We start from the raw sequence: 140,642 nt of genomic DNA, 5'->3' as shown, positions 1-140,642 counted from the left end.
CTGAGGGGTCTGAGGGTCCAGGAGCCCTGGTGCTCACCCCTGGGCCTGTGGCCGATGGGTGAGGACATGCTTGTCAAGGGTGTTGGTGGATGGGGGTTGGGCTGCATGTGGCCCCCGGGGCCTGATGTTTCACCTCAGAACCCCTCATGGATTCTGTACATGTAAGGACACTGGGTCCTGTCCTGTCCAGTCAGCTCTGTCCAGTCTGAGTTTGAGTCTGACCCCTTCCAATATGGCAGGGGCTAGGGCTGGGCAGGGGGTCAGGAAACAAAGAGCTGCCCTGGCTACAGCCCTGGGTAGCTGAGGGGTTTCAGCTCGGCCTGGGGGATGGGCGCTGAATTCTCCAGCCCATCCTTCCTTTCCTTCACCCCCCAGGCTCTGTTTTCAATCAGTTCAATTAGTACAACTTTAAAGCAATTAGGGGGAATCAGCTGAATGAGTCCTGCTCGTCGTCCCCCAGCCCGGCAGCTGCTGCGCCAGCCTGGCCGGTCCTCTTCCTCAGAGACTCAGCTCCGGCCTCACATTCTCCAGAGGGTCTGCAGTGGGGTGGGGGTGGGGGCAGACCCTGAGACATGGCCGAGAGTGGGAGTGAATGGGGGCAAGGAGTAGAAAGGGTCCACCTTCCCTGGGACCTGGGGCCTGGGCTTGCTAACAGAGGGGCCAGAGTAAGCGTGCTGGTTAGAAGCTCAGCCCTTGAGCCAGGATGCTGGGTGCAAACTCAGGGCCCCTCCTCTTGCCTCTCCCGCCTCCTCCTCCCTCCCTTCCTCTCCCTCTTCTCTCCGGCAGTTGAGGGCAGCATGAGGGGGAAAAAAAGGGGAGGAGGGGGAGGAGGAGCAGGGGGATTAAACCTCTGCTGAGGGTACTGAGTATGTGACATTCGTGGTCGTCACAGCTGCTCTCACTTCTGTGTCTCTGGCTGAGGGAAGAGCCTGCAACAGTTTTCTGAGGAGGGGGATGTACCAGCCTCTGCCCCCACTCCATGGCCTCTAGGAGTTGCAGCTTGGCACCCCTTGGTGGGGCAGCCTCTGTTCAGGGCTCTGCCCTCTGCCTACAGGGCACTTTTGCCCCTGCATGTGTCAGAGGCCTTCTGGGCTCCAGGGGGGCTGCCTGGAGGAGGTGACCCCTCCCTGCTGGGGACACCCTTCGATGGAGGCCTGTGCCTCCCCTCCAGGGTGTGGGTGGGGACAGGCCAGGTGCAGGGATCTGACTTTACAGACAGAGCCCTTTGTGTTGGTCCCCACCCAACCCTCCCCCCATTTCCTGACCCCACGCCACCCCTCAGCCTCTCAGCAAAGGCCTATCTGGGGAGCCTCTGCTGGGAGAACCCCCACCAGCGCAGCTCCCTCCGATGTGTATAGGGGTCAGCAGTCTACCTTCTGTCTACAGTGTCCTGTCTTCCTTCACCTGTTCACCCTGGCCCAAGACTGGGGCAGGCCCTCAGCTGGGCATTGGGTGAAACAGGCCCCTGTTGCCCCCTCGTGCCCTGGGAGCTGGATTCTGGACGAATGATGACACAATACTCGGTCATCAGTGATAAAGGCCCCCAGGAGGCGGGGCTGGGCCCAGGAGAACACTGAGGGTGCTGACCTAGTCTGGAAGCGCCTAGGAAAGGAGCTGCGTGGGGCAAAGCCTGGCAGGGGAGAAGGAGCTACCCTCCTGTATGTGGCCCCACTCCAGGGAGGGTGGGTGGAGGCCTGTGCCTTACCCTGAAGCCCAGGGGCCTGGCGGGTGGTAGATGCTGTTGGGAGGGTGCAGGGAGGTGCTGGGCGTGGGCCAGGAGAGGGGTAACCCTCCACCCCGTTCTCCAGCTAAGGAAGGGCTGATAGGGTTCCCTGTGGACATGGGGATGGTCTGGAGATGAAGGCAAGTGGCCCACCCCCAGCTGCTAACCTGACATCTATGTCCAGCCACCCCGTCCTGCTCTGACTGTCTACACCCCTGCCACAAGCAGCCTTCTCTGGGCCCCATCAGGCAGGGCTGGAACATGTCCTGTGTCCCACAGCTGCCACTTGAAGAAGGACGTGGCAGCCCAATCCAGTGTTCTTGCCTGAAGAATCCCATGGACAGAGGAGCCTGGAGGGCTACGATCCATGGGATGGCAAAGAGTCAGACACGACTGAAGTGACACTGGGAGGGCTCCCTAAAGCAGGGACGCTGAGAGGTGCAGGGTGCAGGGGAGCAGAGCTCACAACCCAGCAAAATTCTAGGGAAAAGCTGCGACCACCCTTGGAGCTCCTTTCTGACCTGCTGTGCCTGTTCCGGGGTTGAGGGCCTCGCGGTGGTGAAGGGCTGCTTCCTGTTCCCCTCTCCACTCCTCCAAGCCTCCTGCACAAACGCAGGAAGGTGGAGGGGTCTCCGGAGATGCCTAATGGCCAGGACATTCTCTCCCAGTGCTGGCTGTCCCCATTACAAGGTTTTCATTTCCTGATGAAGCAGTTTCCAACATACTGGCCCCATGTCACTGGGTGAATGTGAGGAACCATAAGGAGAGGCAAGGAAATGAGACACTTGGGGATATCGTCTGCAGAAGGCAGTCTGGCTGCAGGCACCTCTGGGCTGGGCCCTTGCATAGCCTCTGCTCAGGTTTGGGGGAGACCCCTCAAGCACAGACAGGCACCCAGCCTGAGCAGAGCAGACCAGACGCCCACCTCGCGTGGCTTCCCAGGGCAGGTGTGGGGTTGGGGCTCTGACTGGTGGCCTCAGGTTTGCGGCCTATTCCTTGGTGTGGACAACTGTACCTGTCAGGAGGCACAAAGGGTGCTGGGAGCTGAGACCCAGAACACCTTGCCCTGGGGGGAGCTCACGGCCTGTGTGGAGGGAGGCCTCACAGTCTAAGGGGGGCATGTAGGCAACACGATGGGCCCTGGGTTGGGGGCAGTGGGCATCCGTGGACCTTGGCCTGAATCTGGACGCATACCTACTAGATGGCAGCTGATGGGGGCGGGCCCACATGGGGCCCTGCCATGGTGATGGGCTAGACCTGTAGATTTGTGCTTGTTTCCAGCCACGCCCCTGCACAGGGGCAGGAATGGTGTGTGCAGGCAGGTGTGCATGCACACGCACACATGCACAGATATGCAAACACAGGTGTGCGCACACACGCACAGATGCTCACACAGTGAGCAGGAGGCACGCACGTAAGTGCACACACACTCATAAGTGTGGACTCACCCTTGTGCAAGGTGTGTACACTGTCGCATGCCCACAGACGTGCCCAGCCAGAGGTACGCACAGGTGGACACGCACATCTTGTACTCGAGCGTCCCTCAGGAAACACACAGGCTCCCAGTGTGGAGAACGAGTGAGCACCCTTCTAGGCATGAGGTATATCAGAGGCTGGGCAGGCCCTTTCCAAGGAGGTGCTGGAGGACAGTGGGCCCTGCCTTGTGGAGGGAGGGACAGCCCATGGGACATGGTCAGGCCGACACACATAGCTGAGGTCACGGGCTGGGGTGACTGGACCAGTGACAGAGCTCTGTGTGGTCTTAGGACTCTGTGTCTGTCTGGCCCCCACCTCCCAAACCCCAGGTGTACACGGTGTGCACATGAGCATCTGTCTTGCATTCCTGTGCCCCGTGGGAGATATTGGGGGATATTGGCATGGTTTTTGACTTTCCAAGGAGCCCATCTCAGCTGAAGCAGGACGGTGCACTGGGCCGTGTCTCCCCTGTTGCTTGATTCCACGACCCTCAGAGAAGCCCTCCGACCTCTGTGAGCCTACAAAGCAGGTCGGGTCAGTCTTACCTGAAGTACAGTGACATTGCACTGAGTAACTCTGTGGGCCTCTGCTGGGGGTGCTTACTGTCGCTGTTCTTCCTCCTGCCACTATTGGGCACAAACTCAAATGGGCCCATCGTGGTGTTCTCGTGCAGCTTTAGCTTCAAGCTCAGCAGGGACTACTGTGCCAAGTCACAGCAAGCCCACAGTCCGAGTATCCTGTCCCTCAGCCACAGGGTCTGCAGGCCCAGGGTGGGGACCACAGCCTCTGCTCCTGGGATCCTACTCATCCCTTTTGGGGTGGGGGCCTTTGGCCACTCCAAGCGTATGGATGTCACCTCAAGGTCTCCAGGGTCTTCCCTGAGGCTGCCCTCCTCCCCGGCCCTCCTCCCCAGCCCTCCCTCCCCCTGTGCTCTGCGGGATTTGCATACAGGTGCCCCCGCCTGGTGCAGCTGAGGGGTTGGGGGTGGAGCCAGCGGCCATACTGGGAGGCCAGCAGCACGGGAGCACAGGTGGTGGGACAATGGCCCCTCAGAAAGTGGGTTTTATTCCCTCGCTGCCAGCTTGAGCTGCAGCCGGGCCCCGTGCTGTGGGGGGGGAGGTGGGCTCTGGTGTGGTGGGCTCTGAGAGCCTTTCCACATCAGCCACTGTCCGAGCCTCAGCACCTGGTCAAAAATGGGGCAGGGGGATGGGGTACAGCCTGCCCGGGCTTGTGTGAACTGCCGCCTGTGTCTGCTTGCAGATGGACGGGTTGGGGGGGGTGTTCCCTGCAGTTGCTGGAGGACCCTTAGCCCAGTCTGCACTTTCACAAAACCTTCCCGTGAAGACTTCTGGGGCTCCCCCAGGTGGGGTGGCGCTCAGCCAAACAGGCTGGTGAGCTGGGCAGGTCAGTGGGCGACAGCACCATCTTGTCTGAAACATGGGTTAACCCAGCACTTATCTCATGAGAAAGCTGACCGTGAACGGGGTGAGATGTGAAGGCAGGTGTCGGCGCACACCCTGAGTTTTGTCACGCAGCTTTGGCATTCTCTGTCTTCCTACAGCCTGGAGGCCTCCTGGTTACCACCCGGGGGAAGGACCCGGCTGGCTCAGGGCTCATGGCCCCCCTTCCCAGCAGCCTCTTCTCCATTTCCTACCCGAGCTGTGCTCCTGGGGGTGGGGGTGGCCATGTTTGTCAGCCTGTTCCTCTTGTCTTGCCGACTCAGGGATGCCTGATGTGTGGGGTTCAGGTTGATGTTGTCACACGTGCCTCTGGCACTGGGTGGCCTTGCTTGGATGTGTCTCGGGCTCTGGAGGTGTGTGTAGTGGAGTCAGGGTCAGGGAGATAGGTCAGGGGCACACAGGGCTCTAGGGCCCAGTAGACTGTCACATTGTGGTCCCCAGTGAGATACGTCCCCGTGCCTGAGCTTGCACATAGCCCTTCCCATTTGTACTGATCCGCACCAGCAAACCTTGTGCTCATCCATCCATTCATTCGTACATTTGCTGTCCCCCATCTGTCCATCCACGCATTCACCCACCTACCCACCCAAACTTCCATCCACCCAGCCACCCACCAACCCATCCACCTACCATCCATCCATCCACATACTCACCCACGCACCCACCCACTCTTCCCCCATCCATCATCTCCCCACCCACCCTTCTGTCCACCCACCCACCCTCCCTCCCACCCTTTCACCCATCCATCCACCCACCTAACCATCATCTACCCACCCACTTACCCACTCATCCACCCATCCACTCACCTCTCCATCCACCCACCCGCTCATCTATGCATTCATTCATGCCCTCATGGCATGGACAAATCGAAGCCTCATCCAGTAGGTTCTGGGCTCTGCCCTTGTGTGCAGGAGGGAAGGGAGGACAGTACAGGGTTTGGAAGGTTCCCAATTGCTCTAACCAGTGAGAGGCTCTAACCAGATGGAATGTCTAGAGCGTGAATTTGGTTGGGGCCCAGGGGACGCTGTGGCCCTGGGACCCTCAGCATAGTTGCTAGGCCTGGCTTAGTCTAGATCACCTGGTAAGCTGGCCAGTCCTGGTTCTTGGAGGCTATGCAGTCCATGGTCCTTGGGGCTGCCCTAGGTGGATTTCCTCCCGGTGCCTGCCCAGCCCCCCTTGGCCATCTCCACTGCCTCCTGCCTCTGGCTCTTCTCATGCTCCATCAGATGCCTTCTGCTCGCTCCAGGCAGGGACCAGGGTGAGACCTTAACGCCACCCACTTTGTTACCTTCTCCTTGCCCCATTCTCCCTTGGGAGCCTAAGATAGGACCTTCCTCACCCTGAAATTTTCCCCAGCTTGGGGAAGGGCCCCCGAGGCCTCTCCCTGTGGGGCTGAAAGCCCAGATCCAGGATTTGGCTCCAGACACTCCTGGGCTCCAGTCTTAGCTCTGCCCTGGGAACAACCAGGTCTGCAAGGGGCCCCCAAACTGTCAGTCCTGCACAGGGCGGGACTGCATGGCTCCCCCTCCTCATGGGTGTCCTACCTGGCTCCTTAGATGGGATTCCTGTGCCTGTTAGGGTGATGAGTGTGGAGGGAGCTTCCACCAAGATCTGTCCCCTGGTAGCAGTCTAGGTGCCCCTTCTCCTTCTGGGCTCCAGGACCCTGGCCCTCACGCCAGGGCACTGTGTGTAGGGTGGGGCTTTACTTCTCAACTCACCAGGGAAGCCAGCTGGTTATACTAGAGTGTGGTGCTGACACCAGCTTGGGTTTGGTTTCCAATTCGGGGTGCAGCTGGAACCACCTGGCATCTGTGTCTGGGTCCAGCCCAGGCATCTCAGGGCTGAATCTTGGAGTGGGGGTCCTCAAGCCTCCCAGCCTGTGCCCAACCAGTGCCCACTGGTTCCTCCAAGCTCCATTCCATTCTTGCTGCTGTGGGGGCTGGATGTCCAAGTGAGGGTGTCTCCCCACTGGGACTCTCTGGGGGCTCCCCTTCCCAGAGCCCATGTTGACATTTGTGGGCCGTGCTCCTGTGGCCGCTAATAAGCAGAGGCCACCGGCTCGGCCTACCATGGCAACCGCCAGGGCCTCGCTCTCGCCCAGGCTCTCCGGCGGCTTTATCTCTGAGGCCATCTGTTCCGAGAGCAGAATTCCAAAGCCATTTAAACAGAGCCTGCAGCTCTCTGTCCTCCTGCTCGTGTGCGCACACATGCACGCGCACATCAGATGAGACATGACCCCTGCAGGGTGCAAGCCCTCGAGAAGGACAGGATCAGGGGAGGCGCCTAGCCCACCCTTACTTTTTCCTGGGGCAGCTGCCAGCCCCGAGCCCTGGGGCCTGTCTCCCGCCTACCCCTTTGCAGGCGCTAGGCTTCTTGCTTCCCTCATCTCTGTCCATCTGTCTGAGCCCATCTGATTTCTGCCTCCTCTCTCTGCTGCTTCTCCCTTGTGTCCCTGTGTGTCCACCATGGTGCTCATCCCTAACCCTGGACTCTACCCCGCACTGCCTCGCACTCCTGTTCTCGCACTGTAGCTGTACGTCCTCCTCTTGCCCCTCGGTCCTGGCAGCACTGAGCCCTCAAGAGGCTGTGGTCCCTGAGCAGCTGGACATCCTGCAGAGTCCATGGGCCAGTTGCTCGCTCCTTCCCTGATCTGGGTCCCTCTGTCTCCTCTCTTCTTTCCTCCCTTCCTTCCAGATGGCCAGAGTTGGCTGGGGGGTGGGGTGGGCGGGCAGGTGGCTACCAGACTCTGCTGACAGCTTCCTAGGGCTACACACCTGGGGGTGGACGTTGAGCTGTAACTACACCCCCTTGCTGTCTGAGCCCCTTGCTCTCTGATGCCCTTACTCTGATCCCCTCACTCTCTGAGCCCCTAACTGTGAGCTAGCAGCCCTCTGATACCAGACTGCAGGGAGGGGACATGAGACCTCTCTGGGTCCATCTGGACCCGGATGATGGGCTGGGCTGTGTTCCCCACCTCAGTTACCCCCCTGGCCTGAGCCGAATCTACTGAGAGCCCCACAGACCCCAAGACCACTGGGCTCCAGCCTCAATCTAGAGGCCTGAGGGTCCTGCAACCTGCGATCTGGGAATAGCTGCTGTCCTTGCATCAATATGCACAGAATCCAGCTGCTTCAGGGCCTGTGTCCCCAGGAGACTGCTCTTGTCAGAGTGCTGCCTCTTCTGCCTCTGAGCAGCAGGCAGGACTGTTCATGGCTCAAGTCATCACCTCTGGGGCCCCTCCGGCTTGTGGAAGCAAGGTGGTGCCTGGGCCCCTGCAGGTGCTAGCTATTAGCAGAGCCAGTAGGGGAACCACAGGGCACACCCCAGGGAACATCTGGGCACACACATGAGGGTCTCCTAAAGCATGACCAGAAACGGTGCTGCTGGCCACGGTGCCCACTGCCCTGCCAGCCCACTCACCTTATGGCCCCAGGAGCCCACGCCTGACCCTGGGAGCAGGTCCCGCTCCTGTGTCACTTTGTCCCGCAGGGCTGTGGCCTGTGTCAGTCTCCCTGGGAACATGGACAGGGAGCCCGAGGGCTTGCCTGGGGTGGAGTGGCTGTGCTCAGCAAGTGACCTGGCTTCTGGTCAAGGGAAGGGAGGAGCTATAAGTGCCCCTGCCCCAGAGAGGCTGGGGTGGCTGCCAGAGCCCTCCCTGGGGCCAGTGCTCCTGAAATGCTAAGGGACCCGCAGGTCCCCAGGGGCCTGGTTGGAATGTGATTCTGACTCAGTCCTCAGAGTTCACATCTCATATTGGGACTCCTGTGCTCCTCCTGCTATTCCTGAGCACACTGAGTTGGGGGAGGCAGAACTAAGGAGTCCGAGGACCTCCTGCAGCCCCCAAGCCTTCAGAGAAGACACTGACTTTGTCTTAGCTGACTCTGCACTTGTCCAAGGGCTTTTGTCATGTGCTGGCTTACAAGGTCATTTGGTTTTATTAAGGGAAACATCACAAGTGTTCCCAGGCTGCTCCTATCATTACTCTGTCATCAGCCTTAGTTAATTCCATCCAAGGATGCATTTCCCCCAAGGTTTGGGAGCCTAATGGACTCAGAATCACTCACCACAGGGACCTAGTGTCTCTGGTGCTGGGAGGGAGCCTTTTGGTCTTCCTGGTGGTCTCCCAGGTTGGCAGGCCGGGGATGGGAGGTGACAAGAGATAGCAAGCAATGACTCAGCGCCAGCCAACAGGAGCAGCCCCATCTGGGGACCTGCAGGGCAGTGGGCAGTGTTCCTGATGCCCTTGCTTTACAGGGGAGTCACAGGAGGGTTGGCTAACTCAATGGAGGTAACTTCTCTGTAAGCATATCTCTCACTGCAGATGAGGGACCATGATAGACATGGAGGGGACCTCCCAGCCAGCCCCAGCCTCTCTTCCCTGTTTACCCCTGTTCCCCATGAGCCCCTGTTCCTCCATCTGCCCCTGCCCTCCCCTCTCCTTCCCCTCACTAGGCTCTAAGCACATTTGCCCCTCCCCTTGCTGCCCTCTAACCAGGTGACTCACCTTTATTTCTAGTCTCATTTGGCCCTGAGCCTCCGACTGAACCCATGACCTGAGGACAGTAGGGCTTTCAGTCCCCACACATCTGCTCTCCCTTGTCTGCCCCTTTCATTGCCCCTCCCAGGGCTCAGGCCAAACCCTGGAGTCCCCTGTGTCCCTTGATTGGACTCAACAGACCCTCAAGGAGCCTGGTCCTTCACCCAGCCTGTATCCTAGAGTGCGCAGCTCCCCCTAGGATCACATGCTTGTCCGTTTCCTGCCCAGCCGCCCTCACTGGAGGCCTCACAACAGGCGTGGAGACAGTTGGCTCTTTGCTGGTGGTCACAGGGCTATGAGGGAACAGGGGATAGCCTGGGTTCCGTCCAGATTTCCGTCCTCCTGTCTTCAGGAGAGTGAAGCCCGGCCCCAGCACCCACCCCTCCAGCTTGTGTGGTAGCCTGAGGCCTGTGACTCATCACCCTCGGGCTTCGTAAAGAGGGATCCACAACCCCAGGGACCAGATTTGAGGCCTTTGCCCTTGAGGAAGGTCAGAGGGGCCCCGGGTCTCATCTGCCCTTCCCACCTTTACAGGGGATTGTCCTCAGGCCCATCTCCTGGGCCTCCCATAGAACCTGAGTGTGGCCACAGGCTGTATGGGCCTCATCTATCAGGGGCAGACAGCTGCGCACAGAGGGAAGTACTCAGGCTGGAGTACTGAGGGATGGAGACTTGAGCTGTCACCTGAGGGGTGAATGGGAGTTTCACCCAGCATCAGGGGAAGCTGGGGGCTTCAGCCAGGTCTGGTGATGGCTGAACTTGTAGCTCCAAAGACTTCCACGGGCATCAAAGGGTCACGGGCATGGGGTGGGTCATGAGGAGTCACCACAGAGAGGCCTAACCCACCCCCCACCCACATGTGCCCCCACCCCGCCCTGCTTCTGTGGCCCCCCTCCTGACCCTCCATCCCTGAGGGAGCTGCTCCTCTCTTCACCTTCCCTCCGCCCCTCAAGCTCCACACCTGGGTGGGGGGGCATTCATTGTTCAGGGGCCACAAGGGCCTGCCCTCTCATAGTCAATGTTTGTGTTGAGGAAGGTCAAGGCCAATTAGACCTGACCCCACCCACTTGTCCTGAGTGGTCTTCAGCCAGGTTTCTGACCTAACTTGGTCTGGGGTGAAGAGGAGGGAGAGGAAAGTGAGAGGACGAAGAAGGGTAGGGATAGGGGAGAGCCAGGCAGAAAAGTGGGGAGGGGAAGGGGAAGGGGAGCACCTTCAGGACGGCCCCTCCCCTCCCTCACTTATTGGTCCCTTAGTGAGAAGAGGCTGTGTCTCTGCCTCCTCCCACCTGCAGGCAGGGCTCATTGTCTGGGGCCTGGGGCCCCTTTGTGTGGGGAATGGAGCCTCATTGGCAGGGCATCAATTTGTGATTATTTGCTCCCTGGCCCCCGATTGGCTGCTCGAGAAGGGAGCTCTCCAGGGCCCTGGACACAGAAGTTTGTGCCACAACTTTTGCAGCATGAAGTGACCGCACTGGGCAAGTTTCTGAGTGAAGGTGTGCCCGCTCAGCCAAGATGACACTCTGCGGGACCTTCCTGGGTGCGTACCCCCACCCCCCTACCCCCGAGTACCCCTCCCCCGGCTTGTTCACAGGTTTCTGCCAAGATGCCAAAGGGACTAATTAGCTGTGTGTCCCCATCAGCTCTCAGTGCTCTTTTCTGGGCAGCTGAGGAGGTGACAGACACATGCTCCCTTCAGAGCAAGGCCAGGGCCCTCAGAGACTGATGGAGGGGCTTGCAGAGCCCGTGGAGGCTGCCCTGCCTGTGGGAGGTGGGGAGGGCAGTGGGTGTGTGTGTGTGTGTGACCTGCCTGTCCACTCGGGACTCACTGCAGCAAATGGTTCATCGGGGCCGCTGGTGCTTGTGTTTCCATCACACGCAACGTTACTGTGTGTGTGGGAGACTTTAACAGTGTGATAATCTCCCAATCAAGTGTGTGTTTGTGTGTGTAAGTGTGCACACAGTGTCAGAGGGTTGGTGTGTTTGCTGTCTCAGCACGAAACACTCTCCATGGTACAGCCAGAGTGTGTGTGAGTGTGTGTGAGTCAGCCCAGGATGCTGGTGAGAGTGTTCTCGGTTTTGTTTGCTCCATCTGCCAGAGCCTGCCTGGGGCAGCACCCCCCCTCGCCCTCAGCTGTTCGTATACAATATTAATGCTGACCATCGCGGCTCCACACACAACGGCCCTAATTGTCGTCTGCAGCTTTAAGGCGGGCGCCCATCTGCAGGGACGCTTTCAGAGGGAAACAAGAAAACTCTCACCCCCAGCTGGTCACCGGAGAAGGTGGTGCCAATTACAGATGCAGAAAGTTTAGACCAAAATTACTTGAAAGAGTTTTTATGAAGCAAATGAACTGACACTTGGAATGTCTGTGTGCAGATTTGCACAAGTAATTACACTTTATTTGAAATGATCTTACTAGCTAAGCCATCTTTGAGCCTGCCTCCCCAGCTCCCACAAAACACTTCCTAAGCGAGCGCTGCAAGTTTGCTTTTGCAAATCTACCCATTTTTCTCCCCCGTGGCATTTGAGAACCCGCCAATCAAGCAGAGGTTGCTTCCCTGTGGATCTTCCAAATTCTAAAATTACAAGTGTCCTCCTCACAATCTTTTATGAAAGAAAGCTTAGAGGAACAAATGCGCTCCTTGCTTAGTTATGGCAAAGGAAATATTTTATGATTTAAAAAAATCCTGACAGTTTCCCCCTGTGTAAGAGGGAAAGTTTTCATGACACCTTGCTGCTGTCACTTACACGCAAGGCTGGGAGACTTGGTTTGGAATCGCCTCTCCCGCCAGGCTCGGGGACTGTCGAGTGCCAGTCCTGACTGCGCGAACAAAGAGCCCTCGGGCGAGGGAGCGCTGTCCAACGTGCTGATCAGATCCAGGCGCGTCTGGACCCTACCACTCAGGCTGACAAAGCTGTGAAACCTTAAAACTTGCGGCTAAGTCCCTTCCTGGCTCCCTTCCTTTGTTCTCTTGGTGGAGTGGGAGGGAGAATTTGAACCTTTATTCATCAAGACCTGTCTTCTGAACCGGCTCTTGCAACGATGACCTCCTGGGGTGGGGGGAGGCTCCCAGGGCTTCTCCCAGGTTCTCGGAACAGGCAGCAATTTGAAGTTGCTGAGCTCCCTGAAGTTGGAACGCTCCCTGAGCAGACTCAGGTGGATACCAGAGGCCGCACTCCGGACGACCAGGCTCCCTGCCTCGGGAGCCTGTTGTTCAGCGGGCAGGTGTAAGAGCTGCAGGTTCCTGAGTGTGTGAGCGGATGGAGTCTGTTACCTGCCATCCCAGGTCTTTCTGTCACACACACTGATCTCTCCCTATGTTACCTCTTGCTTGCTGCTGTTTCCTGAGTCTGAGTGTTCCGTGTCTGAATTACATGCTTTCATGAAACACTGGGTATTGTGGGGGAATCGGCTGATTCAGCACTGGCTCTCCCTTGATTCTGTCTCCAGCCTGGAACAACAGCGCGCAGGGTTGTCTGAGCCTGCAGTCTGCCGATAAGAGTTTAATAGAATTTCTGAATGCCAAAGGTTTGGGATATAAAATATCCCAGTTCTTGCAGTGTGTCCAGAGGAGGCAGGAAATGGCTTTTCAAAGAGCTCTTAACTGAATGTGTCCTTCTATGCTAATGGGTGTGAGCTTCGGAAAGAATAAAAACAACGTTAGGCAGTTGTGGCCGGGGCCACAAGCTGTTCTCATCTGGCTGATTAATATTTCATCCTCAGTTTGACCAGTGAGGGCTTGCCTTTATTTCCTATTGCTCAAATTAAGAGATTGCTTTGAGTGCATTTTGTCTTTTATTTGTTGAGAATAATGTGTGTGTAAGAACTGAACATACTTATTTTCAGCATGAATCTCCTTGGTTTACATGCAATGTGGGAGCAGCTCTGCAAGTTGAAAGTAACTGCTTGCGGAAGGGTTTTCCGCTGCCCTTCAAAAACGTTCTCTTAGAGAAAGCTAAATGTTTTGGTTCTGTCTCACTCATGCTTTTGGTGGCCCGAGCCCTTCAGTGCTGATTGATGTAGGACACACACACATTGTGTTCCCGCATAACATACCAAAAACTGATACCTGCTGTCTGTTGCAATCTCTGCACTGAATTTCTGGGCCGCGGGTCTCTCTGGCCGTCTCACCGGCCTGTGACAGTCCATTCTGTGCAAGTGTCTGGAGTTTGGCGTGTGTCATGTTTCACAGTCCAGTTTCTGACAATTGGATTATGATAATGAACAATTGTTTGCTAGCTTTGTCTTTAAGAAGAGGGAGTTCAGATAATAAGCAAGAATCCCCAGCTCCTGGGTACTCTCACTGAGGAAATTCCTACATTTATTCCTAAGTGTGGGGAAAAAAAAAATCAAGCCTAACACCTAAGAAAGTAGACAGTTGGATTACTTAAAGGGTGGGTGGGCACTTCCATTGTGTGTGTTATCAATTTTTTCTCTCCTGATTTTCATTGGCTAGCTCCTTGCAGACAGTTTGAAAAAAAACTCAAAAAGATGGAACTTGAGTGGTGTGCTTCCTTCTGGCTGGGAAAAACTCAGAGGTTTCAAGGTGTAGGATACATGTGTCTTCCAGAGTGCGCAGGCTTTCTGTGAGAGCGTTTTATGATTTTCAGACTGGAAACAAAAAGGAAACGTGTGATAAAGGCAAAGTCTCTTTTCCTCACCTGCTCTTTGTGTATATGACTCTTTTTTGGTCTGTGGCCATGAGAACCTTATGCACTTAAACAATATATACATATCCATTTAAGTCACTGATACTTAGATATGCAGATAAGCCACTGTGCACCCCTCCTGGCTCATCTGAGTAATAAATTCTGCAGTCTGCTCTTTATGATGGTAGGTCATATTCCTAACCACCAATAAATATTGTAAAGTACTTTCGCTGCAGCCGTGCTAACCCAGGGCATCTGTCATTCCGGTTGCTGCTATTAGGAATTATTGGACTGAACCACTGGTGGAGAAAGCAGAGGGGGGTGAGCCTGGTGGTTGTGATGCGTACTGCCCTTTTGTGTGTTTTGCATAAAAAACTCCAAATCGTGCTGCATATTAATTATGGATCAGTGTGGGCAAACGCGGGCACCTTCTGCTGGCTGAGGCTTGGAGCAAGAGACAGGGGCTCTGAGGGCCTGGGCACCTCTCGCTCCCCGTCAGCAGATCCATCTTTCTGATGCTATACTGTAAATTTATTTCACCTCGGAGAGTAAACAGATATATTGGAGCCCCAAGGGTTCATGGGTAGCGTATTTACAAAGGAGTCTCTCCGCCAGCCCGTGCCACCGCTGCTAATGAGAGCGGTCATTAAGTAAATGAGACGTCGCCTTCAGCTGGCTTAGGAGTTCGCACACTAAAGGGAGAAGATATTTAATTGAAACCCGCACACAGGCTTCCCCACATGTGACCGCTGGAAGCGAGGCAGCCGCCTCGCCTCTCCTCCCGTCCATCCGCACCCCCCATGTAAATTTCATGATTGCTTTCCGTGATGTCATTTTGAAAGAGGACAGACAATAGCTGTGGGGAAAGGTAAGTCAATGTTATGTTCTTTTGCTGACAAAGGCAGATGCCCAGTGCTTGGAGATGGGGAGAGGGCGCGCGCAGAGTTAATTTCTAAGATGAAGGCTTTCTTTGCTGGAAGAACAGGTCTGAGGATGGCTTTTTAAAGCCGCTCTGTTGGACCGAGGCTTTCTCCTCCTCCTGGGTCTGCAGGCGGCTGTTTTCCTCCGCGTTCTCTGTCCCTCCTTGGCTTGCTCACGCGCTTGGCTTCTCCGAGAATTTAGCGAACACATTGTGCATCTGACAGAAAAGACATTGGGGGACCTGGTGTTGAGACGAAAACTTTATGTGCTTTTCTGGAAGAGGAACACAGTTGTATCTGCAGCCAGGGGACCTAGCAGCTGGGTTCCCTGGGAGAACGCTGGCTCCTTAGGCAGAAGACCGCTCTGCAGCGGGGACGCCGTCCGGACCGCGTTTGTGCCCCCACCCAAGACGGAGTAGAGATGGTCATGTGAGCGCCCTGTCTTCGCGTGTCACGTATTTCTAAACTTAAGGGTGCGTGTCTGTGGGATAGACTCACTGTTCCCTTACGCTCCGTTTCTCGCTATGTGATCGGGGTCACGGGTGTGTTTGTTTATGGTGTTAGTAACTGGATTTTTGTATTTAAAACTACAAATCAGGCTTAGCCAAGAAGTCTGTGTGAGCCTTGAAAGATATGATGCCTTTGCCTCTAAGGTGATGTGTTCCGGGCCGTGGACTTTGTCCGCTGGGTTCACTTTCCTCTTTGTGAATCAGGAAGATAAACAAGCCGCCAGCAGCTCCTGGGTTATGGTGTGGTGTGCCCTTGTCGCGAGAGTTGCTCCTTCTAAGTCACAGAGGGCTTCTCTGCTCTGGGCATTACCTTTGCGTCCAGGGACATCATTGGCTGGTAGAGTTGGGCTTTAATTTCTGAGACAAAACCTCTGAGAGGAGGGTCTGGTAGCAGGGTATGGGCTCGGTCCTGAGCCATCAGACTGTGTCATTCTAGTGGCGATAACGGCCGTGATTGTTATGCTTTTGGGAGATGGAGTTGAGAAATTTTGCTCCAGTGGTTAAAAGAAAACAATCAGAGAGACCTGAGGACTGAGGCTAGTGGCTGAGTGAACAAAAGGCAGGAGAGCACTGGGGCGAACCTGGAGGAGGCAAACCTCAGCCTCGGGTGAGAGGATGTGCCAGGACTTGGCCTCCTGGCCCAGGGAGGCCGGGCGGTGCTGGGGAGAGGCCCAGGTTCCTCACCACCAGATCTCCCCGCCCTGGCCCTGTGGCTGTGACTCTCACGTCTTTCCATATGGCCCTGCTGATTAATGGTAAACAAAAGAACGGGGGAGCAGCAATTGGAGTTTTGTGGTGCCGGTGGGGAGGGCTGGACCGGAGTTGTTGGCTGTGCAGAGGAGGCTTGCTTAGGGTTTACAGGGCAGTTTGTTTGCAAAGAGAAGGAAGTAGCTTCATGACCCCTCTGTCCTGCAGAGCTGGAGATGGGGGCCCCGACCTCCTGGGCACTCACAAGGGTGTCTGCTGATCCAGGGGCCGAGTGGAGCCTCAGAGCTGGCCATGGAGACCTTTTATTCTGCAACTCCTTGGGTTCTGGCCCTTTTGAACTCACCCAGGGCAGAGGGGCTACCTAAGTAGGCAGGGCAGGGGGGTGATGTCGTGGTCCTTGTGACCTCAGGCATTTCCCACAGGCCTGGAGGCAGCCCCAAATACTGGGAGCCAATGCTCCAGGCTCTCTCGGGAGGTTCTGGCAGCAGCAGCGGTCACCTGTCACCCTGAATGCTTCTGATGCCTGAGGGAGGAGGACCTGCTCTGAGATGCCCCCACACAACGGGCAGAGTCTTTGGGGTTGTTAAGAAGCTCTGTCCCTGGGGTCACAAAAGATTGTCCTGGAAAGTCTTGTCTGTGCCCAGAGGCATTAGGGAGAAGCCAGCGGAGAGAATGCTGGCACAGAAGCGTGCTCTGGGCACTCAGACCCCACCAGGGAGCTGACCTACAGCCACCCTTTCTGCATGAAGCTTGGCCTGTCCCCTGTCCTTGGCTGGGGTGGGCATTCTCTCTGATGCTGCCTAGAGTCAGGGGCCTTCCTCTCTGGACCCCACTGTCCTCTTCTGGCCTGGAGTCACCGAATGTGCCCACAAGGACCCGGGCGACTCTCTGCGATGGAATGGGGGCACAGGGGGTCTGAGCCAACTCTGGGAACTGGCTTGGGGGGCCTGGGGTGTGTGTGTGTGTGCAGCCCACCCCCCTGCTGGTGGTGCCTGGCCTGGGCGAAGGCTGCATGGTTTGCAATGCTGATTCGCATGGCTAAGCGCTGGGCAGAGAAGGCAGGATGAGGGACCTGCAGATTGAGAGCGTGTGAGAAGTGCCCCTAGGCCTCTGGCTGCCTCCCTGATGGCTGGTGGGGGCTGAGGCGCTTCCGCTCTGGTGAAGAGAGAGTGAGGGAGGGTCTGCTCACACCCACCCCTCCTCCAATGGCCTGAGCTAGGAAGGAGGGCCCGAAGCGACCAGAACACCCAGGTCAGCACTATGCCTGGAGTGGGCAGAGGGGTAGGGCCCAGGGTGGCTGCTGGGAGGGTGGGGGCTGCCTTGTCACCTGACCCCCCACTTCTTCAGAGAAGGGGATTGGGCAACCAGTGAGGCTGGGGTGCTAGAGAGAGAAACGCCGTCCTGGGCTTGGAAGACCCGTCTAGACATGCTTCTTGCTGGCTGTTACCCTGTGGAAAGCTGGGCCTGGGAGCTGAGAGGCGGCCTGGCCAGGGGCCCTCCCTCCACCAGCTCCCAACCCTCCTATCTTCTCCTTCCATATACACTCACTCATGAATAAACCAGAAGCTAGTTGTCTACAGAGGTAGTTTAACAGGAATTTTACAGGGACAGTCTTTGGGAGCGGGCATCATCAGGAGATTGGTCAGCCTGGGCGGAAAACACTGTTTCTCAGGAGTGGGAGCAGTGCCCCGAGCTGCCCCCATGCCTGCCCTGCTCCCTGGAGACCCTGGCTCCCTCTTGGGCCCCTCCTCGGTGCTGGCCAGGCTTTGGGATCCTCAGGGTACATCCTGCTCTTCACAGATGGCCGAATTTCCCCCAAATGTTGCTTAAAAACCCTCAAAACAAACCGGGAGGCATTTTCCACCTGACTTACAAAAGCGTTGCTCTCAGACGAGTTCTGGGCTGGCTCCAGAGAGAGCAGAGTGGAGACTGCTCGCCAGCAGGGAGCACAGTTCTCTTGGTCGGCCTCGCTCCTGTCAGAGCCTGCGTCTGGGTGTCCATCCTCCATCCCTCTTTCATTCTTATTTATGGTTTGTAAGCGCAGTGTTAGTTTAACCAGATGCACTGAAAGTAAGTCCGAAGTGTAACCCGCCTCCATCAGGATTACTCCCACATGGAGGGCCAGAGCCCTTGCCCGAATGCTGGTGCTCTGAGACCCCAGGACCCTTTCCGCTGCTCAGGCACCTGGAGGGCCGCGTGGGTCTGTGTGGACATGCCTGATGTGAGGGATTTCTCAGGATGGCAGCCTGGGAGCAGGGCCGTGTGCGTGTGGGGTGTGCCGGGGACAGGCCTTAGGCACCGCGGGGTTCAGGGTGGCGGGCAGGGCGTGGCGTGTGTCCATCCGGACGTGCCATCTGGCCGAATTGCCGCCAGACAAGCCCTCACGCCTGGCTTCACACCTTGATCCTGGTTGACGTGGGTTTGAAGGCTCCGGTGGAAGCCACCTGGGGCCTCTCCTTTTCTCCTGTTTCATGGCCTAAAAACTCCACACTAAAGCAGCGCTTGAGAGAGAGCTCCCCGGGGCTCCAGGCTGGACAGGCTGCCCTCCCCTTGGCCTGCACTCAGCACCCCCATCTCTCTCGGCTCAGACTCCAGACCTAGGGCCCTCCTGCCCCTCCAGCTTCTGTCCAAGGGGGCAGGAGCTCACTGCTCTGTTGTTCCTCACTCCCGTGCCCGCTTTCCATGGTCTGAGCTGGTCAGACACCCTGAGGTGCAGGCCCAGGCGGGACCCAGCTTCCCGCACATCAGGCTGAGTCTCCTGTCTTCACTTGACCACAGGCTATAAAGTGGCTCAGCCACTGTCCTTGCTGTGAGCTTGCTTTCTGAGTGAAGGCTGCCACGAGGCATCTCACAGACTCAGAGCTGACCTGGGACATAACTGAGGTGCTTGGGGACAGTGACTGTCCTAGGGCTCCCAGACCCAATGGTTCAGAATGGCCTGCTTGCTCACTGGACTCCTCTGAGCAGTAAATTGGTTTGTTAGCCAGTGATTTTCACGTGTAATTGTGCAGCGTCTCATATGAATTCCAGACCTGCACAGCTTGACTTCCCAGGACCCTAGACCTCCCAGGAGGCCATCCGGACCACACTGGCCCTCACTGCCCTTCTTGGTGCTTCCCAACTGCCTGGGAGATGTCCTTAGTCTGTCTTCCAACCTGATTCTCCATCCCCTATCCAGGCCACGCCGAGACCCCTGGCCCAGCTCCTGTCTCTTCACCTCCAGCTCCTCTTTCAGCCCCAAACAGATGCCATACCGGTCCCTCAGTGTCCCTCCCAAGAGCCACAGTCAAGCCCTAAGTGTTTCGTTGTTGAAACACCTCTGCTATCACGTTGCATTAGCCTTGCGGGTGTTCCCACCTGCCTTGGAGAGGGGCCTGCAGGCCACCAGGTTCAGGGTGCCCAGCGGGCAGTGCCCCTGCACTTGGTTCTGGTCCACACACGGGTACTGGCCTGGGTGCCCTTGTAAACTTAGCCCCTGGGCTGTCAGTGCTGGACTGGACACAGCCAGAGAACCTTCTGAATCCAGGTGGGAAGAAGAGCTACTTAAGGGTCCGCTTCTGAGTTTTCCCTCCAGAATCTGAGTGGATATGCTGTCAGCCAGGGTGGAAAGTTAGACTCCGTTGTCCAGGCTGAGGGGTGTTTCTTTCTTTATTATTATATTTACCCTTCTTTTTATTATTTTAAATTAATTATTCTTAATTGGAGGATAATTACAACATTGTGGTGGTTTTTGCCATACATCAGCATGAATCAGCCACGGGTATACATGTGTCCTCCCATCCTGAACCCCACCTCCCACCTCCCTCACCCTAGAGGGGGTGTTTCTGTTATTACCTTTTAGTGATCTGGTTGTGTTCTGGCTAAATAACTTAGATTTTTGTGTATCTCCTTTTATTTCACGAAGCCCAGCCCCCAACCCTAGCTTCCTGAGGTCTCATTTTGCACCAGAGCAGGTTAGCTGTGAGGTCCCCTCCCCCAACACACAGAAAGCAGCACTCTTCATGATGTGTGAGCGTCCTGAGGAGCTGTGAGCTCACCCGCCTTCCGTCATCCGGAGGCTCTAATGCTTCCGGAAATGCCACTGAAGCCAGCAGAGAAACCCACGGAGACCTGAAGTCAGCACATCAGCCCAAAGGGAGAGAAAAAGTGGGTTGGATTTGACCTTGAATTGCAGCTAGCAAACTTTGTAGCCCCCTCAAAGGCTCCAAAGTGGTGTGTGATGGCACGAGTGAAGACTTCTGGGTCCTGGCTTCACTGAGCCAGCTGCAAGTCACACTTTGCGTTTCTTGGTTCAGAACCTGCTGCCTGGCGTGGGAGGCCTGCGCTCTCATGCTCAGCCTACACCTCTGGTGTCTGGGGGACCCGGAAAGGGCTCTGCTGTGACAGTCAGAGTCCCACTCCTGCCCTGATGCCGTCCCAGAGAGCATTCCGACAGCTCCTGAGCATGCGTGTCAGTGCAAGGGTGTGGGTGGGGGGGCACAGGGCCTGGAGAGGCTCTTCCCACCCCACCATGCCCCCTCCCGGTGATGGACCCCTTACTGCCCAGAGCGTTTTGGAGGCAGCTGCCTCTGGTCAGTGTGGTTTACGTTCTCTCCACATTCTGCCTTGTTGACGTCCTGTGTGCTGTGCGTGCCCATCCAAACTGGGAAGCTAGTGTGTGCAGCCCCCTGATATTTCTCACTTAAAGGCAGGAGAGAGGGGACTGTCCCTGAGCAGTGCAGGAGGCTGATAGGTGGGCATCTCTGCTGGCCATGCCTACCCCGAAAACCAGCCACCGCCGGGGGGCCACTCCGAGCCCTGGGTCTGGGGCTACAATGTCAGCCCCCTGGGATCGCTCTCCGCCCCCAGACAGCAGTGCTTCCACGTCTCGAGTTAGAGGGATGGGGGTAGGAGAAGGAGAGTGGACTACTGTCAGAAACCCCTCCCTCTGGCTGCGAGGCCCTGGAGCTGCCGGGACCTCCCACCCTCCTGCCTGGTCCCCTCTCTTTCTGAACTGGACATGAGCCAGGGCAGAGACAGGCCTCAAGGGACCCTGGAGCAGCTTGGTTTTATTCTGTTTGTACAATGAGAGCCCGTTCTAGTCGAGTTAACTGCAGGAGCCTAAGTGTGTGGTTTCCAGGAAGGGAGAAGAGGCCATTTTCCCTCTCCTGGGCCGGACAGTTCTGACTCCTGCAGGGGAAATTCAGGGGACCCTGGGAGCTGTGGGTGGGCACAGGCCGTGACTGACACCTTCCCTGGCTCCTCCCCAGCCTGCGTCCTGACTTGGTCGATCAGTGGGTCAGGGAGTGGGGAGAGGCCCCCAGCCCAGGGCCCCCATGCACCGAGTAGCAGTGCTGTGCCTGTTTCCTGGGCTTCTCCAGCCCCCTGTCCTGGTCATTCCTCTTGGCCTCAGGGGTTGAGGGAGGGCAGAGAGCTTCCCATGAGCTGCCTGCCCCTGACCCCTCGTCTGGGGGTGAAGCGTGTGTGCCCGGATGGAGGTTGAGGTCGGGATCACTCGTCCTGACCCCTGGTGTTGAATTCCGTCTGTGTGGGGAGGCTTTATGACAAATCCTGTGCGCCTGCCTGGGGCACGCAGGCTGCCGCCCACACTCCCACTCCCTTGCACCTGCCCGGGCGCCCGAGTCCTGGCTCCCACCATTGTGCCTCTCCCAGGACACTCAGCCCGCCCTGCGGCTGCGAGGGTCCCCACCCCTCATCATCTGGGGGCCCTCCCCTGCTGGCAGGCTCCCTGACAGGCCGCCTGGAGAGCCAGTCCTGTGATGGGGTTTGAAAAGTCATCATTACTGCCCGGCTGTTTAGCTGTTGTTTTTACAGCATGGGTAAGTTTAAAAGAAATAATAATAATCATATAAGAAAGACTCAGCCACAGTCAGCCTGCAACATGCTATTTGCATTTTTAAGGAAACACTTCTTTGAGACAGCCTGGGTGAAAGGTCACTATTTGCATATAAATGGAAAAGAAAGTGTACGATGCTGGAAGTTACATCTATATTATTTTCTCAGCAGTGAGCTGCTGTTGGAGAGATTAGGGGACGTGGCTTGCGTTTGGCTTTTATTGAATAGAGAAAGCACCAGCGAGGCTGATTTAGAAGCAAAATAATGAGAAACGTGCAGAGCGATGGAACTGCCGACTCCCCTGCCCCCACTTCTCTCCTCTCATTTTCACCTAAACTCAGCAAAAGCAGGTCTGTCTTTGCTCCACTCAGCAAGTCTTCATTTTACTTCTCTCTGAATTCCAGCAAAAAAAAAAAAGAAAAAAGAAGAAAGAAAAAGAGCAAAACTTGCCCTCATTTCCCCATCAGTCCTGTTTGCATTTCCTGCCAAAAGCTGATCTGATGGGTGGTACACCAGTGCTGCCTCCAGACCCTGGAAACCAGGTCACAGACAGGCCTGGAGCAGAGAAGGGGGTGGGGACTGGAGAGGGGGAGGGGCCACCCAGGTCAGCATTCCTGGGGGCGCCAGGCACCCCACCCGCCTGCTCCCGCCCAGGACCCGCAGTGTCCAGGGCAAGAGTGCCACTCCCTTTAGGATTTCCAGGCTTGTCAGATTGCCCCGAGGGCCTGCCCTGCCCTGGCTGTCCCCAGCTCTCCAGCGGGTGCTGGGAAGCCAGGCTTGACCCAGGACATTTCAGCCTTGCTGTCTTCTAGGAACAGTCCTGGGACTTGGGAAGCAGGAGGGCCCTGAGGAGACCCTGGGGCTCAGCTTCAAGCTCTCGTCACAGATGCCTCCACTGACTGTCTGTTACTGAAATCTCACCCCCAACCGTGTTATTTTAAAAATATTTGTTTATTTACCTGTGCCGAGTCTCAGTTGTAGCAAGTGGGATCTTTAGTTGCGGCACATGGGGTCTAGTTCCCTCACCAGGGATCGAACTTGAGCCCCTTGCCTTGGGAGCTCGGAGTCTTAGCTACTGCACCACCAGGGAAGTGCCAAATGTAATTCACAGAAACTTTTCAGACACAAAACAAACTGTTTTTTTCTGACCCATTCTGGAGGTATATCTGCCAATCTGTGCTCTTCACCCAGAGGGGTTTCCAACGAAGAAGTTCTCTAGAACCACCATCACTTGGGGTGTCTGGTCCACGATAGCGTCTCAGCAGTGGGCTTGGGACCACATGGTGTGTTGGTCTTGGTCAGGCGAGACTTGCCTTGGTGACGCCCACTGTAGCTCTTTCCCTGGTTTGGGTGTTGCCATCCCAGTGTCTCTAGCTGCAACAACACTTTCCCCTTTGCAATGAATAAGTATTGGGTTGGCCAAAACTTCATTTGGGTTTTTCTGCTAACCCTAACACCTTATGGAAAACCCAAGCAAACTCTTTGGCCAATCCAGTTATTTTGGGGGGAAATGCCGAATTCTTCCTCAAGCCACCAATTTATTCATTTTTATTGATCTCTGAATAGAATTGATGATTTATTTATCCAGTGGATTATAATCATTATTTTGATGCTAAGATTGTCCAGTGCTGGCAACTGTGTCCTTCTGATGTGCATGTGATTCTCTGAGCTCTCCCAGACTCGGGCCTGGAGCCACCCCTGGACCTAGTGTGGACGTGCTCCCAGACTTTCAATGCACGTGTGTGACATGCACACACACCTGGATTTTCTTGAAAACCACAGGTTCATCCTGAGAGCTCTGACTCCAACTCCCCCCAGGATACATTCTAGATTTCTCCCTCTCCACATGTGTAACTCCTCCCTCACTGCTGTGAGAAATCGGGCTCCTTAATATGCTTATTATTTGATCAGCCTAGTTTCTGTGCTGGGCTGCTCCTTACCCTTCCACGTGCGCTTGCCCCGTCTGTGGGCTCTGGCACTCGCTCTCGAAGGGCGCCCAACGCTCCACTCCAGGCCGGGCCCTCAGGGGCCCCATTTGCCCAGGATCGTAGGTTTATGGGATGTGGGGCAGGACAGACCCAGCAGGACTCACAGCCTCAGGACCAGACTCTTCTGCCCTGCCAGTTGCCAGTGTGATGCTGACAGTCATCTTTATTCATTTATTTTCACTGCTAGGGTAATCACACACACCAGATTATTTCTCATACGAGCTTTGCTTTTCTTGTAGATAGTTTTCCCTGTCCCTTGCTAACTTTCTTAGTGTCCAGTGGGGAGTGTGCTTTTGAGACAGTCTGGGAAGGGTTTTTATTCTGTTGGGTTGGTGAACGAGGATTGAGATGAAAGTAGGAGAGAATTTTCCTTTTGAGTGGGAGCTGTGTTTATTTAGTTGTCCTTGGGACTCTATGGGGGATGGCGTCCGGGACTGCCCATCCAGGATTCCAAAGTCTGTGGATGCTCCAGTCCCTTGTATGGAATGCTGGAGTATTTCCTGTAACCTACACACATCCTCCTTAGATTTCAGACCATCTATCTCTAGGTTACTAATAACACCTACTACAATGTAGCCATGGGCTTCCCTAGTAGCTCAGGTGGTAAAGAGCCTGTCTGCAATGCGGGAGACCTGGAATCGACCCCTGGGTTGGGAAGATTCCCTGGAAGAGGGCATGGAAACCCACTCCAGTATTCTTGCCTGGAGAATTCCCATAGACAGAGGAGCCTGGGGGGGGGGTCCGTGGGGTCAAAAAGAGCTGGACATGACTGAGTGACTGAGCGCAGCACAGCACGATGTAAACGCTGTGCAAATCGTCGCAAATCAAGTATTCTTTTTGGAACTATCTGGAATTTTGGAGGGAGTGTTTTCCATTGGTTGACCCTATGGATGCAGACCCTGCAGACATGGGGAAAACTGTACCGGATTTCAGGGCCCAGGCTTTCAGTGGGTGTGGTCACTTCAGGCTTTAGAGCGGGGTGATGAGCTTCCAAGGGTGCCTGAGGCCTGATGAGAGCTGAGGAGGCTGGCCTCTCCAGGCCAGATACACAGGTGGGACACAGGGCCTGTCTGCCTGGTTGGCTCGTCGTGGGAGGAGGGTCCTGATGTGGTGGAGGGGGGCTGCGTGTGGTGCTCTGGGCCTTGGTGCCACTGCTGTGCAGAAGCGCTGGTCTTCTCCTGGCCTGTGTCCCCAGAGTGGTTGTGGGGTGGGGTGGGGCCTGAGACGCCCCTCCCTGCCCCCGACGGCCCATTCCACATCCTCTGCCTATACCCCTGGACGCAGCCCTACCTGGGCTGCAACTGGCTCTCCTGGTGGGCCCCAGATCACAGGCTCACAGACGCCAGCTGGGAGAACTAAAGGCAGCCCACCAGACCTTCTTCCCCTACAAGATTCTCCGGGGGCGGGCAGCGGGTGGGGGGTTGGGGCCGGGGCTCGCTGCCCCTCCCCTGAGGCTCCGCACCACTAATCTAATTTCTGTTTCTATGGGTTTGCCATTTCAGGACATTCTGTAACTGAGGAAGGGTACCATATGTGATCGTTTTGTCTGACTTCTTCTACTGAGCCCGATGGTGTTGAGGTTCACCCGCTTTTTATTCCTAAATACCATTCAGTCGTATTTTATATTGTCCATTCAGCAATCAATGGACATTTGGGTTGCTTCCTATTTTTGGCTAGGGTAAATAAACCTATGATGAAGAGTTGTGTACAGGGCTTTGTGTGGACATGTATTTTCATTTCTCTTGGATCTGTATCTGGGAGTAGAATTGCTGGATTCTGTGGTAAGTCTATGTTTAATATAATGATGGACCACCAGACTGCTTTCCAAATTAGCAGTGCCATTTTATCCTCCTGCCAGCAGGGTACACCGGCTCCAGTGTCTCCACATCCTGCCCAATACTTATTGTCTGTTGTTTTTTTTTTTTTATAGCCATTTTAGTGGGTGTGCCGTAAGATCATGTTGTGGTTTTGACTTGCGTTTCCCTGATGACTAGATGATGAGCAGCTTTTATTGACCATTTATATGTTGTCTTTGGATGAATGACTGTTCAAATCCTTTGCTCACTTTGTTTTTCGGCCACACCCAATGGCTTGAGGGATCTTAGTTCCCCAGAAAGTGCCAAGTCCTAACCATTGGCATGCCCACTTTAAAACTGGGTTAATTTGTTTTATTCTGGAGTAGTATGAGTTCTTTCTGCACTCTAAATTTGTTACTGTTGTTTGGTCGCCAAGTCATGTCCGACTCTTTGTGACCCCATAGACTGTAGCACACCAGTCTCCTCTGTCCTCCACTATCTCCAAGAGTTTTCTCAAATTCATGTCCATTGAGTTGGTGATGCTACCTAACCATTTAATCCTCTGTCGTCCCCTTCTCCTGCCCTCGATCTTTCCCAGCATCAGGGTCTTTCCCAATGAATTGGCTCTTTCCAGCAGGTGGCCAAAGTATTAGAGCTTCAGCTTCAGCATCAATCCTTCCAATGAATATTCAGGTCTGATTTCCTTTAGGATTGACTGGTTTGGTCTCCTTGCAGTCCAAAGGACTCTCAAGAGTCTTCTCCAGCACCACAATTCAAAAGTATAGACTCTTTGGTACCCAGACTTCTTTATGGTCCAACTCTCGCATTTGTACATGACTACTGGAAAAACCATAGCTTTGACTATGCGGAGCTTTGTTGGCAAGGTGATGTTTCTGCTTTTTAATATGCTCTCTAAGTTTGTCACAGCTTTCTGTCCAAGGAACAAATGTCTTTTAGTTTTGTGGCTGCAGTCACCATCCACAGTGATTTCGGAGCCCAAGATCTGTCACTGCTTCCACTTTTTTCCCCTTCTATTTGCCATGAAGGGATGGGACTGGATGTCATGATCTTAGTGTTTTGAACGTTGAATTTTAAGCCAGCTTTTTCACTCTCCTCTTTCACCCTTATCAAGAGACTCTATATTTCCTCTTCACTTTCTGCCATTAAAGTTATATCATCTGTATATCTGAGATTGTTGATATTTCTCCTGGCAATCTTGATTCTAGTTTGTGATTCAGCCAGCCCAGCATTTTACATGATGTACTCTGCACAGAAGTTGAATAAGCAGGGTGACAATATGCAGCCTTGTGGTATTCCTTTCTCAATTTTGAACCAGTCAGTTGTCCCATGCCCAACTCTGTTGCTTCTTGACCCACATATAGGTTTCTCAGGAGATAAGTAAGGTGGTCTGATATTCCCATCTCTTTAAGAATTTTCCACAGTTAACATAGTCAATAAGAAGAAGTAGATGTTTTTCTGGAATCTCATTGCTTTCTTTATGATCCAATGAATGTTAGCAATTTGATCTCTGGTTTCTCTGCCTTTTCTAAACCCAGCTTGTACATGTGGAAGTTCTTGGATCACATACTGTTAAAACCTAGCTTGAAGTATTTTGAGCATTACCTTGCTAGTGTGAAATGAGTGCAACTGTGCACTAGTTTGAGCATTCTTTGGCATTGCCCTTCTTTGGGATTAGAATGGGAACTGACCTTTTCCAGGCCTGTGGCCACTGCTGAGTTTTCAAATTTGCTGACGTATTGAGTACAGCACTTTCACAGCATCATCTAGGATTTGAAATAGCTCAGTCGGAATTCCATAGCTTCCACTGGCTTTGTTTGTAGTAATGCTTCCTAAGGCCTGCTTGACTTCACACCCCAGGATGTCTGGTTCTAGGTGAGTGACCACACCATCATGGTTGTTCGGTTCATTAAGACCTTTCTTGTATAGCTCTTCTGTGTATTCTTACCACCTCTTCTTAATCTCTACGTCCTTGCAGTTTCTGTCTTTTATCATGCCCATGCTGGCATGAAATGTTCCCTTGATATCTCCACTTTTCTTGAGGAGATCTTTATTCTTTCCCATTCTATTGTTTCCCTCTATTTCTTTGCATTGTTCGTTTAAGAAGGCCTTCCTATCCCTCCTAGCCATTCTCTGGAACTCTGCATTCAGTTGGGTATATCTTTCCCTTTCTCCTTTGCCTTTGGTTTCTCTTCTTTCCTCAGCTATTTGTAAAGCCTTGTCAGACAACCACTTTGCCTTCTTGCATTTCTTTTTTGGGGGGATGGTTTTGGTCACTACCTCCTATACAGTGTTACGAATCTCTGTCCAGAGTTCTTCAGGCACTCTGTCCACTAGGTCTAAGCCCTTGAATCTATTTGTCACCTCCACTGTATAATCATAAGGGATTTGATTTAGGTCATACCTGAATGGCCTAGTGGCTTTCCCTACTCGATAAAAGTCCCTTGTCAGGTATGTGATTGGCAAATGATTTCTCCCAGTTTGTGGGTTCTTTCTTCACTTGATTGGTGGTATTATTTGACTTCCAAAAGTGTTAAACTTTAATGATGTCCAGTTCATACATGTTTTTCTTTTGTTGCTTATGATTTCCGTGTTGTATTAAAGAAAACACTCCTAACTCTAAGTCAGGAAGATTTACTGCTGTGCTTTCTAAGAGTATTACCTGGGATGTTTAGATCTCTGACTTATGTGAATTTCTACGTATGATATGAGTTGGGTCCAACTTTATCACTTTGGCTTTTTTATGTCCCTTCATCTGCCATATTAATTTTAGAATTAGCTTATCAATTTTTGGACACAAATGAAACAGCCCGAGAGGCCAAAAGTGGCCAGATACTGGTGAAATTCAGAAAATAACAGGCAGAATTCTGGGCCAGGACTAGGAGCCAAAGACTGAGAGCAGGGAGGGGAGGAGTCAGAGGGGGCGGTGATAGGACGGCCAGAGAAGCAGAGGGAGGAGAGGCTGGGGATGGGGCTGGAGCACCCCAAGGGAGGAGGGAGGGCTGGGTGTGGGTGCAGGTTGGGCAGGTGACCGGGACTTTACTGAGACTTTTCAAGGGTGCTGCTTTGGTGGAGGGCTGTGAGCTGGTGTGGGGCGTGGGGCCAGAGTCAGCTCGCCGGGGGTCACTTAAGAAATCAGATTGTGAAGGGTGTGGAGACGTGGAGCCCTGGGTCTGGGGTGTGGAATCCAGACAGATTGAGCTCTGTGAATGTGGATGCTTCAAGCTTGTTGAACAGTTGAGAAGTCCCAGGGAAGGGCCAGTGAGGGGGATGAGCAAGCATTTGAGAGGAAGATGGGCTATAGTTGCTATTCCGAGGACACTTGTTTATGAAAGCAGCTTTTTTTGTTAACTGTCTATTTGCTGATGGTCTGCTTGGTTGTGCCAGGTCTCAGTCGCAGCACGAGGGACCTTGTGCCACAGGGGTCTGCTCTGGTGCTTGGACTCTGGTTGTGGTGTGCTGGCTTAGTTGCTCTGCGGCCTGTGCAATCTTAGTTCCCTGACCAGAGATTGAACCTGTGTCCCCTGCACTGCATGGTGCATTCTTAACCCTGGACCACCAGGGATGTCCCTGAGGACACTTTAATTGGCAGTGGGGAAAAGAGCCTGTCAAGCCTGGAGGGAGAGGTGGGCTCAGCCAGGATGGGACAGAGTGGGGAGAGAGGAAGGCGGGGGCTCAGGGTCTGACTGGTCCCATCCGTGGGAGCATGGGAGAGCCAAGATGTGGGCTCCCTCCAAGCGAAGACCCTCCCCCTTTGCTTGTTGGATGAGAGGCAAGTCACCAGAGACATAGAATCTAGTGAAGACCCTGAAGACATCTTGATGGGAGTCTCTCGTGAGCCCACAGGGTCTCTATTTCCAGAGCTAAACAGTCCACATGCCAAAGTGGCACGTGCTGGGGTCGCCTGATCTGACCCTGACTGGCCCTGAGCATGGGCGTCCTTTGGGACTCTGGCCCCAGGAGGGAGATGCCCTGCCCCGCAGCTCTGATGAGGCTGCTCACGGGCCCTGGTGGCTTTTCTGAGCTTGTCTGTCTGCTGGAGTCCTGTGACACTGAGTTGGGTGGGGTCAGATGCTGGGACAACATGGAGCTCCTGAAGGGACATCACGGCCAAGGCCACTGTCCTCGCCACACGCTCCCATGCAGCCCCTTCGCTCCGTGTGTCTGGGAGCAGGGGTTCAGAACTCACTAGAGACCTCCTAGCCCAAAGAAAGGGATCTTGAAGAAAACCCTCCTCACTGCCGATTCCCGATAACGAGGACAGAGGCAGCCCTGCTCGCAGTCCCTGTGTGTCAGGTGCTCTGAGTCTCCGATGGCTCTCCTCTCACCCTGTGATGGAGACGGTGGCTGGCAGGGCAGCTGCAGGTGTGAGGGCTGCCTCCATGGGCTGAATGTCCTTCTTTGTTCTACTCCACGTGTCCATACACGAGGGGTCTGGTCTGTGGTGGGGACAGTCTCCCAGTGGGAGACCAAGACGGCCCCCGGTTTCTCCCAGCAAAGGAGAAGCACTGTCACGTTTTACTGTAGTGACTGTGGTTTGCGATCCAAAGATTCCCGGGAGAAGGAGGGATTGGTTGAAGGGCTCCGTCAGTCACGGATCCTCGCGACATAGTTCTGGTCTTGTGTGTGCGCCTCCTGCAAATGTCTTCTGCATCCTGGGGCAGTGCTGTTGTGAGGGAGTGGTGCTGGGGCAGGCGTCCTTAAGCCCTTGTGTGAGGCCTGAGCAGGTGTGGGGCTATGTACATATGACATCCACGGGAACGTGGGTGAGGGGGAGAATTCCTTCAACGGGGCTTCTCCTGGGGAGAGAGCAGAGGCCCCTGTGAGCGGGCTCTCTCCTGGCAGAACACAGAGGGCCCTTGGCACAGACTTGGCTCTCCCACTGCTGGGCTTCTCTGGGGTTGGAGCGCTTTTCAGACACGTGCTGGGGGTCTGTAAGGAGGGAACCATCCCTTTCAAAGATCTCAGGTTGCCCCTTCCCTCCAGTTCCCAGGGAGGCCTGCCAGGGCTAACCACTGTTTACATATGTCACCATGATGAGGAATTTCACCAGAGCCTCGCAGATCAGCCCAGGGTGCGGGTCTCTCGTGGGAGGCACATGTGGAAAGGGAACCCCACTTGGGGCTGGGGATTCTGGCCTCCACTGTCACTCTGTCATGAGGAGCAGGGTCCTTGTCCCTGTCTTCAGGTGCGGCACATACCCCATGACCTGACCCATCCTTGTTGACTCATCTCCCGAGTTTCCTCCCTTCCCTCCCCTCTGACAGGGACTATCTGCTCCCTCCTCACCACCCTCGCTGTTTGCCGCACACCTCTTAGGGATCCAGGGCCCTAGGCAACTCCTGTCACGGTGTGGGTGAGCCCGTTTCCTCTCACCGTCTGCTAATAACCACGAGGTACCTGGCCCAAGATGTCCAGTTCCCAGCTCTCAGGCTGAGTTCAGTGCTCACCTGTTCAGGTCGAGTTCACTGAGGGTGAGGCACGCAGTAGGCAGTCACAGCAGGTGGTTTAACCCATTCCTCTGAAGGGGATGCATTAGGCTGTTTGCCAACCCATCTGCTTTCCTGTTTGTGCTACTGGAGTCACAGGAGGCCCTTAAATAGATGGAGGCATTTCCAGACAAGAGGACACTGTGGCCAAAGCCACAGGGCTGCCCGGGACAGGACCAGTAAAGTTAGAGGAAAATAGTGTTTGGGAATGCACGTCGAAAATGTGAGAAGACAGATGAGGGGTGTGACAGCACCCAGCCTAACCTGCCTTCAGCAGAACCAAACTCACCTCCAAGGAGAAGAAAAACGCAGGAACATTCGTTTCCTGTTTTTATTGTTGGTTACTTCGTGACCTTCCTTTGAAAGCTGCTGTTGTAGAAAGCTGGTTGTCATGGAAACAGGGAGTGCCGTGCGGGGAATAGGTACACAATGCATCTCTTTGTCCGGTCCAGATGATGCCTTTAGCCTCTGCTTTGACGTGTGAATTTATGTGAGGAATTAAATATTAACTGGAGGTACTGCCCTAGAGAGAGGCAGATACAGAAGGAGAGGAAGGATGCTGGCCACCTGGGCAAAGCAGAGGCAAAGTTTGGGCCTCACCTGACTGGCACTAGCCCCCTGTTCGGAGTGGCCATGTTAGAGGAAATCTGCCCCCACTCCCCGACATGTCCCATAAAATAGTGCCACAGCCTATTTGATGATGATTCTGGGTGTGGGCACTAGAAGCCTCTGAGGAGTGTCCCAAACAGAGAGTGATTTTCCCCGAAGAGCTCCTGTCTTTTGTCCCTGAAATAGCCACGGGGCCATGACCTTGGGTGTCTCTGCAGTACAAGTGCTATGTACAAGAGTGGGCCAAGTTTCTCTATTTCTCCCCTTGAGCTGGTGTTCATTAGATTTTCTTTTTCTGACTCTCAGAAAATGAGTTCCGGGGTGAGCTTCTGAGTCAGAGGTGGTCACACGGAGACAAGGCTGACAACTGTAGGACCCCGAGACTCTTCCTGGGCGGACGCGGCAAGGTAAGGCACTCAGAGGGCAGCCCCTGGGCCTGGGCCCCTGGGTCTTGGCAAGAATCCTTCTAACTCCTCAGCATGGAGTGTGGAGGTGACTTTTGGTCTAGTTGTTATCAGTCCAGTTTAGGCGAAGAGTGAGTAGGGGCTAGGACCATCGATGATCTGGACACTTTAACATTAAAGGAAGACAGGTGACTCCGAGTAGGCTAAAACTAAAATGTGATGGCAGGTCCCGTCTGCCAAGTCTCTGCCCTGAAGCCCCATCACATGCGGCTGTCCAGGCGCACTAGTCCCTGCTCTCTGTTCTCCCTGGGCAGCCTTTGCCGCAGGAACTCCTGAGGTCTGCTGGCTTGGTTTACTGCCATCTTCCCAAATGGGGCCTGTGGTGCCCTGCTCATACCTGCCTGGATCTGGCTGGTGGAGGTGGCCTGGAGTCTCCACTTCCCAGTGGTGCTCCAAGCCCAAATATCACATGCTCTTACAGCTGCACCAAGCCTGTAATTCTGGATGTCCTCACTCCCCATGACATGGTCTGCCAAAGCCCGGTCCCCAGGCTCAGGTGACCCTCAAAGATGGAAGTGGGTGACAACAGGCTTGATGGGCATCCCTTCCCAGATCTCAGATTCCGACCTCTCATATACTCTGACATGAACACACTCTCCATCAAGGATCCAAGCCATGACCCAGAGCATGGCCACCAAGAAGTGGCGGCCCAGAGTACAGAAGGGCAGGGCTGTGAAGTCTGAAGTGGCAACCTCTTTTGAGGGTGCTTGCATTTTTTCTCTTAAAGCCCAACACTTTCCTCCTGAATCTGGGGGCTGAAATGTACAGGGATGGGTTTGTCCTCGCATTGCCTCAGGCTCCTCCACTCATAGTTTTATCCCTTTGTGACCATCAGTGCTTTGCTGACCCATGTCTGAGTCTGGTGCAAAAGGGAAAGCCAGAAATGCTGGCGCAGGCTTTATTTACATCTTTGTTCTTTTGTTCCTCATGGAATATTTGCATTGACTTAGATGTTCTAATAAATAAATAAATAAATACTTTTTAAAAATAAATATTTTAAAAAGCAAATGTTTTTAGAAACTATCACAGGCATTTATGTTCACCAGTCTACAGAATATTAATTTGGAAGACATCATAATTGGTTACTTTCTCAGTTTTCACTAGAAATTAAGGTTTTTAAGAGTTGAGGACTCTATAATTTAAATATGTAATTAGGGAAGAATTTCAGTATATAGGAGGAAAGTAGGATGTGTGTTTTCAATGAACAAGGTATGAGGAATGGAATTGCATTTTATTAGGGGAAAAAATAGATAAGGCACTGGCGACCCACTCCAGTACTCTTGCCTGGAAAATCCCATGGGCGGAGGAGCCTGGTGGGCTACAGTTCATGCGGTCGCGAAGAGTCAGACACGACTGAGTGGCTTCACTTTCACTTTTCACTTTCATGCATTGGAGAAGGAAATGGCAACCCACTCCAGTGTTCTTGCCTGGAGAATCCCAGGGATGGCGGAGCTTTGTGGGCTGCCGTCTATGGGGTCGCACAGAGTCGGACACGACTGAAGCGACTTAGCAGTAGCAGTAGCAGCAGATGTTCTAAAATGCTGCATTAAAATTGTTATCTAACTGATCACTTAGTTTTGTTTTCCCCTTAAATTTGCCTCTGACTGAATGTGCGCTCTCCTCACCCATCCGGCCCTAAGCATTCAGACATCACATGACCAAGAAGCTCCTTGATCTGAGGCCAGAGGCTCTGGGTGCTTTGTCTCCGTAGTGGTCGGTGCTGTGGATGTGATGGGCAGGAAGGCTGCACGTGCCTATGGCTCAGGCGTGACAAGACTGGAGGGTGTGGGACCTGCTGGGAAAAAGCTCAGTGGCCGTGCTCAGTTCTCCCCCAGGGCCAGTGTTTCACAGCTGCTCCATTATGGTCATTTCCTCTAGTTTGGGCAGATAAGGCCCTAGTTACCGCTCTGAGCAGAGAAGCTAAGACCAAGAGTGGGCCAGAGAAGGAGGGACTGTGGGGCTGGCGCCAGGGGCACCGTCTGACTGAGGAGGTGGAGAAGGGGTGGGGGCACAAGAGGGCAGAACACATACAACAGAGGCCTGGCCTGAGAAGGAAGTGGGGAGCTGAGGAGCTCGTGCCTGGAGACGTCCTGTGTGGGAGGCAGTCACAGCTGCCTGGACTCTGAGTTCAGCACCAGGCATGTGGACAGCTCATAGGTGGGTGTGGAAGTGGCTTATAGAATTATGTTGTTGTATGCTTGTGAAAGTGCTGGGCATTGGGCTTTTTTTCTTTCTCAACTTAAGGAGAAAAGGTTAGGTATTGGTCAACCGCTTCTTGACCTTGAAGAATGAAGTATTTGGGCCCCAGATTATGGGTGTTCAGTGGATGGCTAGAGATATGCAACCCTGGAGCATAGTGAATGCATGGGTGCTCAGCAGGGCCTCCTTACTGCCTTCCCTACTGGATGCTCCTGACAGGGGAAGGGGTAGCACTGGGTGTGCCCGCTGACCGGCCTCATTGGATGTGGCTAGATTGCTACCCCTCAAAATTTGGCAATTCCATTTATGTTGAAGTTTTAAACAGATGGGCCCAGACAAGGCTGCTTTATCAGGATGTCTATTACATAGCTATAATTTTAATGTAGGGGTTACAGTGAGCCATGATCTCATGCTTAGAGATGTCAGGAGAGTCCCTCCCAAGACGGGTATTAAATAATTCTCCATGGGGTGTCCTTTCTACAACCCAAGGAGAGGGCTGGTCTATGCAGCTGCTTATGGATTGAACAATGGGTGGAGTGTCAGAGAATTTCAGATACACACTGGGATGTTCCCAAGGGAGGGACACTGATAGGAACCAGAGAGGTGCTGTGGTGGTTGTCAGGAGGTGCAGGGGTGTGCCTGTGTGGTTTAGCCTCAGCTGACTGAGAATGGAGAGCAGGATGTGTGCTGAAGGGGAGGTCCCTGAGACAGTAGAACTTCTCGAAGCAGAAGGCAGCTCTTGGGGCTGCCTGGGCTGCAGGCTGGGGAGGATCCTGCTGGGAGGCTTGGTGGGGAGAGGGAGCAGGGGGCATACTTGACAGCTGCTCTTGTGTCCTTAGGGGAGCATCTCCCCAGATGTGGGAATGTGGATATGCCCAGGATTCTGACCCGAGGCTATGCAATGGTGATGTGCCTGCTGGAGGCGCTCTTGGCTGTGCACACAGGACCAGATCGTGTCCTCCTCTGCCCCCTCCTTCCCCCACACCCCTTGGTTTCATTCGGTTAGGTATCTCTACCTTCCTCGTTGCAAAGTCATCCCTTCATTCTAGGCAGGTTGCTTGGTCTTGGGAGTCAGCAGAATTCCTTGTTTGGGTCTTCCCAGAGGAAAAAGAACTCTGTCACTCAAATAATCTTGTATGTTTAAAAAGTTGTCCCAAGTTCAGGGGAAGGAAATGGCAATCCACTCCAGTATTCTTGCCTGGAGAATCCCATGGACTGAGGAGCCTACTGGGTTACAGTCCGCTGGATTGCAGAGTCAGACATGACTGAGTGACTTCACTTTCACTTTCACTTTGACATGGAGAGAGGGTGAAGAGAAACTAAAAAGCCTCTTGATGAAATTCAAAGAGGAGAGTGGGGGAGTTGGATTAAAACTCAGCATTCAGAAAAATAAGATCATGGCATCTGGTCTTATCACTTCATGGGAAATAGATGGGGAAACAGTGGAAACAGTGTCAGACTATTTTTGGGGCTCCAGAGTCACCACAGATGGTGATTGCAGCCATGAAATTGAAAGACGCTTGCTCCTTGGAAGAAAAGTTATGACCAACCCAGACAGCATTTTAAAAAGCAGAGACACTACTTTGCCAACGAAGGTCCATCTAGTCAAGGCTATTGTTTTTCCAGCGGTCATGTGTGGATGTGAGAGTTGGACTGTGAAGAAAGCTGAGCACTGAAGAATTGATGCTTTTGAACTGTGGTGTAGGAGAATATTCTTGAGAGTCCCTTGGACTGCAAGGAGGTCCAACCAGTCAATCCTAAAGGAGATCAGTCCTGGGTGTTCATTGGAAGGACTGATGCTAAAGCTGAAACTCCAATACTTTGGCCAGCTCATGAGAAGAGTTGACTCATTGGGAAAGACCCTGATGCTGGGAGGGATTGGGGGCAGGAGGAGAAGGGGATAAAAGACGAGATGGCTGGATGGCATCACTCGATGGACATGAGTTTGAGTGAACTCCAGGAGTTGGTGATGGACAGGGAGGCCTGGCACGCTGCGATTCATGGGGTCCCAATGAGTCAGACACGACTGAGTGAATGAACTGAACTGAACTGAACTTTGATATGGGCTGCCTTTTGGCCTTAGGGCCTCTATTGCTCTTTGTTTCCTTGGTAACTTGTAGAGTCTGGTCTTTTGATCTTTATCTGAAGAAACTACCTTGTAATACAGTATATATACTCACACAGAATTCAATAAAGCACCCTTGTTGCACCAGAAAAAAAAAAGTTGTCCCAAGTTCATTCTAATTCCCCAGCTTTGCAGGCTTTTGGATGTGTTCTAAGTAAAATGGAACACGGCCTGTTTCCTCCAGCCCAGGGCCAGCGTGGGTCCTCTGTGGCCTCAGGGGCCTGGACTCTCCTGTGACTCGGGGCTCTGGGTTCTGCTCTGATGGTCTTGGCCACCTTCCCCAGCTCCAGGATCTCAGTAGACATTTCTGATTGTCCCCATTTGTCTGTCTGTCTGCCTGTTTGTCTGACCTTACATAATATACCCTGAGCAGTGAATGAGGTCTCTGCAGGGAGACACTGACCTCAAAAACATGAACCAGTGAGCTTGTTTCAGATGGAGATGAGCAGGCACAGAGGGAGAGTGAGAGAGGGGGTGTGAAGAGGGAGGACACAGGCCTGACCCCCAAGAGGTGCTGGTCACACAGGGGTGCACCTTCTCTGTGGGTCAGAGGTACTCGCTTCTTGAGGCCTTCCTCCCTGAAATGTCCTCAGGTCATCGCTGATCCATGGGGCCTCCCCACCCCTGCCCGGGCTCGTGGCTGAGCAGCTCCTTCCTCTTGACATCCCCCCTTCCCTGGAGTGAGACACCTGCTGCCTCAGGTCCCATAGCTGGTGCTGTTCAGGCCAGGGCCCCCTGCAGGGACGGGAGAGGCAGGTGATGTCCAGGGCCACACAGGGCCAGGCTCCAGCATGGAGTCTGTCGTCTAGCCCTTAGCTGTGTGCAGATGGGCAGGGACATGGTTCAAGGTGGAGAGATGGGAAGCTCTTCAGTTGTGAAGGCCTGGGAAGAACCAGGAAGAAAAGAGATTGAAAGAGAGAGAGTCAGAGAGAGACAGAGAGACAGGCGGACAGAGGGATGGGGGAGGCAACCCTCTAGAAACTACCACCAGGTCCCTGAACTAGGCAGGGGGTGGGCAGACCCTTTAGGGAAAAAGGTGAAGCTTGGTGCAAGGCCTGCTGGGCCTGACTGGATGTTCCTGGGGGAGAGCCCACGCTGTCCTGTGTGTTCCTGGAGTCCTCACACTCACAGCTGGAGAAGCTGCTGGTTCAAGGTCACTCAACACAACCTTGGTCCCAGAGTGTGTAAACATCCAGCTCGGGGAACTCAGGTTTGGCAAGGGTGCGGTGGGACAGGTCTGAAAGGGGCTGGTCACGTGAGAGCTGTTTACGTTTAAGAAGAGCTTACATGGTTTACTAAAACATACTAAGCAAGGGACTTCCCTGGTGGTCCAGTGGCTAAGACTTCAGGCTTCTGCTGCAGGCGGTACAGGTTTGATCCCTACTTGGGGAACTAAGATCCCAGGTGCCACGTGGCACAGCCAAAAAAAAGTAAAAATAAGAAAACAAACAAACAAAAATGCAGAGCCAAGCATCGCCACTCTCTTGAGCCCATCTCGTGACACAATAAGGCAGATTCAGAGGAAGGACAAAGAAACCACTCTTGCTGGTCAAGAAATGTGGCTAGTGCTAGTGTTTGTAGATTGTTCTGTAGGTTTCCTACTGAGGCCAGAATGACTGAAGTATTAACCAGAGCAAAGAGTGGGTTTGGGAAGCACAGGGCAGCTATGGACAGGCAGCCGGTGGCAGACAGCACAGACCTGTCCTTGCGAGGCCTCTGGCCCCTTGTGGGGGACGTCTAGGCTGCTTGGCCAGGACAGGGGCCTTTCACCCTCCAGGCAGGAGGCCACTTAGCTACGTGAAGGCTTTTCAGAAACAGGCATGGTTGGTTTGTTCTTGGAACAGGGGGAGAATTTTCAAAAATGAATCAGTGAAAAATTGGGAAGTGTTTCATTGTCTTAGCCTATCTTCCCGTGGTGGCAGAGGTGGTGCAGCCAGCAGCCGAGCAGTGCTGCCCACCGACACGTGGGCGCACAGGTGCTGCAGGCCAGAGGACATGGACAGTCGTCCTTGGAGGAGGAAAGCAGCATAAGTCCAGTGGAGCTAGTCAAATAGTTCAGAAAAACAGGTTTACCTGCTTGCACGTCAGGGTGGCTTCTGGTTCTTACAGCTGATGCTCATGTTGAAAGGCTAACCCTAGTTCCTCCCCCCTTAGTTCAGTTTTTTTCCCTTTTACATCAAAACTCTGTGCACTGAGGAGAACTTCTCACTTATTGACCATTTGATGCAGATAAATTGCAAATGGAAAGGTGCTCGGCAGAATGAATGGCACAGCTGTCAGCCCGCCGACGTGAGCTCCCAGTGTGAGAGCAGCCCGCACGCATCCTGCAGCCCTCTCCATTTTGTGCTCTTTGAATAATTTATCTGCAGGAAATCCAAATTGCCAAGGCCCGCTTTAACCCAGCAGAATGCTTGCCAATTTCCTTGGGAAAACTGACAAAAAAAAGAGGTGTAGATTGCATTTCGGCTGAGAGTGGCTGGGCAATCAGAGCTCAGCCCCTTTGTGCCGCTGCATCGGAAGCCACTGCGCCGGGCTCGTGCAGACGACATTTGAAGGCTCATAAATGTAATGAAGTCCCTTTGACACCTGCTCCTCTCTTCACTTTAAATGTGAGCCATTGGTCCATGGGGAACCTCCGCTTTAAAAATAGAAATTATAGTAATTGTCTTCCGTGCTGTCGGGAGGCTGTAAATGCATGGCTCTCAGCTCTACTGCCTGCAATCGACGGCTGCAAGGATTACCCCAGGTTGGGATTTTTTGTCCTTAACAAATCACATGTATGCTCGTGCTGCTTGGGGGCAGGGGGGGCTCACTTTGCAAGTTCCAACTTATGAACCGGGGTGTCCATGGGAAGGGTCCCTCTCTTCCTTCCTGGGTGGGACCTTAGATGCTGGACCTGTTGGATTCTGGGGGACAAAATCCCTTTCTGCTGCTCCTTTCTGGGCATCTGGCTTTGCTCTGATGGCCATGCAGTGCAGGAGGGTGGGGGCGGCTTCCTCCCCTTTCTGGCCACAGGGCACACCTGCTGGGTAAAGGCCCCTCCTACCTCCTGCCCAGGTTGAGGATTCTCTGTGATGATCTGTGCCCCTGAGGGCATCCCTCCCTTCCCAGGCTTCTGCCTCCACTCCCTGAAGGACAGTGTGGGCAGCATTCCCATGGAAGTGGGTCTGGGGCAGAGAATGGGGGGGGGCGGGAGCTCTGATTGGCTCTGGCAAGTGGTTGGGTGACACTAGGGTCTGGATTATGTCGGGCACCAACCCCCCTTGGGGGCTCCATTCACTCTTTCCTGGGGGAATTGTCATCTCTAGAAGGGTGACCTGCAGGTTGGGTCCAGATGACCCGTCAGCCTGCACTCTTACTCCAGCCTGGCTCTCATCCCTGACTCCTTCCCACCCCCAGAGCCAGCGCCGTGGCACATGGCTGATCAAACTCAGATGAGCTTTGAGTCCAGGAGATGTGCAGGATCTCTAAGAGTTAGCACTAAACAAAAATCCTAGTCATAATTTTTTCTATTGATACTGTTGAAATGATAATGTTTTGGATAGATCAAGCTAAGTAAGGTTTAAAATCAATCCCACCCATTTCTTTTTATGCTTTTAAGGTGGCTTTTAGAAAAGTTTAAATGATGTGTGTGACTGACACTCTATTCCACTGGGCAGCGTTGCCTGAAAACCAAACCCCTGGCTGTGGGGAGTACCCCATCTCATGTAGGAGTGGCCAGGTCCCCAAACTCAGGCTGTGTCCCTGGGATTTCCCTGGACAGCACCCAATAGAGAGTGGGAGCCATCCACTCGAAGCTTTGTGGAGTTCTGCTCAGGTCCCAGGCGCCTATTTCTAACAAGACAGCCCTCGTGTGCCAGGATCAACAGCTGTGGGTGGAAGCCGGGTTCTCAGCACGGTGGGGTCAGAGTCTGTGGTGGGCACTGTCACCAGGAGACCATGCGTTACGACATCGTGACGGTAACAAATGTTTAGTGGGTGAGGCTTCCTCCTCGGGCGTGAACCTGGGGGAAGGGGGTAGGGGCACGCTAGGGCCTGGGATCTCCTCCCAGAAGCACCGTGCCTCACCTGCTGCTCCTGGTTCTCAGCTCGTTCCTGCCCTGTGAACCATTCCTGGTCTCCTGGGTCAGACACCAGCACCGCTGGTGCCAGATGATGGCGTAAGCCACACTGCAGACACAGGGGTGGTTCTGCTGGGTCCTGTTAACAGCGCAGTTGTTTTTACTTGCAGATGAGCTTAGAAAATGATGAAAAGAGAGCTCGTACAAGATCCAAGGCCCTCCGAGGTGAGTGCTGCCCTCCCCTCCCAGCTGACTCTGGCCAAGAGTCCTGGGTCCTGAAGCTATAAATGCCACTCCCAGCAGCTGTCCTCAGGATAATAGAGTCCTGGAGCAGTGCCTCGGCCCTGGGATGCTCCTCCCCTGCTCTGGGCACCTGGGGCTTCAGGTACCTGGTGGCTTCAGGCCTCCTCAGCCTTGGGCTGCCTAAGAGGGCTACCAGGGAGGCTTTAGGCCCAGAGGCACCTGCTGGGGTGGAAATGAGGAGCAGACCCAGCTCTCCAGAGGGGGAAGCAAAGCTGCGTTAGACCTGCTCTGTTTGGAAAGGAAAGGCCGCCAGCCTTGCATCACCAGTCTCTCTGCTCCAAGGATATTAGTCTTGGTGCTGGAGGGGGTGGGGATGTCATTGGTTGAACTGGCAGCAGGGTGGGGAGAGGGGCTGAGGCCCTTCTTGTTCTGCAGGGATCAAGCCCTGACCCCTTGGCCAGCCTCACCTCCCAACACTACGGGGTACATGCTGCTTCTGTGTATGGGTGGCCCTCAAGGAGGGGCCGGGCGCCCTGAGCTTCCTGTGTCTGCCGGTCAGACTCCTGAAGTTTTTGCTCCAGTGGCCCATCCCTGAGGGGCCAGTCTCTTGGGCCACCTTCTCTTCTTTGTCCAGCTTTATCTGCTGGGGGGTTTCTGACCAGACAATGACTTCTGCATGCAATTAAAGAAAGAGACCCTGTCCTGCCTGGACGGCCCACAGAGCCTGTCTTGTGTAAGACTTCCGTGAGTCTGTAAATCCAGGAGCCCCCAGGGAGGGTTTGACAGGGGCACTGGCTTGGGGGACCGTGGATTCATATTCCAGGAGGCTGGGGAACGTGGGGTTCAGGTCTCAGGGGAATTGCCTCCACGCTTCAGCCCACTTATGCTGTAGGACAATGTGCCTTTTTCAATTCTACTTGCACACAAGTTCCCTCTTTCTTCTTCTCTCACTCAGCTCCCCTGGAGACCACAGGAGCCGACCTCAGGTAAGATGTGGTGCTCGCCGGTGACCCCTTTTGTCCTAAATGACCTGCCGGGCACTTGGAGTTGACCAGTTGCCCCTAAGCCCCCTGCTTTCTGTGACAAGGCACCTTCCCTCCTGGCCCGTGTCCAGCTGTATTCACCCTGCCTTGTCCTCTCGCCCTGCGTCCTGGTGCCCACCGTGCAGCCAGCCTTGCGCAGGGGCCCAGAGGTGCTGACAGCTGGTCTCCGGGACCTCCTGGCACTGTGGTTCTCAGCCAGCAATAAGGTGCTGTCTTAGTGGCTCCTTGACCAGAGACGAGGGTCCAGCTGCCCCACTCCCGAGTCTTCCACTGGAGTGAGAGCAGCCGTGGCCTGTGTGTCGGCTGAGCTCTGTGACTTTCCAGATCCCGGGCCGGTCTCACGGGGCACATCCTGAGCAGGAGGGAGACAGATGCACAGGGCTTTGCTGGTTGAAGCAGGAGGAGCCGGCCCTTTTCCTTGGAGGCAGACTTCCCTGTCTGCAGGCATCCTTCCTGGGCTTGGCTAAGGCTTTGTGTGTGGGGCGTGGGGAGGGGCTTGGGGAGGCCAGAGAGACCACACCCCGTCCCTCCGCAGCGTCTGCGTGTTGGGACACCCAGCACCACCCACTTGGCCTTTGGACCGGAGGCTCTGTGGATCTAGGCCCTTTCTCGGGTCTCCCCGCCAGCCCTGGGCTGTTTTGCCCAGGCAGAGCTCCAGTGAACAGTGTCCAGTGAGTGGCCAATAATACCAGCCTCCCACACGCCCCGTTTTCTGAAGAGGGGTCGTGCTGACGCATCTGGGTCAGAGCACTAGAGAAGGAAGGGAGGGCCCCAGTGTACCTGGTCCAATTTTATAAACATCCTGGGAGCTGGGGCCAGACTTCAACTTGTGACCCAGGTAACCTGCCCAAGGCCACTTGGAGGGATGGAGGGACTCTGAATGCTCCCTCCTGCCCCCGGGCTGCTCTGCCCAGGCGGTAGGGTAAGGTGTGATACCCACACCCTGATGGCAGGTCTGTGGGCTTCCAAACTGGTGGCTGGAGACAGCTTTCTAGACACTGAGGGAGGGGCTGCTCTTCTGTGGGGCCACTGCCCCTGTCTGGAGTGACTCTCTCCATGGAGCTGTGTGGGCCTAGAGCATTGGCCACGTCGATATTCTCAGGGGTGAAGTCTCTCACAGGACAGTGAGCACAGCTGGGGCTGGCCCATCTTATTCTTAACCAGGCAGTAGTCAAGTGGTTGGCCTTTGCCAGTCAGGAATATGAGGACCCCAAACATGCCAGCATGTCTCTAGCCTCTGAGGCTGTAATGTGGAGGCGGGAGGGCAGAGGGCCTGGGAGGGGTGCTCAGAGCCCCGCGGGTGGTAGGCGCTGCAGTGGCTGTACCATGCCGTCTGAGCTCAGGAACTCTCATGGAAGCACCGGCTGGGGGTGGTATGGCCCCATGTGTGAAGTGGAGAAACTGAGGCTCAGAGTATAACAAACAGTTCATGCAGTCAGAAGAGTTAGTCACACACCCTCCTACACAAAGACTGGTTGTGGTTGCATGGCTGGAGGGTGGGGTGGGTGGGGACAGAAGCCAAGCCAGGCCCCTGGGAGCTGCCTGGAGGGTCAGGGCCTGTGGGTGAGCTCCTGGAGGGACCCTGCGTGGTGCTCGGAGCAGCACAGGCTGGAGAGCAGGTCTCCCAGAGGACGCGCTGCTCCCCTGGGGCCATGTGATGTTCACCTGAGGATCTCCTGGGGATAGCAAGGGGGAGGAGGCTGTGCACAGGACTTGAGCTTCAGTAACAGCAGTTACGTTTGGCAGCAGATACAGTAAGGGAGGAAGTTGGAAAGGCAAACCAAAGGGCTAGGTTTCTCTTGAAACTTTGAAGCCAAAGTGACCCCAAAACAGATTTGTCTTGAAATCTGTGTACACAATCAGTGTAAGGGATTGTGTGACCATCCAGGTTTTGTCCACTTTTGTTGATCTCGTGGTCTCACCCTGTTTACTTGGTAAGGGTGAGACCTGTATGCAATCTGATGGGGAAACTGGGGAGAAATGTTCTAGCGACAAATGTTCTCAGCAATCCTTCCCGTTTTGAAGAATCGATGCTCAGAGGAAATGGCTCCTCTGTGCTAAGGAGCCATATGTGGTCCACCTGGAATTTGCCTCTCAGGCCTGAGCAATGCACTGAGATTGTGTGTTCAGCCCGTGGGCAGGGACAGGTGCTGCAAGCTGGACTCCTCCTCGGGGCACACCAGGTCCTGTGGTGGGACAAGCAGATGAGCCCCCATTCTGGAGGAGCCTTTGTGGTGGGGCCTTTATGGTGGGTGCTGGCATGGGGAAAATGACCCGTGGAGCAGACTCACCCCTGGGATGGCAAAGGAATGCTTTCGGAATCACCTGATGGGAGGATGGGTCACGGGGAAGCTGTCCCCGTGGGACTCACTCTGTGGACAAGGGACTTGAGCCTGCAGACCCAGAACCTGTGGGGCTCCCTCCCCCACCACAGTGGCCCCCTCCTCCGCTCAAGCAGCGACCCCGGGAGCAGCTTGCTCTCACATCGTGGTTGCTAGGACACAAGCCAGGTCCGAGCAGGACTCTCAGCTGCCCCCTCCCACCCGTAGCCCGTCAGTTCTTGCTCTGGTTTGAGGCGAGTCCCTGAGAGAAGATGAGAGGTCTGTTGGCCTTTCCCTTTGTACCAGTGGAGAACTAGTAGACCCTGGCCCTTGTCTCCACGGACTCATCTGCTGTCCCACAGCTGCGGGAGGCGGGATAGGACTGAAGGAAGTGGGCGGGCCCCTCTCGGAGCACCCTCGGGGTGTCTCCCTCTTCCATGAGAGATGCCTATCTGTCCTGCCTGCACCCTGGTTCCCAGCCCGCCTGTCTTCACCTGAGGGCCTTCTCCTTGAGCCACCAGCTAGCTCCCACTAAGGGGACAGACAGGAGTAGGGAGCCCTCTACCTGCCTCCAGGGGCCGGAGAGAATCCAGTCCCTTAAAGGGCTTCCGCTGGGATGGGCTCCTCTGCCTTGGCCTGAGACCTAGTGTTTATGTTCAGAGCCCCCTGGGCCGTTGCCTGACCCTACTCAGTGCTAACTGAGGGCAGGCCCCCCGGGAGCGCCTCTGCCACACTCGGAGGCAGGTTGGGAAGTTGGGGGAGGGCTCAGCAGGGTCCCCCATGCTGGGGGGCTAGGCTCCAGAGGCCTGGACCAGAGCTGTGCCTCCCCCCGCCCTCTGGCCCCGGGCACACGGAGGGCACCCTGCGAGCACTGGGCGCTCACTTCGGTTTCCGCGGGCGCTCCCTTGGCTGCCACATAGGGAGCAGTTTCTTCCGTTTCCTCTCCCAGAGTGCCCCTTGGCAGCTCGACACATGTGGGCGCATGCCTGGCCTGCTGCCCTGGGAGGAGCTGGCCCTCAGGGCTGGAAGCCAGGCGCCTCTGAACTGGGGGGCGGAGGTGTGGCTTTGAGCAGGTGATGTGTTTGGGGGTAGTGCCAGTACCACAGCAGCTGGCATCTAATTGCCTGATTAACTCTGATTAATCGACTAATTGGGACCTCAGCTTCAAATCCCCAATAACAAGGAGCTTTTGTGGAGTCTTAACGCTAGTACTTGAGAAAGTGGCAGCAAGTGTGGGGCATGGATTTCAGAATGAGAGGCCATGGGCGGCAGAAGTCCTCTGGGTCTGGAAAGGAAACACACAGTAAAGTCTGCATGCTTCCCTTGCCCCTCCCCTTTCCTCTTCCTCTCCACCCTGTCTCCTTTCGTCTCTCCTTTTAAATGCCAGGAGATCAGCCTCAGTGGTGCCATCATGGGGGGCTGCAGGGTGTGTCCCCTGCAGAGACCCTGGCTCTCCCAAAGGCTGCCGCTGAGCTGGGGGACAGGGCTCTGCTTGAACAGATCATTTAAGCAGACCGCTTCTGTTTCTCGGTGGTCCATCAGCCAGGGTGGCCTGCCAGCTGGTGGGGCCCCATAGGCCTCTGTAGTCAAGTGGGTGATCAGTCAGTGTGTCTGGACAGAGGCCACAGTGGTGTACTCCTCTGGGCCCCAGGAGCCCGCAGGTATCAGTGGCCACACAACTTTCCTTCCTTGGCTCTGGGAGAGCCTGATCGGAGGTGGGGGCTCAGACCTGGTGACGACAAGCTTGTCCATCCTTGGAGTGACCCCTCCCAGGAGGAGCTGGGGCTCCCCCTCCTCCCACCACGGCCTCTCCATCTCACCAGCATCCATCTGCTGCTCCACAACAAGGGTGATGTCAGCTCCTTGCTCGCCCGGTTCCTTGCACATGCCCTCGAGCCCACAGGACACTGGCCTTGAGCGCTTCACAGTCCTGGAGAGCTAACTTGCAGGGAAATGGGTGGGGTGGGCTGAGCCATGATGAGCGGTTCCCAGAGTCTGGTTGGTGGAGAGACAGAAGTTGTGGAAGGAGCAGGACTCCTGGGCTCTTGCCTCTGTCCCCTGGGGTGCGAGCTGCTAGAGGCCAGGCATCGTCCTCCCAGTCCCCCACCCCTGAGGTGTCATGGCAGCTCCTGGGTCACCTGCCCTCATGGCTTCACCTCCTTCGCAGCAGGCTGCAGGTGCTGGAGTGGGGTCTTTGCCACCACACCGTGCCTACCTCCAACGGGATCCTGTGACTTAGGTCAAGGCTGCATGTTGTGGAGTTGTTCCTGTCTGTGGGTGCCGCCTCAGTGAGCCAGCACAGGGCAGTCTTGTCTGGGCCTCACAGCCTCATGAAGGCCACGGAGAATCCCACGTTTGTGCTTTGTGCATGGGCCAGACTCGGGTGCTGGTTCCAGGAGCACCTTGAGGGCCCTGCTCCCCAGGCCCTGAAAACCTGGTGGTAGCTTGCCTGCAGTGGGGAGACTCATCGTGGACAAAGGAATCCTGCCTTGATCTCGTACACACAGAGCTTTAATTAAACACACTCATGAAACTGTAACGAGCCATTCATTTATTTAAATGGGGTGAGTTATTTCATTATTTTTTTGCAAACTGTAAGCAGCCGTCCTAAGATGAACTGTTTGGAGACAATCTTCTACTCCCTGAGGGGACGGTCTGGGGTGGGCCCTGAGATTCTGACCCTGTCCCCATGCCACACGGGGCCACCCCCAGGTGACTGCTCCTGCTTGTCTCCCCCCAGCTGTCCCACCCCTGGATGCACAGGCTCGGGGCATATCCGTGGCAAGTACTCCAGGCACCGAAGGTGAGGAGTTGGCGGGCCCTCAACGGGTTCCTGGGAAAGAGGTTGGGCTGTGGGGGGGGTGGAGCTCCTCTCCTACTCTGAGACCCTCTGTGGGTCTAGAAGTGTCCCCATCTGTTCTGGGCTGATGAGCTCCGGTGGCCTCCCGTGCAACCCTGAGCCTTTCTGGGTGTCTCCCCAGTGGGGCTGCTCTGAGGCCGGAGGAGGCCTTGTGGGCAAACCCGGAACAGAGCCAGCACATGGTGGGGTGACTGTTTTCACTGCTGTCTTCCTGGGGGTTCCAGGGTCCCACTGGACCTCAGGGGCCTCTGACTGTGGTGCCTGGTACAGGGGGTAGATGAGGGTGGGAAGGGTCTGGAGGTGGAAGAGGAAGGCCTGGGTGCTCCTGGGGGCAGTGGGCACAGGGCAGAGTAGCTTGGGCCAGCCCCCATCCCCAGCCATCCCAGAGCAGGTGACTCTGGCATGGACAGGGCCCCCCGAGGTTGGGGGTCCCCAGACAAGCAGGAAGTGAAATTTAAAACACAATCTGGTGCTTTTTAATGTGGACGCTTACTGTAAAATTTTGAACTCATCGATCTGCCAGTCTTGCTTTTGGATTTTGGTGGAGGGAGGTGATGAGAGGCAAAGAGAACTTTTCAGGATAGGGGAAGTGCTGCAGAGGGTGAAGGGTTGGGGACTGGGAGATGCTGATGGGGGGGTCCGGCCTCCTCCCTCCCAGTTTGCAGAGCTGCCCTCTGGCCAAGAAGAGGAAGCTAGAGGGCCCCGAGGCCGAGCACCTGGGGTCCAAGCGGAAGGCACCCCCGCTGAAGCTGGCTCTGGACGAGGGCTACGGCGTGGACAGCGACGGCAGCGAGGACACTGAGGTGAAGGACGCCTCTGTTTCCGATGAATCGGAAGGAACTGTGGAGGAGAACGAGGCTGAGGCGCCGGCACAGGAGGAGATTCATCGCCCCGAGCCAGCTGAAGGTGCTTTGTTGCTCTGTCTCCCCTGAATAAAGGCGCTTAGTGTGGCCCCGGAGAATCGCAGCCTGTGGGCGGGCAGGGCTCCCGCGAGCCAGGAAGCCCTGCTGAGAACAAGTGCCTCTTGTCCAACATTTGGGACTTCCTGGGGAGGGGCCGGCTCTGGGGGCTCAGGGTCTGTGTGTGAACACTGTGCATTTGGATGTGTGTCTATCTGCGTGTGTGACAGACAGACGGACAGATGGATGTGGCTGTGGGTCTGTATGGGGTGGTCTTGGACAGACCTGCCCCACTTGGCCTCAAAAGAGCCACCTGGTAGGGGGGCAGGGGTCTGCTTGGCATTAAGGGAGATGGTGGGGGTGTCCAGCGAAGCTGGGCCGGGCAGTGAGAACTGAGGAGTCTCCTTGCTGTCACCTTTTTCTCTGTAGGGCCCTCAGATCTTGCCAATCACTAGTGTGAAGGTGGGGCATGTCTGTGTCCTGAGACCCTGGGAGACTGTGGGGTCCTGGGGGTGTGGCAGAGGCCGGAGGCCCAAACCCTCCCCTCCAATACATCCATGTTTCTGGTGTTCTCCCCTTTTGGGATCTGAGGTGGATTCTTACTTCACTTTAGAGCCACTGTAGGGGGAGTTCTTGCAACCCGCCTCCCTGCTGGGGACCTGGCTGTGCCCAAGAGTGTGCCAGGTCAGGGGCTTGGCCTCCTGGCTTCCTTACACAGGAGGGAGCTCTGTGCTCTGGCTCAGCCCTCCTGAAAGGGGAGTAGGCAGGCTGGCTCTCCCATTCTGGGGTTCTTATCCACCACCCAGAGGGCCCAGGTATGGTGAGCACCCACTGCATCTCAGCCACGGTGATGAAATGACTTAACCTTTAAAAACAGCTTTTACTGCTTCTCAATTATGAAACAGTGCCTTACACATTCTTTAGGCTCCATTTTATGAAACACAGATTTGCCTGATTTTAAAAAGTGCACATAACAGGGAGGACTGTTAATCAAAACTATCATTGAAAATCTTAGTTTCAAAAGTACAGCAGTGGTTTCTCCAGGCAGACAAAAATGGCTATATGGACCCTGTTTCTGGGGTCTGGTGTCCTCTGGCTGTGGTGGAGTGGGGTGAAGGAACAGGAGCCAGTGGCCTGGAGACACACTCCAGGTGACTCTCAGCTGCCCCTCCCCTGTTCCCATGTGCCTCCCATATGGTTTCTGATTTTGTGTAGGAAGGAGCCCAGTAAAGGCGCATTTCGGATCCAATCCCATCAGTAGCCCCTCGGGCTCCTCCAAGGGCAGCTACAGCAGCTATCAGGAAATCATTGCAACTTCTCTCCTAAATTTGGGCCAAATCGCTGAAGACACCCTGGTTGGCGGAGACTCAGGCCAGGTGGCCACGCCAGGTCTAGTTCAGGAGGCTGAGGAAGAAGCCACCAGTGATGAGGGGGAGAAGGAGGACTTTATTCAGCCGGAGGACGTGGAGGAGGTGATTGAAGTCACCAGTGAGCGCTCCCAGGAGCCGTGTCCCCAGTCTCTGGAGAGTGTGGCCAGTGAGGCAACCAGTAAGCAGAAAGTGATCCTGGGCAACGAGGAGGAAGACGAGGAGGAGGAGGAGGAGGAGGAGGAAGATGAGGAGGAGGAAGAAGATGAGGAGGAGGACGAGGAAGACGAGGAGGAGGCCCCTCCTGATGTAATCTGCCAGGAGGATGCCCCCCGTGTCCCTGCCCCAAAGAGTCCTCAGCCACGGGGCCCAGTGCCTCCTAGCCCCAAGCCCGGGTACTCCGTCCTGGTGGAGGTGCGGTCCGATGACGGCAAAGACGAGGACTCGCGCTCCCAGAAGTCTGCGGTCACAGACGAGTCGGAGATGTATGACATGATGACCCGTGGCAACCTGGGCCTCCTGGAGCAGGCCATTGCCCTGAAGGCCGAGCAGGTGCGGGCTGTCTGTGAGCCGGGATGCCCACCTGCCGAGCAAGGCCCGCTGGGCCCGGGCGAGCCGGGGAAGGCAGTGAGGCCCCTGGACGCTGCCCGGAAGAGCTACTGCAGCAAAGGTAGGCTGGGATCCCAGGGATGGGCAGCCCGGGACCCGTGGACATGCGCTGAGGATTTCACTGGCTGGGGGTCATGGGAGGTGGGGAGTGTTGGCCAGACAGACACAGACTGTGCTCAGTGAGGCAGGAGGCAGGGCTGGGAGCACCAGAAGGGCATTGGCACTGGTCCTCAGGGACCCTGATGCTGAGGCACAGGTGCCCACGAGCCCTAGAGGGGCTAGAGGCCAGTGGCAGCGAACTCAGGAGGGTGGTGCCTGGGAGAGGCTTGTGAGCCCCTTAGGGTGCCTCTTCCTGCCTGGGGGGTCAAAGGACAACCTCCTCCCATTTGAATCAGGCAGAGCCCCCAGGGGCCCTGTCCTCCCTGGGGTGGGCATTCAGAGCATGATCTGTGATTTCTGCGTTCTACCAAAGGGGATGACAGCTCCATGGAAGTTTCCCTGGGTCTCTGGCTATGCCCTGGGGACCATGTGTGTCCTGAGAGGTCTTCCCTTCTGCCCCCGGACTTGCAATGACCTCTCTGGCCTGTAGAGGCTTAATGAGGTCAGCAGCTGAGATTTGGGGTTAAGTTTCTGCCTAAGCCTTTATTAGCTGCTTTGATTCCCCAGTGGCTCAGACCTTAAAGAGTCTGCCTGCAGTGTGGGAGACCTGGGTTCGATCATCGGGTTGGGAAGATCCCCTGGAGAAGGAAATGGCAACCCACTCCAGTATTCTTGCCTGGAAAATTCCATGGACGGAGGAGCCTAGCGGGCTACAGTCCATGAGTTCTCAAAAAAGTCAGACACTACTCAGCAACTTCATTTTGGGTGAGATACTTAGTTTCTGTCTCCCCCTTTTGTGTCAACATGAAGGACGAGTCCTGGCAGGGGTGTTGCTGCCCAGCTTCACTTCTCTGTGGAGGCCTGGGGCTGTGCAGGACATTAGCAGACAGGGCAGAGGGCACCAGCCGCCATCCCGGTGGTCTTCCTTGAAAAGCTACAGTCCCACTGTTTGGGTTTTCACCATCTGTGGGCTTTTCCACTTAGACACCCTGGACAGTCCCTCTAGTATCCCCTTGCTGTCCAGCCCTGGTGCGTTTCGGGCTCTTGGGCGGTCTGGTCATCCTTCTCTCTGGATAGCCAGAGAGAAGGCTTGTGAGCCGCACTACCCCCTCCCTGCTCACCACTACCCACCCCCCCAGCTTCCTGGCTGCCCTCTGACCCAGAGGCCCTGTGTGTTTAGATCCCTCAAGAACTGAGAAGCGTGAGATCAAGTGTCCGACACCAGGCTGTGATGGCACCGGCCACGTCACTGGGCTGTACCCTCACCACCGCAGCCTGTCTGGCTGTCCCCACAAGGACAGGATCCCCCCGGAGAGTGAGTAGCTCTGCATGGCTCAGGCTGCCTCTGGTGTTTGGAAGGTGCCCACGATGGGGAATGGCCACACAGAGCCCTGTCCCTCTGAACCGGCATGTCCTGAAGCCCATACTTGAGCCCTACAAGCATGGGGACGTGGAGTGTCCAGTGAGTCTCCTGGAGATGGCAGCCTGGGTCAGGGTCCCAGGAAGCTGGCCATGGACACGGGCACACGGGAGGGGAGGCTGGGCTCTGGAGCTGGGGAGGGGCCACTTTCTATGTGCTGGGGGCTCAGAAGGAGAAAGGCTGTCCCTGCTTCCGTGTGAGGAGCAGCAAGTTGAGAGGAGGGACATTGTAAGGCTGAAGTGGTTTCTGCCTTAGGGAGCCAGGGCCACCGTGGGAGGGCTTCTCTGACTGAGCTGAGCCTGGGGCCTCTGCATGCTCCACGGAGGGAGGTGCTCACTGGCTCCTCCCGGTTGTCTTGCAGTCCTGGCCATGCACGAAAACGTGCTCAAGTGCCCCACTCCTGGCTGCACAGGCCAGGGCCACGTGAACAGCAACCGTAATACGCACAGAAGGTATGGGGCTGGGCTGGGCATGGCGAGGGCGGTGGTGGGGGCATGCTGTGGGTGCCCCAACCTGGCACATGTCTCGGGCTTGCCCTGTGCCCCTGTGTGCTGCTCTTTGGGGTGAGTGCAAGGTCAGGACAGACCTTTGGTGGGCGCAGAGCAGCACCTGGAGGGGTGGTCACTGGCGCCACTCTGAGGGGATCCTGAGAGACCAGAGTGCACCTGGAGGAATGGGCGCCTGCAGCCTGGGGGAGAGCCGGGTGGGGACCCTGCCCTGCGGAGGTTTGGGAAGCCTCTGGACACTAGCTCTTGCTTAGGGCGCAGCCTCAGCATCTGGGCCTAAGCCTGGTTGCTCGGTGGGGTGCTGAGACCCTGGTGCTTCCATTGTCTGCCATCTCTGGCCACTGCTTCCGCGAGCCCTGGGCAGCTGTGGCTGTGGCAGCAGGTGCCTTTGCTCCAGTGAGTGAAGCTCAGCTGAAAGGATGGTCAGAGTCTTTGAGGTCCAATCACTGAGAAGAGGCTGAGCTCCCCAGCACTGCTGTGATGACGTCACCTCCCCTGGTTGATCAGCTTCTTAGTTCTAACAGTCGAAGCCGTATCCACGGTGTCTTGGATTAGGTGCTTTCCTGGGAAGGACCTGTGCCCTTCTGCTGTGACCCTGGTGGTCTGTGTCCTCCAGGGTCAGCACCCAGTTCATGGCCTGTGGGTGACAGAATTTGAGCAGCTCTGGTTGGTGGTAAGGCGAGAGGAGCAGGGTGAGAGACAGGCCCATCCCCCAGACCCATCCAGAAGAGAGGCCTTTGTCCAGAGCCTTGTAGAACTTTAGGATGCATTTTATCTCTGTGTGTCATTGGCTTAAAATTTCTAAAAACAGAAACTGAGTGAGCAGCAGGTGCTTTGAGGGCTGAGGACAGACCTGGGGAAAAGCCCCCTCTATAGGAACAACAGCCTTCCCTGGGCGCCTGCAGGTGTCTGGCTCCTGGCTTAGATGGGCAGGGCCTGGAGAAGGGCTCAGCTGTCCTCCTATCCTGTCTCTAGTTTGTCTGGGTGTCCCATTGCTGCTGCCGAAAAATTAGCCAAATCTCATGAGAAGCAACAGCCACAGCCGGGAGAGCCTTCCAAGAATAGCTCCAATTCGGATCGGATCCTCAGGTGAGTGACATGAGCCACAGACCCGGAGGGGTGTTCTTAGACTCAAGTTCATCTGCCTGACATATAGCGAGGCCAAACAAACCAAAACTGGGTTGGAGTTCGGAGCAGAGAAAAGTTTATTACAAAAGCCAAGGAAGGAGAATGTTTGGCTGGTGCTCAGAGCGTTCGACTTCCCATTGGCTTTCTGGTGAGGTCTTTACAGACAGTGTGAGGGAAGAGGGTTCGAGGTGCATAATAGCTTGTGGAGCTTCTTCTGATCAGCTGATGGTGAGGTGGTAGGTGATTGTTTTAGGAATCTCAGCCTTACAATTCCAACACCCTGGGGTCCACAGGCTTGTGGTCGGCATGTCGTCACTACCGGGCAAGTGTCTTAGTTTCTGCACAGCGACTCAGATACGTGTCAGTTTGTTCCTTCCGTCTCTTCCAGAGGAGCTAGGAGCCCTGTTGAGCCTCTTAATTGACTGACTTGCTCTTTGGAACCTGGAAGGTTGAGGGGGTTTACAGCCTTTTTCCTACAAACGAGAAATGGGGACACAGAGGGGCTTTTGTCCCAGGAAGGCCCTGTAAAGTTCTGCTTGATTTCAGGGGCTGCCTCCCGAAATGCCCAGGGAGCATCTAGTCTTTCTGCAGCTGCATGTGTGTGCATGAGTGTGTGCATGAATGTGTCCACACACATGTATGTACAGCATGTGCGTGTGCATATACGTGTGCACAGTGTGTATGTGTGTGCATGTGTGCGCTGGTGTGCATGCGTGTACTGGTGTTTCTCAGCAGTTTTGGAGGCGCCAGCACCTGCAAGGCTGCCCCTGCCTTGCCCTTTCTGAGGGTATTGATATCAATGCTGGATGATTCAGAATTTGTTTGTGGAGATTCTGGTTCTGTTTGGAGAGTGGGATGCACCAGCTGAGGGCTAAAACCCTGGACTGGGAAGAGGTGCCCTCCAGAGTGCCACCCCCATGACCCCTGAGATGCTGTGTATTTAGGTGTGTGTGTGTGTGTGTGTGTGTGTGAGTGTGTGTGCATCCATATGAGGTTGCAGATGTGGCTTATTGATGAGAGGGCTTCTGAAAGGCCATTCAGAATGAATCTGCTTTGTGCAACCTCACCCACAAGCCCCCGTTGGCGTGGGGCCAGAGGCTGGGGAACTTTCCTAAGGCCACATGTCCCCCCCATCCCGCCAGCCTACCTTCAGAATCTCCTCCCAGCAGGACCAGTGCCCTGGCGCCCACCATGCTGGGGGATTCTCCCCCACCGTGTCCTTGTTCAGTGGACTCCTTGCTCCCTTGTCTCCAAGGAGCTAGAACTCACAGGTCCTCTCCTCCAGACTCCTGTTCTACGTCTGTCATAGATACAAGAGTTTGGGAGACCAGGGCCACGACACCCTGTGCAAGCTCAGTGCTCAGCAATCGTGAGCATGGGGCATGGCATAGACCCCGGTCTGGAGACCCACCTGTCCCTTCCCTGGCAGGTGCCTGGCGGACACTGAGACCGAGGATTGAGCTGCACACCTTGGCTTTGGAGGGTGGTGTGTGAGGAATGTCTGTGAGGGGCCCACCCTCCCACACTGGGGCTGCCCTTGCAGCCCAGTCCTTGGGTGCCCTGTACTCCATTTGGCTTCTTTCATCCAGGAAGCTGCTTCTTTTTTCCATCTTAATCCCTGTTTCTTCCATCTTCTTGATAATTTTCCTATCTTGAGCCAAGTCACTGACAAAATGTCAAACCACCAGGCGGGTAAGGCTTGGGAAGGCCAGTCTTGGGGCCAAACAGGTGCTGAAGGTGGAGGTGGTGTCCCAGGAAGGTGACTGCAGTTTGTTCCCCTGTAAAAATGAGACAACAGTCTCAGCGACTTGAGTCTCTCACGAGGCCTAGACGAGGCCCTGCGCCCTCAGTGAGGAGCCCTGATGGTAGCAGCTGCGGCCAAGATGCTGGAGCCTTCCACCCAGGCTCCATGCGTTCCGTGGGGCCGCGTTTTGGGTATTGTACCCTGGGGTGTGCAGATAATCTTAAAAAAGTTTTGCTGGCATCATAGACACCGAGTCTGCTGCTGGACGAAGCCCGGGCTGAGGAAGCCACCAAAACATGGTGCAGGCATTAAGTTTAGGCCTCATCTTCCCTTGAGGGTAGCTGAGAGCTTGCCAGCAACTTCTCAGATGCATTGGCCAGTCCAGAGTGGAGGAGGAGAGCCTGTTCATGCTCTGGTGGTATCGTTTTCCCAAGACCCTTCAGAGCTGGCCTTATCATGGTTCCAGGGTCTTCTTGGCAACAGGCTCCTCATTTCGGGTCATGCTTAAGTTCCTACAGTGCCTGGCACCTCGGGGCCTCTCCACTGGTCCTTCTTCATTCCACCCTTTCCAGAGTGAAGTCACTGCTTGGCTCTAGAGGCCTCCTCTGCTTTTCTTCTCTCCGAGCCCCTCACTGGAATGGTACAGACCCCATGGCCTTTCTCTTCTGCTGGTCTCGCTCCTGCCCTGGCCCCTGGGCTGTGGAGGCTGGTGTCTCCACACCATCTCTTGTACATTTAAAAATCTGAGCTCTTCCAGAGCTCTAGTAACAGTGACTGAATGCTTGCGGCAGTGCTTTCATGCCTGTCCTTAACTGGGCAGCAGCCCCTCCAGGGGCATCTTAAGCAACTTTAAGCGGAGGACAGTGGAGGGCTAGGCCACTCCCTTCAAAAAGTGGAGCTGCTGTGCCCTGAGGCTGATTCTCAGAATCATCCCCATATCCCCTCCAGGTGCCCCAGCTCCCTCCTGTCCGGGGAATTGTATTAACAAGTTATTCCACCACCAGAGTTCCACCTTGACTGCCCACCACCCTAAAGATGCTCCTCTGGGGCTCCCGGCCAAGGGCTCAGAAACCAGCTCTCCTTTTCCCCTCCTCTGGCTGATGCTGTCTGCAAGGGGATACGAGCTGTTACTTCAAGTATCCTAGTGCTTCTTCCCCATGGCGGTTCTTCCTGCACATCCCGTGGGCAGCATGTAGTGGTGGGCAGGGGAGGGCCTGCCTGGGTCTCAGTCCACACTGGCCTCTGAGGGATGGCTGGGCTAGGCCATGGCAGAGGGTGCTGGGTTGAATAGCACAGGGTCCTTGTGTCCTGTCTTCATGCTTCTCATCTCCATCCTGCACCCCAGGCCCATGTGCTTCGTGAAGCAGCTTGAGGTCCCTCCATATGGAAGCTACCGGCCCAGCGTGGCGCCCACCACACCCAGGGCCAACCTGGCCAAGGAGCTGGAGAAGTTCTCCAAGGTCACCTTTGACTACGCAAGTTTTGATGCTCAGGTTTTTGGTAAGCGCATGCTTGCCCCAAAGATTCAGACCAGCGAAACCTCACCGAAAGCCTTTAAATGTAAGTTGGGGAAACTGCTCCACGAGGTGTAGGGTCTGAGGGGTGGAGGAGGAGGAACCCTTCCCCAGGAGCATGTAGGGACTCTCCATCTGGGGCCCCAGCTGTCCCAGTCTACCACGGTGATGTTCTCAGAGTCTGGGTCTCACCCACGTTGCAGCCTTCACGTTCAGCACCAAACTGGATGTGTCTCCTCACTACACGTTGAAAACAAAACACAAGTGTGTTATGGTGTGCATGTCCAAAGAGTTAAGCCCAACATCGCTGACATGGCTTACCCTATGAGTGTGCCCTCCCCTAGATGTCCTTTCCCAGTCAGTTTATTCCAGCTCAAGGGTGGAGGTCTAGGGGGAACCACTGTGCTGAGCCTGGACACCCAACAGATGCTTAGACAGGGACCATCTTGCTGGATACAGTATGCCATTTGTAATATTAGCAACAAAATTTCTGGGTGCTTGCACTAACAAAATTCATCCCTACAAACCTTTGAGAACAAGCTCTCCTGTCTTTCTAAAAAGTTATTCCTATACTTAGGTTGCACTGGGTCTTTGTTGCTGTGCAGGCTTTCTCTAGTTATGGCGAGTGGGGGCTGCTCTGTTGCAGTGCACGGGCTTCTCACTGTGGTGGCTTCTGTTGCGGAGCACAGGCTCTAGGTGTGTGGGTTTCAGTAGTTGCAGCTTGGGAGCTCAAGAGCATGTGCTCAATAGTTGTGGCACACCAGCTTAGCTGCTCCTCAGCATGTGGACTCTTTGATCCGCCAGACTAGGGATCAAACCCATGTCTCCTACATTGGCAGGTAGACTCTCAACCACTGGAGCACCAAGGAAGTCCCCTGTCTTTTTTTGGTCACTTATTACACTAATTTGTGAGTTGCAAGCCAATTAGCTTGCATAATACCTACAAAATGGAAAACTGCCCCAGTGTACATAAGATTGGAACTGGCAGCTCATGATGGATGTTCAGATGCCAAAATCAGCAATGATGAGTTTCCTATGAGTTCATACTAGAAACACTGATCAATACAATGGCCACCTGGAGTGTTTGGCCAACTTGTTAGGAGAGGGCTTTGTGCAAGGCACCCCGCTTACGCTGGGGAACTGGAAATTTGCTGGTGATATCATAATTACTCAGAAATCATACCTGAGAGTGAGCTTATGGTTACAGCACAGTTATTAGAAAAGATGACATTTTGTGCCTTCATGTTTCATGTTCTGTTGTTGTTCAGTAGCTAAGGCCTGTCCAACTCTTTGTAATCACATGGACTGCAGCATGCCAGGCTCCTCTGTCCCCCACTAATTCCCAAGTTTGCTCAGATTCATGTCCATTGAGTCGGTGATCCTATCTAAATCTTATCCTCTGCTGCCCCCTTCTCCTTTTGCCTTCAGTCTTTCCCAGCATGAGGGTCTTTTCCAGTGAGTCAACTCTTCGCATCATTATAATTGAGCAACAGTGTTATTTACTAAAGCTGTGGCTGTTGAGGAGGTGATATCAAAATCAGCCTTTTGAGATATTGTGACAAAATTTGCCTACTTGAATGACACTGCAGACACTCTTCCTATTTACAGATCTTAGTCTCTCAATAAGCATTCACCAACAGATAACTTGTTTCGTTTGTAATATCAGGGATGCTAGCCTGTCTTTGCCCTTTCTGCCCAAGTTATGGTCAAGACAGAAGTGGCCTTCTCAATACCTGACAAGGATGGGGGAGGATTGGGGTATGCGAGCTCATGGCAGTGGGTAGATGACCCAGCCCTAAACCTACCTTCACATAGCTGTGCTCAAAGCCCCCAGCCACCCTAAAGCTCCCCTGTGGGTCTTTGTGGCTGCCTCCCGTTCACGTTGTATATCAGCCTGCTGTTGTTCCCTTTTTGCAGCCAAACCTTTCCCAAAGGCCTCTCCCCCCAGGCCCAGCCCCTGCACCTCATCCTCTTCTGCAGGCTTCGACTACGCCCACGATGCAGAGGCCGCGCACATGGCTGCCACTGCCATCCTGAACCTCTCTACGCGTTGCTGGGAGATGCCTGAGAACCTCAGCACGAAGCCACAGGACCTGCCCAGCAAGGTGGGCGAGGGCCCTGCTGGGAGCCCCTTCTGAGGCAGAGAAGGCGGGTAGGGTTTGCAGTCAGGGCTATATGCAGCCTGACAAAGCAGGCTCAGCAAACCCAGCATCTATGAGGGGAGTACCACTCCTTTTCTCCCTCCTGACCACTGACCCTGCTGCCCAAAGACACTGGATGGTTCCACCTCCCTGAGCACCACGCGCTGTGCCTAGGGGCGCCAAGCGGGTGTACACACGTGTTCCCGCATCTACCAGGATGCGGGCTTCCACTGGCTTCCACTGGCTTCCGCATGTTCCTGTGCCCACACAGGTGGCCACGTGCAGGGGCTGGTTTTACGGGCTGCAGGCCTTGAGGGAGTGGGTAGAGTGAGTCCACGTCAGCTTCAGGATACTTTCTTCTCAGAGGCTCTTCTTTTTGGCCCTGTTCCCTTTGGAGGGAAAATAAGGCACATGTGGGAGGGGATGGCGTCTAACCTAGATGTCACCTTTGCAATGCAGGCCGCGGACATTGAGGTGGATGAGAACGGAACCCTGGACTTGAGCATGCACAAGCACCGCAGGCGGGAGAACACTTTCCCCAGCGGGAGCAGCAGCAGCAGCAGCCCTGGCGTGAAGTCAGCTGACGCCTGCCAGCGCCAGAGCAGTACCAGCGCCCCCAGCAGCTCCCTGACCTCACCCCAGTCCAGCCACGCCTCCCGCCAGGATGAGTGGGACCGGCCTCTGGACTACACCAAGCCCAGCCGCCCACGAGAGGAGGAGCCTGAGGAGGTGGGTGCTGTCCAGGTGGGAGGTCCAGGGCTATCGAAGGTCGGAGGAGGGGGGCGTTGGGCAGGCGCTGGCGGTCAGCTTGCCTTACCCAAGGGTTGGCAAAAACACGCTGGCATCTCCAGGCAGAGGCGCTATGGATCTTACCCCTTTCCACACAGGGTTCTGCCTGCTCCAGGCAGCTAAGTCCACCTTCCTGGAGGTGTTTTCACCATTGGCTCAGTTTGTGGCCTTGTCCCCTCCAAGAGGGAGGTGGTCTCACCTCTGGAGAATTAGTGGTCAGCAGCAGTGTGGCTCTCCAAGAGTGTGGAGAGGACAGGGGTGGTTCAGGGGATGATTCGGGAAAGGCCTCAAATTCCTCAGTTTCGTGGGCCTCCCACCAGCCTGCTGTCCAGATGAGGGACACCCTGAACTCTGGTGGCAGCCTCTCCTTACCATCCCCAGGACACTGCAGGCGCCTGGTTCCCTGGACAGAGGCAGGAGAAAATGCCTGGCCTCAGAAGCACCTCTGGCAGCCAGTTGTCTTAGTCCCAGAGCAGTACTGCCTGCTAAGGAGCGGCAAGCCAGGCCTCTGTGTTGACCCATCCATAGCCTGGGGGCTGGTGGAACATTCCTTTCCTGATGACTCCACCCACTCTAGGTGGGGCTGACTGGGGGCTTCCAGAACAGCAGAACTCCGCTCTGAGGGTACAGCTCCAGGCGGGCTCTGCATAGTGTGGACAGGCCTGAGGGGTCCCTCCCAGCCCTCCCCTTCCTGCCAGCCCCCACCTCCAGGAGGGCGAGGGGGCCAGGTCCCTGCGTGTGTGCTAAGCCATGTCTGATTCTTTGTGAGCCCACTGACTGTAGCCCTCCAGGCTCCTCTGTCCATGGGATTCTCCAGGCAAGAATACTGGAGTGGCTTGCCAGTGCCCTTCTCCGGGGGATATTCCTGACCCAGGGATTGAACCCAAGTCTTTTGCGTCTCCTGCATTGGCGGGGAGTTCTTTACCACTAGGGCCACTGAAGCAGAACCAGGAGGCCCCTGGAATGTTTGTGTCTGGGCAGGGCAGGGTGCTGTGTGGGTGGAGCCATCCCTTGGCAGGCGGGGCTGGGGACAGATCCCTGTGGAGGGAGGGGCAGTGTTGGTAAGGATTCTACTCTGAGAACCCACCCCCTCTACAGTTTCATCTTCAGGGGTGGCCGGGTTCCTCCATCTACTGGCCTCACATGCACTCCTACTTTACAGAGGAGCTGCCTGGTCTAGGTCTAGGTCGTCTGGCTCATCACATGGCAGCCACTCAATGTCAGGGCTCAGAAGAGGGATTCTTCTCTCAGAGTGAGCCCCTGGGTTAGGGAGGCTGGCTGAGGGTCAGCGGGGGCTGCAGGAGGGCTTCTCTCTGCCAGTGGGCCAAGTCTGAGGCCCGGTGGGGCCCTTCTGTTCCTGTTGGGGTCACCAGGCTATGTCCCCACATCTGCTGTCATCCTTGTTCAGTTCTGTGCCTGTGACCTTGTCTCCCCTCCACCCCTCTAGGGGTCCTTCCCCTTTCCTTGGCCCCTAGCTCAAGCTGGTCTCTCTGGCCACTTCCCCCTGCCACCCGCCCAGCCCCGCTCCACTTTCCCATGCCCTCTGAGCATCCTCACCCCTTCCCAGAACTGTTGTGTCATCTGTGGGTGACCTGGGTCTCAGAGGTCCTGGGGAGCCTGGCTGTGGAAGCCTGCTGCTGTGCTCCATCGCCGACCATCCATTCCCTGGCAGGAAGCCTCAGTTAACCCCCAGGCCCTTCCCTTCCTCCCCTGTGCCCTGGGCACAGGTGTCCCTGTCCTATTGGGTCACCCCCTGGATCAGGCCTTCCCAGTCCATCTACTGTGGTCTGGGCTCCCCGTTCAGACTCTCCTTCTAGCTCTGCCCAAGACTCCTTGACCATCTTGCCCCAGCCTTTAGCATCACCTCCCACCCAACTCTGGCAGCAGTGCCCCCTCACGTCCCCAAACAGCCCTGGCCCCTGTGTCTGTGGCCCTCTGGGATATGCTTCATGTTCTGGAGCTGCCTCTGCCCCTGTGATTCTGGGAGGCCCTTGTTTCTCCTGAAGGCTGCGCTCAAGTTGAGGCTCTTCGTCCACACCGCTGTGCCTTGTTCAGTAGTAACAGTAGCAACAGCATCGCATGGGGCCACGGGCCTTTCTTGCCTCAGCCCCAGACATCCTGGGAGGGCCTGCTACTGTTTCCAGCTCAAACGTGTGGGGTCCAGGAGGTTGGACAATGTGCCTGGGACACACAGCAAGTCCTGAGACTTGAATCGTGATCCACCACTGGGGCTAGTGGTCCATTACAGACTGACCTGCAGGGCACTGACCTTCCTGACTCTCGTGGATGTCTTCCCTGCCCTGGATGGAGGGAATGTCCTTGTTCACCACTATGTTCATAGTCTTGGGTGGTGACTGAACACTTCCAGACCCTGCATTTGAGGTCAAAGTGTTTATTAACGTGCCTGTTGCAGTCAGGTCATCGTGCCGGCTGGGCCCACAGGGCCAGATGGCCCTAAGGTTGCTGCGATTATTTCTATCATACTTTGTACATTGTACCGCTCATCCTCATAGCATTTCAACAGACACACCCTCAGTGGTAACGGCCCCAAAGGAGCTGCACTTGGTGTGCACTCTGGGGTGCAGGAGGTGACCCAGGGCGGGTGGCCGGAGGTGACACACAGGCCAGAGGCCGTGGAGGGTGTCAGAGCAGCTGCCCTGGCTGGCATCCGTGTCTCCCCTTTCTGGGTCAGCTCGGGCGCAGCAGCTGAGGTGAGGGAGCGCCCCTGCCCCTCGGGTGCTGCTGCCTGCATCTTGGGAGTGTGTCTTACTCCTGCGTGCATAAGACAGGAGACTCCAGAAAACGCCTCTGTGGACCCTGTTCTGAAAGGCCCCTCTCCCTCAGCCCTGGGCTGGGCGCCCAGCCCCCGCCAGCTGGTTAAAACATCTCCCTGCTGGTCTTTTGCAGTCAGAGCCAGCAGCCCATTCTTTTGCTTCTTCTGAAGCAGATGACCAGGAAGTGTCGGAGGAGAATTTTGAGGAGCGGAAGTACCCCGGGGAGGTCACCCTGGCCAATTTTAAGCTGAAGTTTCTCTCCAAGGACATAAAGAAGGAGCTGCTCACGTAAGTCCCCGCCTTGAACGACAGGACCCCCCCCCAGGGGACCTCTATAGTCTGGACAGGAGCACACCCTAGTGGGAGCCTGTGATGACCAGGCTGGCCCCTGCACAGCCCTGCACTGACTGTCCTCTTGCCCTGGCCATGGGCAGAGGCTGAGCTGCCTCTACTAGGACCTTCCTGGGCCAGACAGCAGGGGAGGTTCCCCTCACCCCTGTACCATGCTGGCCTCTAACCTGCTCCTTCAGGGTGATAAAGAGCGAGGATGAGCCTTCATCTGGCCCACAGAGCAGACAAGGGCTGAGGGGAGTGGACGCCTCCTGAGCCCCCACTGCGTGCCAGTCCTCAGCGTGCTCTGCCTCAGAGTTGGTGCCCTCAGCCCTGGCAGCCAGAGCTAGTTTAACCAGACGCCGGGGAGAGGGGAGAGGGGACAGCTGCTGGCTAATTGCCACTGAACACCACCTCCCCTAGGAGACGGTGAGAAGCAGGTGATCCAGCCCGCACCTCTGCTCAGAGTTTGTCCCTGGGATTCCTCTTCGTGCCCCAAACCCTGCCAGCTTCCTCCGGCCCTGTAGCTGGCTCTGGCTGGGGCCTTTTCCTCGGGGAAGGCCCTGCCGCGTCACAAAGGCGCCCCCCCCCCTCCCCCGTCCACAAGCCTGGACACGTGTGCGTGCGCAGCGTGAGGGCTTCCGAGCATCTCGACTTCAAGTTGAGCTTCACTTGGGTTCCCTTTTCTGTCTTGAGCCGAGTGGTGCGGGAGAAACTTGCAGTCGGAGAGGCGGAGGTGAAGGGTCTGCTCCGGGACGGGCAGGGAGCAGGCGCCGCCGCCCTCCCTGAGTGGACTCAGCCCCGGGGGCGGGTCTGGCAGGGTGCCTCGCTCTCTGATCTGACGCTCTGTTTCCTTTGTCCAGCTGCCCCACCCCTGGCTGTGACGGCAGTGGCCACATCACTGGGAACTATGCCTCCCACCGCAGGTTCGTCCCCCGCTTGGGTCCGCCTGGCCTGGGTGCTGTGTGGTGGGTCTTCTCCCTCTGCTGCTCTGCTCCCCCTCTTTGGCTCATCCCAATATCCCATCTCTTCTCTTTCAGCCTCTCTGGTTGCCCTCTTGCTGACAAGAGCCTCAGAAACCTCATGGCTGCCCATTCTGCTGACCTCAAGTATGTCTGCCCTCCTGGCCTCCCATCTCTGGGGTGGCTTCCTTGCTCTGCTCACTCCTTTCATGAGGCTCCAGCCCAAATCAGCCTTCTCGAGGGCTCCGGCACCAGGCCGGCCCCAGCCAGAGGCGCAGGGCCGTGGGGCAGAGAGGCAGGGCCATGGACGGGCTGATTCTGCTTGGCTGGGATTCTCGCCACTCTGCCTGTCTCTGTCTGCTCTGAGCACTGCTGTCTGCCTGTCCCCTCAGGCCCAGGGCTGCTACGGGGTCCTGTGCTCCCCTCGGCCCTGCCAGCCTCTCTGAGGGCTGAGGGTCGGGAGGGCCAACAGGATGTAGGACCTGCCTCTGGCTCCTGGTGGCCCCAGCCCATTCTCTTCCTCTCCTGAGGACCCCTGATGGGCTGCTGTCTGGGCCTGCTTTCCCCTGCCGTGGAGATCTGGGAGAAGTCCCGGACTGGCCATGGCTTGTAAGTCTCATTGTGGCTCAGAGGGCTGCAAGCTGTGTAGCTCTTGCTAAGTGGACTGGATGCTGGTGATGGCTGAGAAACTCTGTGCTTGTCCCTCCTCCTGCACCCCTTTCAGCTGCTTCTGTCTTGGCCCCTGGTGCTCACCCCTGCCCTGCCCAGGCCTCACCTCTATGCTCGCCCCTCCTTTTTGCTGTGCCTGCTCTCTGCTTCTGCTCCTCCTGTCCCTGACAACAGGGCAGGGCAGCCCGGTGGCACCAGCCACTCTGACTGACAGCCTTGTTCAAGTGAGGAGCACTTGCCCAGAGGTTTCCTGGCTCTCAGCGTCCTTCTGGGGCTGGAGTTGGGGATTGTGATGGCCTTTGATTTCATGCTTTTAGTTGAGCTGTGACATCGTGGCTGGTGTGGCCCCGAGCCACATAATGGTGACCCTGTGCTCCTAGGCTGAACCGCGGTTGTGGAAGGAGGGCCCCCTCTTGGCCCCTCAGGTCACTCCCTCTCCAGGGGATTTCTCCCACTCTGGGCCTCTGTGTTGGGGGCCTTGCATCCAGGCCAGGTTTCACCGGCTCAGCCTGATCTGGGGCTCTGGTGCCTTTAAGATGAGGAGCTACGGCTGCTGGAAGCTTCCACGGACCTGCACTGACTTAGAACGGGCAGAAGCTCCCGGTCTGTCTGAGCAGCAGGTCCTGCCAGCCTCGCTTCTGTGGTTCTGGGGAGCCTGTCTGGTCCTAGTAGCCAGGAAAAGCGTGTCGTTACCTGTTTTACCAGTGTGGTCTTCCAGTCCCCCAGATGAGGCTGGGCAGAGTTCATGACCAGAAGCATGTTTCCAGTAGTTCGTTCTATCAGCTTTGACACTAGCATGTTCTGAGGCAGGTTCACACATGCGCTCGCTGACCCCAAGTGTCCAACTCCAGAAATGCAATGAGACCCACAGGCCTGTGGGCTTGGAATGCTCTTCCCCACCCTCCTCTTCCCTCTTTCCTTCCTCTCTTCTTCTACCGTCTTTCTCATGATCCTTTCTCCTGTTTTCTTTTCCAATTTGGCTTACTTTTCTAACTGATCAGTTTCTGTGGTTTTCCAGCTTGAGGGTGGTGGAATTCTAGAAGTGACCACATGCCCTCAATAGCCCTTTACCTGCAGCACAGTTGGTCAGGGTTCCTGGAAGTGACACATGGACTTGGCCCTTGGTCTGGGTCCAGAAACGTGGCCAATAGGGAGGGTCAGCGCCCTTCTGAGATGGAGAGACTGTGAAGAGCTGTAACGCAAACTTGTTTGGAAGTTGGTGATGGAAAGTGTTCCTTGTATGAAAAAAGTCACTCCTGACTCCCTCTGAAGTGTCCTCCTGTGGAGGCTACTCCTCACCTGCTTCAGGCCACAGCGTGGATGTGGCCTGGCTCCCCCATGTCCTTCTCTCCTTCCCCTGCCCAGTGGGCATCTGGCACCTTGATCAGCTTTGTGGCAGTATCGGGTGAAGGTAACCCATCCGCAGAGGGGCAAAGGCACCTGTGCCACGCCTCACAAATGAGTCTTCTTTGGTGGCCCCCACCAACACTTGAGTGCAGCGACAGCCGCAGACAAAGTGTTTTCTGTGTTTTGATCACATTCCAAGGGCATTCATGCTTCCCTTCCAAGTGTCCCATGTGGTCAGGATCTGGGGACTTGGGTGCCTCGGGCCACATGGGCTACTCCATGTGTGGGGCTTATGAGCACAGCCACACACCCTGCTGGACTGAGATGGGGGAGCTCTGCACAGGTTGGGGGATAGCCCCTGCCCCGGCCACGGGACATGGATAGAGACAGGGTGAGGTCTGGTGTGAGCCATGCTGCCTAGCTTCACCCTTGGGCCCAGACAATGCACTCAGAAGGGATGGTTGGCCGGCGCTGCCAGTCGCCAGTGCAGACACTTGCTTCTCCAGCCACATGACATCATCTTCTCTTGGACACGACTCTTAGGGAAAAGCCATGACATCAGGCTGGCAAGGAAGGTGGAGGAGGGGGCGGATCCTGCCTTTCTGGAATGGGAGTGCCCCCATGTGCGTGTTCTCACCGAGTCTCTCCCCGACCAAGACCCCCTCCCAGGTACTGCCAGAGGCTGCACCTTGCAAGAGTGTCACTCACAGACAAGTGTCTTGCTCACAGCCACAGAGGCTGGGGCTGCTGTGAACCCACCACCCTGGCCTACAGCGCTGAGCCCTGTGTTCTGCAGCTGAGAAGGAGCAGGGAGAAGGACTGTCCTAGCAGAGGGTGTCACAGGGCCTGGGCCTCAGTGCAGAGGGCCATGCAAAGGACTGCCTGGCCCTCACAGTGTAGTCCAGAGGACTTTCTTGAGCAGCTGGAGCCTGAGGACCTGAGGCCACATGGAGACACAGAATGTCAGAGCAGGAGGTCCTGGCAGCTGGGGTTCATTTGAACGGGTGATGCTTACCTGGATGGAGGTGGTGGGTGATTTCCATTAAAACACAGAAGCTTCCTTGCCCCAGATGTGGGTTGAAATGTGACCACACATGACTGAGGTGGGGGGCATCATAATCTCATTGGGGTCTAAGTCACCCCAAAGCCCGACAGGAGGGAGATTGACCTGCCTGCCAACTGCCCGGCCAGGGAAGCCTCGATGGGTGGCCCTTGGGGCAGGGACGAGGAGGGTACCTCAAGAAGGTCTGAGGGGCTGGGAAGGAGGCTCCTGGGCATCTAGCCCCTCCATGTTGCCATGCCAGCCTAATGGGGGCGGCAGTGTCGGCCCATGGACATCTGGGAGGAGGGGCCTTGGATGTGCCAGAGCCTGGGTGTGAGGCAGCCTCCACTGATTGACAGGCCAACTTCAATGTCCATGTCCTGCCCCAGCTGGCGCTCTGCCCTGCCACCCACTGGGCCAGTTTTGTGCTGAGGAATGGCCTTGGCTCCACAGCTCTCTTTCTCTGTGTGAGGATGAAGCCAGAAATGGCAGATAAGCACCAGAGTCCTGCTGGGTCACACAGGATGGAACTGGGCCCTCACAAGGGACAAGACATGAGTGGCAGGCGCATCCTGGAGGAGGCATCCTGAGGACTGCCTGCAGGGTTGGGAACCAGTGCTCTGACGCCAGCAGAAACCGATCCATGTTTCGTCCCTGGAAGCTCAGGGAGAAATAGCTCAAGCTGGTGTATTAAAGGGGATTTCTATCTTCGACATGATATAGTCACCAAACATTTTGGACTTTTGCATTCTGTGCCTCCCCAGCTCCCTTCCACTGGTGCCAGCCACCTCTCAAAAACCTTGGGTGCTCGCCAAGCGGGGGTGATGCCCCAACACTGCCAGGGCTGGGGGTGGTGCGTCTCAGGTGCTTGGTACAGCCGTCTGTGAGCACAGGCAGTCCTTCTCCAGCAACCTCAAGCGGGATGAGCCGGTCCTTGGTGCTAGGTTTGCATCCCGAGAGCACAATTACAGGTCCACAGGTGTTCTGGAGCCTTCTCATCCAGTCTGGTCCTTTGCAGGAGGCCAAGTTGGGAGCCCACCGTCCTGCAGAGGAATGTGCTCTCTCCCCTGGCCCTCCTGGTTCCCCCAGAGAGACTGGGTGCCAAGTTCTGAGGCCTGGAGGTCATGACTATGTGAGACCTCAGTGGTGGGGCTGTCGAGGGCCAAGTATAGTCTGCGGCCGAGTGACTTCCGCAGCTCTGGTCTCAGCCACGCTGTCCTCCACAGGTGCCCCACGCCCGGCTGCGATGGCTCAGGCCACATAACGGGGAACTACGCGTCGCACCGGAGGTGAGCCTGCCCCAGGTGCCCTGGGTGCCGGGCCAGCAGTGGGGTCTCCTCAGGCTGATGAAGTTCCAGGCTCCAAGTGACACATTAGTGCCGCTGCACCCCAGCCTGTTTCTTCCCTCAAGTCTGAATAGTCAATGTTCTCAGAGCTGATCGGGATGCCCTCTGGCCAGAGCTGGGGGCCGCTTCCTGGACATGGCCTTGCTGCCCACAGAACCTGAGGGGTGGAGGGAGGCAGGTGGGTTGAGAAGTTGCTGTCCTTAAACCACTGTGACATTTTTTCCTCTTGTGAAACTAGCTTGTCAGGCTGCCCTCGTGCCAAGAAAAGTGGAGCCAAGGCCGCACCTGCGAAGGACGACAAGGAAGACCCTGAGCTGATGAAGTGAGTGGGGTCCTGCTGGCCGCCTGGCTGTTGTGCAGACTTGGGGTTTCCCTGTATTTTATCATTTTAAAAGCTCCTTCTAGACTCTATTTACTTTAATACAGCTGTGACAATGCCCGTTTTTAGGATGCGCTCAGGCCATGCACAGGGACACCCTTGCAGGTGGAGCCATGTGCGTTATGTGGAGGTCACCTGCGTGCATGGGCTCCTATCGGGACTTCCCAGGTCTGTGGTGTTTGACGGGCCGAAGGAGGCAGAGTGCCCTGCCGCCCGTGCACCCAGGGCATCTGGGCCTGGGCCTCAGGGCGTGGGCCGCCCTGGGCACTCACGGGCACTACAGCCTGCATGGCTTCTGGTCTGGTGGGAGGGGTCAGTGTAGGAGTCAAGGAGGAGAGGGTGGTTAGAAAGACAGGGAGGCTTCGAACTGTGTGCATCTGTGTGTCCCCACGCCTCTGCAGGGAGCTGATGTGCAGTGAGGGGGCCTGGGAGGGTCTCTCTGAACTGGGAGTCGACAGTCCTCTTGGGAAGAGAGAGACACCCTGGGCCTTAAGTGAACAGTGTCCCTGACCTCTACTGACCTTCTCCCTGGGGGTTGCTGCCCTGTCATGAACCCTGACCCGAACTTACCCGGTGGGACTGGTATCAGGGCAAACTTATCCTTCCAGAAGGGGCCCTGCCCCTCAAGCTCCCCATGTGCACGTCCCACAGGTGTAAGCAGGTGACCCACCACCCAATTTGCCCAGGACTTTCAGAGCTGACGTTGGGTAGAGCAGGCAGTGGGTCTTGCCGGGGCAGGTGAGGCCTGGAAGAGAATGACTCTGGCTGCCTGGTGGCCCAGGGACTGGAGGAGCTTGGCTGGGCAGGTCCATGGGAAACAGGTCTGCAGTGACAGCTGGCACTCACCTCTGCAGAGGGGCTCGACCTGGCCGGAGCTGTGCTGGCTTCTCCAGGGAGATCAGCCCAGCTGTGGCCCAAACATCTGCTTGGCCACAGAGAAGGGGCCAAAGTGACCAGTGTTATGCCCTTCAAAGAGGACAGCCCCACCAGCTGTTTGCTGTAATAAGGCAGTGACTTGTTTATTGAATTTATACAGTAAAACTGTAATGAATACTAAATCAAAATGCAAAATACTGGCTGTCGGTATTGTGAGTGCTGCCTACCAAATGAGAGGGTGGATAGAGAATATTTTTTTCTTCCTAGAATCTCGGAATTTGCCTGTGATCATATAAACACATTGCTGTTATGGATTTAGCAGGGATCCTGCTGGTGTGATAAGTGAATTGTGCTGCATTTGCAAACGATTAAAATCAAGATCAGCATTTTTCACATTAACTGGCAAAAATGGTTTTCCTCTTCCTGATGTGCTGTCAACTTTGCTTTAAAAAAAAAAAAAAAACAACTTGAGAATTTGCAGCCAAGTGGAGAATGTGACTTCTAGAAATAGTTCAGCATTTATAGGATGGATGAAGTTTCTAATGGCTCCATGGCAAGGAGAAGAGGCCACCCATGTAGCGTCCCTGTTTTATAGGATCTCCTCCCTAGCCATAAACTTTACCTATATTTATAATTGATGAGCGTCTTTACACAAGTGCAGACGGCAGCAGAAACTTTAATCAGTGCTCCAGTTCCTACTGCTTGAAGTGATGTGGCTGGCAGGCACTGGCTGTGATGCGTAGGGGCTGGTGGAGGCAGGGTCCCTTTTATGACATCTTGTGTCTGCAGCTTTTGAGATTAAGTCGGGTCAGTGCTTTGTGGTAAATCCCTTTGGCCACAAGTAGATAACTGACCATTAAAGTCTACGGAGGTTCTGATGTAGAGGTTGGGAGCTGCATGTCCATCACCTTGGAGAGGCCCCACTGTCCCCAGGTGCACTGGCACTTGACCAAACAGCTGTGCCTCTGACCGGGGGTCCCCTGGGTGCGCTACACGACTTAATGAGAGGTCACCTGACACTGAAGATTTGGACCCAGGGTGTGGAGGGAGAGACCAGCAGTGTTACTGCAGCCGGGTCATGAGTGCACTTCCTGGGGGTGCCTGCAGCCCCTCCTGAGGTAAAAGCTAGGATTCTGCAAAGAGAGTGGGAAAGCAGAGCCTGGGTTCATCTGTGTAGTGACTTGAAAAGGCGCCTCTCACTTGGCTTTTTGATCCTGTGACGTCAGCCTCCCAGGCACCTCAAAGGGGCCCAGCCCAGGAGTCCTCTGGAACCACACAGTTGGGAGGTGTCCAAGTGTGGGGGGTGGACATAGAATGGAACCTTCCCAAGCCCCCTGCAGGGGCCCCTGGTAGTGACTGGGGCTGTTCTGGACTGGGGCTACGGTGGTCTTGGACCAGCTCATTGGACAGCCCTCATGTCTGGGCCCACGTGGCTGGGCTAGATAAAAAAGAAGAGCCAAGAGAGGGGACAGGTGAGGATGGTCCCAGCCAAGGAGTCCATTTCTGAGACTGAAAGGTTACTGCTGCAAGCTGTGAATGATGCCGGGATTCGTGGCTTCCGGAGGAGAGGAATTTGATCAGCGGCCAGAGACGAGGCATGATCGCTCGGAGCTTTTGTGTGGCAAAGTTTTATTAAAGTATAAAATGGATAGAGAACATGGCTGACACAGACATCAAAGGGGATAGAAAGAGTGCCCCGTTGCTAGTTTTTAGCAAGGCATTTTATACCTGTTGGCAAGCTGCTAATCAGATAAAAGAAATGCCTCAAGACTGAGAGTTGCACCAGGGCCCTCTCCCACAACACGCATTTTGAGATAGAATGGGACAAGGGGAGTCATCTCTGGCCATAAAACAATTGACACGAATCTTGAAGAAAGGCAGATTTCCAAGAAAATACATAATTTCATTAATGTAGCTTAAGAAAACATTTCCATAAGAAAAACACATTGGTTAGCTCAAGGTTTGAGATAAAGTTCAGTTCAGGTGGAACCAGGCGTTGCCACGACAACACAGGATTAGAAGAGAACAGAGAAAAAAAAAACGTCCGCCACTTGAAGTTTATTTCCTCCTGCTGCCTGGGGACCTCCAGCCTTCCTACCCAAGCTGTGAACCCTCTCAAGATGAGGGCAGAGTGTGGGGGCCACCAGGCAGCGCATCACCCCCAGCCTTGCCACCTCTGGGGGCTTCCTGCCTCTGACTTGTCTGTATCCCAGAGACCTCTCTGTGAACTGGGTCCTCTGCGACTTTTGGGTCTTCGGCCGTAGAAAGCTTTGACAAATGTCCAGTGCTCAGAGCAAGCTCCCAGCAAGTGGTCTCTGGGGTGATACAGAAGTGATGCTGGCAGCAAGGTCTAGGTGTGGACCAGGAGGCCACCAAGAGTCAGCTCCAGGCCCCCCAGGGTCACTGCTGCTGGGGGACAGGGAGAGAAGGTGGGTGCTGGCCCCCAAGCCACACAGGGGATGTGAGGCTGAGGCTGAAGAGGGGGTGCGAGCCCTCTGCTAGTTTGTCCAGGGGACCCTAGCACGTCTCTGGGTCTGGCTTGGTGGGGTCTCTGGGCTCCTCTTCCAGCTCCAGCACCCAGTGTTCACCTCTGACCTCTCTGTGCCCAGGTGCCCGGTTCCAGGCTGTGTGGGGCTTGGTCACATCAGCGGCAAATACGCCTCTCACAGAAGCGCATCCGGCTGCCCGCTGGCAGCTCGGAGGCAGAAAGAGGGTTCCCTCAACGGCTCGTCTTTCTCCTGGAAGTCCCTGAAGAATGAGGGGCCCGCCTGCCCCACCCCAGGCTGTGACGGCTCCGGTCATGCCAATGGGAGCTTCCTCACTCACCGCAGGTGATTGTCCCCACCCCACCCTTCTGTCACCCAGGAGAGACCCCAGCTGTGGCACTGTGGCATGGCTCCCAGGGATGTGCCAGACCAGGGCACAGGTGAGAACAGTAGTTTCTTGAGGAAAAAGACCCAAACTGATAGCCACCTGGGGGAAGCCATGGAAACCTGCTGGGACCACGTGACGGCCTGTGTGACGTGTCACCCAGGTGTCTACTGTCCTAAGACCCCTTTATACATCCCATGGAGTCCCTCTGGCAAGACAGAGCAGAGCCCCCCTGTGTCTGGGACACACTTTCTTAAAGCAGGCTGAGGCTTTTCCTGAAAAGCATTGTCACAGCTCATACCCTGTCCCTCCTACTGGGGTTTCATCTTTGAACTTGGGGCCCAGGCCTTTCCTCTACAAGGGACCCCTCCATGCCTGGGCAGTGGGCCCGGGCAGCACTGGCCAGCTCTGACCTGCCCTGATACTGCCCTTGGTGCTGAGGGTCTTGCCCCATCAGCCCTCTTCCTCTCTGTGCTGGGAAGCCACACGAGTCACTGCTTGGTCCTGTCAGAAACCTTCTTTCTATGTTATTTTTTTTGTCCTCATCTCTCCACCTTTAAGATTAATTAGCTTATTTATTCCACAAGCCGTTGCTGAAAGCACATCAAATACCAGTCTCTGGAGAACAAGATGACAACCAGCCCTCCTGGAGCTGAGTGGTCAGGGCAGGTGCAGAGACAGACTTTGCAACCAACAAATATGTTATTAGTTTGGCGAAAGACACTGTGGGGAAGATAGAGCAGGCAGGGGTGAGGAGGTCTTTTCTGAGAGGTGGTGCTTGCCCCGAGCCTCTGGGAACAAACCTTCAGAGCAGGGGCCTGAGCTGGGAATGGCCCGCGCTGTTGGAGGAGTGAGGAAGCTGGGGGCCAGGAGCCAGGACCGGAACATCAGGGATGAGTGACAACGCTCCAGACAGGATAGTCCTCCAACAGCCTGGCTCTCACTGGGACTTGTGACCTTAGACTGGCTTGTGAGGCATGACCTTGGATTGGTCTTCATGCATGACCTTTGCTTCCAGCTTGTCTGGCTGTCCCAGAGCGACCTTTGCAGGAAAGAAGGGAAAACTCTCAGGGGATGAGGTTCTTGGCACGAAATTCAAGACGAGTGATGGTGAGGCTGCCCCCTGCACCCCCTGCATGTGGTCCTGGGACCTAAGTGGGCGGGAGGTTTAGGCAAGAGATGGGTCGGGAAGCAAAGCCCCTCCTGGAGTGAGTTGTGGTGGAGACAGAGCTCTTGAGCTGAGCTGCCAGGGCCCCTCACCTCGGCTCAGAACCTCTGGCTGCCCTGTGCCCAGCATGGCCATCACAGCTCTAGCCTGGGGCTTGGCGAGCCCTATTGGCAGCACCAGAAGCCGTGTTCTCGGGGTGTGTGGACCTGTGTTCTCAGGCTTCGTGAGAGGGAAGTGGAGGAAACCAGCACCATCTGGAAAGGCTTCCATTTTTAACTTAGCAATTAACACTTGCCCAGGAGGTATCTGTTTTCCCACCAAGACCAGGGCCTGGAGCCCCACAGCTGACACACAGCCACTTTCCCAGTCTGAGACGTGGGCCACGAGTCACTGGGGCTTCTCCTCCGAAAGGGCTCCCCAGGCCCACCTAGAAAGCAGGCCTTGACTGACCCCCTCCCCTCCTTGTGAGAGCCACGACTGAGGTTTCTCTCTGGGGTAGTGCTGGACAACGACGAGGAGATCAAGCAGCTGAACCAGGAGATTCGAGACCTAAACGAGTCCAACTCTGAGATGGAGGCCGCCATGCTGCAGCTGCAGTCCCAGGTGGGTGGTGCCGCCCTGCCCTGTCCCCACCTGCCCTAAAACCCAGGATGTCCTTCCCATCCTCCCCCTTTTTCTGCTCAGTATGTGTTCCACCCATCAGGAGTCCTGAGGTGCTGGTAGGCACCATCCTGTTGGTTTGTAGGAGCAGAACCGCAGCGTGGGTCATCAGAGCCCGACTGGGGCTGTGTTCCAGCCCAGCATGGCCATACACCTGCTAAGTGACCTGGTGTACTTCTTATTCCGAGTGTGCCTTGATGCCCTCCCAGTCAGATAAGGATAATAGGAGAATCTGTCCTATTCGGTTGTCGTGAGACGAACGCATTTCTACAAGGAAAGCAATTCACACAGGGTCTGACCCAGAAGAACCGCTGTGCTGAGGGACAGGGTTACAGATTGCCTTGAGTCTGTGTCCTATCCCTGAGTTCCCCAAAATGAACACTCAAAATGAAAACAAAAACAAACCAAAAAACAGTGAATTTCTTATTTTGAAAAGAACATGCCCTTCCTTGGCTGCTGAGTAGGGGCTGGAGCAGAGATAGGGGCACAGAGGAGCAGCCACACATGGCCATGTCCCCAAGGACAAGGAGGTGACCTGGCTCTGTGGGGGTGGAGGGCATGGGGACTGGGGAAGTGTGAGATGCTGGAGTCCTTGTGTCTTCTGCGGCCCCTCCTTTCTCTGGCAGACGGGCTTTTATGCCGACCTCCTCTTACCCAGAAGCCGGTGTAAAAATAGCAGCAGCTGATGAGGATCAGCAGGGATTTCTGTCCTGCCCTGCAGCGTCTCCCCAGTTCAGAGGCAGTGCAAGTGGAGAGGGGGTACAGGGGCTGCCTCTGGGCACCGAGACGCCCTTCTGGGTGGCTTTCCCCATATTCTTCCCTGCTGTTTTCCTTCTCGAAGTCCAAGGCATCTCCCAGTGTCAGTACCCTTGAAAAGCACCTCTGGTTTCTCTTCATTGGCCAGCACCCACCTACTTACAGAGAGATTATTCACAGAGTCCTTTTGGAAGGACTTTCCCCTCCAGGGAGTTTTGCATTACATGCCCTGCTGGAGAGTAGGGAAGGCAGGCTCAGGACCTCTGCTCAAACCTTTTAAAGCCAAAGGCTGATGCTCCTCCCCAACCCCTCCTAAAAGTGTTCCTGCACCCCAGGGATGGCCTGAGGAGCCATCCACACTGATGAGCTTGCCTCTGCCCTGAGTGAGGCTGGGGGCTGCCCTCCCAAGCATGTTTGCTCCAGGCCAGGCCCCAGGGTGAGCTTCTTGCCCACCTTGCCTACAGGCCTCTGACACTCTGAGACTCATGTGGTGCCTGCAGCACCCAGAGCAGGCAAGACTGCCCATGGCTGGCAGCCCGGTGGAGTTGTCCTCTGTTCTCTGATGTTCCATGTGGAAGCCTTGGAGCCCCTGGAGAACTTTCGGACTCCCTCCTGGCACTCTGTTGGGCCCAGAGAAGACATGCTTGTGCTGGAAACCCCAGGGTGAACTTTGACGTGCTGGTCCACTCAGCTGAGAGTGGCAGCGGTCTGCGCTGCTGCCTTCATAGTTTTGATGAGGCACTTGGTTGGTCTTTCTGGTGGGGATGTTCCACCAGGTGGGAACAGTGTTTCCACCACAGAGGAAGAGCAGGAAGCCAGTGATGGGCTGGGACACGAAGCCAGTGTCTCCTTCTGTGCTCTTCTCCACCCCACAGGACAGCTGGGCTCAGAAAGCCATGGCCTCCAGCCCCTAGCTCAGTCATTGTCCGCCCCCTCCACCCAGGGACCAGGGCACTGCCAACCCTCACTGTGGCAGGGCTCCTGCCTCTTCGCCCTCTCCTGGAGGGACATGAGACGGCCCAGTGGGCATGCCGGTCCTGCTCCTAGGACACTCCAGGCAGCAGCTCTCGTCTCTGTCTGGCAGATCTCGTCCATGGAGAAGAGCCTGAAGAACATCGAGGAGGAGAACAAGCTCATCGAGGAGCAGAACGAAGCCCTGTTTCTGGAGCTGTCGGGCTTGAGCCAGGCCCTCATCCAAAGTCTTGCCAACATCCGCCTTCCGCACATGGTAAGCAGGTAGCAGCCCTGTGGCCTCCCCAGCTGAGCTGGCACCTGTATCCTGGGGCTTCGGGGAGGGCAGGCACCCCTCTGCCTCTGGAAGGGCCCCACCCCGGGCAGATTGCTGCCCATGGTGGCTGTCGCACCCTGGGAAGCCTGTGCCGTGATGGTCTTAGCCCGAGTGCTGCCTGTGGCGGGTCTGTGTGCTCATCTCTGGCGGCATGGGCTTTCTGGGTCTGAGGCTCCCCCATCCTCTCCCATTACTGCTGGAAACCCTGGGGCCCCTGCATGGACGGGCCTCGCTAAACCAGTTGTGTTCTCCAGGAGCCGATATGTGAGCAGAATTTTGACGCCTATGTCAGCACCCTCACCGACATGTACTCCAACCAGGAGTGCTACCAGAACCCAGAGAACAAGGACCTCCTCGAGAGCATCAAGCAGGCCGTGAGGGGCATCCAGGTCTAGGCCTCCTTGTGTGAGGAGCCACCATGCTGACTCGGGGCGCCCAGGGCACCCCGACTCACCTCTGTCTTTTACCTCCCTAGCCCTGCCCTCCCAGTGGAGATTCCCACTCACAGTGACTTCTCGTTGGCAGCCCAGGGTGGCCTCGGCAAGGGGGTGGGAGTGTTTAGCCAGAGGAGTGCCTGGAAATCCTCGTCTCCCTCGATGTGACTCACGCGCCGGGCCAGAGGCCTTGACCTCTCAATGTGAGTGCGGGGCGTGAAGTATTACAAAGTGATTTATTTTTGCTTCTGAAAGCTCGAAGTCTCCAATGGAAACTCACGGACAAGGTTCTCAGGGAAGTTTTGGAGCTGCAACCACAGTATTCCTTTGTCTGTCAAGGCCGAGGGGGCAGCCTGGCCGGGCGGGTGGTGCGTGTGACGAGTCAGCCTGGAGTGGCCAGTGCGCCCGTGCGGTGAGGCCGCTGTGACAAGTGTGTTTCCTGTTGTCCTTTAATTCACTTTTATGTTAAGCGTGGAAGAGAGCAGCGTTCCAGAGGGTAGGTTAGGAACAGGCCTGGAGGAAGCTGGCCCGGGGCCCCCTGAAGACAGCGCTGGTTCCACAGGGAAGCACCTCTGGCAGAGCCCGCAGACCCTGCGCTCAGGGTCAGGCTCCCTCAAGGCTGCAGCCTTTAGACCCAGGTCTGGGTCCAGGTCAGGGCCTCTGGCTGTCTGTGTGCCCACCTGGCCTGTGACCCACCACTGCCCATCACCGGGTCACGGCTGAGCTTTACCAAGGTGGGGGAAGTGACAGCAAGGTCAGGCGATAAATTCCTGACTGGAGACCACCAAGGTGTCACTTCTGTTTAGATCCATTCGAGATTCAAAAGAAGATAAATTTTGATTTAATGTGTTAAAAACACAATGTTCCTAACATGTAAATAGAATCCAAGCCAACTGTGACTGCGATTCCAAGTTAGTATTTAAAAGTAGAGAAATTGCACTTCCTGGAAGAAATGAGAAAGTAGTTAGTTTAATTATTCTGTAAATTATTTAATTTTGTCAAAATGTAAGTATTTATATTCACAACCTCTTATGTTAATGTTGGCTATTTATTTAACATTTTTATTTATTAATTTTATACTATTTTACCTAGACCCCACACCAGGACATATGAGAGGGAAGTAAATGAAATCAAAGCAAACTTAACTATTTGACTATGAGAAGGGCCACAAAAAATCTTGCTGTAACTTCTAGTTATGATTTTAATGCAACTGAGTTATTTTTTATATATTTTGTTATTTATTCTTTTAATAATGGAGTTTTTAAAAAGTATTTTGTAACTGAGGAATTTTGATAATTTGGGGATATTTCCCCTTTGGTCCAATGGAAAGAAAGACTTTTCGGTTCTCTTCATCCCTTTGGCTGTTTGTTTCAGGCACGGACGACAGCAAATGGCATTCTGTGTTCATTGTTTATTTAAGTGTAGTGCAGCTGTGTGCTCTGGCGTGTCTCTTGTGTTGCGTCTGTGTGCCAGTTCTTGATGGCTGAGTCCTATCGCTGTGAGGGGCGCTGGCTGCAGGCCGCCCTGAGCAGCTCCCGCTCTAGGCTCCTGTCCTCTGACAGCTCTGATACTGTGATCCTCCTTCCTCAGGAAACGCTGACCCCACAGCACAGCACTTCTCAGTGTGTTTGCAGGGTGATTTCCTAATAAAAGTCCACTCTGACTGTGAGTGGGAGCCGTGTCTGTGGTGGGGACGCCGACTCTGTCCCGGGAGCTCTGGGGGTCACCTTCCTGGAGAGAGGGCGGTGGGTGGGTCCTCTGTGATGCACACATAGGAGCCACGTTTCCTTTGTGGAACTGCCCTCCCCGGAGGTCTGAGTCACAGACAGTGCGTGTGTGAATCGGGGTTTTCTCAGGGTCAGAAGTCTTTCTGCTGGCGTTGTTGGCCTGGGGGGTGGGGGGGGGGTGGCGCTGTGAAATGAGGGCTGCCCCAGACCACCTCTCCTGGCTTCAGGAGGAAGTCCTGTGCAGGGGAGAGTTTGGACATTCCGGAGGGAGGCAGAGTTGACAGGAGGGGAGAGCAAAGTGGGAGGGGGAGGCAGAGAGACCTCTCTGGTGGCCTTTTCAGAGCTCCTGCATTCAGCCATATGTGAAGGCGGCTATGATTGCAGCGGCTCCTCACTGCTTTACACTTTTGTGTCAGCTGTGGCTCTCCCAGGTGAGACTCAGGTATGGGGCTTCTAGTCAACATTCACCCTGAACTGTCAACATGCTTTGACCTCCCTGGGCATCTAGCTCTTGAGGGCAACCTGGAGCTCCCTGCCTGACCTGTGAATAAAGCGAGACTTTTAGGAATGCTGGGCCTTACTCCCAAGCCCTGTCCAAGTCAGATGGCTGAGGATCTGGAAGGTTCCAGCTACTGGCTTTGGAGACCAGAGAAGGTAGCAGCATGGAGGGGTGTGTGAAACCTGTACAGCCTTGAGGAAGGGCTCCTGGAAGGCACGGAGGATTGGTGGTCCAGGTCGTGCCCATCCGTGTCAGTACCCATCCGTGGGTGCTGGGGTGACAGCATTCTGGGGCCATGAAAGTTGGCTGCCTGATGGCAGGTGATGAGCAGAGGCCAGGACCGTGGAGGAATGGGCGGATAGCCACGTCCATCCTGCATCGTCTCGCTTCCACCCTCTCCCAGGACTCCGCTGGCTCCCTGCCAAGTGTTTAGCGGGCTGCTTAGCCTCCTGACTCTGAAATGTTGCACTTCAGGGGACCCACATCCCTGCCCCCAACCCCGCACCAGTTTAGCCAGAGCCTCTCCCCAGCGCCACGGGGCGTGGCCTCAGCGCGTGCTTCTGAGGCCTCCAGCACCTGAGAAGCACCGATGCCTGTGGAGGCGGCAGTGTGCAGGAGCAGGTGTGCTTGCCGTGCTGGCCCCCAGCCAGCTTCATCGTGGGGTGCTCTGCCGGTGGGCTCCGCGCAGCCTGATTGGTCTGAAGACCCAGGAAGACAGCATGACTGGGAAGAGGGCCCCGGAGGTCACCCTCCAGAGCAGGTGAGTGTGCATATGTAGGGGGACCAAGGGGCGGTGGGGGGTGGGGACAGGGCTGGAGCAGGGCTCTCTCCACTAGCTGTCTCAGTAAAGACTTCTGTGCATAGGTGGGGACAGGTGGGCCATGGTGAGAGGACAGCCGGGGAGAGATCAGTTCCAAACCAGCCCGGGACTGGCCCTGGGCCTGGGCTCCAGCCACGATGGACTCAACTTTGCCCTTCAGGGCTGCTCCGGCCCATGGCTGGCTGGGGTGCACCAAGGGTATGCCCCTGGAACGTGGGTGGCACCCCCTGCTGTGGGATCCTGGAAGACCTCTCAGAGAAGCTGTGTGTGGGATGTGGCTGGTGGGTCGGAGGAAGGGCTTGCTGGAGAGGGAGCACTGAGCACCTTGAGGGTGGGTGTTGGTGTGTAGGACCCTGATATTGAAGAACTATGGCACAGAGGAGGCTGCTTGGTCCTGTAAGACCTGTAGATTTTCCCAACTCTGTTTCGGTTGCCAGAGTTCTGGGATGTACTAGGGAGCCTGGTCTCGGGGTTCTGGGCCCTCAGTATCTTTTCTTTGGAAGCTCTTGGCTTCTATCCACCATGATGTCCTGGGCTTCTGAGGGTTTGTCCACTGTAGGGTCAGCAGACTGAGCTTGAATGGGGCTCTGCCTTCACCCACTGGTGTCTGTGCCTGATGCTGTGGGCAGAGGGACCATAGTAGCCCCCCTGGCTTCAAGCAGAGGCAGCATCACCGTGATGCTAGAAGGTTGTATAGTTCTGCAGTCTGATGATGACATTAGCTGTTCACCCCCCAAAAGCTGCTTCCACCTCTTGCTTGAAGGGTCTACCTCCAGGGTTGGAGGAGGGTCTTGGTATCATTGGCATATGCTGCTCAGGACTTATTTGTGCTATGGGGACCTCATCCATAGCCAGGCCTCTTCTCCCAGCCTGTGGTCCCTTCTTTTACACTTTCCAGAGAGTACAACTCAAGGCTTTATCTGGAGGAAGGGGAGCATTCCCCAGTGCCAGTCATCTTTGTTACAGGACCCCTCTTCCTTCTCTAACATCACCTGAATCTGCCAGTTCCTGGCTTCCTGAGGAGTGGACGGCCTTGGTCCTGAACTTTCCACACTCTGGCTGTAATCCAGCCTTTGGGTCTAGAAGTCATTTGCTACACATTTATGTGTTTTGGCTTCTAAATCACATTGTTGTCCCCTCTTTCATCTTCCCATTCCTGCCAGTTTATACCTTAAACGTTGTCAGTTTAGCCAGGTCTTGAGAGGGTGCCAAGGTAGATAGGTGAGTCTACCTGCCCTCCTTACCTGGACCCACAGGTGGAGAGCACCTGGCTGTGTGTGGAGGCTACCTGATTGCAGGAGAGACTCTTCCTTTCACCACTGTGCCACTAAGGCTCATGGCTCTGTAGAGGCTGTTACAGCTGTGGGTGTGGAGGGTTCCTAACATAGGTCCAAACTTGCCATACAGGTCAGCCAGTGTTACAGACGCTTCCTTTCTCTTTGCTCCTCCTTTGAAATGGTACATGGCTTCTCTGACAGAACTCCAGTCCCCACATCAGCCAAGTGCCTGTCAGGTTAAACCACACAGTGGGCCAGGTGACCCGTGACTGTAGGCACCCTACCAGTGCTGGCAGCTGGCCTTTGGGAGAGGCCCTGCAGTCTTCTCTGTCCCTCAGCCCTCTGCCCCCACTAGCCTCTCCCCTTTCCCTGTCCCCTCATGTCAAGGGTGTGTGGGCTGCTGAAGTCTGGCCTCTCCCCATCCCTCGGTCTCTGGGCCCTCCTCCAACCTGTCCCCTTGCACTCTGCAGAGGTGGCCCTGGGTCACCCCCTGGCCTCTGCCCTCTCTTTCTCACCCTCCCTACAGCTGTGTGCCGTGTGCAGAGAATGCCTGCACTGCTCCCCGAGGCTGCCTTTCCCAGCCTAGCTCTTTCTGGGTCTCCACTTGAATGTCCCACCTGTTGCAGGAGGGCTGATCAGGGTGCTCATTGTCAGGCCACAGTGGGCAGGGGGATGGCTGCACTGGGCAGGAGGAGGGCCAAAGGGCCCAAGCTGTGATTAGGAAGATCCAGCTGTGTCCCTGGACACCTTGGCTAGGGGCAGCTCAAAGGTGGGAGCCACGCCTGGCAGAAGCCCCAGGGTTAAGAAGTCTCTAGACCTGCTTGGAGCATCAAACAAGAGACCTTGAGCCTAACCCTCCTGATAGGGGGCTCCAGGGTGAACTCCAGCCTCAGTTCCCCACCTTCTGGTCCCTCCTTCCAGATGCTGAGGGCCTGAGAGGAAAGCAATCAGTGCTTCTGATTTGTAATTAGCATCAGTTTAAAATGTGAAGGGGGCTTCCCTGGTGGCTCAGATGGTAAAGAATCCACCTGCAATGTGGGAAACCTGGGTTTGATCCCTGGGTTGGGAAGATGCCCCTGGAGGAGGGCATGGCAACCCGCTCCAGTATTCTCGCCTGGAGAATCCCCATGGACAGAGGAGCCTGGTGGCTACAGTCCATGGAGTCGCAAAGAGTTGGACACGACTGAGTGAGAGTAGCCACAAAGAGACAGTGTTTGTCTCCCTTCATCTTGAGCTCATAACAGATTGAGTCTTTTTTCCCAGGATGAGGAGAAGGTTCATTACAGATCAGAATGTCTGTAATGTGGCCTGAGGCACCTGGATGCCCCAGGGCAGTGTGGGAAGAGCCAGGTGGAAGCTGACCTCTGTGTCTTGGACAAAGATGGTGATGTAGCCTCAGGCAGCCCCACCTGGACATAGGGGGTCTGCAGCTTTATTTCTAGGTTCACACAGTCCATGTCCTCTGAAGGGAGGAGGGCAGACCAGCCGCATGTTCTGATCTGCTCTCTGGGTCCTCCTGGAGAGGGCCTACCTTCGCTGTAAGCTGGGGATGGTGGCGGCCACCAGGCAGCTCCCATCTGCTGTCAGAGTGGCCTCGTGAACAGGAAGGCCCAGAGGCCCCTCTTCTGTTCTTGGGTGAGGATTCACTGTCACTGGAGTGACCATAGGGTCCCCACAGAGTGGCCAGGCTTGTTCACGAGGCGGTCTCCTCCAAGGCACACATTTTTGGTCATAAGCAGAGAGGGGTAAGACATGGTTCTTGCTCTGGGACGACATTTTCCAGAACTTTCCTGATTATTCCAGAACCACCTCCACACTGTACCCTCCCTGGAGGCCCCTCCACATTCCCGTTGTTTCCGGAGGGTACGGCGGGCTCCTGACCTCATCCCCTGTGCTGACTCTGGGGGGAGGGGAAGGTCTGTCCTGTGTGATTCCCACCAAACTCAGGTCTGGGATCATGACTAGACCTACAAACAGGTTTCCTTTGTGAAGTGCTGACTGCTGGGGCCTTTTAGAGTCCAGGACAACTTGAAATTGAGAAACGACATGTGCATGTGCAGAGGGTTTCTCTACCTGGCCCATGGCCCTCTCCAAATTCTTCAGTGCAGCAGGGACACGTCCCCACTCGCAGTCCCCACGTGTCCTGTGATTATGACACTATGGGCAGTCCAGACCCTGGGCAAGTCAACCCCTCTGTATGGCAGTTTCCTTGTCAGTTCAGGGGGCGTACAAGCTGAGACATGAGTTCACTGCAGTGGGGACCAGGCCATTCTGAAACATCTGGACTCCCCAGCCCTTCTATCGCAGGTCCCTGCGAAGCCAGCTCAGAGGCATCTGTGAGAGAGGGTAATAATAGTGGTGGTCTGCTCCAGGTCTCAAAGTTCACCCCCTGCCCACCGAGCTTTGCCCCAGAGGCCATCCACACTCCTCACTCTTGCTGGAGGTGATCTGGGGGCACTTTCCACAAGGCTTATGCACCCCTGGGTAACCAGTGGTGTTGGGGCAGGGGATTCTATTGCCCGCCCCCAACACCCTGCCGTGTGTTGGAGCCGTGGGTCAGAACTGGCGACCTTCAAACATTGTTCAGTCACTTGAACCCTTTAAATGGAGTGTCACCTGGAGCCTCTGAGCTGCTCTGGCAGAGGCTGAGGGTCCGGACTGGTGCGGTCATGCGGAGCCAAGCACAGACTTCATGCTCAGTGGGTTGGAGGAGGGCCCAGGAAGCATATCTGGACAGGTACAAGGAGCAACACATGGAGGTGAGTTAGGAGCGCTGGGTGAGACCCCCTCATGGGGCCTCTGGTTTCTGATATGGTGATGTCATGATTTCTCGTAACATCTTATGGAAAACCCAAACCAACTTTTTACATTACACAGGTGTCAGCTCTCAGGGTGTGAGTCCAGGGCCACCTCACAGCTGTGGACCTTGAGCAGGATACTACCAGCCTCTATGCCTCAGCTTCCTTCTTGATACATTGGTTCATAGCACATGCTGCTGAAGGGGTGTGGGAGGGAGTGATGGGAGCCCAGACCCCAGGCCACACACCACTTCTGACACTCTGTGAACACCTCTAGCCCACCTCCTCTTCCTGCAACCCCATCAGCACCAGCCACCATTCCTGGCCCCAAGGTCAGACCCCTGCTGTCTGATCACCGTGACCAGCTAAGCTCAGGGCTTGCGGGTGCCACCTGGGGCAGTGCTGTGCCACCCACCTGGTGACCACAGGTTGAATCTGTCTGCTGCTGCCTCCCTTCCCTAGTACCTGGTTTTGTCCAGGTACCAACAGCTGCAGCCAGAGGTTCTGGAGTTTGCTCTCTCCAGACCAGCCCGTGACTCTAAGGCTGTTACCCGCTCATTCTCTCCCCTCAAGCTTTCCCTCTCATGAGTCACAAAACATAGTGGCGGGTGGCTAAGTGGCTGGATAAGGGGGAGGGGACCCTTGAACCTGGGAACAGCATCCTAAAAAATGGGGGTGTCAGCTTCTTGGGGGGTGGTGCTTCCACCCCAGGGGTCCTGCAGACAGGCTTCTGGACCCTGGTCTGGCATCCCTTCTGTAGAAGGACCCAGTTCTAAGGTTCTCCAGAGAAACAGAACCAAGAGGTAATATTTGTATCAGCTGTGTCTATTTCTGTAAGCCTACATTTATATCTGTATATCAAGAGAGAGGTGTTTTCAGGAACTGGCTCACATAATGTGGGGGTGTAAGTCTGAAATCTGCAGAGCAGGCCAGCAATCTGGAGACCTGGGAAAAGGTGATGTTTGGAGGCAGAATCCCTTCTTTCGTGGCCCCAGGAGCAGGGGATGGGGGGTGGGATGGGAGTGGAGGGGTGGGGAGGGATCTCCGTCTTTGCTCTTAGGGCCCCAGATACATGGATGAGGCCTTCCTACATTTTGACAGATAATTTGCTTTATTCAAAATTAACTGATTTAAATGTTAACTACATTTTAAAAATACCCTCACAATAATACCTAACTTGTATTTGACAAAATATCTGAGCACCATAACTTAGTCAAGTGGACACATAAAAGTAATCATTGCAGATTCCTTCCCTGTGCCCGGGCATTTCTAACCTTTTTTTAAGGTGGTTTAAGATGAGACGTTATTTTTCAGAATCCCTTTCCAGTTATTTTACATACATGAATACATGTAAGTTCACCAGTATTTTCAGATCAAAATTAAAATGTGGTCACCTTATAGTACAAATTGTAGAGGAACTTTGACTCATGTCTAAAACCGTGGTTAATTTCACTACAAATGGCTTAAAATGAGGAAGATAAAATTTTTTTTTTTTTCTCTTCACACAACCTACTTTGGATGCTTTCAGCACACAGTGGCGACGCCTTGTGGTCAGTTTTGTATCTTGTCATTGCTGTGGCCTGAAACCAGGGTGTGGACCCCTCCTGGCTCACTTCTCTGACCACCAGAGTTAGGAGAGATGGTCCAGGTGTAACAGTGTTCACTTGGGCTGTGGTCCCCACCTTGACCACCCATCCACCCCCTGCAGTGAAGTTTGATGTGTCTGTGGGCAGTAAACTCACTTAGAGGCCCAAGATGCCAAGAGTAGGTGAGAGCCCTTCCTTTACCTGAGGAGGTATCGGAAGTGAGGCTGGTGGCTGGGGGGTGAAGAGTGGGAGGCGTGTTTTAGTTACTGTAATTGCAAACGCAATTCTGCTGCTGCTACTGCTGCTAAGTCGCCTCAGTCGTGTCTGACTCTGTGCAATCCCATAGACGGCAGCCCACCAGGCTCCCCCATCCCTGGGATTCTCCAGGCAATAACACTGGAGTGGGTTGCCATTTCCTTCTCCAGTGCATGAAAGTGAAAAGTGAAAGTGAAGTCGCTTAGTCGTGTCCGACTCTTTGCGCCCATGGGATTTTCCAGGCAAGAGTACTGGAGTGGGTTGCCATTGCCTTCTCCAAAAGCAATTCTACCCCATAGTAAAAACAGACACCACCACAGTAAGCAAAGTAAGAAGTGACATCTTTATCCAGGACTGAGGTGCACTAAGAAAATAATCTTACATATTTACCCCCATAATTATCATTTCTAGAGCTCTTCATTCTTTTCTGTAGATCTGTGTTTCCATCTCTTATTGCTTTCGGTATGAAAAACTAGCTTTATCATTTCCTGTGTGGGTCTGCTGCTTCTAGCTTTTGTATCTCTTAAAAAAAAAATTGTCTCCTTTTTAAAAAAACAACAAACTAATATACTTCATTTTTGAGAGTAGTTTTAGGTTTACAGAAATATTGAGGGGGTAGTACAGAGACTTCTCATATATACTCTCTTCCATGCAAACAATTTCCCCTATTATTAACATCTTGCATTTATGTGGGACATTGTTACAACTGATATACCAATATTGATACACTATTAAAGTTCACAATTTACATTAAGGTCACTCATGGTGTTGTACATCCTATGAGTTCTGACAATGCACATGCCCTATAGCCACCACTACAGTATCACACAGAATAGCTTCACTGCCCTAAAAAGCCTGCGTGCTCCGTTTATTTATCCCCCTTCCCCCTAGCCCACAAGGGCTTCCCTTGTGGCTCAGCTGGTAAAGAATCTGCCTATGATACGGGAGACCTGGGTTTGATCCCAGGGTTGGGGAGATCCCCTGGAGAAGGGACAGGCTACCCACTCCAGTATTCTGGACTGGAGAATTTCATGGACTGTATATAGTCCGTGGGGTTGCAAAGAGTCAGATACAACTGGACGACTTTTACTTTCACTTTCCCCTCACCCTATCCCTGGAAACCACTAATCTTTTTACTGTTTCTACAGTTTTGCTCTTCCTAAAATGTCATATTATACAGTATGTATGGAACCACACAATCTGTACCCTTTTAAGACTGGTTTCTTTCATTTAGAAATAAGCATATAAGGTTTCTCCCTGTCTCTCCATGGCCTGGTAACTCATTTCATTTTAGCGCTGAATAACATTCCACTATTGCGATGTGCCACAGCTGTGTACAAAAACTGGCAATTATGAATCAATTGCTATAAACATTCCTATGCAGATTTCTGTGTGTACACAGGTTTTCAGCTCCTTTGGGTAAATACCAAGGAGACCACCGTATCTAATGATAAGACTGGTTTGCTTTGTAAGAAACTGCCAAAGTGTATTTCAAAGTGGCTGTACTATTTTGTATTCCTACCAGAGATGAATGAGAGTTCCCAGTACTCCATTCTAATTAGCGTTTGGTATTGTCAGTGTTTTGGGGTTTAGCCATTGTAACAGGTGTGGAGTATATCTCATTATTTTAATTTGCATTTCCTGATGACATAGGATGTTGAACATCTTTTTGTATGCTTATTTGCCATCTGTATATCTTTTTTTGCTGAGGTGTCTGTTCAGGTCTTTGGCCCATCTTTTAATTGGGTTATTTAGTTTTTGCTGCTGTTGAGTTTTAAGAGTTCTTTATATATTTTGGATATAAGTCCATTATCAGTTATGTGTTTGGCAAATAGTTTCTGTCTGTGACTTATCCTTTCATTCTCTTAACAGTGTCTTGCACAGAGCAGAAGTTTTGAATTTTAATGAAATCCACTTTATCAGTTTTTTCTTTCATGAATCACGTCATTAATACTATATAAAAAATATCATTGCCAAGCCGAAGGTCTCCCTGACTTTGTTCCAGAACTTTAAGGAGATGACTGTGAGGTTTGTGTGCACATCCGCTTCTCTGTTTCAGCTGTTCTAGGACCATTTGTTGAAAAGACTGCTCTTTCTCCATTGAATTGATTTGCTCCTTTGTCAAAGAACAGTTGACTGTATTTGTATAGGTCTTATTCTGAGCCCTCTATTCTGTTTTATTGGCCCGTTTGTCTATTCTTTAATCAATACCACAACTGTCATCATTACTCATAACTGTAACTTCAAAGTAAGTCTTAAAGTCGAGCAGTGTCAGGCCTCTAATTTTATTCTACTCCTTCAATACTGTGTTGGATATTTTTTTTTTCTTCCTTACCACATAAACTTTAAATCAGTTTGTTGATATCCACGAAATAGTGTGTTGGAATTTTGACTGGATTGCATTGAATCTACAGATCAAAGTGGGAAGAATTGACTTTTTAACAACATTGAGTCTTCCTACCTATAAATACGGAATCTCTATTCTGTTATTTAGGTTTTCTTTGATTTATTTAATCAGAATATTATACTTTTTCTCTTATCCATCTTGTACTTTTTTGGGTAAGATTTATACCTAAGGGTTTTGGTTTTTTTTTTTTTTTGGTGCTAATGTAAATGTTATCATGTTTATTATTTCAAATTCCAATTGTCCATTGCTGGTAAATAGGAAAGAGAGATTTTGTTTAAGAAAAAAGACTTATCCATTTTATTTTTGGCTGTACTGTGTCTTCATTGCTGCTTGTGGGCTTTCTCTAGTTGTGGCAAGCAGGAGATACTCAAAGTTTTGGTGTGGAGGCTTCGCATTGTGGTGGCTTCTTTTGTTGTGTGGCACAGGCTCCCGGCGGCTCGTGGGCTTCAGGAGTGGCAGGGCATGGGGCTTAGTGGTTCCAAGGCATGTGGGGTCTTCCCAGACCAGGCATTGAACCTGTGTCCCCTGCATTGGCAGTTGGATTCTTAACCATTGGACCACTAGGGACATTCCAAAGACAGATTTTTGTTTATTAAAATTGTATTCTGGAAACTCGCTACAATCATTTATGACTTTAGGAGGTTTTTGTTTATTTGCTTATATTTAATAGATTTTGGTATAGATTCTATGTAGACAATCTTGTCATCTATGAACAAAAACAATTATTTCTTCCTTCCAAATCTGTATACTTTTGTTCTCCTTTTCCTGTCTTATTGGATTATCTAGAGCTCACAGTACAAGTGGTGAGAACATTCTTGCCTTACTACCCATTTTATGGGAAAGTATCTTTTCACCAATAAGTATGATGTTGGCTGTGGTTTCTTGTGGATGTTCTTTATCAAGTTGAGAAAGTTTCCCTCGAATTCTAGTTTGCTTAGAGTCTTTATAGCGAATGGGTATTGGATTGGTCAGATGTTTTTCTGTGTCTATGGATATGATCCTAAGACTTTTTCTTCTTTAGCCTATTGATGTAATGGATTACACTGAAATGTTAAACTAGCTTTGCATCCCTGGCATAAACTTCATTTGGTTATAGTGTGTAATTCATTCTATACATATTGGATTAAATTTGTATACATTTGATTTTTATATCTATGTTCTTGAGAGATATTGGTTTGTGCTTTCTTTCTTGTAATGTGTCTAGTTTTAGTATTAGGGCAATTCTGCTCTCTTAGAAAGAGTTAGGAAGTATTACCTAGCTTCTATTCCCCAGAAGAGATCATATAACTGGTTATCATTCCTTCCTTAAGTATTTGGTAGAATTCACCAGTATACCCACCTGTGCCTGGTACTTTCTGTTTTGAAAGGTTATTAATTATTGACTTAATAGATGTAGGACTACTCAGATGATCTATATATCCTTGTAAGAGTTCGTTAACTTGTGTCTTAAAAGGAACTGGTTCATTTTTTATCACATTTGTAAGCTGGAGTTGTTCACAATATTCCTTTATTATCCTCTTCATGTTAATAGGAATCATAGTGATGATCCTTATTTTGTTTCTGATAATTAATCATTTGTATCTTTTTTTCTTGATTAGCCTGGCTAGAGGTTTATCGATTTTATCAATCTTTTCAGAGAACGACCTGTGATTTCAACCATTTCCTCAATTGATTTGCTTTCAGTTTCATTTATTTCTGCTCTGATTTGTATTATTTCTTTTCTTCTGCTCACTTTGGATTTAATTCACTCTTTGACGTGTCAGCCCCAGCCTATTGATGGTAATGATCTCAGCTAGGAATGCCTTAGAACTTTCTGGGTGTGTATTACTCGTAGTGAGTCCCAGAGACATCCCCTCTACTCCTGCCGCTGGGGCAATTGTGGCTGGACTGCCCCTTGTGGTTCGTATATGATCACTAGATGCACTTCAGCAAAAACCACGAGCAAATTCTGAGGAACAAGATTTATCACTCACAGGTCCTGGAGGGAACATAACAAACATCAGGGTCACACAGCAAGGTCAGAGTGGGAGAGGGAGAGCCCGGGGCTCTGTCTTACTAGGGTCTGAGAGTGGAGTGTCTGGGATTTCACGGGGTCACTCCCTATGGTGTGCACCCCAACCCCTGGGACCAAGAATAATCCCAGCTTACCCAACTACTGATGTGCCTGGTAGCCTTGGCAGGGCACTGACATTTCTTTTATAGACGGGGAAACTGTGTGGGCTGCATGCTGTCAGGCAGCAGGGGCGTCTAAACCAGTGATACCGGTGAGTGGCAGCACAGAGGGAAGCTCAGTTGTGCTGACAGAGGAGTGGGGCTCATGCTGTGGGGTGGGAGGGGGCACGCTGGTGGCACAGGGACCTGGTCTTGGCCTGTGCCTGGACACAGTTGTGACGTGGCCTTTATCACAGTGCAGCTCCTCTGCCAGGTGTCCATGTCCAGGAGGACAACCACGGGGCCTTGCTGTGAGTTAGGCCAACTCCCGCCATCCGGGCTGCTCCTCTCCTTCCTGGAGGGCATGCTAGTATCCACTGCAAGGAAATAAGCTCTGTAAAGTGCTCAGCATGACGCTCTACAAAGGCTAATACTGATGGTACGTTATCTGTCATGTATATTAGGAAGACCACTGGACAGCCCAGGGAAGGCTGTGAGACGTGAGGTGGAAAGCCAGTGAAGAGGCCTCGGTAGGAGACACGAGGGAAGCAAGGCCAAAGCAGGCTGGGGTGTATGGAGGGGGTATCTGCTCACAGCAGGGAGAGGTCAAGGATGGCTTCAGGGCCTCTGTTGTAGACGATCACAGGCACTTGGGGAGGAAAGGCTCAGAGAGCTAGTGTGACTGGCACAATGTTGGCAGCAACCTTAGGGTCGCTGCCACCAAGGAAGCAGGCCTTCCCTGGAACCATGGAAAGTGCTGAAAACTATGCTCTGAGTGGAGCACAAGTCTGGGGAGGAAAGTGGGGGCAGGAGGGGCCCAGGCAGCAACGCCTGTAGCTGTAGAAAAACAGGTAAAATACAGGGCTGTGTCTAAACAAAGGGTTCTGATGCTAAAAACTAGTTGGAAAACCTATGTGAGGTTTGTGCTGAGCAAAAGTAGGACTGAGGCAGATCTCACAGTCTACTGGGAGGGCCAGGCAGGTAGCCCACAACAATGGGTGGCATACAGGGCTGCACGGGCGGCTGGGGGAGGTAACCTGGAGGGTCTGCTAGTGGGCCAGGACGCTGGGGCAGGCCACTTCTGAGACGCAGAAAGATCCTGACTGACGCCGGGACAACTCTCCCAGGAAGGGCTGAGCAAGATGCGGTGCGGGTGAACGCGGCAGTGAAGCAGTGAGGGTGGGTGAGCAGGTATGGGAGTGGACCCTCGCAGGGGTGGGAACGCCAGGGGCTCCTGGCCACTTCAGCTCTCCCTGGCCTGAAGCCATTGGACTTCTCTTGGCACAGCTGGATGCTTCCTGTCTTGCAGATCTTCGCTTGAATGTCCCTTCCGGGTCACTCAAGCCACAGTAGCCACCACCGTGCCAGTTACTGTCCATCGCCTCTGTTTTCATTTCTTCCTCACCTGTCGCCCCCCCTCCTGGAAGGTCATTTCCATAGGAGTGAGCCCTGCCGGTCGTGCTCACAGCTGGGTCTTGGCCCGTACTGGGGCCTGGAAGTGACAGCGTTCACCTGCGGCTGCCCTTTGACCTCCGCATTCGAGCAGACAGGCGGAGAGCTCAGGACGCGGCTCCAGCTGCGCGGTTGCCCTTTTGGGCGCTGGGCCGCGGCGCACGCGCATTAGGGCCGTTACGCGCGCAGGCGCAGTGGGGCGGCGGATGTTTACAGCGGCAGAGGTCGGAGCCGGGAATCGGCAGGCGGCGGGGCGAGGGGCTCCCGGGCGAGGGGCGGCGGAGGAGCTGCAGGTGCGTCCGGCTGCCGGTCCCGCGGGCTGGCCGAGGCGGGAGGAAGAGCCGCCAACGTCGCGGCTCTCGGCCCGGCCTGCGGGTGTGGGGAGCGGTGCGTCCTCTCGGCCCCTTCTCCCTTCCTCCCTCAGCTCCATGCCTTCCCTCCCGCTGGGCGCGGGCTCCAGGTCCCTTCCCCGGGGGCGCTTCCTCCTCTCCGAGTCTTCCGGTCCTTTTCCGCTGCTCTCGCCCCCACCCCAGCATGAACGCCCCTCCTCATCCCAGGCGGCTCCCCTCCCCTCTCCCGCCCTCTCGGGGGTCAGCCGGCGCGGGTTCCCGGGGGTGTCGAGGTCTGTCTCCGTGCGCAGTGCTCACACCCCTTGGGTTGACTTAACTCTGCAGACGCGCAGCTCGTCCCTAAATTACTAAGTAGGAAACATTTGCCGTTAGCGCGGCACGTAAAGAGTTACCGAGGTTTGAAACAGGTTGTGCCTTTTCAGAAGGTGGAAGAGTCTGTTGAGTTGACCCAGCCTTGGGGACTTGGCTTCAGGCAAGACCTGGAAGAGGTCTTCAGTTGCGAAGGGAGCTTTCCTGGCTGTGGTGCCTGTGTTTTGTGTTTGCCAGGGCCTGTTTCCCCACTTGGTTTATGTGCCTGCTAACGTTTTCTGCGTCTTTTTGGCCAGGGAGGGGCTGAAGGAAGCAACGGCATTGTTAGTGTTGGGTAGACCGGCAGGTTCCTGTAACTCAAGTCCGCACTTGCCTCTCTTGGGTGGGAGGACGGTCGAGGCTCCTGAGACCAGCGCCTGGCCTCTCTGTGCTTGCACTTGGCCGGGAGAGACTCCTTGTTCTGACAGTGTCGGTATTTCCAGCCTCGATTTTAGAAAGCTTTCTTGTGTGTTAAAAGAAATTCTCTCCATCCAATATGTGCCCCACTGCTCTGGTTTTTTCAGGCCCATGAATAGTGTGTATATGGCAGACTTTCAAGTATTTGAAAAATCCCTTGCGTTTCTTGTAGGGGTTCTGGTTTTCACAATGAGAAACGTCTCCATTTCTTCCCTTATTCCTCCGGCAGGAGGTGTGATTTTGCTTTCGTCTCCTCAGCTTATCTTCCACCTGAGTTACTTTGTCCATGTTGCCCTTAGTAAGTAGCCTGATAAGTATAGACTTGAATCTTGGCCCCCTTATCAGAGCTTCATTCTGTGTTAACTGGCCCCGTGACAGCCTCTTTGGCTACCAGTCTGAGACCTTCCTACTCTTGCTCAGCCAGCTCCTCCCCGTGCCCTTGCTGTTGGTTTTGGAAGGAGCAGCCTGAGAGTAAGGTTGTCCTGCTGGGCAGTGCCCAGTTACATGGAGTGTTGAATTAACAGTTGCAAAGTGTAACCAGTCAAGCATCCAGAAAATGATATGCCATTACTTTGAAAACTTGGATTAGAGTGGATTATAAGTCTAGATTTGGTTTGTCAAAGCCATCTCTGAGGTTGTTGTTGGTGTTTTTGGTGGCATTAGAGCTGATCACATTGATGGTTAGTAATAAGCAATGATTGTTTTCAGTGTGAGGAAGTGTTAGGTTGCCAGGCAAAGTTAATAATAAATATCAGATCCTACGAATGGTCACGTGCAGCCCACTAGTGGCAGCAGATAAGGTTACCACATAGTTACTTAGCCTGTTGTTTTGGATAGGGGTACCAGTGTGTTCAAAGTGAAAGAATTTTGCTCCCTTGAGAATTTTTCAAAGCAGAATTTGGTGTAGGGTATAAAACACAGGCCTGTGTTTGAATGCCAGCTCTCCTTACAGACTGGTGTGTGATCATGAGCAAAGTAACTTTTCAGTCCGAAGTTGCCTCACAATGTTGTGAAGCCAAAATGAGGTCGTGACTGGCAGGTGGTGCCTGTAAAAAGATTGTAGTTATTTTTACTAAAAAGCTAGCCTTTGCATGTGGATTAAACTCTTAAAGTGAGGCAAAGGTGAAAATAAGGGATAAATACTTGGTAGACAGTGAAACATACCCATCATATACTTGGTGTTTGCTTTCTAAGGATAGAACATTACACTCTGGGGGCTTCTAGGTGAAGAGGTGGCTTTCACCTCCACCCTGGAGGATGTGTGAGAGCTAGACCTTCCCCTGAAGCAACCACACAGGACTCCACTTTTAACTAGTGACCCAAATCTTAGGATGATTGTCTTAGCCTAGGGGTATAGGCATTAGCCTCAGAACTAAGTAGTTCATCCAGGATTGAATTTGACCTCATTAACACTTTATCCTCTCTGGCTGAGTTAGTTGGTGGTGGTCTGTAACCACCAAGGGCTCTGAAACAACTTAAAAACAGGGTGAGAATTAAATAACTGAGCCATCCTAGTGATTTGAGAAGTCTCATATTCTGCTTTAAAATCTTGACGATGAAGATGAATCGCTCCAGTCATAAAATGGAAGAGTGCTTGTGTTAAGCCCCCACCTTTCACACACTTTGTGTCCTTGTGAGAAGCTGAAGATTCATGCATGTGGTCAGTAACTTTCATTCCTGGGGCATGCTCTCCCACCGCAGTTGCTAGTTTTGTGTGTGTGGTGTGTGTATGGAATTTTTCTAGAGGTAGTATTTGTGATTCTCGTTCTGCTGTTAGAAGTCCTCAGGATTGTGAGAGAGAAGCAAGCATAAACTTTGTAATAATAAAAATGTAACATTATGGACATCATCCTGATTCAGAAAATATATCAGCCTTTCTGATGTCAGTTTTTTTCTTTTTTTCCCCCTAGCAGTTAATATAAAGTGTTTTGTAAAACATTTTCCATTTTATATGAAGTGAAAGTTGCCTGTGGTGAGTATAAAATTGGAGTTGTTCAGGAAGAGTAAAACCTCTACAGATGCAGGATCATTTTCCCTAGGAATCAGATGAGGATTCATTGTACTTTAGCAGTTGGCTCAGAGAGAAGTGTGTATTGATACATTGTACTTTAGTAGTTGACTCAGAGAGGAGGACATGTTACTTTTTCTTCTTGAAGGCAATTTGGAAGAGAGCAAAAATGTCCTTTTTATTGTTGAAGAGGTGAAATGGTGGTATGGTAGCTGCTTCTCAGGAGTTGAGGGAATTCTAGGAGTCTCCTGCTCCTGAGCTGCAGCCTTGAGACAGTTCTGTATTTGTTAAAATGAGGTGTTTGTCACAGTATGTTCCAGGGGGAATAGAGTTTTGTGGATGTTGTTTTGGCCTGAAGTTTTACATCAGAACATCCAAGTCAAAGATTGAATGGTTTGCTTGACTTGATATTTATGGGCATGTGGGACCATGCATTGGAGAAGGAAATGGCAACCTACTCCAGCGTTCTTGCCTAGAGAATCCCAGGGACAGGGGAGCCTGGTGGGCTGCCGTCTATGGGTCGCACAGAATCAGACACGACTGAAGCGACTTAGCAGCAGCAGCAGGCAGAATATAAGACAACAGTTGAATTTGAATTTCAAAGTAACAGTGAATACCTTTTTAATATTCATTGACCTGAACTTAATTTTTTTTTGCTTTTAAAGATTTATTTACAAAAGATCTATAGCACTTGAAATATTCAAAAAAGATCCTTCTTAGAATGATTTTTTAGTAAATATATCTGCTCTCTTTTCATGTTTACATTCAATTATTTTTTCATATGTGGAAATATCCTTGTTAAGAGAGGTATAAGCAAGATATTTTTAATCCTAATTGCTTGACTTTCTAGAATGATGACTTAGTAAAGTCTTGAATTCTTTAATGATGTTTTTAAGTTGTCAGCTGTGTGTTAGGTATCACATGTTCATTTGTATTCAGTTGATATTATAAGTTACAACTTACTTTTGGATGAATATAATTAAATTTGAAATTTAACTTTTTTTTTTGTTCTGGATCTGGCATCCTTGGAAGTGGAGGGAGGTAGTGTAAGGGGCTGGGTGTTGAGTAAGTATATTCCATCTGTGTTATTTTTAGAATTCAGAATCTGAAATTGTTATGTGTTTAGGACTTTTATTGTTCTGCTCTAACCTTTAATGTGAATAGCTCTTTTGAAAATTCTAAAACTGCAGCTTTGCCTGAGTGTGATCTCAAAGATGGGAGGCGCAGTGAGTGCTGGTGAGGACAACGACGAGCTGATAGACAATCTGAAGGAGGCGCAGTACATCCGCTCTGAGCTGGTGGAGCAGGCTTTCCGAGCTATTGACCGTGCAGACTATTACCTCGAAGAATTTAAAGAGAACGCATATAAAGATTTAGCATGGAAGCATGGCAACATCCACCTCTCTGCTCCGTGCATCTACTCGGAGGTGATGGAGGCCCTGGACCTGCAGCCTGGTCTCTCATTCTTGAACCTGGGCAGTGGCACTGGCTACCTCAGCTCCATGGTGGGGCTCATCCTCGGTGAGTCTGGCTCTGTCTCATGTGCAGGAGGGAGAGCCTGCTGGCAGCCTGTCCTTAGTGGGGGCCAAGTTGTAACTGCCCTTGGCCTGCCTAGCCATCATGGTATCTACACAGTTCTTGGGTTGGAGGGTAATGGTATTAATGGAGAAATTGCCGTAATGAACAGAAGAGTCCCTCTGGAGCTTTCCTATTGCCCCCACCTGTACCTCCAGCATCTGACCAGCACAGCCTCCTCTTGGACAGCAGAGGACCTAGAGATTGTATAAATCTGGACGTTATGGTGATTTCTCGATTAATATAATCACTCAGCGTGCCTGTCATTGTCTCTAAACTGGAATAATTAACTTTAAAGTCCCTGGCAGTTTAAGTTCTTCCAAGCAGTTTTTGTTTTTTGTTGTTTTAATACTAAAGGAGTTAATACTTGTAAGTTATTTTCAAATGTATTCCAGGGGTAGGAAAGATTTCACAAGTTATGCTGTTTGAAGACATTTAGCCTGTTTTCTCAAACAAGTGAGTTGTGAGATTATACATGGAAACTGACCATTTTAATACTGAAACATTGTTATCAGATTACTGAAGATTTTAAAGATTCCTACCTCATGTTAAATGCGGTAGTAGGGGACAGGTGTCTGTTTTCACTCAGGGTCAGGTGAACAGTTCTGTGAGAGGAGGGCCAGGAGCTGCTCTGTGCTTTAGGAAAGGGCACTGCGGGGGAAGTGGCCTGGTGCCCCTGGGTGGAGGAAGACATGGCTGGCCCGAGGCTGCTGGGGTCTTGGTACACGTGGATGTTGGAACTGACAAGGTTTGCTAAATATCTTAATTTTTTGGCTTAGGTATCTTAACATTGTTATCAAGTCAGTGTAAGAGTCTGAATATTGGTGATTTCTAGTAACAGCTTAAAAGTCAAGTTTAATCATTAGCAGCACATTACAGCATTGTTTCTCTGTGGTTATTAGAGGCACTTTAGAAAACCTTAGTAGTCACAGTTGCTTTTGTGGGTATGGAATGAAATTTTTGGTTGCTTTATAAGTTCATATAATTCAGAATTTGGTAAAGTTTTGAGATTCTGATCATCTGACTTTGGGCTATAAAATATAAATTTGGGCTATATCCTCAGATTATTAAACGTGTAGTTTTTTGTTTTCTTGTTTTTTTTTTTAGGCTAAATGCTTTTTGAACTTGTCTTGGATTGAGACTGCTTTGCAAAAAGAGCTCAGGTTTTTCATCATTCTGGAATTAGTGAATTGTAATTCCTGCTGTTGGAGCTGAAAATTGGAGGAGCTAAGGATAAGGTGGTATTTGAGGGGAGGGGGAGGGTTATCAAACTGATTAGATTGGAAATGCTATTAGAAAATGAAATGCTTAGGAAAGGGTGACTTAAAGTCATCTTCAACTGACCTGGTGCATTTGACGTTCTCTAGAAGTCATAAGGAAACAGCTTACGACGGATGTTGTCACTTGTCTTTTCTGAGCCCCCACTTTCTCTTTTCTGGGGGTTTTGCTGGATGTCAGGGAGGAGAGTTCTGAAGGAAGGAAAGCTGTGTTTTTGGTCGTAATGGACACTGCGTGCTGCTTTGATGTATTTGAAGGCAGTAACTTGAGAGTCTGATTTCACGGGTAGAATCTCGGATCTTGAGGGAGGATACAGACCCTGGACCGTTTTCACTCTGTGTGCCGTAGGTCTCCCTCTGTGGTTTATTCAGCTTCATGCTGCTCACTGCCGAGGTGAAGACTTGCTGGTCTCCCAGTGCCTGCAGTCTTTCATGTGGCTTAGGGTGACCTGGGGTCCTTACTCTCTCTGCCCTGCTGCCTCTCTGCCACTCTGCTGTGCTTACGTTGCGACTCCTTGCCTTGCTGAGGGTGCTCCTTTCTCGAGGTTCCAGTTGGCAGGACGGCGGGCGGCGGGGGGAGAGAGAGTGCTTGTGAGCTTCACCTGACGTTGTGTGGCGTGGGAGCTGCTCTGTCTGGGGGGCCTTGTGGGACCAGCTTCAGTGTTGTGTCCTTGGTACCACCATTCTGACCCGTCCCGTACTTCCTCCTCTTTCAATCATCTTTTTACTGGAGTGGGTCAGGGGATATGTGTCGTTACTTTGTTTCGTGTGTCTTGTCCTCAGTAAGAGTCTAACAGAGCTGAGGGGCCAATGAGAATATGATGAGGGGGAAGTCAATGCATGTTTTCTTGACCTCTGGCAAGTGACCCAGAGAGCAGTGGGATTGGACAGGAAGTAATGGGGATGTGGTGTCATAAACAGTGGAAGCATGACTTCTCAAGTAGGCTGTGTTTTGATGAGAGGCGGTTTTAGCAGCCACTCTGCGTGGGAGGTGTTGAGAAAGGAGAGCGGGTGAGTCGTCCGGTAGAGGCAGGGAAGCCTGCGCCGGGGGAGCTGCTGCACTGGGAAGGGCCCAGGTGAGCAGTGGAAGCAGAGACGTGTGTGCAGTGCACAGATGGCTGCATTTACCAGTATTTCTGTTGGATGTAGGGTTGTGTTACACTGTGACTTTATATGTATGTCTTCTAAATAAAGCCCTACATGCCGTGTTCATTTTCTCATGCAGATTTTTAAAAAATCAAGGTATAACTTATCCATAGTAACTTGACAAAGTTGCATGAAGAATGTATGAATGAAGTACGAAGCTTGATAACTTTTTACATCCTCCTCCATGTAAGCACCACCCAGAACAAGATGCAGAGTAGAATCTGTGCCCCAGAGGTTCCCATGGCCACCCCTCCAATAGTAGGACCCCACCCCCTCGAGGGGGAAGTATACTCACCTCCATCACACAGATGAGTGTTGCCTGTTTTGCCCTTCATACAAATGGATTCTTAAAACCCAGAGATTCAGTGAAGCTGTTTTGTGTCAGTAGTTCTCACTGAGATTTAACCCGGAGGCATTTGTATGTGGAGGAAGCACTTTTATTATTAAGTGGGCTCCTAACTTTCTCATAACTTTAGTTCAGTTATTGATAAATTTCTTTCTTTTCTTCATTCTTTCATTTATTTGGCTGTGCTGGGTGTTAGTTGTGGCATATGGGATCTAGTTTCCTGAATAGGGATGGAACCTGGCCCCTTGCATTGGGAGTGTGGAGTCTTAGCCCATGGACCACCAGGGAAGTCCCTGATAAATTTATTTTGATTAAAAAATATTTCATTGTGACTTTGGAATTACAGTTTTATTTTGATGATGATTAAAACTATTTTTTGAGGATTAAATACCACATCTGAGTGTTTGGGGAGACCTTTGTTGGAAAAAAGACCTGTGTCTACTTTCCTTTGCAGACACGTTTCTTCTTTAATTCATTGTGCTATTCAGTCGCTAAGTTGTGTCCGACTCTGTGTGACTCCGTGGACTGCAGCATGCCAGGCTTCCGTGTCCTTCACTATCTCCCAGAGTTTGCTCAAACTCGTGTCCATCCAACCATCTCATCCTCTGTTGTCCCCGTCTCCTCTAGCCTTCAGTCTTTCCCAGCATCAGGGTCTTTTCCAGTGAGTTGGCTCTTTGCATCAGGTGGCCACAGTATTGGAGTTTCAGCTTCAGCATCAGTCGTTCTAGTGAATATTCAGGGTTGATTTCCTTTAGGATTCACTGGTTTAGTGGCACTTGTAACTGTTGGTTTCATACCTTGGCTGTTTCACCGAAAAGATGATTCTTTAAAAGTTTGAGGACAGACGGTCAAGGCTTTAGGAAGCTGTGAGTTGGTAGTGCCATGTAAGGAGTATTAATGATGTGGTGAGCAGAGGCTAGTCTGCATATTTAAAGAATGGATTGGGTGATTTCGGCCCAATAAATGTGAATTTCTGTAATTATGCATGTCCAGTGAAATGTGTTGCAGTCAGTGAAATAGAAATAAAGAGTAGGGGTTCTTGTCCTGTTTCCATATGTTTTCTTATTCTGAAACCTTTTAGGCCCTTTTGGAGTGAACCACGGGGTAGAACTCCATTCAGATGTGACAGAGTATGCAAAGCAGAAGCTGGACTTCTTCATCAGGACAAGCGACAGCTTTGACAAGTAAGAGCAAAACTGTCCATGGGTCTGGGTGTCAGTTATAACTTAAACTTTGGATTAAGTGGAAAGAAATCAGTTTATTATTGTTTATGTTCTGGCAGTTGTGATTAAACTGTGGCAGGTGAGTCAGTGATATGTGTGTATATGTTCTAGTTATTTAAAAAATATTTTGTGTTTTTAAGGACCTTAAGTTTGTTTGTTTTTTTAATTATGATACCTAAATAAAGGTAATTTATCACCAGTGTAAGAGAAGGAAATAGAATGTTAATTTTTTCTTAATTTTCATGTTTCCAATAGAGGTAGCATTTTATCATGTACTTGTTTCTGAAATGGAATTGTTACAGTTGTCTTTAAATGTACCATGCAACTAGCTCTTGCCATTTTAAAACAAGGCATTTAAGTTCTTATTTTGGGGATTAAAATTTTTAGAAAAACCAAATATATTTTTTCTCTTTTTACTCTGTTAGTAGATCTTGAATAAGATATAAAGCAAGATAGGATAGTAAAAGATAATGAAGATGAAAGATTAAAAAAAAAAGATGAAAGATAATAAGATAATCATAACAGCAAAGATAGTGATATGCGTGGAGCTTGGGTGACTTAAGCTTGGATTGTGTTTATGATACTGACTTTCATAATATTTTCTTTGGAATTTCTAGAGTTCTGTTTATTACTCACGTAGTTCTTTCAGAAATCTGCTATCCCAGCTTCTGACTCTTAATTTTATTACGTCGCTGTGGGATTGTACAGTGAAAACATAACCTATGTTTAACGTAGATTTACTATATAGGCTTGTTACAACATGATATATTTAGTTGTGGAAAACATCTTTTGCTTTCAGGTTTGACTTCTGTGAACCGTCCTTTGTTACTGGCAACTGCCTGGAGATTTCTCCAGATTGTTCTCAGTATGACCGGGTGTACTGCGGGGCAGGCGTGCAGAAGGAACACGAGGAGTACATGAAGAGCCTCCTCAAGGTCGGGGGCATCCTGGTCATGCCGCTGGAAGAGAAGGTCGGGTCCTCTTGTAACCAGCGGTTTTGTGCCCTCAGCTGCCTGCTGAGGTCTGTTCGGGGGAGTTGACAGGCATTTTCCTTCGTAACTCTCGTTACAGATCCCTTCGTCTTGCAGATGAGGATCAGGCTAGAGAGATGGCCAAGGTGGGGTGGGTCCTGAGGACTTGCCTAGGTTCTGATTTGACTTACGTTGGAAGAGAAAGGACACCTGAATACTTGGCCAGCAGTTACAGGGTCCTTCCTTATTTAAGATCTTGCCTGGTCTTTCTTTCTGATGCCAGCAGTGTGACTGGCCCTGATCCATTGTTTTGTTAAGGGCCGTAGAATGATACCTCCTCATTCTGTCATTTCTCTTCATTTGGAAGCCAGAATACGCAGGTGGAGAGAAACACCCTCATTAGTTATTTGTTTACCCTGAGGTATACTTTATAAAAGGAGGTGCAGGATAGATTCTGATTCTTATTAACCTTTGTTTATCAGTTTTTCTCAATAATTGGTTTTCTAGCATCTGCCAAAGATAGTGACCAGTGAGGTTTTGGTTGATTTTTTTAGCAAAATGAATTCATGCAAAATTGTGACCCTTATCAGAGTTCAGACTGTCTCACTTTGGCCATGGCTGCCTCTCCACATTGGCCCTTGGGCTCTGCAGCCTCAAGAATCTTTGATAGTTTTGTTAGTTTCTGGTAAGAAGACGTTCCAGACTTGTGTACTTTTTTTTTTTTAACCACAAACTTGGAATTAACTCTTTCTGAAAATGAATAATCCCTGTTCATTTTCAGTTTGGTGGGAATTGGTGTTTAGACCACCACAGCTGGGATCTCCAAGGTGCTCGTGGATCTGTATTCGTTTTTCTGATGGACCACTAATGCCTGGGAGTCAACTGCCATCCACCGCCCCAACACACACATTTTTTTTTTTTTTTGCTTTGATGTTTTGGAGAGAATAGACACCATAAATTCATATCAATTCTTCCAAATCAAGATCAGGACCAGGGTTTTTTTTCCCTCACATTTTAGTGTTATATCAGTAGCACTTTTTTCTCAAACCGAAAGTCCTGATCCCCAACCACCCGGCTTACTGTTTATCTGCAATGCATGGTGTAATCAGCAGCAGTCTTGATTTCTGAAACTAGTGCAGGATTTTTCTTGTTTTGTCAGGGAGTGGCTTGGGGGCCTCACTGTATTGTCCTTATATTCCACTAGAGATGTTCAAATCACTGTCTTAAGTTACTGGGAATCACACCTCTGTGTGAAGTTATGGCGCCAGCCCCAGAGAACTGCTCATTTGTTTTCTTTTCAGTTTTGAGAGGTTGCCATTTTGGGGATCACAGCTTCGTAAAATAGTTGTAAGATTCCAAAGTCTAAGCAAGGAATACTCAGAATTTTATTCTGTGTATATCCCCTCTTCTCTGCTCCCTTCACCTGTAGGTGACTTGTTTCTTGTTTGTTTTTGGTTTATCTTTCATTGAAAAAGTAGAAGCTAAAAAAATTTTCAGTGAGGGTACACACTTTTTTACTCTCCACCCACCTGTTCATACATATGAGAGTTGATAATTTTAAGTTTTATACATCATTTATTTTTTAAAAAAGTGATGTTCCTTATAGCTAGAATTTTTTTTTGTCCCTGTTTTAATAAAATTTTTGTTAGTGTGTAAGAATGTGGCTTTTCAGATAGGTGTGTATAAGGCTGTGGCTGTTTTGGATAGGGGTGTGTAAGGCTGTTGCTATTTTGGATAAGGGTGTATAAGGCTGTGGCTGTTTTGGATAGGGGTGTGTAAGGCTGTTGCTATTTTGGATAGGGGTGTATAAGGCTGTGGCTGTTTCAGATGGGGGGTGTATAAGGCTGTGGCTGTTTTGGATAGGGGTGTGTAAGGCTGTTGCTATTTCGGATAGGGGTGTATAAGGCTGTGGCTGTTTCGGATAGGTGTGTATAAGTTTGTGACTGTTTCAGATAGGCATTTGAATTCTTTCTAGCCTTTCACTGTTAGAAACAATGCTGCTGTGAAGAGCCTGCATAGACCGTGGACATTACCTTGGTTTTGTCTGAATTTTGATCTCCTGCAGGAGTGCCTGACCAGAGGGTGTTTAACCTTGGCCATTTCAGAGGCAGGTTGCCAGGAGCCGGTTCTTATTACTGTTTTAGTAGTTTGCAAGATAGGGCCAAACGTCCCTGTGTTTGCTTTTCTTTCTCAGAGTATTGATTTAAATACGTATTTACTTATACAGATGAGTTTAGAAGTCTGTGTTGTGTTGCAGAAATACATTGTGTTAACATCTAGATGAATGAGGGATTGAAGGCATCTTTTCAGTATTCATGCAGATGAATACTCCAACATGAAATAGGGATTTATAGTTTTGTTTACAGGTTTACACATAGTTTACTGATTATATTCAAATATTTCATCTTCATTATAACTAGAAGTTCTCCTTTTAAAAAATTAAAAAAACAAAGATTTTGCTGGTATATAGGAATGTGGTGAGTTGTTGATGTTTGTCTAGTACACGGGCACTTAGTTCTTTCAGTTCTGAGATCCAGGACACAGAGTCTTAGTTTTTAGAGGATTTGCTAGCTTAGATATTTTTAGATGAGAGTGCAGTCATCGTGGCTTGTCAAAGCTGACCAGAAATCCTCCTGTGAGCTGTTCAGGCCCTTCAGAACCTGGCACAGTCATGGAGCACGTGCGTGGCCGTGTTGCCCAGTCGAGTTCTCGTGGTGCTCCTTGTACTGTGGTTCACAGGAACCATCTGGCTGACCTACACTGCAGCATGTCAACCAGACGACCCTGTGTCCCATGGGGGCTGCTTCCCTGGAAGCATTGTAGGCACATCGATGAGCACCTCCGAGAGTGAGGCCAGGTGCCCACATCCAGGGTGGCCCGCTCGCCTGTGGGGAAGCAGCGCTGGTTTGTGATGGGAGCTGCTGTTCGGTGGGGGCAAGGTGGTCTCTTCTTGTAGCCCCATCCCCACGAGCAGCAGCCAGGCCCCAGTCTAGGTGGCAGGTGGTTGTGTCTTCAGTGACTTTTACTTTAGAATCACCCTGGTCTCCCTACGTTCCCCCTACAACAGTGACTTTGGAGAGTCTATAAGAAGCTTGTCTTATCAGATTCCCCACCTTCCTTCTCTCATTGTTTCCTTAACTTCTGTACTAGGAACTGGAGTACCTTTGCAAGAATATCGCTAAGTTAGGTGTCGTTCTGGTCATGTCACATCAGAGGCCTGTGTTGCCAGGTGTTTTCATCTTTAGTGTCTGTGCTTTTTTAGATGTATATAGGAATGATGGCACCTCACTCCATGCATTGGAGAAGGAAATGGCAACCTACTCCAGTGTTCTTGCCTGGAGAATCCCAGGGACAGGGGAGCCTGGTGGGCTGCCGTCTATGGGGTTGCACAGAGTCGGACACGATTGAAGCGACTTAGCAGCAGTAGCAGCAGGAGTGATTATATTTAAATATAAATTGAAAGTGAAAGTAAAGTGAAGTCACTCAGTAGTGTCCGACTCTTTGCCACCCCATAGACTGTAGCCTACCAGGCTCCTCTGTCCATGGGATTTTCCAGGCAATAGTACTGGAATGAGTTGCCATTTCCTTCTCCAAGGGATCTTCCCAACCCAGAGCTCGAACCCAGGTCTCTCACATTGTAGACAAACGCTTTACCATCTGAGCCACCAGGGAAATCCAAATATAAACTACCAGTAGTCAAATCTTTTGAATATTCTCATTTTAACCTCTGGGACAGCTGACTAAGATAACGCGCACTGGCCCTTCCGCTTGGGAAACCAAGAAGATTCTGGCTGTCTCCTTTGCTCCGCTGATCCAGCCCTGCCAGTCCGAGAACGGGAAGTCGAGGCTCGTCCACTTACGTGAGTGCAGAGATTCTTACTTACCTTTTAAGTCTTTTTACTCTTTCTAGAATTTGAAGGGAAACAGAATTCATCAGGAATCTTTTAATATTGAAGAGCATTTTTCCACTCACTGAAGCCTTAAAGTTTTACAAGTGATTTTTAAAAAATCACTTGAAATCATTTAAAAATTATAATTGGTTTTTAGCTTATTTTGAGTTATTTTAGGTCATTTGTGCTTAAATTCAAGGGTGAAAAGAAGCTCTCTAGAAAGAGAAAAAAATAGAAGAGAAGCATGCGCTAAGGCAGGGGACTGTCAGCTGGAGGACCCGATGTGTGCAGTCAGGTTGTGGGAAGCACTGGGTGGGCAGGTGCTTAGACCTGAGTTCATCATGTAGGTGGTGGAGCCTGTCCCGTATTTTAAGTAGAAGATGTGGCACCTCTGGACTCCTGGTGGTCAGGAGAAGATGACTGTGTTGAGTGCTTGCTTCCCTGAAAATGCCTTCAGAGCAAGTAGGCAGATGTGACCTGCAGTGGGGAGGGCACTGCTGTCCAGAGCCTCTGCAGAGTTTTGGAAGGTGAGGGCTCAGGCTGGACCTGAGACCAGTGTCTTGGCCACGCTTGGACAGGATCATGATGGGATGGAGGGCACCGGAGAGGCAGGTTTTAAGGCCAGGGCTTCAAAGCAAGTGTGGCCCAATGAACAACTATGATGCTATTTAGGGCTCCTGAAGTGAACATTCCAGTTATTTGTAACTTTATCTCCTGGGCCAGAGGTTCCTAGACTAGTAGAGTCACGTTGATGAGCGTCAGCTTTTGGATGGATAGGCAGGTGATCAGACTGTGGGCAGGAGCCAGTCAGGAGATCCTTGGGATTTTCCAGGCAGGAGATAAAGACCAAAGCCAAGACGCTGGGCTCCAGAGCGTCAGGGACTCAGGAGGCACGCAGGGCCTTTCTGAGGCAGGATGTGGGAGTCAGAGCTGGTTGGCATGTTGTGAAGGTGGGTGTGTGGGAGGCTCTGACCCCAGTCAGGCCTGGATTGGAACCCAGGGAGCCTTTGGCTGCTCTGTGTTACCTGAGGCTATGGGATGGATGTCAAATCAGGGATCAGTAGGCATAAGCAGAGGGGAACCTCTCTAGGGAACATGCCAGGCTGGGTGGAAGAGGAAGAGGCAGCAGGAGAGGCTGGGGCCAGGGGGAAGAGGTGGCTTCCACCAGTGGGACGTTGGGGTGAGCTGGAGGCCAGAGCTGGCCATCGGGAGGGCTGAGAAGGCATCCTCGGGGGTCACAGCAGGAGGAACGCCGAGTGGCATTGGAGCAGGATGCTCTGGTGGGGTGTCTAGGAGCAGGTGAGTGCCAGGGCTCCTCCCATGTCAAAGGAGCCTGGGGTCCCTATGGGGCAGCGAGTGCAGAGCCAATTCTGTGAGGGCCTCTGTGGTTTGGGTAAGAGATATTGCAGGCAACAGGAGCCCTCTCTATAGTGTGGGTTATTATTTTTTGGAGACGTTAGGTTCAAGGGGTAGAAAGTGAAGCTCATTTTCAGTTTATTTAAAACATAATTGATAATAATTCTTCTCCCCTCAGAAAAACCCTTATATTGCCATGTAATTTAATTACCAGATTTTATTTTTCCTTGATGTGCTTTGGGAGTTTTGTTCCTAAAAATGTTTTGGAACTGCTTGTTCTCTACTTTAATAAAAAAGAAACAAATACTTAAATTTCTGATATACTGTGAAAATATTAAAATAGATACAAGAATGCTGGAGCCCCATGGTCACTGTATTTCTGCTGGATGAGAAAATGCATCAGTGAACACGGCAAACAGAGAAATGAAGCCCGATGCCAGAGGACCAGACTCTGTAACCCTGGTTCTGATTCTTCCACTGACAGATTATCCGAGCAGTGCTGCTTCCTTTTCTTATCTGATTTAAGGGCCAGTTTATTTGAAAATATGTTTTGAAAAATACCATATGAATGCAAATTAGAGCATAGATAACATTTGCCTCCAACCCTTTCCTATTCTTGTCATGTGTTTGTAAATGCCAGGGAATGAAAATGAGGTTAGAATTTTCTCAGGTGTCTAGACCTTATGATGTCACGAAGGTGAGGCTGAGTCTTGTTCTTTGCACGCAGCACCCCTGGCGGTTCGCAGCCTCCAGGACCTGGCACGCATCGCCATCCGGGGCACGATTAAGAAGGTCATTCACCAGGAAGCAGTGAACAAAAATGGAAATGGACTGAAGAACACTCCCAGGTTTAAACGAAGGAGAGTTCGCCGCCGCCGAATGGAAACGATTGTCTTTTTGGACAAAGAGGTCTTTGCCAGTCGGATCTCCAACCCCTCTGATGACAACAGCTCTGGAGACCTGGAGGAGGAGCGGCAGGAAGAAGAGGTGACCACCCCGCCGAACACCAAGCCTGAGCCCCCGGTGAACTTCCTGCGTGAGAAGGTCCTGAGCCTCCCTCTGCCAGATCCCCTGAAGTACTACCTGCTTTATTACAGAGAGAAGTAGGTCTGTGGTTCAGGGGAGGAGAGCCAGTCTGCCTGGAGGGCCTCCGGAGCAGGCGCACTGGGCACGGAGGGGCTCCTCCCTGCAGCTTGTCTGTCCTTGACTGTCCTCCAGAGCGCTCGCCCCTCAGTCTGACTTCCGTGAACACAGTCCGCAAGTTAAGAATGTTTGCTCAGAAGGCCGAGAGTCCCCTGGAGGAGGCTCTGACTTCCCGCTCTCAGGAATCACTGAGGTCTGTGTGTGGAGGCGGCTGGGAGACTGTTCCTTACACGAGATACACTGCATCAGAAAGGAAAACTGAAGTTGAAATCGACCTGTGTTGCTTATAAAATGTGAGACAGAAAGCACAAGTTTCTAACTGTATAAAATCTTTTCTGAGTGGGACACGCTTGTGCCCAAGTTTGAATTTTATAGGATCAACCTTTTAATTATTGGCACTGAGTTTCACTCAATAAGTGAAACGGAGTGAAAATTTCACTAAATATTTCAGTTATCTGGAGTGAAGAGACACTGAAAAGCCCTCCGTTATTTTAAGTAAATTAATGAAATCTTATGTGAGTTGTCACTTGTAATTTAGAAAAAGAAAAATTGGGATGGGGGAGGAATGAAAGTATGAAATTGCCAGGTGTCTATGGAATTGCAGATTAAGGAATTTTTTGTGATACCTTTGTTACCTTTAAAAGAAGTTGAGTAATTCCATCAAAGAAAATCCTGAAGAAGGAAATCAGTGTCATGTTAAGAAAGAAGCTACATTGCTTGTGCTGCAGTGACAGAGATGATCATTGATGCAGCTTTGAGGTGACAGTTTCTGAGGCTCTGTCCTCAGAGCACATGGAAGGTACTGGGTATAGAAAGTGGATTGGGGATGATGTGGACAGCCCGTGGAGTTTTCTTCTGTTGGCTATTTTTCTGTAATCACATTACAGTACTGACTCATAGATTTTATCTTTTATAATTCTGGAGAAAAAGATTGGTTAGTTTTGTAATTTTTTTTAAAGAACAAACATAAATGATCAGTAGCTCTGTTGTAGTAGAGTGGTTTTACTCAACAGTGATATGTGCAGTCCACCTTCTCCAGGCCTGTGTGTTGAGAGCTTCCTGTTTTGTCACGTCCCAGGTCTTGAAGCAGAGGCCGTCCTGTTAGTCGGGTGGCAGGATGTTTACAGGTGACACTGCTTCTTCCAAAACATTGGTTCTTGTCAGACTTTTCAGTTTCATCCAAAGACTAGTATAAAATCTTAATAGTAAATCCAAAATCAGAGTGCTGATGGAAGATTGATCATCCAGATATTATGATTCATTTTATTCCTTAGCTTCTCAAATGTTGTTGGAGTTCAATGCCTTTGTGGTTTCACTAGCTTCACTGAGTTCTTTTTTTTTTTTTCATTTATGCTGTTTTTTTAAATTGAATCATTTTGTCATAGAATACTGTGTACACGCATAGTTGGGGAAATGTGTACAGTGCCCTAAATTGGAACAGTTGAGCTGTTACAAAGAAGGTTTCTTCATTGCTGTGCTTACCTGCCTTTCACTGGAAGTCAAGCCTCATTCTTTCAGAGACAGAAGCATGAGTCATGTTTACTTGCTAAGGCTTCTGTTTGCAGCTCTTGTTGACGTTATTCTAATTGATTTGTAGAGACCTCTGCAGCACATGGACATTTTTGGACATAATGTTAAATAAGTGATATCTGAAATCTGTTGTTATTAGGTGGCTTGACTGAATTTTTTTCTATCATTGTATATGGATTTCCCTATTTTTTCAACCACATTTGCCTTTATGCTGGATTTTAAAAACTCTTTACAATGCATAAGACATTATTTTCCCCTATATATGTTAAACCCTTCCTAACATTTTGTATCTACATGTTGGTTTGTGGCTTTTACACCAGAATTTGGTTTAAAAAAAGAAAAATATATATTAAGATAGATAGATACTGAGTATATGTGAAACAATTTGGTGTTGATCTATATTATAAAGGAGAGTCATCAGTGAGCTTCCCCATGTATCTACCTTTCTGTAGAGTTCAGTATCAGTGCTTTCTGTTTTCAAAAACAGATGAATTATATAGTCTGTGTTGTCTGCATTGTAAACCATAGACATTGGCTGACTTTTATGTTTTGAGTAGTCTGTATTTTTATATGTGACTTTTGTCTTGAAAGTAGTAAAGCCATAGACATGTGCAAAACAAATGATAAATTTATAAATATTAAGTGTTGTATAGAAATCAGCTGTGTACTTGATATTTTTGCCAGTCTGGAGCTTTCAGGGGATTAATGCAAGAAATAGAAAACAAAGACTTTAATGAGCTGATACTCAAAAGATTCCAATAAAGGTCATTAAGACACGTTAGCCTTCTTGGAATTGCTTTTGTTTCCTGTGTGGAATTAAAATTCTTGGCTACTTTTTTTTCCAAAAAATCTTTTAAAGTACGTTTTAAAAAGTTAGCATCATGTGTTTTCTTTCACTGTATTATTGCTGAATTCTGTACCATTTTAGCACTCCTGTGGGGGGCCCTCGTTTGTAATTAACACAGGAAGTTGGAATAGACAAAGTCAGGCTATGTGAACATAGGTGTCTGTAGAGTGTCTGGTTAGTTTTTTGGTACAATTTCCCCATATCGTGAAAATATTAAATAAAAGATAACTGGATAATGGCAGCATATCTTATAGGGCCATAGAGGTGAGGGTAGGGTTTAGGTGTAAGGTTGGTTGGGGGTCAGGCCAGGGCCACGGTCCAGATTTAAGGTCGGGGTCCGAGGGTTGTGGTCCAGTATGTTTCAGTTACCAGGGTCTTCATGGTTGAGAAAAGGACCTCCCCTCACAGCCTTGTGGCTTGCCAAGAGAGACATTAATACTCTAAGCATTTGTGTGTCCCTCTTGACATCAACCATCCAGCGCTCTGTGGCCCTGCAATCCTTTGGCCTCCCAGTTGTCACAGACTTTTGACACTCATACTCATTAAGACTCAAAGATAAGGGAGCAACTGGGCCTCTCCAGAGGAGGTTCACACTGTGGTTGCCTGGTCTTGGGGAGCCACATGCACCCATGTGGGCTCTGAGAGCTGCCAATCCTGGATTCCATGAAATGGAATAACCCTGGAGCCTCCCACTGCGTCACTGAGCAAGAATTTCCGTACCACCGTGGCATGTAGTCTCTGCTCTTTGTAAAGAGGGGAGGAGACGGGATAAATGAGCAATATTGTTCTTGGGGCCTGGGTGAGAAATGCAGCCAGGGGGCAGGTGTGACTCCGGCGCCCCCACCACCAGGGATGCGAGTGAGGTCTGTGCCTTTTGCAAGTGAAGGGCTTCTTGCTGTTGTGGGAGGACCGCAAGGGCATTGAACAGGTGGTTGCAGCTCCTGACTCTCAGTCAGCCTTCCTTCCTTGGCCTTCATGTTCCACGGCTGTGCCGTAGGCTGTCAGTGATATGGAACCCACTGTTTTCCCTAAGCCAGCATCTGTCTCAAACCAAAGCCCAGAACCTCAGCTGTCCTTTTGGAACTTTGTTATCATTGAATTGTTTAAGCAGGAGTAGGCTTGTGAGACTACTTAGTAGGCTGGGAGTGGTGATATTATTCCAGATTATGTGATTTTTGATAATCAGGTTAGTGGTATTGTTGTTGGCCAAAATCTTGGCCTTCTCTCCCCACTGAAGCTGAGACAGAGTTTGGAGGAAATAAAAAAGAGGCTTTAATTCTCAGCTGGCGGAGAGGGGAACACAGTAGACTCGTGCCTCAAGAATGGTGCCCCCCACCGCCCCACCCTATGAAGAGTCTAGGGGCTTATATAAGGCAAGAGCTCACAGTCAGGAGTTGGTGATGAGAAACAAAGGTGATAGGATCTGTATTTCTTCTTGCATTTTTTTCAAAGAGTCAGAAACTGGCTTCAGTAACCCAGTAAGTGAGTCTGGCAGTTCAGTGGCTCTGCAGCCTTCTTTCTGATGCGTAACTACAAGGGGAAGGGTGTTATAAGGGTAAACACCAGATGGGGATGTATTTAGCATAGAGTCCAAGGGAAAAATGTGAATTGTAGCTCCCACAGAGTTAGGGGGCAGAAAAGCAAACTCAGTTACACACATTCAGAAGGAGGAACTAGGAATGTTCAGGCCTGCTCACTGTTCTCTTTATCTTCTTTGTGCTCAGGAAAGGAAAGGAGAAAAACTCATTGCTCTTTTTTTCCTTCTCACTGATCCTGCAGCAGTATGAGCAGGATTAGGATAATAATTTCTAGCACTGGAGCAGATTAAGATTTTGTACATAGTCAGTGCCATATGTATTTGATGCTGTAACTAAAGGGATAATCCAAGTGCTGTTTCACAGGCTGCGTTGTGGTAAAGAATCCACCTACAATACAGGAGACATGGGTTTGATCCTTGAGTGGGGAAGAGTCTCTGGAGAAGGAAATGGCAACCCACTCCAGTATTCTTGCCTGGGAAATCCCATGGACAGAGGAGCCTGGCAGGCCACAGTCAACGGGGTTGTAAAAGAGTCACACGTGACTTAGTGACTAAAACATCTACAACAACAAATACCTCCTGTAAACAGGTTGCTAACAAGTAAAACAGTTACTCCCTGAAATGTCCAAAGCCATCAGCATAAATAATATCTTCAGCTAAAAACAGAAGAAAGGCATTGGGAGGTGAAGTCAGTTATGGCAGGTTATGCAAAACACAGTAAAGAAGGGTATGATTGTTTGCAGATTTAAGTTGGGACCTCTCCACTGATTAGAGTTACTTGAGTTTTAATTATTCTTGTATTTTTGATGCAAAGAGGGATAGCCCTTAAATATGGAGATTTCTCTGTTGAAAATGTCCTTCATAACAGGGCAATTGCTACTTAGTTTTCTGAGATTTTTTTTTTTTCCGAAGCTTACTTAAAAATCCTTACACCAGAGAGGCATATTTTGGGGTGGCATATTCTGTTTGGGTTCCTCTCTGTAGCTCAGCTGGTAAAGAATCTGCCTGCAATGCAGGAGACCCAGGTTTGATCCCTGGGTGTGGAAGATCCCCTGGAGAAGGGAATGGCAGCTCACTCCAGTATTCTTGCCTGGATAATTGCATGAACAGAGGAGACTGGGGGGCTACAGTCCGTGGGATCGCAGAGAGTTGGACACGAATGAGTGACTAACACTTATATTCTACTTGCCTTGCTGCTGCTGCTAAGTCACCTCAGTCGTGTCCGACTGTGTGCGACTCCATAGATAGCAGCCCACCAGGCTCCCCTGTCCCCAGGATTCTCCAGGCAAGAACACTGGAGTGGGTTGCCATTTCCTTCTCCAGTGGGTGAAAGTGAAAAGTGAAAGTGAAGTTGCTCAGTCGTGTCCAACTCCTGGCAACCCCACGGACTGCAGCCTACCAGGCTCCTCCATCCACGGGATTTTCCAGGCAAGAGTACTAGAGTGGGGTGCCATCGCCTTCTCCTCTGCTTGCCTTGACATACCCCAATTTGCTTATGCACTCATTTATTGAAGAATATCCTGATTTCTTCAAGTTTTTAACTATTTTTGAATAGTGCTGCTATGCATAAGTTCGTCTTGTTTGCATTTGGGCATGGATTTTCAAAGCTATTTTCTAAATACTGAAAGCACTATTGTTGATCTCCTGCAAGGAGATCAAACCAGTCAATCCTAAAGGAAATCAGTCCTGAACATTCATTGAAAGGGCTGATGCTGAAGCTGAAACTCCAATACTTTGGCCACCTGATGTGAAGAACTGACTCATTGGAAAAGACCCTGATGCTGGGAATGATTGAAGGCAGGAGGAGAAGGGGATAACAGAGGATGAGATGGTTGGATAGCATCACCGACTTGATGGACATGAGTTTGAGCAAGCTCCGGGAGTTAGTGATGGACAGGGAAGCCTGTGTGCTGCAGTCCACGGGGTTGCAATGAGTGATTGAGCAACTGAACTGAACTTTTGTTGAATCCCAAAGTGAGGCTTGTTTAGCTTTGGAGAAAACTGCCCAACTGTGTTACAGAGTGGCCATGCATGTGTCCCACCAGCAGTGAGGAAGAGTTCCTGTTGTTCCTCACTTTGCAGCAGTTGATATTGTCATATATATGGAGTTTAGCGGTCCAAATTGGTGTAGTGTGGTATCTCTTAATTTGTAATCCCTTAGTGTTATGATTGGAGAAGGCAATGGCAACCCACCCCAGTACTCTTGCCTGAAAAGTCCCATGGATGGAGGAGCCTGGTGGGCTGCAGTCCATGGGTTTGCGAAGAGTTGAACATGACTGAGCGACTTCACTTTCACTCTTCACTTTCACCCATTGGAGAAGGAAATGGCAGCCCACTCCAGTGTTCTTGCCTGGAGAATCCCAGGGACGGGGGAGCCTGGTGGGCTGCCGTCGATGGGGTTGCACAGAGTCGGACACGACTGAAGTGACTTAGCAGTAGCAGTTAGCAGTGTTATGATATTTTAATCTACTTTTTATGTGATATTTACTATCTGTATATATCTTTTGGTCAGGAGTCTGTTCAGATCCTTACCCATTTTTTTATGGGGTTGTTTATTATGTTTTTTATGGTCTTTGTCTATTTTGAGTCTAAATCCTTTATTAGATATGTGGTTTACAAATATTTTTCTCCCAGTTTGTGGCTTGTCTTTAGACTTTCAGAATAAGGTCTTTCAGAGTAGAATTCTTTAATTTGATAGAGTCTGTAAGGCAAGTCCAAGGAGCCTGTGCAGAGCTGGATCAGAGGACCCCTGCTCGAGACCAGAAGGGGGTGTCTGGATCTCTAGAGGGGGGTTTGGGCAGTCAACTTTCCAATGTCCCTTTATGCCACAGCTGGGACACGGACCTGGAAGGGGGCCTCGTCTTTGGGAGTGAGTGGGCCCAGTGACCTTCTTTGCCAAATTTGAAGCAAGGCCTAGGTGGCTTCCTGTCTTTGTTGGTTGATGGAGGCTTGGAGCCATGTAGAAGTGAAGTGAAGTCGCTCAGTTGTGTCCAACTCTTTCTTTTGCAACCCCGTGGACTGTAGCCGACCAGGCTCCTCGGTCCATGGGATTCTCCAGGCAAGGATACTGGAGCGGGTTGCCATTTCCTTCTCCAGGGGATCTTCCCAATCCAGGGATCGAACCTGGGTCTTCTGCACTGCGGGCAGATGCTTTAACCTCTGAGCCACCTGGGAAGCCTGTAGAGCAGTGGCTAAAAGGTGGTGTTTGGCCTGATGTTGTTTGGCCTTCTCTAGTTTTGCCTGTTCTTCCCTGTTGTTTAAAACCTTAAAGGCTAAATGTAAAAGGTCTTGTTGAAGGGTTTGAGGGCCGCCTTCTGCCTTTTTTAGTTGGATATTAGGGGATGACTGGGAGATAAAATGGGTGTTAAGGACAGTGGTGCCCTCTGCTGAAGTGGGGTCTAATCTTGTATATTTTTGTAGGGCTTCCGTTAACCTGGCTAGAATTTGTGCCGGATTTTCATCTAGTCCTTGAGTTACTAGCTGGAGCTTATCAAGGATGATGGTTTTACGTCCTGCCTTTTGAAGGCTCACAATGAGGCAAGCAATCATATGATTACAGGCTGCCCACCCAGGTCTCTCTGCCTGATAATCCCAGTTGGGATCATCTCTGGGGACATGTGTATCTCATCAGCATGTGCCTGAGAGGCTTACCATACTCTTTCCTCCTCTTCTGGGAGAAGAATGGAGGAAAGTATGATGTAAATGTCATGGCAGGTTAAGTCATAAGATTGGGTAAGATACCTGAATTCTTTTAGATACTTAGCTGGCATCTGAGGAGAAGGAGCCAGGATGCTTTTTGATTTGAGATAGGTCGATGAGGGAGAATGGGGCATGAACCCGAACAATGCCTCCTGCTCCAGCTGCATCCTGTAAGGGGAGGAGAAGAGCAGGGAAAGGAGTGGGGTCCTGCTGTGAAGTTTCCTGCTTTAAAGCTGGTATGGGGAGGGGATCTAGGGAGGTCAGGGTAGAAACTTGGGACCCTTAGGGTGGAGGGTGGGGCTGAGGTCTCAGAGCTCCCTCCAGCACAGGCCAGGGTTGGGGGAGGTTGGGAGCTGCAGCAGCTGTGGCCTGTGCTTGAGAAGGAGGGAGGGAGGAGGGGGCGAGAGGTGGAAGTTGCAGGACTGGATCTAGAGCGGCTGCAACGGGATGGGGAGCGACAGGGGGAGCTCCCTTGAGAAGGGTGAGCTGTGGTCGGAAGGGTCCAAGGAAGAAGAAAAGTCTGAACGGAGATTGGGAGACATTGTGTTAGGAGGATGTGGCCCTGAGAGGGCTAAGAGTATTTGAGCAGTAGTACAGGATTCACAGAGGGAGGGTCGAGAGCGAAGAGCAAAGAAAGCCTGCACATGAGGGATCTCTGACCGCCTGCCTTTGCGGTGGCAGAAGTTATCGAGATCCTGTAGAGTGTTATAATAGAGAGTTCCGTTTTCTGGCCATTGGGACTTATTAATCAAGTCTGTATTGTGGCCAGACAGTGTTAGAATAGTGAATAAGTCTTTCTCGTCTTAACTCCCCTTGGAAGCCCAAGGCTTTTAGGTTTTGGAGAAGGCATCCTAGAGGAGTAGATTTTGAAGGCTGGGATTGAGAATTTCCCATTGTGGCTGAATAGGGTAGACAAGGGTGAGAGAGCGAGGAGAAAGGTCTGAGAGAAAAGCCATCCCCATTCCCAGGACCTTCTCAGAAAGTAATAATAGTCTGCTTTGAAATGAGCGTCCCCTATTTCAAAGTCAGACGGGGCACAAGGCCAAGGGCCAAAGGGCCGTGGGGATCCTCCCGCCCTTGTAACCGATGGATGAAATGTGGGCCAGTGTGTGGATGTCAGTCCAGCAAGTCAAGTGGAGAGTCCTGTCCTGGGGCTCGTCTCAGTTTCTCAGCAAGATCCAAGGGAGGGGACCACCAGAGGTGAGCTTGTGAGAGGGGACCTCCCAGTTGCGGTGGATCTTCCCTCCTGGCACCAGAATGTAAGACGAGTGTGGAGAAAAAGAGAGTGAGCCGGGCAGTCAGGCAAGAAAAGGAGATTTACTAGAGGGAAATGAGAGGGTGACTGGCCCTTGATTAGAACCCTTTCTGATGGAGTCTTTCTTACACCCTGCCAGTGCAAAATTCTCTGAAGGGATAGTTAATTTTTAGCCTGTAGTTAGGTCATGTGGTCATGCAGCTGGAGGTCTGGAATCTGATGGTCTCCTAGCTTTGAGAATCTGATGGTCTTCCTAGCAGGAAAACAGAATGTCGTTTGGGCAATTTGGTCAGTCTCAAGGGTCGCTGTGATTTTATTCTTCGTTTGCGAGGTCAACATAATGAGCCATTTTAACCATGAGCCCCCATGTAGGCCTTGTTAAAGTCCACAGTATTTTTTTCTTCTGCATACTGGCTTTTTGTGTGTTAAAACTCAGAACTCATGATCTGCAGAGCAAAGCCAAGGTCATGTAGATTTTCTTCCGTGTTTCTGTGTAATTTTGATAGTTTTGCATTTTAAATGTCTGTTAGTAAATTTGAGTGAATTTGGTATAAGTTTGACAGTTTGTGTTCACAGTCATTTCATTTCATATGGTTTCCAGTTAATTGTTCTGTAACTTTTGGAGAAATCGTGAGATATTTGTCTCTATTTCAATTTGAATTTCTGCCATTTACTGTCTGCTGTAGAACCACCCTCGGGGCGGGGCCTGACCTGTGAGGGAGGCCATGTCTGCACTCTCCCATTGGCTGTCAGGGAAGGCAGAGCTCACCTCCCTGAGCTGGGGTGGGAAAGCCCAAGGGTGTAGCTCTGCCCTCAGCTGATGGGATCCCTGTCTTCTCAGGACCTGCTGGGGCTTCGGCTTGTGGAATGCTGGAATCTGAGTCCTTGGTGACAGCCTGGGCTTCAAGACAGCCCCAGGGGAGAGTCCACGCTGATGGGAGCCTGCTCTCCCCAGGACCCACGGGGGATTCAGCCTTAGGACCTTGTGGCGTCCAGTTCACATGGACAGGCGCTCGGTCTCCTGGGGACCCGCCAGGAGGTAGTGGGAGGAAAAGGTGAGGAAGAGTGGGGAGGAAAGTTCTGGTGTGTGACTGACTGCCGAGGGTGTCTGCCTTCAGAGGACCCAGGAGAGGAAGGGCTTGAGGTGGAAAACTGGCTCTTCGTGTGTGGTGTAGATGGAGCACCGTGTTCTTCGGTGTGTGGCACGGTTTATTGAGTGGACTGCCCTTGCCCCGGTGTGTGTTCTTGGCTCCTTTCTTGCGAGTTAACTGACCGCACACCTGTAGGGTTATTTTTGGTTTCTGTTCTGTTCCCGTGCTCTGTGTGCCCGTTTTTGGGCCAATTCCACACTTTTTTGGTGAATTAGCTACATCGCATAGGGTGAAGTCTGGGAGGGAGATGCCTTCAGCCTGTCCTCTTTTCTCAGAGCATTTTCTTTTCTCAGCCTGTTCTCTTTTATTCAGAGGCCTTGGTGTTCCCACACAAATGTTCAGAATGTTTGTTCTATTTCTGTGGAAAATGCCGTTGAAGTTTGACCAGGTTTGTTTTGCAATTGAATACTGCTCTGGGTAGAATGGACATTGTGAGCATGTTCCTTGTGTCCCTGAGCACGGGATAGCCTTCCGTTTATTTGTGTCTGCTCAGTGTGCTTTCACATCCTTAGTTAGATTTATACCTAGGTATTATTTGGGATTGCTGTCTTAATTTCTCTTTGTTGCTTTGCATGTGCTTTCTCTAATTGTGGTGAGCCGGATTTGGGGGACCCCTACTCTTTAGTTGAGGAGCATGGGTTCTAGAGTGCAGGCTTTAGTAGCTCATGGGCTTAATTGGCCCATGGTATGTGGAATCTTCCTGGATAAGGGTTAGAACCCATGTCCCTGGATTGGTAGGTGGATTCTCAACCACTGAACAACCAGGGAAGTGCTTAATTTTTCTTTCTAATGGGACATTATTGGTGTATAGAAAGGCAGCTGATTTTTGTACCTGGCAGCATTACTGAATTCATTTATTCTAACAGTTTTTTGGTGGCTTGATGTGGAAAACTAGAATACAGATATCTCACTATTTCTACTACATTGAAGTCTTCCACAGCACCTAGTGGCCCCTATTATAATCTTCCCACCATGCCTCTTGATAACACGTGGACTCCTGTCAAGAGCAACTGGCATCACCACTTTGGGTGAACTGAATCTGGTTAAGGCTTGGCCTCTGTAATGGAGTTTGATGCCTTCTCTGCTGTTTTTTAAGCATGGTTTTGACATGGTTCTTTTGAAAAGTAGTTTACCTTCCAGTCATTTCAAGTGTATAAAAAAGTGTAAGTAGCAGTACAAAGTACTCCCATTTGGCAGGTCACATCTAATACTCCAGTGTGTTTTACCCCATACTGGGATACCCTAACAGGGGCGCAGCACAGAAACCCCCAAAGAGGAAATTTCATGGTTCAACCTTTTAATCCTATCCACAGAACCCTTGCCCCAGCTATACGGAAGTCTTTTCCCCTCTGTTCAGTTTTCTTTTTCTGCACCTACTGGTGACACTTTCCCTCCTTTTCAAAACCTTTGTGGATTTAAAGCACACAGGATGATTAGGACCTGGGTGGCCTTTTGTGTATGACTTATTTGGCTTAATGTCTTCAGTATTCATCCATGTTGTAACATGTATCATAACTGCTTCATTCATCTTTTCAGTGCAATTAGAAATAGATAACATTGAGCATTAAAACCATTTCAATAGTCTATAGCATTAACTACCCTCACTTTGTTGTACACACATTCTCACCACCATCTCCACAACTTATTCATTTGCCCGTGAGAAACTGTTTAATTTCTCTACATTCTTACCAGCATTTTGTTCTGTTTAGTTTTCCTGGTTGTAGGTCCTCTGGTATTGGAGGGTATGGTATTATGGTGTTAATTTGTATTTACATCATGTGTAATGATGTTTAACATCTTTTCACGTGTTTGTTGACCATTCATATGTCTTATCTGGAGAAGACATACAAAAAGGACTATTCAAGTCCTTTTTTCCATTTAAAAACTTGTGTTGTTTGCAGGGGCTAGCAGCGCACCCAGGCCCAAGTCAGGTCTGCCAGGCAGTCCTCTTGGCTGCACTGGTCTCAGTGAGTCCAGCTTGGTGTGGTCTCCATGCAGAGGAAGTTCGGGCACCAGGGCATTGCTAGCGGCTTTACAGGGACGCCACTTCCTCCCTGGCCTTTGCAGGAGCGGGAACTCCAGGCTGCAGATGCCCTGGAACTGGAGAGCAAGGAATCTGCAGCTCCACATGGATGTGGCCTTAGTGTGGCAGGATTTGCTCGGCATTGCCTCCTGAGAAATCTGCATGCAGGTCAAGAAGCAACAGTTAGAACTGGACATGGAACAACAGACTGCTTCCAACTTGAGAAAGGAATACGTCAAGGCTGTATATTGTCACCCTGCTTATTTAACTTATACGCAGAGTACATCATGTGAAATGCTGGGATGGATGAAGCACAAGCTGGAATCAAGATTGCCAGGAGAAATATCAATAACCTCAGATACTCAGATGACACCACCATTATGGCAGAAAGCAAAGAGAACTAAAGAGCTTCTTGATGAAAGTGAAAGAGGAGAGTGAAAAAGTTGGCTTAAAACTCAACATTCAAAAAACTAAGATCATGGCATCTGGTCCCATCACTTTATGGCAAATAGATGGGGAAACTGAGAGACTTTATTTTCGGGGGCTCCAAAATCACTGCAGATGGTGACTGCAGCCATGAAATTAAAAGACGCTTGCTCCTTGGAAGAAAAGTTATGGCCAACCTAGACAGCGTATTAAAAAGCAGAGACATTACTTTACCAACAAAGGTCTGTCTAGTCAAAGCTGTGGTTTTTCCAGTAGTCATGTATGGCTGTGAGAGTTGGACTCTAAAGAAAGCTGAGTGCTGGAGAATTGATGCTTTTGAACTGTGATGTTGGAGGAGACTCTTGAGAGTCCCTTGGACTGCAAGGAGATCCAGCCAGTCAATCCTAAAGGAAATCAGTCCTGAATATTCATTGGAAGGACTGATGCTAAAGCTGAAGCTCCAATACTTTGGCCACCTAATGCGAAGAACTGATTCACTGGAAAAGACCCTGATGCTGGGAAACACTGAAGGCATCCCCAGTGCCTTCATTCTCCTTCTGAAGGCAGGAGGAGAAGGTAATGACAGAGGATGAGATCGTTGGATGGCATCACCAACTCGATGGACATTAGTTTGAGCAGGCTCCAGGAGCTGGTGATGGACGGGGAGGCCTGGCGTGCTGCAGTCCATGGGGTCACAAAGTCAGACACGACTGAGTGACTGAACTGAACTAGGGTCCTGATGTATGCAAGCTCTTGCCAGTCAGTTTAAAAATTATCATGTCAGTGTGTCAATTTTTATGGCCCTCTTTTTGATCTCCCAGTTCTTGAATTTTCTTATGACGTTGAGTCTCCATCCCCTGACCTTTTCTCTGACTTCAGGCCATTGTCTAAGGACCAGAGTCTGTTCTAAAGTTAATGGACCACCTGGTGTTTTTTTACCTTCTGATTGTCCTGTCATGAGTTTGGGTGATTTATAGTCTTCAGGTCAAGGGGGCATGGAGGCATTCTCTTTGAATGTCAAGAAACTGGAACAGCCAGTATGGTTATAGATTACTGGAGTGAAATGCTCATGTGAAAAATAAGTGAAGATTGGAATTAGATTTTTAGAAGAAGAAACCAAGATCTTGTTTTCTTTTGACCCTACACTGACTACCTAATATTTTTCTACCTCACTAGGACCAAGATGGCAATGAATCTGACCCTCAGCAGACCCCAAGTCTCATAGTATGTTGATTTTAGTATATTATTGATGTAGGAGATAGATGGGCTCCATTTATAACTGGACATAGACATTTATAAATGGCCTCCTGTTTGCATTTCATGTGACACAAAAAAGTGGACTTCAGGCTGGATGCTTACAACTGTGTTAGCATTTCTGAGAGAAGAGATAGATGCACTTTGGTCTAGGTATTTACAATCAGCCTCCTGTTTGCCCTCTGAAATGGAAGTAACAACTGAGTAAATAGCCAGTGTTTGTCTCTTGTAAACACCTTAAGGTGATAGTCATGGCAAGGACAAAGAGGGGGCAAAAGCCCGTATGAGTAAAGGATTCAGGGATCTCTGCCCCCACTCTTTTGGAACAAGGGAGACACTACGCATGCACAGAAAGGCTTCTTGTGAGTCAGAACTCGAGATAATGCCAGGCCATAGTGAGTCTTGCTCCTCCCAGAAGCCTTCACTTCGAGATCCATCTTGGCTGAGGGGTGAGTGTGCACCCAGGGGAGGGTCCCAGGGTAGGTCAGGTGTGGGAAAAGGAACTAGATAATTGTGCTGAAGGTAGACAAAGACCCGGAAGGGACCACCCTCTATAAATGACTTAACTGCCTCTTTACTGTGCGCCCCCTCACTGGGGGGTACACCCACACCCTTTTCTGCCTTGCTTCTATCTTAACAAACCATTTCTCTACGTGCTTTGCTGCTTGCTGTTATCCTCTGTCTCTTACAATAAAATTTGCACCTGCATTTACAGTTTCTGCCTCCGTGGTAAAAGCATTTTTCACTGAGGGCAAAGATCCAGGGGGAAATAGCTTCTAGCCTCTAGCCCTTGTTGGTCTGGTGGCTGATTCCTGGTTCTTATCCAGGTTTCCCAAGTTCAGTTCCTCGGCAGGGAATTAAGATCTCTTCACGTCCCTGCTCACTGCTAACTTGATCATTATATTAAATGACCCACCAACCATTGGCCGTGACCCAACATGAAGAACCAAAAAAAGGTGAAAAGGAGGCGGCACCCCACTAACTTGGAAAAACCCTAAATGTACCTGCCTCCCCAGCATTAGCCTCACTGCTCCTCCCTTCGTCTTTGCTGTTTAAAATCAAGCCACTCTCTCCAGGTGGGTGAGAAGTTGAGCTGTGAACTTTGTTTCCTCTTCTCCACTCTTTGGCTCCTGAATAAACTCTGTGCTGAGTTGGTTTCAGCTTTGGTTTCATAGTTACTACTTGAACCTGAATGGAAAAAGGAAACCTTCCTTGTGGAAGGCAGAGAGCCTCGGCCACACTAGGGCCCGAGCAGGGTCCATAGCACTGAGTTGGTAACAGTCTGCAGGGGGACTGTGGTCTCTGCCTGTGGGGTGGGTGGAGGGTGCAGCTGCAGCCGCAGCACTGGCTCCGAGGACAGTCAGCCCCTCCTGGGCCTGGACTGTGAGCTCTCGTCCCCGCACCCCGACACCACCTGACAGTCTGACTCGGTGACACTGGCTGCTGGGCGTCCAATCAAGAGGGACCCAGAAGCAGCACCTGGAGCCAGATCAGACGTGCTGTCTTTTCACGGGCTGTGGATGTACTGGGTATTAGGAATTTGTGTGTAGAAAACAGAGCCGCTAGAAGCTCATGTGTGCTGCGGATCTGAGACCTACATGCAGGGCAAGAGCTCCCACTGGCCCCTGGGTTGGAAGCTTCTGCACAGGTGAGGGCCACCATAGTGCTTCCTTGCCAAGTTCTCCAGGCCTCCCTGGTGGGCACAGCTGGACCCACACCCCTCGGGCTCCCTGACCCAGAGCCTGAAGAGCTAATGCTGGCAGGGCCTGGGGGCAAGAGTGGTCACTCCACCAACCACCAAAACCAAGCCCATCCCAGGCTCTGCTACAAATCTGCTCACATTTGCTCTCCAGATCCTGAAGACAGACCTGCCGGAAGCAGGGGCCATGAGTCCCATATTGATGGTGTTCTGTGGAATTTCCGTGAGACCCCTTTCTGCCCTGTTCTGAGCAAATGACTAGTCAGTCCATGCTACCATCACCCCACAAACAGCCTGAGAGGCTGAGGTTCCGAGAAGACAACCCACCCAGAAGGACAGATGGGCAGCCATGGAGTGGGTGGGGCCTGTGCCCGCCACCTGCCCAGGGTGACTGCTCATTCATAGCACGTTCACATCTGCCTCTCACCCTGTTCTGGGGCAGCAGCTCAGAGAGCCTCGTCTTAGGGGGACTCATTCACCTTCTTTCACCAGGACTCTTGTCTCACAGTCGTGTTTCTGGGCTCATCTGAAAGGCTTGTCACTGTGAAGCGGATTCAGTCTCACGTCACCAGCGCTGCTTTCCTAGCTCACACTTACCACCTGCTCGTCCACTCCCAGCTCAGACCAGAAGGGCCCCCTTGGGGCCCGGGTTCCATGGCTCTGCCTGGGTGCTCACTCCCCTCTGGCCTGGTTCTTCCTTCTCACGTCCCTTGCAGGTCCACCAGGAGCCCCCACTGCCTGGGGCAGGCTGTTTGCTCTGTCCTGGGGAGGTCTCCATGGTTGTCAGGTGCAAGAGCCAACAGGTACCTGTGGGGCCTCCCACACACAGCATCGTGGCCAACACCCGCCTACTGCCGTCTTCACTCTGGATGGGCCCAGGGTGGGTTCAAGGGCCCCACTGTGTGTCTTGGTACTCAATCTCATCCCAGTGCTGTCCGCGGGGAAGTTGCTAAGCTACTCTGTGCCTGCTGCACAGAGAGGGTGCTCGTTCACACACCCCTCCCAGGAGCACAGGGTTCTGGTGGGCAGGCTCCTCCAAAATTGGATTAAAGATTTACTGAGCATGGCCCTGCCCATCAGAACAAGACCCAGTTTCCCCCTCAGTCAGTCTCTCCCATCAGGAAGCTTCCACAGGCCTCTTAGCCTTCTCCATCAGAGGGCAGACAGAATGAAAACCACAATCACAGAAAACTAACCAATCTGATTGCATGGACCACAGCCTTGTCTAACTCAGTGAAACTATGAGCCATCCCATATAGGGCCACCCAAGGTGAACGGGTCATGGTGGAGAGTTCTGACAAAACATGGTCTACTGGAGAAAGGAATGGCAAACCTCTTCAGTATTCTTGCCTTGAGAACCCCATGAACAGTATGAAAAGGCAAAAAGATAGGACACTGAAAGATGAACTCCCCAGGTGCCCATTATGCTACTGGAGATCAGTGGAGAAATAACTCCAGAAAGAATGAAGAGACAGAGCCAAAGCAAAAACAACACCCAGCTGTGGATGTGACTGGTGGTGGAAGTAAAGTCCAATGCTGTAAGGAGCAATACTGCATAGGAACCTGGAACGCTAGGTCCATGAATCAAGGCAAACTGTAAGTGGTCAAACAGGAGATGGCAAGAGTGAACATTGACATTTTAGGAATCAGTGAACTAAAATGGACTGGAATGGATGAATTTAACTCAGATGACCATTATATCTACTACTGTGGGCAAGAATCCCGTAGAAGAAATGGAGTAGCCATTATAGTCAACAGAAGAGTCTGAAATGCAGTACTTGGATGCAATCTCAAAAATAGCAGAATGATCTCTGTTCGTTTCCAAGGCAAACCATTCAGTATCACAGTAATCCAAGTCTATTCCCTGACCAGTAATGCTGAAGAAGCTGAACCTGAACGGTTCTATGAAGACCTACAAGACCTAGAACTAACACCCCCAAAAGATGTCCTTTTCATTATAGGGGACTGGAATGCGAAAGTAGGAGGTCAAGAGATAACCTGGAGTAACAGGCAAACTTGCCCTTGGAGTGCAGAATGAAGCAGGGCAAAGGCTAACAGAGTTTTGTCAAGAGAACACACCGCTCATAGCAAACACCCTCTTACAAAAACACAAGCGAAGACTCTACACATGGACATGACCAGATGGTCAATACCGAAATCAGATTGATTATATTCTTTGCAGCCAAAGATGGAGAAGCTCTATACAGTCAGCAAAAACAAGACTGGGAGTTGACTGTGGCTCAGATAATGAACTCGTTACTGCCAAATTCAGACTTAAATTGAAGAAAGTGGGGAAAACCACTAGGCCATTCAGGTATGATCTAAATCAAATCTCATGATTATACAGTGGAAGTGACAAATAAATTCAAGGGATTAGATCTGATAGAATGCCTAAAGAAATATGGATGGAGGTTTGTGATATTGTACAGGAGGCAGTGATCAAGACCATTCCCAAGAAAAAGAAATGCAAAAAGACAAAATGGTTGTCTGAGGAGGCCTTACAAATAGCTGTGAAAAAAAGAGAAGTGAAAGGCAGAGGAGAAAAAGAAAGCTATACCCATGTGAATGCAGAGTTCCAAAGAATAGCAAGGAGAGATAAGAAAGCCTTCCTCAGTGATCCAGGCAAAGAAATAGAGGAAGACAATAGAATGGGAAAGACCAGAGATCTCTTCAAGAAAATGAGAGATACCAAGGGAACATTTCATGCAAAGATGGGCACAATAAAGGACAGAAATGGTATGGACCTAACAGAAGCAGAAGATATTAAGAAGAGGTGGCAAGAATACACAGAAGAACTATAAAAAAAGATCTTCATGACCCAGATAACCATGATGGTGTGATCACTCACCTAGAGCCAGACATCCTGGACAGTGAAGTCAGGTGGGCCTTAGGAAGCATCACTATGAACAAAGCTAGTGGAGGTGATGGAACTCCAGTTGAGCTGTTTGAAATGCTAAAAGATGATTCTGTGCAAGTGCTGCACTCAATATGCCAGCAAATTTGGGAAACTCAGCAGTGGCCACAGGACTGGAAAAGTTCAGTTTTCATTGCTATCCCAAAGAAAGCAATGCCAAAGAATGTTTAAGCTACTGCACAATTGCACTCATCTCACCTGCTAGCCGGAGAAGGCAATGGCAACCCACTCCAGTACTCTTGCCTGGAAAATCCCATGGACAGAGGGGCCTGGTGGGCTGTAGTCCATGGGGTCATGAAATGTCAGACACGACTGAATGGCTTCACTTTCCCTTTCCTGCATTGGAGAAGGAAGTGGCAACCCACTCCAGTGTTCTTGCCTGGAGAATCCCAGGGATGGCAGAGCCTGGTGGGCTGCCGTCTATGGGGTCACACAGAGTCGGACACGACTGAAGCAACTTAGCGGCAGCAGCAGCAGCACCTGCTAGCAAAGTAACACACAAAATTCTCCAAGCCAGGCTTCAAGAGTACGTGAACCGTGAACTACCAGATGTTCAAGCTGGATTTAGAAAAGGCAGAGGAACCAGAGATCAAATTGCCAACATCCATTGGATCATCAAAAAAGCAAGAGAGTTCCAGAAAAACAACCACTTCTGCTTTATTGACTATGCCAAAGCCTTTGACTATGTGGATCACAATAAACTGTGGAAAATTCTTCAAGAGATGAGAATACTGGACCACTTGACCTGCCTCCTGAGAAATCTATATGCAGGTCGGGAAGCAACAGTTAAAACTGGACATGGAACAACAGACTGGTTCCAAATTGGGAAAGGAGTATGTCAAAGCTGTATATTGTCACTCTGCTTATTTAACTATGCAGAATACATCATGAGAAATTCTGGACTGGATGAAGCACAAGCTGAAATGAAGATTGCTGGTAGAAATATCGATAACCTCAGATATGCAGATGACACCACCCTTATGGCAGAAAGTGAAGAACTAAAGGATCTCATGATGAAAATGAAAGAGTATGATAAGGTGGCTTAAAACTCAAGATTTAGAAAACCAAGATCATGGCATCTGGTCCCATCACTTCATGGCAAATAGATGGGGAAATAGTGGAAACAGTGATAGACTTTATTTTGGGGGCTCCAAAATCTCTGCAGATGGTGACTGCAGTCATGAAAGTAAAAGACATTTGCTCCTTGGAAGGAAAGGTATGGCCAACCTAGACAGCATATTAAAAAGCAGAGACATTATTTTGCCAACAAAGGTCTATCTAGTCAAAGCTACAGTTTTTCCAGTAGTGTATGGATGTGAGAGCTGGACTATAAAGAAAGATGCTGCTGCTGCTGCTAAGTTGCTTCAGTTGTGTCTGACTCTGTGCGACCCCATAGACAGCAGCCCACCAGGCTCCCCCGTCCCTGGGATTCTCCAGGCAAGAACACTGGAGTGGGTTGCCATTTCCTTCTCCAGTGCATAACAGTGAAAAGTGAAAGTGAAGTCGCTCAGTCGTGTCTGACTCTTCGCGACCCGACGGACTGCAGCCCACTAGGCTCCTCCGTCCATGGGATTTTCCAGGCAAGAGTGTTGGAGTGGGGTGCCATTGCCTTAGAATTGATGCTTTTGAACTGTGATGTTGGAGAAGACTGTTGAGAGTCCCTTGGACTGCAAGGAGATCCAACCAGTCCATCCTAAAGGAAATCAGTCCTTAATATTCATTGGAAGGACTGATGGTGAAGCTGAAACTCCAATACTTTGGCCACCTGATATGAAGAACTGACTGATTTGAAAAGACCCTGATGCTGAAAAAGATTGAAGGCGGGAGGAAAAGGGGACGACAGAGGATGAGATGGTTGGATGGCATCACTGACTCAATGGACATGAGTTTGAGTAAATTCCAGGAGTTGGTGATGGACAAGGGGACCTGTCATGTTGCAGTCCATGGGGTCGGTCGCCAAGAGTCGGACACGACTGATTGAACTGAACTGAACTGAATAAATAGTGATGTTGACATCTTTTCTTGTGATTATTTTAAAGGGTGTGAGTTAGACTGACTTCTTGAAATTGGCTTCATTAATGGCTGCCTTGTTTTGAATTCTTTTCCAATGACCACCCCTAAGGCATTTCTCCATGCCTTAGGAGGACAGGTGTGAAATGAAAATATCTCCTGCCATATTAATAAACAAGAAATGTCACAGCCATCAGTGATTTCTCACCTCCAAATGTCAATGAGGGTTCCCACATAAAGCAAGATCCTCTATGACCCACCTCCGAGAGTAATGGAAATAAAAACAGAAGTAGATAAATAGGACCTGATTAAACTTAAAACCTTTTGCACAGCAAAGGAAACTATTAACAAGGTGAAAAGACAACCCTTAGAATGGGAGAAAATAATAGCAAATGAAACAACTGACAAAGGATCAATTTCCAAAATATTACGAGTAGCTCGTACAACTTAATATCAGAAAAACAAAGAACCCAATCAAAAAGTGGGAAAAAGACCTAAACAGACATTTCTCCAAGAAGACTTACAGATGGCTAACAAACAAGTGAAAAGGTACTTAACATTGCTCATTATTAGAGAAATGCAAATCAAAACTACAATGAGATATCATCTCACACGAGTCAGAATAGCCATCATCAAAAAGTCTACAAACAATAAACGCTGGAGAGGGTGTGGAGAAAATGCACTGTTGGTGGGAATGTAAATTGATACAACCTCTATGGAATGTGGTATGGAGATTCCTTTAAAACACTAAGAATAAAACCAGCATATGACCTAACAATCCCACTCCTAGGCATATACCCTGAGGAAACCAAAATCGAAAAAGGTACATGTATCCCACTGTTCATTGCAGCGCTATTTACAACAGCTAGAACATGAAAGCAACCTAGATGTCCACTGACAGATGAATGGAAAAAGAAGTTGTGGTACATATACACAATGGAATATTACTCAGCCATAAAAGGAGTGCATTTGAGTCAGTTCTAATGAGGTGGATGAACCTAGACCCTGTTACACAGAGTGAAATAAGTCTGAAAGCGAAAGATAAATGTCGTATTCTAACACATATATACAGAATCTAGAAAAATGGTACTGAAGAATTTATTTACAGGGCAGTAATGGAGAGACAAACATAGAGAATAGACTTATGGACTTGGGGAGAGGGGAGGAGAGGGTTAGGAGAGGGTGAGATGTATGCAAAGAGTAACTTGGAAACTTATATTACCATATGTAAAATAGATAGCCAATGGGAATTTGCTGTATGGCTCAGAAAACTCAAACAGGGGCTCTCTGTGTCAACCTATAGGGGTAGGATGGGGAGGGAGACGGGAGGGAGGTTCAAAAGGGAGGGAATATATGTATATGGTTTATGTGGGGGGCTTCCCTGGTGGCCCAGTGGGTAAAGCATCTGCCTGTAATGCGGGAGATCTGGGTTTGATCCCTGGGTTGGGAAGATCCCCTGGAGAAGGAAAAGGCAACCCACTCCGGTACTCTTGCCTGGAAAATCCCATGGACGGAGAAGCCTGGTAGGCTACAGTCCATAGGGTCGAAAAGAGTCAGACATGACTGAGTGACTTCACTTTCACTTTCATGGTTGATTCATGTTGAGGTTTGACATAAAACAAAATTCTGTAACGCAGTTATCCTTCAATTAAAAAATAAATTGAAAAAAGAGGGCTCCCAAGAGTGAGATCCAGAGGATGCTGCTACGCCCCTGCCCCTCCCCCGCCCCCCACGGTGATTGCTGAGGAGCTGGGAATGAAAGGAGCAAGGTGAGCGAAGAAACAGGCTTGGCCTCAGAAAGCTGAGTGCATAAGAAAGGAAGGAATGCAGTGAGCCTAGAGGTTTGCATCTTCCCACATACAGAATCGGAGAAGGCGATGGCACCCCACTCCAGCACTCTTGCCTGGAAAATCCCATGGACGGAGGAGCCTGGTGGGCTGCAGTCCATGGGGTGGCTAGGAGTCGGACACGACTGAGCGACTTCAGTTTCACTTTTCACTTTCATGCACTGGAGAAGGAAATGGCAACCCACTCCAGTGTTCTTGCCTGGAGAATCCCAGGGAAGGGGGATCCTGGTGGGCTGCCGTCTATGGGGTCGCACAGAGTCGGCCATGACTGAAGCGACTTAGCAGCACACACAGAACGCTGAATTCCTTAACTTGATATCTGATCTTTGCTGTTCAGACTGCCTGCTCCCTTTGTTGCAAACTTGTGTATAGCCTGATTCCCCCTCCTGCCTCCTTGGAGCAGTTTTCTCAGAGCTACTGAGATGCTGTCTCCCATGCTTGGAGTTGTAAATATTCCCACCAAGTAAAATAACTTTCTACTTTCAGATGTGACTGTATTTTTCAGTTGACAACTAACTTACAGACCTTGAATCCCTGTGAATGTGCCGAGCAGCGCAGCTCTTCATGGTGTTGTTACAGAAAATCGCCACAAGGCGGCAGCACTTCTTCATGCCGCAGTTTTTTTGTTTTAAACTGATTTCCTTGTTATTTTCTATTGGAATATAATTGCTTTCTAATGTTGTGCTTGTTTCAGATGTACAGGAACTTGACTCAGTTATATTAATACATAGACATTCATCTATTCTTTTTTAGTTTCATTTTCACTTACAGATGATCACAGTGTGTTCAATAAACTATGCTATTCGGTAAGTACTTTTTCATCATCTGTTTGATGTATATTAACGTGTATATGTTAATTCCAATCCCTTAAATTATCCCACGTGTATCTGGAGGGCAGCAGGCACCCCAGATTCCCTGTGGGAGCACCCTGCCTGCCACATGCTCCCAGCTCCCTCAGCCCCAGGACACTCCAGCCTTGGGACCCAAGCCAGTCAGGCTCCAGGGATGACACCAGCCCAGGTCACTATGTCCTCAGGGAAACAGAGTCAGCATTTCTTTTTTGCTTTTGCTGTTTTTATCTCATCATTTGAACTGGAATATATAGGTGAATTACAGTCTTGTGGGTGGTTTCTTTTTTTTCCTTCTATCACAACTAGTTTCACTTCTATTAATACATATTGAGTTTTTTCCATATAGGTTATTACAGAGTGTGGAGTAAGTGTCCTTGTGTTATACAGTGGGTCCTGGGCGTTTTTTTTATAACTAATAGTGTGCATATATTAGTCTGAAGCAACTCATTTCTCCATGCCCCACATCTTTATATCTTGGTGATTAGAAGTTTCTTTTCTAAGTCTGTGAGGCTCTGTCTCTGGGCAAGAAGTTCCATGGTATCCATCTTTGGATTACGCCGAGAGGTGATATCATGTGATCCTGATACTTGTCTCCTTCTGTGTCCCTCACTTCACATGGAGTGGTCATCTCTGCTTCCTCTCCTGTGCAGCCTTGGCATTATTTCCTGCTTTCTCTGTGGTTGAGAAACACCGCAGTATGTGCGGGTACCGCATAGTCTGGATCAGTTTAACTGTGCTTCTACAGTTAGCTTGATTCCCAGCCTTGGCTCTTTTACCTTATGGGGTCAAAATCACAGGGTTACCCATCTTTTTCTTAATAGTTTGGCTGTATTCTCAACCCCACCCCAGTTCAAACATGAGACACAAGCCGGCTCAGGTGCCAGGGATGGGATAGCAGCCCAAATCAACGAGGCTGCAGGGAATAAATTAGGCATTGATTTTTTTCTTTTTGTTTTCTTTAATCTCATGCTGAAGCTATGTCAGAGTACAGTCAATTTGCAGTTTTGTGCTTGCTATTAGTGTACAACTGCCTGATTCAGTTATGACACACACACACACACACACACACACATATATATATATATATATATACATATAGCATATCTGTTCCTGTTTGAATTCTTTTGCCATAGAGATTATTGCAGAAGCTCAAACAAAGTTCCACTTGGCTGAACATCAGGTCCTTCTTGAACATCTATGACAGCTACAGTTTTCTGTGTATATATGGAAGGAAGGAAAGAGATAATCCTTTTGGATTATCCAGTTCAGTTCAGTTCGCTCAGTCGTGTCCAACTCTTTGCGACCCCATGAATCGCAGCACGCCAGGCCTTCCTGTCCATCACCATCTCCCGGAGCTCGCTCAGACTCACGTCCATCGAGTCCTTGATGCCATCCAGCCATCTCATCCTGGGTCATCCCCTTGTCCTTCTGCCCTCAATCTCTCCCAGCATCAGAGTCTTTTCCAATGAGTTAATTCTTCGCATGAGGTGGCCAAAGTACTGGAGCTTCAGCTTTAGCATCATTCCTTCCAAAGAAATCCCAAGGTTGATCTCCTTCAGAATGGACTGGTTGGATCTCCTTGCAGTCCAAGGGATGCTCAAGAGTCTTCTCCAACACCACAGTTCAAAAGCATCAATTCTTCGGCGCTCAGCCTTCTTCACAGTATCCAACTCTCACTTCCATACATGACCACAGGAAAAACCATAGCCTTGACTAGATGGACCTTAGTCGGTAAAGTCTCTGCTTTTGAATATACTATCTAGGTTGGTCATAACTTTTCTTCCAAGGAGTAAGCGTCTTTTAATTTCATGGCTGCAGTCACCATCTGCAGTGATTCTGGAGCCCCAAAATATAAAGTCTGACACTGTTTCTACTGTTTCCCCATCTATTTCCCATGAAGTGATGGGACCAGATGCCATGATCTTCGTTTTCTGAATGTTGAGCTTTAAGCCAACTTTTTCACTCTCCTCTTTCACTTTCATCAAGAGGCTTTTTAGCTCCTCTTCACTTTCTGCCATAAGGGTGGTGTCATCTGCATATCTGAGGTGATTGATATTTCTCCCAGCAATCTTGATTCCAGCTTGTGCTTCTTCCAGCCCAGCGTTTCTCATGATGTACTCTGCATAGAAGTTAAATAAGCAGGGTGACAATATACAGCCTTGACGTACTCCTTTTTCTATTTGGAACCAGTCTGTTGTTCCATGTCCAGTTCTAACTGTTGCTTCCTGACCTGCATACAGATTCCTCAAGAGGCAGGTTAGGTGGTCTGGTATTCCCATCTCTTTCAGAATTTTCCGAAGTTTATTGTGATTCTCACAGTCAAAGGCTTTGGCATAGTCAATAAAGCAGAAATAGATGTTTGTATCTATTACAGCTACAGATTTCTGTGTATATGTAAGTCCCTACCTCTGAATTCATCCTTGCCCTTTATTTTTTTTTACGGGAACCCTCTGTGTTTGAATTCTCAGTCTCTTTGTGGGTTGTAACTTAGTTCCTTTGTGTCTCTTTTAAAATTTTTTGTACAAGGGACATCAAAGACTGTTGTCTTCCTTTCAGAAATCAGTCTGGGTGATTTCACTTAGTGTATGATCCTTCAGGGTTCCATCCTCCTAGCAAACAGTGGCATAATTTCATAATTTCAGTGGTGCTTTTTCATGGCTGAGTAATGGTCCATTGTCTGTATGTAACACATCCTCTTTAACCTTTAATCTGTCAGTGGGCATTTTGCAGGTTCTGTTCTGGCTGTTGCAAGTGGAGCTGCAGTGAACGTTGGGCTGCACGTGATTTTATTGAATGATGACTTTCTCAGGATATTGGCCCAGGTATGGAGATGTCTGATCCTAGTGAAGGAGGAACCAGACAGAACAGGCTCCATCTTGAAAGCAGGACTCCCTCTTGGGCCAGACTGTGGACTTTGAGCTGTATGCCCAGTCCTATGGAAACGGCATACCAACTGGAAAACCAGACCCCCGGACGGAAGACCTCCAGGGCTTGTACCTAGACTCTCTGTCACCTAAAAGAATACCCTAATTATCTGTGGAACTGAATAGCATCATAAATTCTATTATGCTTATTGGGATATGACCATAGGCCTATTGATAGTTGTCCACTGTTATAGGCTTAAGGCATATGAATCATGGATTAACTTTGATTATATCTTTCTTTTCCTTTGTTCAGACTATTTTCAGAGAATTTGGGGAGGTGGGTTTGAGCAGGTACACTTAGGGTATACAAGGTTTTCACAAAAACTGGTCGGGGTCTTTGGCTAGGAGACTCTGCCCTGGGCGTGCCGGTGTAATAAACTGCACTCCGCTGTCTGCATTGTCCTTCTGAGTGAGCTTGTTTCCCAGAACACGTGGCCACAACACTAGGATTGGCTGTCTTAAGAGATTTCTTTTTCCTTGACATTCGGAGGCTGTGGTTTCTAGTGGCTGTTGTCGATGTCTGTTTCAACGGAGCACGTGGTGGGGTCACCTCACGTGCCAGCTCTCTCCTGCCTTTGTTTGTAGACTCGTGAGGTGGCAGTCTGACCGGTGGGGTTTGACTTCACCACTGTTGTTTTGATTGGCTTTCCTGCAGCAGTTAGGGATGCTGTGCATCTATTCCTGTGGTGGAGGTTTGCTTTTTTAAATTTTTTTTCTTGTTTCCTTTACATGAAAGGGTGTGAGGAAAATTTATTGGCTTCTTGAAACTCTGTTGTGTTTGGAATTTATTTCTGCAACCCCCCACCCTGGGAGTTTTCCTGAGGGTAGCTGTCATTAACAGGAACCCCAGGCCTTGTGAATTAGAGGTGCTGGTCAGCCTCTTTGACCCAGTTGTAGTTACAGGAAATGTTTACAGGCGACTACACTTTTTAAAGCACAGCTCTGGTTCCTGGGAGTCAGCATCCTGGGCTGTGGATTAGAGTGAGTTGCACCTGAGCAAACAGCTAAGGGCTTGTGTTCACTATTTTTCTCCCGTAAAGCATCACACACACACAAACACACACACACACACACACACCCAGACTAATTCCTACTGGGTCCACAGAACCCTGCTGAGTGTGCTCAGGTGCCTAGGAGGCTACACCCCAGAAAGAAGGCTTGACCTGGAATGCCCAGCACCAGGAGAAGTACAGGGTTCGTAATATTTGTTCCCAAGTCCCTGGAGGCCTGGATCCTGCTGGGGAGTCTGGTCCGAGCCAGAACATAGCAGACAGTAGATGTTTAAAAAAGGTTCAGTGCAGGGCACCCTGTCAGGTTGTGTGAAACTCACCCCAGTCCAGCAGTGGGACCCAAGCCTGACAGGGAAGTCGGGAGGAATAAAGAAGGCACTGCTTCTTTTTCCTTCTCTTTAATATCATGCTGATGTTATGCTGCAGTATAGCTGATTTGCAATGTTCTGATCGTTGTCGTATATAGCCGCCTGATTCAGGTATAACATATCTATCAGATATGTCTACTCTTTTGGGGGTTTTTTGCCATAGAAGGTCAAACGGAGTGGTGAGCATCAGGTCCTGGTGGATTATGTATGTCAGATAAAGTTTGCTGTGTATACAAAGAGGGAAGGTAGGAGATAATTTCCGTGGCTTCTAGAGATACAGATTTCCGTGTATAGGTTAGAGGTACAGATTCCCATGTATATTGGGAAAGGAGGAAGGAAGGGAGAAAGGAAGAGGATAATCTTTGGGGACTGTCCATTACACACACAGGAATATTATCTAGAGCCCTTGAGGAACATAGCCTTTGACTTTGTTTAATTGCTAAGTTACTGTTTCGTCTTCTTTGACATGTTCTCACTTCTCTTGTTAAATGTACTCTTTGGGACTCAGATACAGACAGGAGGCAGACAGAGGACATGCTATGTTTTCCCTTAAAATTTGAATATTTTTTGGATTAATGAATTAATCAATGCGTTGTAGGATCTTCTCCTCTTGTTTCATTCCCACCTCTTCCCAGGGAGGTCACCAGTGATGAAAGGACATGGTAGGGACTTCCCTGGCAGTCCAGTGGCTAATAGTCTGCACTTACAATGCAGGAGACCCAGGTTCATTCCCTGATCAGAGAACTAGATCCCACATGCCACACCTGGAATATCCCTTGTGCTAGACTGGTGCCAGCCAAATATTATGATAAATAAATTACAAATATAAAAAACAAAAATGTTTAATTAAAAATAAAATATTTGGTAAAACCCATGTGTAGCCATTCTTGCAAGTCCTTATTCAGAGAGCACATGGTCATGCTACGTGTCTGCAGACGGGATCCCATGACAGTTAGAGAGAGGTCACCAGACAGGCCACGCCTCTGATACCAGAACTATGAGAGGCAGTGTTCTTGGTAAAAGGCAGGGTTTGTGACTGCTGAGTTCATTCACTTGCTTTAATCTTTCCTGGAATGTATGTCTGTGCTTGAAACTGAGCAGGACCCTGTTGTCCTAGGCCCCCCTCCCCTAGCGTGTCTTCCGCCTGCCTTTTGTCTGTGGAAAGTTTCCGTCAAAAGGTAAGTTTAATCAGAGAAATGAGAAATGCTGAAACAAAGGAACACAGTCAAAGGAGACTAAACAATAATAATACTGTCACTAAGCATCGTCAAGGACCTTTAGTTCTTTCTCTAGGTCTGTAGAGAAGATTCTGAGCCACATCCTGTGAGCTGTCTTATAGATACCAAAACATCAGGTGGAGTTAACTACACGATGACCAGACTGGACCCAGGACACGAGCTGCTACCATTCAGAGAACTGGCCACAAAGAGATGGGAACACGTGGACCCTGGAACTGAAGATCAACTGTACTTACAGCAAGATGGCGCTGGTCAGACCCCGATGACCAATTTCAAGATGACTGTCAGAGCTGACTCTGCTATTTCTGCATGTAGCCCATCTCCCCCATTCCCAATCCCCCACCCACCCTGTGTCTATAAAAGCTTTCACCCCTCGTATGTCAGTGGTGGGCATGGCCTTTGGACAGACGTCCACCGCTCCGCTCCTCGCAGCTGCTAGCATCTAAAATAAAGCACACTTTCCTTTCTGCCAGCCTGGCCTGTTTATTGGCTTTAGAGCAGTTAGCAGCCAGACCTCATGTACTCTTTCAGTAACATGCTGATTAACAATTGTTTTAATAAATAAATAGGTATTGGTTTATTTTACTGTTAACTATCAGTGGGCTTACACATTCTGATATAAGCTTTATACAAGCAGAAAAATTTCTTGTTACTAATATGAACAGTATTGCTTCTATTAGTTAATAAATTCAGTTCAGTTCAGTTAATCAGTCATGTCCAACTCTTTGCAACCCCATGGACTGCAACACACCAGGCATCCCTGTCCATCACCAACTCCTGGAGTTTACTTAAACTCACGTTCATTGAGTCAGTGATGCCATCCAACCATCTCATCCTCTGTTATCCCCCTCTCCTCCTACCTTCAAATTTCCCAGCATCAGGGTCTCTTCAAATGAGTCAGTTCTTCGCATGAGGTGGCCAAAGTATTGGAGCTTCAGCTTCAGCATCAGTCCTTCCAATGAATATTCAGGACTGATTTCCTTTAGGATGGACTGGTTGGATCTCCTTGAAGTCCGAGGGACTCTCAAGAGTCTTCTCCAACACCACGGTTCAAAAGCATCAATTCTTTGGCGCTCAGCTTTCTTGATGGTCCAACTCTCACATCCATCCATGATTACTGGAAAAACCTTAGCTTCGACTAGACAGACCTTTGTTGGCAAAGTAATGTCTCTACTTTTTAATATGCTGTCTAGGTTGGTCATAGCTTTTCTTCCAAGGAGTGAGCGTCTTTTAATTTCATGACTGCAGTCACCATCTGAAGTGATTTTGGAGCCCCCCCAAATAAAATCTGTCACTGTTTCCATTGTTTCCCCATCTATCTGCCATGAACTGATGGGACTGGATGCCATGATCTTAGTTTTTTCAATGTTGAGTTTCAAGCCAGCCTTTTCACTTTCCTCTTTCCCTTTTATCAAGAGGCTCTTTAGATCCTCTTTGCTTTCTGCCATAAGGGTGGTATCATCTGCATATCTGAGGTTATTGATATTTCTCACGGCAATCTTGATTTCTGCTTGTGCTTCCTCCAGCCTGGCATGTAAGTTCACTAAGCAGGGTGACAATATATGACCTTAACTACTCCTTTCCCAATTTGGAACACTGAGGTGCATGTCTTTTTGAATTACGTTTTTCTCCAGATATATGCCCAGGAGTGGGATTGCTGAATCATATGGCAACTCTGTACTTAGTTTTTCAAGAAACCTGCATACTGTTCTCCACAGTGGCTGTACCTACTTACATCCCCATCAACAGTGTAGGATGGTTCCCTTTTCTCCAGTCTCTCCAGCATTTATTGTTTGTAGACTTTTTGATGGTGGCTATTCTGATTCGTGTGAAATACCTCAGTGTAGTATTTCTGCATCTCTAACAATTAGTGATGTGGAGCATCCTTCCATGTGCTTTTTGGTCCTCTGTAGGTATTCTTTAGAGAAAAGTCTATTTAGATCTTACACTCGTTTTTTGATTGGCTTGTTTGTATTTTGATATTGAGCTTCTTGAGCTGTTTGAATAGTTTGGAGATTAATCCCTTGTCAGTTGTATCATTTCCCAATATTGTCCTTATTCTGTGGGTTTTCTTTTGTCTTGTTTAAGAATACCTGTGCTGTGCAGAAACTTTCAAGTTTAATTAGATCCCATTTGCTTATTTTTGTTTTTATTACGTTACTCTTAAGAGCTGGGTCAAAAAGATACTGCTGTGATTTATGTCAGAGTGTTCTGCCTATGTTGAGTTTTGCAGGGTCTGTCCATATATTTAGGTCTTTAATCCATTTGGAGTTTATTTTCTGTATGGTGTTGCGGAGTGTTCTAATTTCACTATTATGCATGGAGCTGTCCAGTTTCATCAGCACCACTTATTGAAGAGGCTGTCTTTTCTCCACCTGTAGTCTTAACCCCTTTATCCTCGATTACTTGACCATAGGTGCATTGGTTTCTCTCTGGACTTTGTATCTTGTTCCATTGATATATGCAATATATTTGTTTTTCTTCCAGTACCAGTGTCTTGATTACTTTAGCTTGTAGTATGGTCTGAAGTCAGGGAACCTGATTCTGTCAGCTGTTGGTTTTCTTTCTGAAGATTGTTTGGCTATCTGGGGTCTTTCATTCCCACACACACCGTAAAATTTTTTGTTCTAGTTCTGTGAAAAACAACATTGTTACGGTGATGCATTCAATCTGCAGAGTGCTTTGGGTAGTATGATTATTTTGACAGCAGGAAACAATTTGTTCAAAGTGGTTCTAGGAAAGGCCAGCATCTTAAACAAGCCATCACACGGTCTGTCCGCGACCCTTTGTTTTGCTTCATTGTAGTGTGATGTGGGTCAAAATGAAAAGCAGACAGGCATAGTTGCCCCTCCTGGCATATGGTAATATTGTGGAATATGAGGATGTGAGTCAGAGACAGCCCCGTAGAGCGGCGCCTAACACAGAGCTGGTTGGGAACCTGTGTGTGCACTTGAGCTTCTGAGAAAGAGTGCACAAGAACGAAACATGGTTCAAAAAAAGGTAAAGTGGAAGTATTGTAGAAAAACCTATAAAAAGAATGAAAAAGTTGCAGACCAAAGAGAAAGGAGAGCTCCAGGGAGCGAGAGACCAGGGAATGTGGACGAGAGGACTGACATGGGAGCTCCAGGAGTAAGATCTTATTCCTGTTTCTTGCAGTTCTAACAGTAATTGAATTTCAGAAGAATATTGTACAAGTAGAGGACAAGAAAAAAATCCAAGTCACCTGGAATTAATTCAATGGAATTCTTCATTTCATGGGACTCTACATACTTTTTATTTATTTTACATATCTCTTACCTATTGTATTTTATATGTTTATATATAATATATATATAACAATGTCAGGGGGTAAGTTTTGAATTTTCAGTGATACCAAAGAGAGAGTTGCAGGAATTTAGGAGTTGTGTGGATGTGAGCTAGTGTGGTCGGGAGAGGACAGCTCTAGAAGGGCCGTGACATGGCCTGGGCCTTGATTGATGGGGAGTAAACACGATATTTGAGGTGAACAGAATCTGCTTCCTGTGATAGTTGTTAAGCAAGGACATTATGAACATCCACAAACCTACAGTAAATATGCAGAGTGGCAAAGCATGGTCAGGGGTTTAAGCAATACTCTTGTTAATGACCTTCAGAGGAGTTAAACAAAGGATGAGAAGCCTGAAGTTCCAGAGTCAGGAGCATCATCTCCTTGCTTTTCCAGTGTTCTGGTGCCAATTGTGCCACTTTTTTAAAGAACAATTAATAAGTTAGTAAATGGTAGGAAAGCGTGACATTTATTCCACGTATCCTGTTTTTTACAGATCCATATTTATTTTGACCAGCTGCTTTTAAAAGTTAAAATTGTCTACACAGGAATGTCGTACTCTGCAACCAGCTTATTGGTTTTGTTTTCCTTTGTAGTCAATTTTTATTTTTCTTAACCTGTTTTATATTGGAGTATAGCCTGTTAGCAATATTGTGATGGTTTCAGGTGCACAGCTAAGGGGCTCAGCCATACCTGTATCCATTCTCTGTAGCCCCATGTACAATAGACAAGACGTGGAAACAGCCTAAACATCTATCAACAGAGGGATGAAGATGAGTACATGTATACAGTGGAATATTACTCAGCCACAGTGAAGAGCAGACAGTGCCATCTGCAGCAACATGATGGACCTAGAGAGGATCATACTAAGTCAGAGAAAGACAAGTACCGTTATTGATATCATTCATACATAGAATCTCATCTAAAAAATGACAAACGAACTTATCTACAAAACAGAAAGACTCACGGATTTCAGAAACAAGTTTAGGACTACCAAAGGGGAAGTGTGGTTGAGAGGGATAATTAGGAGCTTGGGATTAACATACACACTTTAAGATACATAAATAGCCAACTACTGTATAGAACAAGGAACTCAATATTCTGTAATAATCTATATGGGAAAAGAATCTGAAAAAGAATGGATATATGTATAACAATCATTTTGCTGTACATTTGAAACTAACACAGCATTGTAAATCAGCTGTACTTCTATAAAATTAAAAAAAAATTCTTTTTTAAAAGTAGGTTCTTCTAAATTAGAATTCAAGGCCAAACTGACATCTGAAAAGTCCCAGGTATTTGGAAACTGATGTACGGGCAATGAAAGATTTAGAATTGACTGAAAATGAAACATTAAAATTTGTGGGGGTGGAAAGCAGTACTTAGGGGGAAATTAATAGCACTATATAACTGGATTTCAGCTTCCACCACAGAAAAAGAGCAAATTAAACCTAGAGTAAGCAGAAGAAAAGAAATATTAAACATCACTGTAGAAGTTAAGGAATAGAACAGGGGTTGGCAAGCTTCATGCTCCTGGTGAAGCCGGCCCCACGGCCTGCTTTTGTGCAGCTGAGCACTGA

At 51.0% G+C, this 140,642-nt stretch overlaps 2 protein-coding genes and 1 non-coding gene across 4 annotated transcripts; 2 read left to right on the top strand and 1 right to left on the bottom strand.

The window, feature by feature from the left end:
• Nucleotides 1-40,738: 40,738 nt before the first annotated feature.
• On the top strand, nt 40,739-77,586 carry MYT1 (myelin transcription factor 1). Its single transcript, XM_069548883.1, has 21 exons — nt 40,739-40,793; nt 41,767-41,797; nt 46,916-46,978; nt 47,694-47,941; nt 49,150-49,971; nt 51,190-51,324; nt 51,791-51,881; nt 52,911-53,024; nt 56,153-56,367; nt 58,302-58,426; nt 58,922-59,191; nt 62,159-62,313; nt 63,219-63,281; nt 63,396-63,464; nt 67,602-67,664; nt 67,960-68,043; nt 71,586-71,807; nt 72,866-72,957; nt 73,515-73,618; nt 75,516-75,659; nt 75,974-77,586. Exons 1-21 carry the CDS (start codon nt 40,739-40,741, stop codon nt 76,112-76,114), a joined length of 3,306 nt encoding a protein of 1,101 aa, XP_069404984.1. The 3' UTR covers nt 76,115-77,586.
• A 13,627-nt stretch (nt 77,587-91,213) lies between these two features.
• PCMTD2 (protein-L-isoaspartate (D-aspartate) O-methyltransferase domain containing 2) lies at nt 91,214-109,486 on the top strand. Of its 2 annotated transcripts, none has more exons than XM_069546607.1 (6): nt 91,214-91,418; nt 95,439-95,769; nt 99,674-99,776; nt 100,615-100,786; nt 104,523-104,646; nt 106,760-109,486. In XM_069546607.1, exons 1-6 carry the CDS (start codon nt 91,332-91,334, stop codon nt 107,137-107,139), a joined length of 1,197 nt encoding a protein of 398 aa, XP_069402708.1. In that variant the 5' UTR covers nt 91,214-91,331; the 3' UTR covers nt 107,140-109,486. The 2 variants fall into 2 exon arrangements, with proteins under 2 accessions (XP_069402708.1, XP_069402709.1); XM_069546608.1 differs by having other exon boundaries at nt 91,319-91,512.
• Nucleotides 109,487-114,191: 4,705 nt separating this feature from the next.
• Nucleotides 114,192-114,263, bottom strand: TRNAC-GCA (transfer RNA cysteine (anticodon GCA)). The gene has a single exon. It is a non-coding gene; the product is annotated as a tRNA-Cys (tRNA).
• Between the last annotated feature and the right edge of the window lie 26,379 nt (nt 114,264-140,642).

The sequence above is a fragment of the Ovis canadensis genome, chromosome 13 (assembly GCF_042477335.2).
Source record: "Ovis canadensis isolate MfBH-ARS-UI-01 breed Bighorn chromosome 13, ARS-UI_OviCan_v2, whole genome shotgun sequence".
Lineage (NCBI taxonomy): Eukaryota > Metazoa > Chordata > Mammalia > Artiodactyla > Bovidae > Ovis > Ovis canadensis.
This window is presented reverse-complemented; position numbering and strand designations above follow the sequence as displayed.

Excerpts from the sequence above, each read along its gene's own strand:
- MYT1 (XM_069548883.1), top strand. The coding sequence starts at position 40,739 with ATGAGCTTAGAAAATGATGAAAAGAGAGCTCGTACAAGATCCAAGGCC. Across the intron at positions 49,972-51,189 it reads GAAGAGCTACTGCAGCAAAG|ATCCCTCAAGAACTGAGAAG; the intron begins GTAGGCTGGGAT and ends CTGTGTGTTTAG. Across the intron at positions 68,044-71,585 it reads GAAGACCCTGAGCTGATGAA|GTGCCCGGTTCCAGGCTGTG; the intron begins GTGAGTGGGGTC and ends CTCTGTGCCCAG.
- PCMTD2 (XM_069546607.1), top strand. The coding sequence starts at position 91,332 with ATGTTTACAGCGGCAGAGGTCGGAGCCGGGAATCGGCAGGCGGCGGGG. Across the intron at positions 95,770-99,673 it reads CATGGTGGGGCTCATCCTCG|GCCCTTTTGGAGTGAACCAC; the intron begins GTGAGTCTGGCT and ends GAAACCTTTTAG. Across the intron at positions 104,647-106,759 it reads GTCGAGGCTCGTCCACTTAC|CACCCCTGGCGGTTCGCAGC; the intron begins GTGAGTGCAGAG and ends CTTTGCACGCAG.